Source organism: Drosophila navojoa, chromosome X (genome assembly GCF_054131105.1).
Source record: "Drosophila navojoa isolate 15081-1374.11 chromosome X, UAZ_NAV_1.0, whole genome shotgun sequence".
Lineage (NCBI taxonomy): Eukaryota > Metazoa > Arthropoda > Insecta > Diptera > Drosophilidae > Drosophila > Drosophila navojoa.
In genome coordinates, this window is record NC_142895.1 from 15,170,529 (window position 1) to 15,308,482 (window position 137,954).

At 39.5% G+C, this 137,954-nt stretch overlaps 18 protein-coding genes and 2 long non-coding RNA genes across 27 annotated transcripts; 8 read left to right on the forward strand and 12 right to left on the reverse strand.

The window, feature by feature from the left end:
- Nucleotides 1-685: 685 nt before the first annotated feature.
- Cp7Fc (Chorion protein c at 7F) lies at nt 686-2,534 on the reverse strand. The gene is made up of 2 exons (XM_018110092.3): nt 1,870-2,534; nt 686-1,804 (listed from the first exon to the last, which is right to left on the reverse strand). The coding sequence occupies exons 1-2, from the start codon at nt 1,951-1,953 to the stop codon at nt 767-769; spliced, it is 1,122 nt and encodes a 373-aa protein (XP_017965581.1). The 5' UTR covers nt 1,954-2,534; the 3' UTR covers nt 686-766.
- Nucleotides 2,535-3,598: 1,064 nt separating this feature from the next.
- On the reverse strand, nt 3,599-5,975 carry Cp7Fb (Chorion protein b at 7F). The gene is made up of 2 exons (XM_018110091.3): nt 5,144-5,975; nt 3,599-5,058 (listed from the first exon to the last, which is right to left on the reverse strand). Exons 1-2 carry the CDS (start codon nt 5,478-5,480, stop codon nt 3,794-3,796), a joined length of 1,602 nt encoding a protein of 533 aa, XP_017965580.1. The 5' UTR covers nt 5,481-5,975; the 3' UTR covers nt 3,599-3,793.
- Nucleotides 5,976-6,471: 496 nt separating this feature from the next.
- Nucleotides 6,472-9,107, reverse strand: Cp7Fa (Chorion protein a at 7F). Its single transcript, XM_018110094.3, has 4 exons — nt 8,241-9,107; nt 7,985-8,173; nt 7,190-7,296; nt 6,472-7,130 (listed from the first exon to the last, which is right to left on the reverse strand). The coding sequence occupies exons 1-4, from the start codon at nt 8,493-8,495 to the stop codon at nt 6,599-6,601; spliced, it is 1,083 nt and encodes a 360-aa protein (XP_017965583.3). The 5' UTR covers nt 8,496-9,107; the 3' UTR covers nt 6,472-6,598.
- A 1,286-nt stretch (nt 9,108-10,393) lies between these two features.
- Nucleotides 10,394-11,705, forward strand: LOC108656696 (sepiapterin reductase). The gene has a single exon (XM_018108928.3). It carries the CDS (start codon nt 10,681-10,683, stop codon nt 11,473-11,475), a length of 795 nt encoding a protein of 264 aa, XP_017964417.1. The 5' UTR covers nt 10,394-10,680; the 3' UTR covers nt 11,476-11,705.
- A 2,077-nt stretch (nt 11,706-13,782) lies between these two features.
- On the forward strand, nt 13,783-14,949 carry Sptr (Sepiapterin reductase). Its single transcript, XM_018108929.3, has one exon. The coding sequence runs from the start codon at nt 14,093-14,095 to the stop codon at nt 14,876-14,878; it is 786 nt and encodes a 261-aa protein (XP_017964418.1). The 5' UTR covers nt 13,783-14,092; the 3' UTR covers nt 14,879-14,949.
- Nucleotides 14,919-16,691, reverse strand: Es2 (ess-2 splicing factor homolog). Its single transcript, XM_018108926.3, has 2 exons — nt 16,256-16,691; nt 14,919-16,195 (listed from the first exon to the last, which is right to left on the reverse strand). Exons 1-2 carry the CDS (start codon nt 16,593-16,595, stop codon nt 15,039-15,041), a joined length of 1,497 nt encoding a protein of 498 aa, XP_017964415.1. The 5' UTR covers nt 16,596-16,691; the 3' UTR covers nt 14,919-15,038.
- Nucleotides 16,692-25,219: 8,528 nt separating this feature from the next.
- On the reverse strand, nt 25,220-36,197 carry org-1 (T-box transcription factor 1). Of its 3 annotated transcripts, none has more exons than XM_089263577.1 (8): nt 35,976-36,195; nt 34,880-35,144; nt 31,001-31,443; nt 29,939-30,171; nt 29,693-29,849; nt 29,261-29,422; nt 27,727-27,794; nt 25,220-26,779 (listed from the first exon to the last, which is right to left on the reverse strand). In XM_089263577.1, exons 2-8 carry the CDS (start codon nt 35,049-35,051, stop codon nt 25,807-25,809), a joined length of 2,208 nt encoding a protein of 735 aa, XP_089119703.1. In that variant the 5' UTR covers nt 35,052-35,144; nt 35,976-36,195; the 3' UTR covers nt 25,220-25,806. The 3 variants fall into 3 exon arrangements, with proteins under 3 accessions (XP_089119703.1, XP_089119702.1, XP_089119704.1); XM_089263576.1 differs by having other exon boundaries at nt 35,823-36,195; XM_089263578.1 differs by having other exon boundaries at nt 29,939-30,168; nt 34,880-36,197.
- A 4,845-nt stretch (nt 36,198-41,042) lies between these two features.
- LOC108655878 (uncharacterized) lies at nt 41,043-42,557 on the reverse strand. The gene has a single exon (XM_089264490.1). It carries the CDS (start codon nt 42,451-42,453, stop codon nt 41,371-41,373), a length of 1,083 nt encoding a protein of 360 aa, XP_089120616.1. The 5' UTR covers nt 42,454-42,557; the 3' UTR covers nt 41,043-41,370.
- A 1,485-nt stretch (nt 42,558-44,042) lies between these two features.
- On the reverse strand, nt 44,043-46,527 carry LOC108656700 (uncharacterized). The gene is made up of 3 exons (XM_018108932.3): nt 46,331-46,527; nt 44,669-44,785; nt 44,043-44,598 (listed from the first exon to the last, which is right to left on the reverse strand). The coding sequence occupies exons 1-3, from the start codon at nt 46,386-46,388 to the stop codon at nt 44,126-44,128; spliced, it is 648 nt and encodes a 215-aa protein (XP_017964421.1). The 5' UTR covers nt 46,389-46,527; the 3' UTR covers nt 44,043-44,125.
- Nucleotides 46,528-47,052: 525 nt separating this feature from the next.
- LOC108656699 (uncharacterized protein F58A4.6) lies at nt 47,053-48,074 on the forward strand. Its single transcript, XM_018108931.3, has 2 exons — nt 47,053-47,593; nt 47,684-48,074. The coding sequence occupies exons 1-2, from the start codon at nt 47,204-47,206 to the stop codon at nt 47,966-47,968; spliced, it is 675 nt and encodes a 224-aa protein (XP_017964420.1). The 5' UTR covers nt 47,053-47,203; the 3' UTR covers nt 47,969-48,074.
- A 49-nt stretch (nt 48,075-48,123) lies between these two features.
- On the reverse strand, nt 48,124-52,972 carry LOC108656693 (bleomycin hydrolase). Of its 3 annotated transcripts, none has more exons than XM_089262997.1 (5): nt 52,734-52,972; nt 49,795-50,426; nt 49,228-49,703; nt 49,005-49,125; nt 48,124-48,936 (listed from the first exon to the last, which is right to left on the reverse strand). In XM_089262997.1, exons 2-5 carry the CDS (start codon nt 50,365-50,367, stop codon nt 48,721-48,723), a joined length of 1,386 nt encoding a protein of 461 aa, XP_089119123.1. In that variant the 5' UTR covers nt 50,368-50,426; nt 52,734-52,972; the 3' UTR covers nt 48,124-48,720. The 3 variants fall into 3 exon arrangements, with proteins under 3 accessions (XP_089119123.1, XP_017964412.1, XP_089119122.1); XM_018108923.2 differs by lacking the exon at nt 52,734-52,972 and adding an exon at nt 50,659-50,769 and having other exon boundaries at nt 49,795-50,594; XM_089262996.1 differs by lacking the exon at nt 52,734-52,972 and adding an exon at nt 50,659-50,683.
- A 146-nt stretch (nt 52,973-53,118) lies between these two features.
- Lint-1 (l(3)mbt interacting protein 1) lies at nt 53,119-56,996 on the forward strand. 2 transcript variants are annotated; one of them, XM_030388278.2, is made up of 4 exons: nt 53,119-53,488; nt 53,680-53,715; nt 54,901-56,629; nt 56,701-56,966. In XM_030388278.2, the coding sequence occupies exons 1-4, from the start codon at nt 53,342-53,344 to the stop codon at nt 56,847-56,849; spliced, it is 2,061 nt and encodes a 686-aa protein (XP_030244138.1). In that variant the 5' UTR covers nt 53,119-53,341; the 3' UTR covers nt 56,850-56,966. The 2 variants fall into 2 exon arrangements, with proteins under 2 accessions (XP_030244138.1, XP_089119120.1); XM_089262994.1 differs by having other exon boundaries at nt 53,167-53,488; nt 54,901-56,590; nt 56,701-56,996.
- Nucleotides 56,997-57,934: 938 nt separating this feature from the next.
- LOC149090640 (uncharacterized) lies at nt 57,935-58,605 on the forward strand. Its single transcript, XM_089263565.1, has 2 exons — nt 57,935-58,174; nt 58,234-58,605. The coding sequence occupies exons 1-2, from the start codon at nt 57,935-57,937 to the stop codon at nt 58,543-58,545; spliced, it is 552 nt and encodes a 183-aa protein (XP_089119691.1). The 3' UTR covers nt 58,546-58,605.
- Nucleotides 58,606-58,654: 49 nt separating this feature from the next.
- Nucleotides 58,655-59,626, reverse strand: rtv (QVR superfamily protein rtv). The gene is made up of 3 exons (XM_018108934.3): nt 59,410-59,626; nt 59,001-59,174; nt 58,655-58,924 (listed from the first exon to the last, which is right to left on the reverse strand). Exons 1-3 carry the CDS (start codon nt 59,477-59,479, stop codon nt 58,701-58,703), a joined length of 468 nt encoding a protein of 155 aa, XP_017964423.1. The 5' UTR covers nt 59,480-59,626; the 3' UTR covers nt 58,655-58,700.
- A 117-nt stretch (nt 59,627-59,743) lies between these two features.
- On the forward strand, nt 59,744-72,144 carry Dlic (dynein light intermediate chain). Of its 3 annotated transcripts, none has more exons than XM_089263472.1 (9): nt 59,744-59,947; nt 60,477-60,668; nt 67,483-67,673; nt 67,742-68,142; nt 68,207-68,436; nt 68,504-68,615; nt 68,690-68,881; nt 68,944-69,208; nt 71,882-72,144. In XM_089263472.1, exons 2-9 carry the CDS (start codon nt 60,562-60,564, stop codon nt 71,908-71,910), a joined length of 1,527 nt encoding a protein of 508 aa, XP_089119598.1. In that variant the 5' UTR covers nt 59,744-59,947; nt 60,477-60,561; the 3' UTR covers nt 71,911-72,144. The 3 variants fall into 3 exon arrangements, with proteins under 3 accessions (XP_089119598.1, XP_017964414.1, XP_089119599.1); XM_089263473.1 differs by lacking the exon at nt 59,744-59,947 and adding an exon at nt 59,979-59,997; XM_018108925.3 differs by lacking the exon at nt 71,882-72,144 and having other exon boundaries at nt 68,944-69,274.
- On the reverse strand, nt 62,441-66,267 carry LOC108656691 (armadillo repeat-containing protein 2). The gene is made up of 6 exons (XM_018108917.3): nt 65,486-66,267; nt 65,137-65,410; nt 64,931-65,068; nt 63,962-64,590; nt 63,717-63,897; nt 62,441-63,645 (listed from the first exon to the last, which is right to left on the reverse strand). Exons 1-6 carry the CDS (start codon nt 65,857-65,859, stop codon nt 62,491-62,493), a joined length of 2,751 nt encoding a protein of 916 aa, XP_017964406.3. The 5' UTR covers nt 65,860-66,267; the 3' UTR covers nt 62,441-62,490.
- Nucleotides 72,145-76,729: 4,585 nt separating the features above from the next.
- LOC115565191 (C-type lectin 37Da) lies at nt 76,730-77,364 on the forward strand. Its single transcript, XM_030390216.2, has 2 exons — nt 76,730-76,820; nt 76,876-77,364. The coding sequence occupies exons 1-2, from the start codon at nt 76,730-76,732 to the stop codon at nt 77,331-77,333; spliced, it is 549 nt and encodes a 182-aa protein (XP_030246076.2). The 3' UTR covers nt 77,334-77,364.
- A 230-nt stretch (nt 77,365-77,594) lies between these two features.
- Nucleotides 77,595-78,580, reverse strand: Antdh (Antennal dehydrogenase). Its single transcript, XM_030390217.2, has 2 exons — nt 77,945-78,580; nt 77,595-77,885 (listed from the first exon to the last, which is right to left on the reverse strand). Exons 1-2 carry the CDS (start codon nt 78,518-78,520, stop codon nt 77,709-77,711), a joined length of 753 nt encoding a protein of 250 aa, XP_030246077.1. The 5' UTR covers nt 78,521-78,580; the 3' UTR covers nt 77,595-77,708.
- Nucleotides 78,581-91,926: 13,346 nt separating this feature from the next.
- On the reverse strand, nt 91,927-101,459 carry LOC149090641 (uncharacterized). The gene is made up of 2 exons (XR_016197498.1): nt 101,300-101,459; nt 91,927-92,434 (listed from the first exon to the last, which is right to left on the reverse strand). It is a non-coding gene; the product is annotated as an uncharacterized LOC149090641 (long non-coding RNA).
- Nucleotides 101,460-118,303: 16,844 nt separating this feature from the next.
- Nucleotides 118,304-120,103, forward strand: LOC149090642 (uncharacterized). The gene is made up of 2 exons (XR_016197564.1): nt 118,304-119,132; nt 119,358-120,103. It is a non-coding gene; the product is annotated as an uncharacterized LOC149090642 (long non-coding RNA).
- Nucleotides 120,104-137,954: the final 17,851 nt, after the last annotated feature.

Below are 137,954 nucleotides of genomic sequence, written 5' to 3' on the forward strand. Positions count from 1 at the left end.
AAGACTCCTCATAATCATTTGTGAAACTTCCATTTACACTTTTTATATTATCTTAGTTCGGCAATTTTTTCACATTGTGTAGGTCTTTGGACTATCCTATCTTTTCTCTCTCTATTTAGTTCTTAATTTGCTGTCGTTGCTTTCTTGATTTGTTATTTAATTACTGAAATTATTAGCCTTTATTTATTCCTTATTCAATTTAATTTGATTCCATTTTAATTTTTATCTAAATCTTGATTTTCATCTTTTTTATATACATTAATTCATTGTTATAATTATTAATATTTTATATTAATCACACCTAGAAGTCTTCATAATTATATTTCGAATTTCCATCAAAACTATCTTATCATGGCTTAATAATATTAACTACCCAGTCTATCCAATAAAATACCCCCATATCATAGCCAATATTATTGAAATATTTTTCTATTCTTATTCAGGGCAGTTTATCTCTATGTTGAATCTCATCTGGTCAAATAATTGGAGCTCGATCGTTAAATATATATATTTATTTATATATATATATATATATATATATATATATATATATATATATATATATATATATATATATATATATATATACATACATATCTCTACTTATAATACAGCTAGAGTATTCTGTTTAATTCATATAGTATGCTATATATTATTACGATCCTAACGACAAAAAGTAAAACCGTTTTCTTTTAAATTTTTTCATTTTCTTTTTTTCTTGCGTTTATTGACTTATTAAATGCTAAACTTATTTAGTCTCCGGCGCTCAGAGTCCGCGCTTATAAAGCAAATAGGTTAGATCGCGAGTGGGTCGACTGCCGAAATCGTTGAACGCCGACTTGAAGGGCAGCTGGCCATCGAAGTCCTCGGAGCGTGCGACACTCGAGCTGGGCGCGGCCTGAGACTGTTCGGCGTGCAAGGTGTCCTCGCTGGAGCTGATGTAGCTGGCAGGAGGCGAGGTTTCCGATGCAGCTGGATTGGATTTGTAGCGATGGCGCAAGCCATTGGCCGACTTGCCAGCCTGTGTGTGTGAGTGTTGTTTGTGTTGTGTGTGTTGCGTGTGTTGTGACTGTTGTGTGTGTTGTGGGTGTTGTGGGTGCCTATAAACTGTGTGTGTGTTGTATTGTGTGTTGGGCAATGCATAGCCCCTTTCGTATAGCTGCCTCTGGTGCTCCGCCTGCTGCCTATGGTAGTTGGCTTTGAGCGACATTGCCTCGCCATCGAGACTCAACTGGGTGACCAAATTAGGGTGACCATAGCCAGCGGATCTACTGAAATGTTGCTGCTGCTGTTGCTGCTGCTGCTGCTGCTGCTGTCGCTGCTGCTGTTCCTGCTGTTGCACCTCTGGCGGCCGCTCGGCACCCGGCAAATACTCATGATGCACCTCCTCATGCACACCATTGTTGGTCTGATTGATGATGCGATTGTAGTCCTCATTGGTGCCGCCCACCTGCAGGTGAATGGCATGCTTGAAGTCGTCGCCCAAATGCTTCAGCCAGAAATCATCGTTCACTTCGCCGGTGGTATAGATGCGCGTCGTCTGGCCGCTCTTGGGCTTGCCGACTCCGGCGCTTGTGGCGGCCATAACATCGATCACATCGTACTGACCATCTTCAGCAACCTTCGGTGTCACCGCATTGCTATCCAGGTCTGTCTCCAGCGCCTTGTCCATCTCCTCAACACGAGCTGCCTTATTGAGATCACCGCCAATTACCAAATCAGCATCGGAGCTGGGACGGATTGTGGTGCTGCTGCTGAGGCTGCTCGGACTGCTGCTGCTGCTGCTGCTGATGGTGTCATTCTTCTGATTGTAATTGATTTCAGAGTTTATTTGCGCTCGTTATGCTTTAGGGTCTTCCGATAACTCACCTGCCCTATTGCCAGCTGTGCCAATGCCATTACCGTTAGCATTAGCAGCGGCGGCAGCCAAACAGAGTTGGCAGGGGCGCCCATTCTGATATGTTAAGTTAGCTTGATGTGTGATCTCTGCTCGGGCTCTCCAACTGAACTCAGCGCTCCAAAAGAACTGGACTTAAATACTCGATTTCAGCTGCGTGAGCTTTTGTGCACTAGCCAAAGCGGGCAGCGTGCGCGCAGACGTGATCTATGGCCAGATATCAGATGTATCATCGACTGCATCATCGCTGTGTCAACCTTGCTTCATCTTCGATGCGTCAGCTGGCCCAGGGTCAACAATAACGGTTAGCACTGGCCGCTCAATGGGCGCGTACGAGGCTTCCAGTAGCTATGGCCAGTACGCAATGCACTTGTCATTGATGGCGGCCAGCATGGCGGCCATTTCCGGTGGCAGGTGAGTGAGAGAGCGAGAGCAAATAAGACAGAGGATGGCATAAATTGTGAATATTTACTTGTGCATCGAGAGCAGCTTTCAACTTCCGCAAAAGTGGAACTGAGTAAGAGGCCGGAATGCCACTGCAGAGAGATTGAAAGCTGGTTACCGTTTTAAAGGTTAAAGTTCATATTGTTGTTAGTGCCAAGTCGTTTATGATTCAAAAATCAGCAAGATCTATCAACATACATACATACATACATGAGAAATTCCTACTCGAATTTTCTTTTGCATTTGCATTTATTTGGCACGCAAAAATCGTGAAATACGCTTGGAATGTTTATGGTATGTGGATAATAAATGCTCGAACAGATATGTAGTTAAAAAGCATCGAAACTGGTAAAAAGTGCAAAAGCGAAAAAGAGATGCAAAAGCTAATCTATCAGAGATAGCAGAAATCTAATTGCAGCTCACTATCGCATCTTCAGTCAGCCAATAATCGATAGCTAAGCAATCGGCAAGCTTGACGCATCGATAAGAAAACGACTTCCTGTTCAAATTTATTAGCATTTCAAGGCAACTGAATAGCCGAAAGAAAAACATGAACGTGAACGATGAAAGAAGAATGTGAGAGTAGCTGTTAACCTTGATAGGAGCACGAATATACATATGTACACATATGAGAGTATGTAGAGAACATGCATATACATATTAGTATGGCATAAATTATGTATAAAGTAATTGTTAATTAAGGTTAAACTAGATGTAACATTACATAATCATATTATGTCTGCAATACATATGTACATACATACATAGTTAGTATAGACAATCTGGAACATTGAAATGTAATAATTGTTATTCAGATAGTAATAAATAAGCATACATTTGTAGTTAGACAAGGCAAAAGACTTTTATTGAATAGTTTTTGGAGCATAACTCAGAAGTTGACGTTGAATTGTGAACGTAAGCAGAAAACGCTCCACACACGAACGGACGGGCGGACAGAACGATGAAAAGTGCAATATGAGAAATAAATTAAATACAATTTACAAACCATATATACAAAGATTTTTACATATATATATAGAGAAACTGTACAAGTGGAGCGGGCATTGTTCCACTGGCCTAAATAAATGCGCGCCCAGATTTGCGGGGCTCAGCAGAATTTTTTGGCTGGCCCATTGGGTCATCTTCTTTAGTAGCCGTAGCCGTTGCCGTTGCCGTTGCCGCCGTCTCCGTCTCCGTTGCCGTGGCCGTAGTAGCTGCAACGAGAATCGAATCAGAGTGTGAGAAAAAAAAGCCGCCAATAATTTTCCCATTTATTTTTGTTGTAATTTGTTTTGGTATTAAGTTTATTATAAACTAGGCAACTAGCATAGAAGTAGAACCACAGATATTCCCCTATATAAACAACCGCACTAAATATATGTATATATAAATATGTATAATACAATGATCTATCAGCCCACAGAGTTAGTTAAGTGCTTAGGCGACTCGTGCCTAGAACCAGGCGCGCAGATAGTCTGTGATGGGCGGCACATTGTACGTATCCAAGCTGTAGCCGCCGTGATCGTGGCTATTGTAGCCATAGGTTTTCGACGGCGTCGTCGAGTAATCAGCTCTGAGCGCCGATTCTGGTTCGGTGGACGTGTCGAAGCCCCAGCCGCCGAGACGGCCATCGAAGAGCTTCTTGAGAAATTCTGTCGTTTGCTTTCTTTGTTCGGGCTCGGGGTCGACCAAGACACCGCCATATTGTGAACCGGTATCAACATATTCCGGATGCTTGTAAACAATGCCCGATATGATGCTGTCCAGCTGATTGTTAGCCACGTGCTCCACCGGATAGCCATCGGCGATGCCCAGCACTGGCGGTGCATAGGTGCGCGGGCTGATCGACTGCAGATCGCCAGCGAATTGCAGCGGCGTGGAGCTCTGCTCGAGCGGATCTGGCACCGAGGTGGTCGACAGCAGCGTTTTCAGCTGCGAGTCATCCACAAATCTGTACTCATTGTAGCTGCCCGACAGCGGCGAGGGTATCTGTTGTGGGAAATAGCTGAGCGCCGAGCGCTTGGCCGGTATCGTGTTGACCAGCGATGGCGGTGGCGGCATTTCCGACTGTTCCGATACATCTGGCTGCTCGGTATTCCGTTCCGAGAGCTCGGGCTGTTCGGTGCTGCCTGTGCTGCCTGTGCTGCTGAACTGTGGTGCCTCCGCGGCGGCATCGCCCGGCCCGCTGGCTGTGATAGCGCCGCAGCCCATGTGGCACTGGCCGCGCTTAAAACTGGGATTCAGTGTCTCCGGCATGTACTGTATGATCTCTGGCGCCGTCAAATCAATATTGGCACGGTCCCGCTCCAGCAGATCATACTCACCCTTGATGTCGCGCTTGACCAAGTGGCGACCCAGGCCTAGCCAGCGCTTGCCATGCCCCACACTCTGGGCCGATGTCTTTTTTGTCTTACGCTTGATCTTGGCGGGCGTGTGCTCCTGTGCGGGCACCAGCCCAAATATACGCATCTTCTGCTGCTGCTGTGGCGTCAGATCCTTGTGATAGAGCTTAACATAACGCACCGGACGCTCCTGCAACTGCTGCTGGCGCATTATGCGTTTGCGCAGCAGCGACCCATGCGAACTTAGGTCACGACGACGACGTATGGCATTGCCATTGGCAATGGCCATGGACTGCTGCTGCTGGGCTACGTACCTTGGCTTGGCAGCGGAGCAGCTGCTGCAGCTGCAGCTCGACTTGTCCCGGGCACGGCAATCTGCCATGATGACGGGAGAGAGAGAGATGGAGAGAGATGATGTTAATGCACATTCATTATCATATTTAACAATGGGGTTACCCACCTGATTTGTTGACCGTAACACGGTCCACCTTGGCGTACAGTTTGGCCGGTTTGACTGTGGGCGGCGCAGCTGTGCGCGGCTCTTCGACAGTAAAGTCGAAGCTGTAGCTTATCTTGGCCTTGGCCTGCACGGGCTTGTCCACGCGATAGCCATACTGGCCGCCCTCGTACTTCTTGGGCTTGCTCGGATTGGGCACATTCAGCTGGTAGCCTAGCTGGGTTGGGCATGCACAGCCGTCCTCTCCCGTATAGACAACCTGAACGGGTGTGGGGGCTGCTACGACATGGCCAAGCAGCGCCAGTACAAGAATTGGCATTAGCGCCATCGCGATCGACATGGTTGTGGATAGCTGTATATATAATTATTATTATATATATATATGTATATGTATATCAAATGGTATCAAACGGCGTCTGTTTAGGTATCTGCCGCTCTGGCAACTAGCCCAAGCTTGGCTGGTCGCATTCTTTATATCGGCTTCGACTCCATCCAGTGCAATCTCTCACGCAGCACCAGCGACCACGTCTGGAGTGCTGTCTGTTCTGGCCAGCGGCGGCGGCGGCGACGACTGCGGCTGAACTTGAACTTGAACAATGTTTTTTTCACTCCAATTGTTGTTGCTTTCCACTGCTGTTGCAACTTGTTCGCGTTGCTGTTGCTATTGTTGCTGTTGTTGTTGCTTGCGCTGACCTTTTCAAATAATTTGCGCTTGCGATATTTTCTGTCAAAAGTCATGTTTCCAGCGTTCGTTGATTTCAGTGCCGAATCAAGTGTTGCACTTGGGTTTGGGGGCAGAAAAATTATATAAACATTTGTGTTTGATTTGCAACTGCTTCGCACTGCTTACGGCGATTGTAGTGGAGCTGATGTATCGATTAATCGATATACGGCCAAAAGTCAGCCATCGAAAATCCAAAGATTTCTAAACTTTCGGCCGTTAAAGGGCATTTTCTGTGATGTATCTCAAAAACTGAATTTGTTCTTTTCTTAGCAACCCACAGCCAACAATATGTGTGGTATACTTTTAGGGCAGCAAAAAAAAATGGAAAAAACTGCTGATACAAATGTTTATTTAATCGTGTGTTCTTTGCTTATCGAACATTTTTACTTGGAATTCACTTTTTATGTATTGTTTATCTGATTGTCTTGACATTCGAAATGAAAGAAAAATAAGCATGATGAGCGTGCTCTTCATATTAATGCATTACAGGCCCGTTTCATGTGATATTCTCACTTCAATGCTATCAAGAGTTTTTATATGCAGCATGGCCATCTCCTTCAGCTCGATAAAGAAACATGTACATACATATATATTTCAAAATGCAGCCAACTGTTAAAAAGGATCGTGTATTTTAAATAAATTGTAAACGCTAACTAAAACATACATACATCATACATCATCATTGCATCCATCCCTACACATATACATATATTTACAGACTCTGCTCTTACTACCTAATAGTAGCTGCCACTATCCAGCTCCTGGCGACGGGAACTGCGATAGGGGGCGACGCGACCGGGCTTGAAGCCGCAGTCGACCGAAACTTTGCCACCCACCTTGCCGTAGCTTTCACTGCCCGAGCTGGAGCTGTAGCTGGATTTGGCAGAGATGATTTTCTTGAATTTGGGATTCTTGAATTGTTCGGTTATGTAGCCAAGCTGCTTGTATGTCAATTGCGGCGCCGCTTCGTCACTCTCGGCGGCTTGCTCCTCCTCGTCCTCTACGTACTCCTCCTCTTCCTCCTCCTTGGCCACATAGTTGCGCTTCTTCAGTGTGATGACATCGCTCTTCAGCTTAAACAGATTCTCCTCGGGCACATTGGAGAAGAAGATTTTCTGTTGTCCATCCACGGGCTTCTGGGCGAATCCATAGGAAAGCTTGGCCTCGGGCACATTGATAGCCTTGCCCGCCTGGACGGCCAGGCTGACGCTGATGGGATCAGCAGGTGGGCTATCATCCCTCGACTTCTCGGCCGCATAGCCAATGCTAAAATGGATGTCATTGATAGCAACTGTGGATCGTAGGCCGAGCATTCATATACTCACTTATCGTATGTGGAGCTGCTGCTGCTGCTGCTGCTGCTGCTGCTGGAGCTGGCGTAGCTGCTATCTTGGCACTTCTGACAGCCGCAGGTGGGTTTGCATGGTGGCTTCTGTGGAAATGACGAGAGTTTTGGGTATCGGTATCGTATTGACTAAGTTCTATCATTGCAAGCAGGTTGTTGTTGTCGATGTTGATGTTGTTAATGCTTGGCGCACGTACGGGATGATAATGACGACAGAGCGACCGATGATGCCCAAGTCCATTACGATGATGATGATGATCATGTTATTGTGCTGCTGCCGCTGCTGCTAATGATGATGATGACGATGATAATTATGTTGATGCAAGCACAACGTTGTTATGGTTGGCCTATTGCGGCGCGCATTCGTCCGCTGATAGCGCTTGCATGCGGAAACGTTGATCGTGGCATTGACAGCTTCTACAGAGGATGTGGTCATGTGTGTGTGTATGTATGTATGTATGTGCGTGTTAGCTTATTGTGCTGGGGCGTAAACTGGGCATGCGTGTATACTACTGTATAGTCTGGTTTTGGGGTTGATCTACAATTCTTAAGATTAGGTTTGTTAGCCACTTTAGTGGGTTAGTCACAGGCCATAGCCATAGCTCGCTGGCACCATGTGCACGGCACGCCTCTTGTGGCAGTCGGCTTGCTCCAAGCGCTGCAGTCGCTCGGCCAGACGCTGTGCCGCCAATGTCTTGGCCTCGATGGCGCCCTCAAGCATGCGACGGCTCAACAGATTGTTAAATGCGTGCACATATTGAAAGAGCTCACGTACTTTGCCGCAGGTCTTCGGTAGCTGGGCGGGCTCGATCAGCTGCTTGCTGCACCAGCAATTGTCGCCAATGGGCGACAAGTTCACCTCGCTGGGCTCATAGTACCGCGGCCGCGGTCGCACTATCGTCGGTCCCTGGCAGCTCTGACAGAAATCGGTGCCCTTCTCCGAGCAGACACAAGCTGCCAATAGCTGAAAATGACGGATTTCGTCAATTAGACAATTGGGCCAATCGCAATAGAAAGTTCCAGTTACTTACGCCCTGACAGCACAGCAGCGTCAACACCAGAGACAACATTAATTTGCTGGCGTGCATTGTTAAATGCTTGATTACAATATATTTATATACAATGTATGATGTTACTGAGGGGCTCGTCTTATCGGTCGCGTGCTGCTCTGAGCTCGTTAAGCGTTTGAATTGACATCGCAGCGACCCACACGTTTTATACCCAAGATCTAAAGCGCAGCTCCGGTTGTTGTTGTTGTTGTTAGTGCTGCTGCTGTTGTTGTGCATTATGTTATTCTTATTTGCATTATTACTGATATTCTTATTGCAAATGCACGATGTCTGCGATTCGCTTTAAATGAAACCAAACGTCGCTAGCTCCATTTGGCAGGGACACTTTCTCATTTCTACGCGACAGGGTCACAGTTCAGGCTCTTGGGGCGACTTCAGCTGCGCATCGCTGCTTTCGCTCGGCGGCAGCACGTGCCCAGTGTGCAGCGACAAGTGGATGTTGTGGGATGTGGTGATAAACGCTAAACCGCGCGAAACTTTGCAAATTCCATGAAATTCATATCGCTAATGCTATACTCTCGTTGTCTCGCTCTCTCTGTCTCTACTTCGCCTCTGTCTCAGTCGCTGCCGACGGCAACATCGACGCCGCGGCGCCGACGCCGATGCTGCCAAAAAATTAACAATGAAAGTTGTGCAAAATCAAGAACATTTGCGAACGATTTGCCCGATTAGCGCTGCGTCCCCATTCCCCGGTCAACGTCAGGGTTCGCCATTTCCATTGGTCCATTGCTGGCGAAACTAGGCCACTGACCTAATTTCTGTTTTAGTAAATAACATAGCAGACGTGTTTGCAAATTTGCGATGTTGATTTGTCTATGGATGTGACGCACATATGTACATACATGTACATTTGCACACACTGAATGCACAGTTACGTGCATTTGCTTGCAGCTTCACACTTATCGATATTGAATATTAATCGATATTATTGAATATGCGCAGCGTTAATTCCATTTCAAATTGAAACTGTCAGGGAAATAATATTTTTATTGCATTTTTGTCGACTTTTTGTAAAAAGTTTAGCAAATTTTTTTCAATTGCAATCTGTGTACATAACAGGCAGTCTATAAATCAAAAATACCCATTACATATATTTGTAATTAATATATGCAATTAAATGAATAATCGTTTGGTAACGGTTCAGAGGGCATTTTGAGTAATTAACACACGACAGAGTTTAGATTCTATAACAAGCTGTAAAACAAATAGCTAATCTAAATGTCAATGTTCAAAAAATCAATTTTGCTTTACATACATATGTACAGGGATAATAACGTGACTACAGTGAAGTCTACATATGGAAATCTATTTGTGAAGTATACATTGATCCAAAAGCGATGAGGATTTAGAAGATGGTGAAACTCAGCTATGTAAATCATGCTTTTAAAAACGTTACAACTGACTGCATGATACTCGTTCAGTTTAGAGTTAGAATTGACTCATGTCTGAGTGATTTAAGCTCTAAAGCCGGCAATACGATCAACAGAAGGCTGAAAAGGTTGCACCCCCTGGATCTCAGAAGGACTTAAACTAAAGCAACAAAAGACTTGTAGCAATAAAGGCATTTAGCCATTTCATTAGTTAAGATTCACTTACATATAAATTCGCTATAGAGTTTAAGACAAAGGCTGCAATAAAAACTACAAAAATTCAACATTCAAGTTTTTAGAACAGTGAATCTAGAGAAAAACCAATATACTCTATCCCCATCGTGAACGAGTATACAAAGTGATTCATAGTACGTAGCTGAAGGGGTATATAGCTTATCGGCCTTGCTCTATGACAATTACGGGTTGTTCAACTATGGGAATATTCGCTCTTTATAGTAGTCCCAATATATATATATATATATATATACTTTCTTTTTTGATTCCACAAGATATACTACGGAAGCAGCAGCTTTAGCCGCGTCGCTGTTCATGCGATAGACGCGTGCTTCATTGTGACTTTCAGCCATTTGGTTAATTACAAATGGTCATGGTGACACCCGCCGTGGATGCGCACGGCAACAGAATGAATAGAATGCGCAACAGAAGGCAGGCGAGGCAGAGTTCGATCACCTTATCGCCAAGCGGACGAAGTATAAAAGCGCCAAGCGCGCGGAACAGTGAGCTCAGAGAAGCAAACCCGGAGACAGATAGATAGACACAGAGACAGCCAGCGAGCGAGTCGCCAGTCAGTGAGATTAGGACAGTTGACTTGACGCAATATCAGCTTAAGTCTCATCAATTCAATTCAGATTCCCCCACATATAAGACACACGTGGTACACAGACCGCTTATCAGCCGCAACCGAGTCTAGCAGTTCGCTTGGAGCGCACCGATTGGATCAGTACAGTTGTACAGTCAAAAGTGTTCGGAACAGCAGTCAGTTGACAGTGGGCATCCTGTGGCAGGTCGTCATGGCAGCTAAGAGAATGGATCTAAGTGTGCGCACGTTTTTGGTGCTGAGCGGCTGCTCGAATCCGCTTGGCCAGACGCTTGCCCAGGAGCTGTGCGGCCGCCTGGCACCCGGCTCGATGGCGCTCATCCTGGACGAAAATCCCGAGAAATTGGAGGATTTGAGACGGCAACTGACAACGGATGCGGTCCTCATAGTCCCTGGCGTCTGGGATGCCCAGCATAGCAATGGCGTGCAGCTGCTGGAGCAGAGCCTGCTGCTGGCCGGAGATGTGCCCTTCCAGCGCACCATCATGGTGCACAACGAGGGCGAGACTGCAACGCATATGCTACTGGAGCCGCAGACGGAGCAGACCTGGCTCGAGTATGTGCAGCATCAACTGTACGCGCCGGTGGCATTGAATCAACGCTGGCTCAACGCCATCCAATTGAAGGGCATCGAGAAGCTGGCCATCAATGTCACCTCATCGCTGCAGGTGCGCCCGTTGGTCTACAACACGCTGCTCTGCTCGTGCAAGCGGGCGCGTGACATGTACTTCCGTTCCATGGCCTCGGAGGAGGCGCGCGCCAATGTCCATGTGCTCAGCTATGCGCCCGGCGTGCTCGAGACGCATCGCACCCATTGCGATGAGAACGGCAACATTCTGACGCCCGAGGAGCTGATCGAGATGCCGCCAGAGCGAAAATTGCCGCGAGTCGAGCCGCTGCACTCGACGCTCAAGCTGATCAACATCCTGGAGAAGACCGCCTTTGTGTCCGGCCATGATGTGGACTATTACGACACCTTCTTCTTATGAGTAGCAATGCAGTCGTGGTCTGTGCATCCAATTGCAATCACTTACCGCAATTGGCTTGCACGGGCACGAACTGCCACAGACATGCTTTTCAACATGGCGAACGGTGACGACCTAGACTTTGTCCAACTGAATACGGATTTGAATAAAATATGGCTGCTGATCCTTGTGCTACTAACGGTACAATTTGCGTGCTACGCAAACGAGACACACGAAAACGAAACACAAAACAATGCGATTTTTATTTTTAAATGGGTTTCTGATAAGGGTATTGTCGTGTGTACCATGTGGTGTTGGGCTTGATCTTTGACCGATCTTACAGAGATAATGAATTCAACAGCCAGAATAGGAGCTGTGAGCTTAAAGAGATTTGGCCTGATAATGCGATTAACTGGTATGCACGTGCGAATGTATGCCTTATCATGAATGTACATGCATACATACATACATAGGTACATCAGTGAAAGGGACTGTCAACTATAATCCAGGGTTACCATATGGCCCTGAACCCGTTCCGGGACGGACGACTCCCAAAAAAAGAAAACGAAAAAACTTATCTGCGCTGCTTTTACCATCAAAATTCTTCACCTATCTCGACAAAAACTTCTTTAAGCTTGCATTTTGTAAAAATAGCGAGCTTTTTTTATCGAAACAAAAGAAAACCGAGATAAATCGGGTCACCGGGACATTACTTCCAAACGTTAAACTTTTCCCGTATTTTGAGGGCTGATAAGAGCCCTACTATAATCTCTACAATTGTCAAAGGTTTCAACCTTTTCGCTTGTAGTAGGCGTGGCAATTTTGTAAAAGTTTTTTTAAATCAAAATAAGACATTTTTTAAAACCAGATAATTTGTAGTACATTCACGTCGTGTATAAATTCAATTTATGTACTATATATAAAACTGTGGCGCAGCCCGTTTCCGATTTGTCTGAAATGACCAAATGCCATGGAGCCTTACTGGTCACCCTGTTGCTAGGTATGGCATTTATTAATTTTCTTATCGATACGTTTTGCGTGAAATTCAAGCGAAATCAAGTTTACACATACATCTACAAAACGTGAATATAAATTCTGTTCAACAGCAGTCTGATTATTGGAATGTCCCTCTCTATCTATCCCAGCTCAGCTACGACGGGGGCATGACTCAAATGTTATCTCTGCGCTCCATTAACCATTCACTAAAAATCGCAAGTCTTCCGAGAGCAACACAAGATTATCGCTGATAAGACCCAATCACAATCGCCGTCTCAGCAACAATGTTGCTGTAATGAGCGAGGCAACTGAGCCATGCCGAAATAATTACACTGTGTACACACACACACAAACATACATACATACATACTATGTACGTACAAACGTTTGTACATTTATTCGTGTAAGTAAAGCTTGGTGTACTCAACAAGCAAATTTTTGTGTTTGGCTAATTGGGTGATATTTATGTGTATCAATAGTTTATTAGCTTTACTAACCTTTAAGCAAAAGAAACTATACTTATTTAGGGTAAAACCAAAAAATATAAATAATAAATATACTGAATAAATCTTATGTATGGTTAGTGATAAAACTAAGAATCAATAAAAATATTGTAAACCTATTATTTTTACCTGTGTATTATTGTTTTCTAAGTCCGTACGATACGCTCTAAAACTAGCTCATTTTTTCTAGTTCTTTTCATTAATTTTTTTTTTCAGTGTACTTTCATTTTCTAATACATTTGTATATATGTATATTAAGGCCTAATATGTACATACATATGTATGTATATTTTTGAAGCTTTAAAAAAGCATCGGCCTACAGACTCTTTATATTCAATTCAAAAAAGAGACAAGCTTTTTATAATCTTTTATTTAGTTTTGCTCAAGTTTTCGCAAGATCATTAAGTATTTTAGTTATTTCGACCTTGAAAATAACTGCACTAGCATTCCGCACTGTACGAGCAGAGAGCTATTGATAAGCGGCTGCTGTTTAAATTCATTTGCAGGTTTATTATGCGATCTTAAGTGCGACAATTAATAAGCAATTATCATTTGAATGCGAACAGCATGTAGAACCGATAACCTTTATGCCGATGGCAGGCTAAGCGAATCTTAAAGCGGTTAAGCAACTATGTTTATATGTACATACATACATGTGTACATACATATATGTATATATGTCTAAATTAGACAGCGTAAAACCCGTAAACGTAAATATGTACATATGTATGTATGTACATGCCGGCATACATATGCCTATACGCAAACATGTGTGTGTAAGCAAAAGCTCAACAAAATTCCCAAATTTCCCAAAGTTGGGAACAAAGCACGTCAAAAAGAGGCTCTATTTATATCGATATAGTTATGACACTTGATACACTAGTGTGGCTTAGGCACGAGCATTAAACTTACAAGTGCCATAACCTGTGAAAGAATCAACAGCTGCAGCGCACACACACACACAGGCACACGCACACATATGGTATATTTTGTTGCTGGTATAAACTGATACAGATACATACACTTTTCAAAGCTTTCGAGGAAGCTGCTTGAAAGCTGCCTTTGGTCGGCAGTCATAATAAACCTGCAACCAACTGTTGACGCAGCAGTTCGTGGGTACGGAATAAAACTTGCCTTTCGCCATGGATTTGGAGCAGCGCACATATTTGCTGGTGACTGGCGCCTCGCGTGGCATTGGTCGCGAGATGGCCCAACAGTTGGCGCGCCAATTGAAGGCAGCGGGATCGTTGGTCGTATTGATGGGCCGCAGCGAGCCTCTGCTGCAGGAGACCAAGTCAACCATACTAGCAGATCGTCCCGAGCTGGCAGTGCACACGTATTCGCTGGAGCTGGCCACAGCCGATAGCTCGGATTTTGAGCGCATTCTTGGCGAGACGCTGGAGGGCAAAGATTGCAAGGAGTTTGAGCGTGCGATTGTGGTGCACAATGCGGGCACATTGGGGGACACATCGAAGCATGCCCGCGAGATAGGTGACACAAAGGTGCTGGAGCAGTATTATCACATCAACCTATTTTCGGCAATGGCATTGAATGCTGAATTCATGCGCACCTTCGCCAGTATTCCCAAACTAGTGGTAAATCTTAGCACATTGGCCGCTCTGGAGCCATTCCCCTCGATGGCATATTATTGCACGGTCAAGGCGGCACGTGAGATGTACTTCCGTGTGCTGGCCCTGGAGGAGTCGGCGGGCAAGACTTTGGTGCTTAACTATGCGCCCGGTGTCATCGACACACAAATGACGCTTCAGGTGCAAACAGAGTCACACGATCCGGGCTTGGCGGCCGCATTCAAGGAACAGCGTGAATCGAAGACGATGCTCACGCCACAGCAAACGGTGCTCAAATTCGTGCAGGTGCTACAGGCAAAGAAATTCAAGTCGGGGGATCATGTGGACTACCGCGACTAGAAATACAAATATCCGATGTAAATATATATATGTATCTATATTATATACAGTATATATAAATGAAAGTTTAATCTGGTTCTATGAAATTATATTACACTATGTTAACTAAATACAAATTAAAAGCGCGTTAAAAAAAAAAATTAAACAAACTTGAAGTAATTCAAAAGAAATCGGCTGCAGCGCTGCGTCTGGAATTCGCTGGAATTTTGAGTAGATCGTCTGTGAGAGTGGAGCCCGTGTCGATGGGCGTTGCAGCACCGGTGGGCGTGCTTTTGGCCGGAGTCTGTTTGCTATTGACCATCGACTGCATCGTACGAACCACACTCGGAGCCTTGCGCTTGCCCGTCGCGGGCGAAGGCGTCAACAGTGGAGTGTGAGTGCTGCGTAGTCCCAGTTTGCCTGTGGCCAAGCGTCGAGCGGCTGGTGACATGCTAGCCAAGCGCTCCATGCTGGACCGCACAAAGGGCGAGCCAATGTTACGACGTGCTGTGTTGAGAGCCTGTTGCTTCTGGTTGCGCATCTTTTCGCTAACCTTCTCGGCCAGCGCAATGGCAATGTTCTCCCGCCGTGAGTTCTCATTAATGTGAAACGAGGGTCCGGGCATGTGGCGTAGCGGTGTATCTCCGCCGTCCAGACGAAAAGGCGTGCCATCGATCTCGCCCCAGGTCATGATCGGAGAGAAGGCTTTGCCGGGTTGCGGCGACGGTGAGCGTAACAGATCAAAGCCTCGAATTCTTGGCGTGTTTGTGCTTGGCTCCTCACTAGTTGGATTTTTATTGGCATTGGCATCCGGAGGGTTCGTTTCTGCCTCCAGCTGGCACGTTGCCGGCAGTCTTGTGGCATCGTGTTGTATAGTTAGTTTACGTTCCTGATGCTTCAAATTTTCTTGTTCGGACATTTCGACGCCATCCGGTACATACATGACAGAGTTCTTGTTGGTGTACTTCCAGGTCTCGATTTTGCGCAATGGATCGGGTGTATCGAACTGCTCCTCAATGCCAGGTAGCATCAGGGCTCGCTTTAGCTGATCCGTGGACAGCTGCTCGTGATTGTAGAGAACTGCGTACTTTTGTCGCAGTTTCATCTCTGCTGTCTCGATGATTTCCTGAAAGCTTTGATTGTCCTCACTTGTGTAGTTGTGCAGAAAGCTGTCCAGCGACATTTTACGCGAAATTGTGTCCTGGCAACCACCTTCGGCAGTGCTCTGACTGACACTGCTCTTCTGGCTGCTGGTGGTGGAGTTCGGAGTGTTTGGAAGCGGAGTTGCACCTGCGTTGGCTGTGCTTAACGGCGTCTCAAATGTTGCTGGCGACATTGCTGTAATGCAATAGAGTAATTTGATAAGGATCATTGTCACTCAAGGCCGTAGGAGCTTACCATTGTTGCGACTGTTGCGTCTGCTGCCTGTTGTGGAGCCACGACCCAAGCTGTAACGCGCTCGTATTTCAGCCATTTGCAGGAAGTCACGACGCGACTCTGCATCGAGGTAGTCGTTTTGTGCACGTAGCCGTTCCAGATCGGGGAAAAAGTCACGTTGTATGATCTTGGACATCTCTTCGATGTAGCGCTCCTCCGTTAGGATCTTTGGCTTATGCTTACGTCCGTCCGTACTGCTTGGCAAAGGCATTTTAAATTGCGCTAGTTCACGGTCCTGCACCTTGGCAACTTCGATGGCCCGGCTGCCAGGAGTGCTTGGCGTCTTCGGTATGTCAGTCATTGTGTGGGACGCCGCCTAAAATATTATTATTAAACGGCGGTAACTAAAAATATAAACACGACTGGCTGTAAAAACAAGGGATGGTATTGTGAAATATATCGATTTTTTTCAATTTTGCCAACAAGCAATACATCGATTGGAGATTCTTTCAGGTTAATAATAAATTAAATACATTTCTAAATTCAGAGCTTTACTTTGTATTTATCAACTGAGTCATTTTATAGTTTTAGGTGGAATTTTTCATACTACCGATTTTCGCTTATCGATGTTTGGCAGAAAACATATGTTTGATGAGCGAAAGTTGCCATACTTCTGCAAAACTATCGCAGCAGCAATTTATATATCGATTGCAATTTAAAATAATATTATGGGCACTCCCTTTCATTAACATTCGAAAAAGTGCGTTATAGATAACGGTTTCTTTGCATTCAAAATATTTGAATTAACTGAAAATATATAACGATCATAGCAACATAGAAATTATTGCTCAGAATATTTCATTTACTTTCAGGTACTGTACGTAGCTCGTCATAGCTTCAAAAAATTTTACTATTTCGATGAAATAAGTTCACTTTCTAAAAATTTATATTTTAATTTTCTGCTCGCGAGCATTTTTTTTTTACATACTCAAGAATTGAAGAGATTATTAGCACAATGATCTTCTATGAAGATATTATTATAATGTGTCTTTTTTGTATAATTTTCGTTCCGGCTATTTTGATTGTCATCTTGTCACTGTACCACTTAAAAAAATATTTGGGAGCCAAGTGGCTTAAGTACCACTATGAACGTCTGCCAAACAATGCTGAATGCTCAATTTGTTTGGAGCTCACCAAGAGTGATGGATTGAGCGAAGCCTATCGTCTACCATGCAGCCACTGGTTCCACAAGTTTTGCCTGCGCCGATGGCTACAGCACAACAATAACTGCCCAAATTGTCGTCATCCCGTTAACTACTGGAATGGAGAGAGGCTTTTTCGTGCCTCTCGCGAATATGTCGATTTCGATGATATAGATGACGACGATCAATTGATACAGCCACCTACAGCCCCCCAAAATTACAATCCACGCTCGTGGACACGTTTGGCCACTTCAGGTTTTGATCCCGAGTGAATTTGATGCATATACACTACTGCAGCAAGCTTGAACATGTAGTTTTACCAAAAATGTCCTAAACTGTCCAAAAATGTTTAGTTTTGTTAAATTGCAATTATAAATAAACAATTGTTATATTTTTCGCAATGCAGGCAAAAAAAAAAAATAAAATAGTTTTATAAGCAGTATTAACAGTAACTCATGCCGACAATAATCCAGTCTAGAAGTTACTATATTATATATTAATGCGGAGGATTTCAATTTCTTTACTCAACAGTCTAAACGGCTCAATATACGCAAAAGGAAAAGGAATATATTGGTTTCGTGTAATGCAACGCATTTTGCTGCCATTCAAAGCTAAGGATGGGAAATCTTAATATATACTGCGGTTCTGGTAAATCGTAAATTATTACAACATTTACAATATAAACGTTTTTAGTTATATAATTAGATATGCTTGCTTTTGCCAGAATTTGCAATGGAGTAAGCCGTGAAGCTGAATTATGAGGTAAATATAAGATGAAAGTCATTACCTACCAAGAATTTAATACAGCAACGAACTAAATTGCTGGCAAGGCAAATTTTTCTTAAAGTTTTTCGCTAATTTTTTTGTTTGTGTTTGTTTTTATTATTATTATTTTTTTTGCTTAAACCAAAAATTAACAAAAAAAAAAAAAATAATGCATTCACCAAAAGTTTCCTACAATAACTAAAATAATAATAATACCATCTCAGAAGCCAATTCAAACTGATTTGCTCTATTTGTTTTGCTTCTAGCTTAATGTACTTAATAGAAAAGTCGATCTATCACTAAATAGATATTAAATAAATTTTACAAATTCGAATATTAATCTCGGCTTCTTTAAGCGAATTTGATGTAAACTGATGAGAGCGTAAATTTTGGGACACTTGATATGATTAAACATCAGGAATATGGTATGAACGTCTAGTATAGAAGAGGTAAAGTCTTATAAGTTTAGCAAGTATTGATTATTTAGGTGAATAAGCTAATAAAATAATCTGTAAAATATTCCCCATTTGAAGTTCATCTGCATAGTTTATAACACTCTCTCTCTGATCTCTAGCGGTTCTCTGTTACCATCTCTCGCTATCTTCGTATCTTCCCGCAGCTGTAGCCTTTGCTCATCCGATCTGCAGCAACTCCATTTACTGCTCGCCATCTCATCTACAGCTCGTTTGCCTTTTGCTTGGTATCTGCATTATAATTTCTATAATGCTTAACTTGTGTTTTCGCTTTTCTCGATCTTTTCACAATAAGAATGGCAATAATTCCACTGAAAATGACTCAATTTTCCAATGGAAAGTGCCATCGACATCAACATGCCATTATCATTATCAAACAAATGCTGCAGCAGACATAGAAGAAGATGCTGTTGCTGCTGCTGCTGCTGCTGCTGTTGCTCCCCTTGCTCCCCCTTTTGCAGTTTGCCGGCTTGGCCAACAAATCTGTTAACAGTTGGCAATAATTGTGCAGCAGAAGAAAACATCGTGTCATAATTTCAGTGGCTGCTTTGTCCCTTTTCGGCAGGCAGCATAATGTTATAGACGCTATAGTGTGTAGATGCATGTACGTATGTATGCCAGCTATTTTTGGGCCCTTGCCTTTTATTGTTGCAGAGGCAGCAGCAGCAGCAGCGGCGGCGTTGTCATCGATCGCATTAATTTCGGTAAGTGCGTGCGCCGGAGCTGCCCAGGATGGCGGAGCCGGTCCGGGTCGGGGCATCGGGCCCCCGATGCCGAGGAGACAACTTTCAACACGCTGTGGCAAACCGATTTTTATGGCACGACATTTCCGAGCAACAGTTTCTTGAATTACTCGCTCAATTTCCGTTGAATCAACGAGCGACGCTCAAAGCAACTGATAGTTGCAACTGCAACTGCAACTGGCAACTTGCAACTGCTACATGCCACGTTAATTGATGGCCTGTTGCAATATTGTGTAATATTAATTAGCCCCCAGCGACAGCCATCAAAATATAATTTGTTCATACATACATATTCGCGCACAAGCATTTTGCACTCAATGCTTTCCTTTTATTTCATCATTTTCACGGCTCATAAACCCAACGACTACTTTGTTGCCAGCCAGTCAGCTTTGTTCCACTCCCATCTCCCATCTCCCTAGCCATCCTATCCTTTTTCATTTTTTTTATTACCGTCGAATTGTCGTCGTCGTCGTCGTCGTCTGTTGGCGGGCACGTGCGTCTGGCATGACTGTCTGACTGCCTGCTGTAGGGGCCACTCTCGTGTGGGCATGCTGCTGCACAGATTTGTTTGTGGGCGTGCCAGCAATATGTCAATATCCACTCGAGAGTCGCGCATGCGTGCGCCCCAAACGCCCGGAAAAGGTGGCCACAAAAAAAGAAGCAAAGGATTGCAGCACTTCACAACTGCTTCAGACTTGAACTAAGCAAAGGCATATGTAAATTTATATATAGTATATACATACACATACGTATATATGAGGAGACTAAAGCATACCCTGCACAATAGAGCAGTTAATCTAATTGGATGTTCGTTGACTGCAATCTGAACTCTGCCTAAAGATTTTGATTCAAGAAAAATTGATATTAAATTATGATTAAAGATTCATAATTGAATAGAGAATATCCTTATATTTTACAGTTACATTAATAACCTTTAAGGCCAATTCAGGTTTACATACAATTGTGGCTCAAACCTAACTATCTAGAAGTTTAGTATACAATTTAATAATCATAAAAAGCGAGAAGTTTTGGGCAGTTCTGACTGATTAATATATGAATGATATGCTCCAGTAAAATTGATGTTTTCTATAATTTCCATCCTCAGCTAGACCATTATAATATGTGTATAAGTATATGTATATCAAATCTTAAATATTCTCAGATGAAAATAAAGTTTCATGCAAAGTCTGAAAAAATCACCTTTCATTATAGGGCAAACTCTATCAAAAATTTATACATCTAAAATTTCCATCTAATAATTTTCCATTTCCAAAAAGTGTGTTTCAAGTTTTTTACAGAATAAACGTCAAGCTAACAACGTAAAAAAAAAAAAAACTAATATCATATACAACTTATTTTTAACCAGCATAACTAAAGCAAATGCTTTATATCAATAATTTAGTTAGTTTTAGTAAAATTATATTTTTGGTCAATGGGATAAAACTTTTCTAAGCCTTGAAAATCGTTGAGCCGATGTCTAGTATCGATCTTGGAATGTCAGCACTAGTATAGATTTTTTTTAATTTGAAAAATCCAGCACCTATACAACACAAGTAATTTCTAGATTTGTCATGCTCCCAGTGGGGCTACCATGAAAGATAGGCAATTCATAGACGAGCATATATGAACATGTGTCAAACAGCCGGACGAACAGCCAGACGGACAGCTAGACGGACAGCTAGACGGACAGCCAGACGGACGGACAGTACGATGAACATTGTATTCACTTCGTGTAGGAGTATATTAAGACTAGGAGTAAATATCAGAGATATAAGAACCAATATATGCATATATATTTATAAGATTATCGACAATCTAAGGAGGCTGGAGAGTTCAGTCAGACATTCAAGGGGAGAACCCAATGAGTAGAACTGATTTGGGATCGGTTTGTATTCGGACTAGAGAGGGTTTACATCTATTGCTACTAAATTATATAAAATATATTATTTCATTGAACACAAAGTTCTTTATATTCACAAGAACCCAACACAGCATACCCAATCACTAAAGCTCTAGTGTGGGAGAGCTTAACTTATATATAAGTTCCAGCCAAAATCAAGTCAACTCCAACTCTCGTAAACCGAACCATAAACAACTTGCAGTAAGATTAGCTATATGTCAGAGTCAAGTCGGTACGAAGTCGAGTCTCTGCACATCTGCTACAGGGTATTTGGGATCGCAGAGAGAGGAAGAGACGTGCACTGGATGTAGAATACCAAACAGACGCGAGGCACGCATAAACAAAGGTTCAAGTGTCAATGGCAAAGCGGGAAAATGAATTAAAGCAAAATATAAACACGGTTTCACTTTCAAAGCGATTAGCTATGGACGCGCCTTGAGTTTAGTGCGGAAAACGTAGCAACAGCAACAACAACTAAAGCAGCAAACAACAACAGCAACGGCAGAGTGAAATTGATAAGAATAACAGACGCTGGCAACAGGCAAAGGCAACAACAATGACACAGTCGCAGTTGCAGTTGTAATTGTTGTTGTTGTTACTGTTGTTGTTGTTGTTACTGTTGTTGTTGTTGTTGTTGTTTTGCCACTTGAAATCCTTGAAGCCATTTGACACCAGCAGACGACGGGGACGAACGCAAATCTCGCTCGACCAGGCGACACACCGCACACCTACAACAGTGACACACACACACACACACACGCACATAGCTGTGCGACCTACCGCAGTGCATGTCAGCCATAAATATTCAAATATTGAATGCCGATAGTCATTTTACAGTGGCATCCCGAAATCAACTTTCAAAGGGTCGCACGATCTAATGGCCAGAGACTAGCTCAAGTGCCTGGCGTCTGTCCACTCCATTATCACCATTATCACCATTATCACCATCATCATCATCATCATCATCTTCTTGCAGTTGGCCTTGCAATCCTAGGCCAATATATGTTTATAGATACGAGCTAAACGCTTACTTCACGTCATTCATCGATAAGGCTTATCAGGCCTTGCCAGCTATAGCCAGCTACAGCATAAAGCTAAGACACCCATATACACTATATACCATACCATGTATTCTAGGTCTTATCTTTGCTGATATCTATATACTCTCTTATTCAGTTCACACTTCTCTGTTGCGTCACATTTGCTAATGCACGCAATGAATCACATTCCATGGACTTAACTACTCATCGGGTGATGCGTATATGGGCAGGTGCTAGTTACAGAGAACTCCACTCATACATACTATTTGATTTACAAGAGGAAGTCAATAAAACGAATCGAAATTCTAGAAAGACAGACAGAAATTCCAAGTGCAGAGCTGCCAATTTCATGACTTATCTTAGATTTGAATCAGTCCATAGCATTGACTAAATGTTTACCGTCTAAGAGAATGATTAGTTAATAAATAATTCTTCATTTTAAATTAATTCTAATTTTTCATAAATAAATAACTATTGATAAAACTATCCGTAATTTTGTATTGCTCTATTTATGTATATGTATGTATGTCTATCTATTCAACTTACACTTACATACATCTTTTATCTTTTATATTATAATCTTTTTAATCTTTTATATTATAATCTTTTATATTATAATCTATTATATCATATTCTATCTATTATATACGTGTTTATCTATTCAGTTTTTTTGGTTCAAATATTTCGAATAATAATTTTCAACTTTATTTTTGCTATGGGTAAACTATATATCACTTGGTCACATATTCTACCCATAATTGATAAAGAAACAATTTTTACTTTCCAATATGGATATCATCATATTACCGTATTTTTGATAATCCCAAGTGCATTTACGGTGAATCATTGACATTTAAATGACATTTAAAGCAAAAGACTAGGGATAGAGAGTATTACATAGGACAACACATGCAAAGGCGCTCTTCCATTGTAGTTGCAGTTGTGGTCTACGTAATACCCTCAGCTTCTCCACTGCCTGGCTGCCTCCCGCCTTCAGTGACACATCTGCTTTAATCAGTTGCTTCTTCTTGGTGTTCTTGTTGTTGTTGTTGTTGTTGCTGTTGCCTTTTGGTGTTATTGTTTTTGTTTTTTTGAATTTTTATGCAAGTGTTGAGAAATTAATGTGCTCCCAGCTCGAGATCGTGTCTCAACTGAATGCCCAAATGCATGCCAATTTGATTTTATTTATGGAGCCAACAACAACAACAACAGCAACAACATCGAATGGCGGTATTAAATTTTAGACGCTGCGAAAAACTTGGATAAACGGACCCCGTGCGAGCATGACGTATGTGTGACAGCTCTTTGATGATCATCATCCATTAGAAATTGCCCGGAACATTGGGCCGGGGCGACACGGCCAAAGTTCAATAGTGCTATATAATCAATCTCTTGATACCAGGCTGCTGCCCCATAGCAATACGTCACTTTTTAGCTATTTATAAGTATAGTATAGTATAGTATGTATATATTTTGTATTGAATATTTGGTGCTGTTTTTTTTTTATGGATTTCTATTGTGACTAATGAATGTCGCGTTTTGACGTCTTGTCACTTGGTTGTTTTTTTTTTTTTCTTTTTTTTTTGTGTTTGCTTCCTGACAACGTGTGAAATCGCATAGATGAACGAGACGTAGCTCCAATACTAGGTGTATAGGTAGTATAGATCTACATATCTACATGTAAGTGCATGTGTATTTGTAGTCTGACATGGAAACGTCATAAAGTGTACCGTTACTAATGATAACGGCAACACATGGCACATGGTTTAACGCACCGAGCGGTCCCACGCCTTAATATATGTATATGTATAATATGGTATATGTATAATATATGTATAATGGTATATATTTTGTAAAATCATATAGCTCGAGCACTCATATATAGCTTACTACCTATAGATATACGTTCCTGCGTTCGATAATCGAGCACTGATTAGATTAGTTCGTATGACTGTACCATATACTTAAGTATGTATGTATATGTATGTACATATATACACATATTTTATTTACAGGCGTGGCTGCGATTGGCATGTTCAATATTTTTTAGTAATATTCTTGGCAAAGCTATTAATCATTCTCAGATAATATTACGAGTAGGGAATCTACATATGTACATATATTGCGGATGAGCTTATTTTCTTGCTTTACTACACGTGATGTGTGTTATCTCAAAAAATGAAAAATCTGTATATAATCGAGATTATACTAGGTATATGTATGTATGTATGTCTGTTACATGAACAGACAACAAAAAAAATAAATCAATTATGAAACAAAAATGAAACAATTTGTAAGTCTGGAACTATTTCCTGCATTTGCTATATTATACATCTATATACTTAACGCTCATCTATCATAATTGATATATATATATACATATATATTTGTTACTAACATTTAGTTTAATATAGGAGATGAGTAAAGCGAAGAAGCTTAAGTCAAATTCGCAATTTAAACTTTCCAGTCAAACTCTAACGAAACGCTTTGTGCCTACGAAAATTCTCTGAAAATAAATATTTAAAGCATTGATTACCTTGATAAAGAAAAATATGCAGGTGCTCAGCTTAGACAAATTCCATGACAGAATATTGACTTTTATTTGTCAACGTTTGCAGCTTATCAAATTGGTTTCCATGCAGGCCAAACCAAACAACCGCAAGTCCAAGGCAAGGCCTGATGAGTAAGGTGTGTCTGTGTGGAAGTGTGTACACGCTCTTTCGTTGGTTAACTGTAATTAAGGCAATGGCACTGTTTGTTTACACACAGCGAGCGAAAGAGCCGGCGGACCATGAGTGTGGGAGTGAGAGAGCGCGAGAGCGCGAGAGATGCCCAGAGAGCGAACAACGTAAACAATGGCGGCCATTTTGTTGGCTCGCTCATTTCAGCGTTAGCTAAGAAAATATCCATTTTTGCTTTCTTGTTAATTTAGATTTGGCTTTTTTATTGTTGTTGAAACTGTTTGCAGCATTTAAATGTTTATATATGTACAAAGAACAATAAGGAAATGAGAGTGAAAGGGGCAGAGATACAGTGAGAGAGTGAGAGTGAGAGAGATAGAGATACGAATTAAATAGAACACTTAGCAAACTTACACAATATTACAGTTTAATAACAATTCAAAGGCAATGCGAGCGCATTTGGTATGAAAGACTTGTAAAAAAAAAAAAAAAAAAAAAAAAAAAACTGTTGTTACATACTAGAATTTGTTTACAATTACGATACATTTTTGGCATACTTTTGAACTAGACACAAAACTGTCGCTTAATACTAGAAAAAAAAAAATATATATATATATATAATGTGAGACAATTATATTTAATAATAATTATTAGAGTTGAGCTTGAGTTTTGGATTAGTTGAAAATACTTGTAATACTTGAGTGCAGGCCCCAGACTGACTATATATAGAATAATACTTGGCATAGCTTGACCCTCTCCCGGCGCTTGTCAGCGCGGCCCCAAGTCGATGTAGCTGTTGGGCCGCATCATTTGATGGGCGGCCGCGGCGCTGCCATAGAAGCTCTGATAGCTGCTCATACCGTACGCTGCGGCTGCCGCCTGTCGCATGTGACCCGGCGAGACCTTGAGCTTGTCGTAGGGACTGCCGTATCCATGGCTGTGATAGTGCGCCGCATTGTGATGATAAATGGCACCAAAGTTGCTCTGCTCTCCCGCATACGGCTGCCCGATGCTGGAGTAGATGTTGGCCGCTGCCATCACCTGAGTGGCTGCAGCAGCGGCAGCCGCCGCGCCCGGCGCTGGCGGGGATGCGGAGCTGGCCGACAGCGGCGTCAATGGCGTTGCCGCATGCTGATGCTGATGATGCTGATAGGGATGATGATAGTTGCCGCCATAGCTGCTGGACATTTGATGAAGGCTTTGCTGTTGTTGCTGGTGCTGGTGCTGCTGCTGCTGCTGCTGTTGCTGCTGCTGCTGTAGCTGTTGATGTTGCTGCTGATGCTGTGGGTGTTGCTGCGCTGGCTGCAATTGTTGCTGAAGCAAATGCTGCTGTTGCTGCTGCTGTTGTTGTTGTTGCTGCTGCAGCGGTGTTGCCTCCAACTGAAAGGCCAACAGATCGGGCGAATTGCCTGAGGTTGAGCTGCTCGAGGGCGTGGCTGGCAGCTGCATGCCCAACTGAGTTGTTGTTGCTGCTGCGGCTGCGGCGGCTGCTGCTGCCGATGCTGCTGCCGCCGCTGCTGCTGCTGCTGCCGTTTGCTGCTCCACAAGCTCCGTGCAGGACAAGCTGAAGCTGTTTGGCGGCGTTCGGTCCTTGGCCTTTAAATGCTGATGCTGCTGCTGCTGCTGCTGCAGCTGATGCTGTTGCTGTTGCTGATGTTGCTGCTGCTGCTGCTGCTGCTGCTGCTTCATGCGGGCTTGACTCTCATGGCTCATGCTGGACATGCCCAGGCTGCCGCTGGTGCTGCAATTAAAATTTCAAATTCAAAATTTCACATTTTTGATAAACATTCAGAAACGCTTCAACTTTTTTTTTTTTTTTTGTTTACAATCGACCCTCGGCCGAAATATGAAAAAAGGCGAGAGACAAAAAAAAAAATTGTTTATGGCTGGCTGGCTGGCATGTCTGTCAGCTGGCCCATCATAGCTAGCCGGAGATGCTTATGCTCCACATTCTAAGTTGAAGTTCTCGCACCCATTTTGAGTTATTGTTTCATATGTGTGTTTTATTTTTGTAGATGCGACGCGTCGGCAATTCCCGGAATGACTTGAACCAGCGGCAAAGGCAACGGCAACGGCAACGGCAGCCAGTCGACGGACTGTCTGGCGGACCGCTTGGATTTGAATTGTGTTCGACAATAAATTTGGGCATTGTCTCTAAGTGGGTCGATTTCATAACAAATTATATTACAAACATCTATTAAGGTTTCCATTTGATAAATAAAACAACTAAGAGTGTTACGGTTGAGGCTGCTCGACTGGAAGATCCCCTGAACCCTGCAAAAGAGCTGATGTATCACAATATGTTTCCTTCATGCATATGTAAATAGTCTCTAGCTCATGTGGACGGACGGACAAACGATTAAGATCAGCTCTACATCCTAATCAAGCGTATATTTACTTTAGTATACATATATGTATGTTTGTATCTCTTACATAACCTCAATACCTTTAGAGGGTATGCATGCGTCGTCTCGCTTCAATCTGCCGTTTCTTTGATATTTTTGTAATTTGTATAAATAGTTTTTAAGGCTTTAGTTCTTGTCATATTTTGCTGAGGCTTAAACAAGATTTGTTGGTTTGCCTGAATCATTTATACTTTACATACTATATTATATATTTTCTAGTTAAGCTCTAGCGGACTTATAGACTAGGTAGTTGCTTAGAGAAATACCATATTGGCCTACTTACACATCGTTGGTGCCATCATCTCGAAATCCTTTGGCGAACGGGTTGCTCGATATTTTCAGTTGTGTCACCTGCATGCATAAGAATATACATATATATATATTTTTTAATTTATAAATACAAAATAATATATATATAGAAATTGTTATAAATTCTGGGGAAATTGTTTTGGCCCCAATTGTGTTAATAATATTCATTGTGCTGTTGCTTTTATTACAATATAAATGCAACAAATTAGAAAATGTTTACAAAGCATTCAAGCCAACAAACAGCAAACTACATAAGCAACAACAACAACAACAACACACACACAAAATTTATTTGCAATAAATTGTGGAACGAAAAGTGTTAACACCCACGTCGAGCGCATAAATAATTTAAATACTTTCGTTCAAATGGCGCTAAAAATAAAATACCACAAATATTTTTTAATACATATATACACACACACATACATATACACATATTTACATATATGTATTTTTTCCTTATTTTAATTCTTGGAGAATTATGAATATAAATATGATTTTCTTGTCTCTGTATAAATGGAGTTCTTTAACTATAGTAGGTAATGTAATAAAAAAGTCAATTTTTTTTTCTAAATTATTAACCAGAGCTAAAAATTTGTATTGAATGTTTTTTTTTTTTTTTTAAGTAAAAATTAAATGCAAAATTAGGCAAGCAAATGTTTAGATATTTTCACGTAATGTTAGAAATATATAATTAAAAAAATAAAATATCTTTCAAAAATTGTTTTAAATTTTTTTGAATAAATAAAAAATATTTTTTCTTAATTTTTAAATTTTGTTTTTTTTTTTTTTAAATACAAATATTTTTCTTTTAAATAAAAATATTTTTTTTAAATTCAAAATAAACCAAATGTCATACAATTTGGGTATGAATTCTATAAAAAAAAATATGTGCTCATATATGTATATATTTCATTAACAGTTTCTCATTATATAAAATGCTGATAATTATTACATTTCTCCAAATGTATATACCATAAAATTTTTCTTGAATATTAATATATAATTTATACAATTTAAATGGAATTTTTTTTATTGTTATACGATATACAAAAACCTTATTTATTATAAGCACGCGCTATAAATAATATCGTTTAGATATTAAGCAAAAAGCAATTTGTTAAGGTGCTCATTTATAGATAAATATATTTTGTTTATGTAGCTCTCCAAAATGTATTTATAGTGTATCTGGCGGTCGTTAATCATGCGAAATGCTAAATATTTGCGTTCAGTTAGAAACTAATTTTCAACTTTAATAAACATGACGAAGACAAGAAATTAAAAACATTCAACAATCGCTGGGCGTGGCTGGGGGAGACCCAAAAATCTTGTCGACCACAAAATGTTACAGAAATGTTAATTTGAGTAAAAACTGAAAAGCATTGGCGCTTGTCATTTACAAGTGGGTCCGACGACAAGTGGGTCAAGTGGGGCCCGCATCCCGCCTAAATGCCCGGTTCCCATGGCCCTACTCATGCCCCTACCGATGCCCATGGGTTTATACTCACGCGCTGGTTCTGATAGGCTGTTACGGCCGTAAAACTGGTCTCCGGGAATATGAATGTGCGAAAGTGACTCGAATGCTCATTCTCATCCAGCGAGGCATTCTTTGGCGGCAAATAGACCAAGTGGAAGCGCGGCTGGTAGCGATGCATCGAGTTCAATATGATCTGCGGAATGGAATGGTAATTGTGGACAGCGTGAGCGAGGGCTGAGAGAGCGCATGACATGTGTTCTACGAATGCCGAGTGCTATCGGATGGCGGCTGCCGGTTTTTTGTTTAGAGCTTTCCAAACACAACCACAACAACAAGCACGAATAATAATCATTTGTTGTTGTTGTTGTTGTCGTTTGGTGCGGTGGCAGCTACCAAATGTTTTATGCCTCGCATAAACAAAGCCAAGCATAAATTTATGACCCAATTAAATGCCCATACTCACATGCCCATTCTCATCCAGCTGATTGTTGGTCAGCTTCAGCTTGTCGAAGGACACAATTTGCTTCATCCAATTGGCGCCGGCCGCCGGTGAATCGGGATGGACATGTATTCGCGGCGGCGATATGGCATCCGCTTTGCCAGCGACCACCCAGCACGAGCTGCAGAAGACACAGATGGGGTTGTAGATGTGATTAGATGACCCGAGATTTACTGAGACCCGCTGCACTCGGTTTCGTATTATAATTACTTGTGGAACGCGTAGCGATAGCGCTTATCATCCATGGGCACAAAGTCCATCATGCAGATGTAGGTGGCGTGCGGATCGAGCCCACCGATTCGCACCTGAAATGTGGGAAACATGCGACGGCCCGTCTTTGTGATAATCATCTCGGTGCCCTGGGCATGAAACTGATCCCACAATGCCTTCGTTTCCAGCACTACAATCGCCTGCGCCAGCGATGGATGCACGGGCTCGGGCTCCTAAACAAAGTGAGGGAGGTTCGAAATCATGGATATTAGGTTCAAAATGAGAAACAGTAGGAATTATTATAAAGAAGATAGAAGACTATATAGAGAGAGATATTATATAGAGAGATATATATGTATAGAGAGATATATTATTTATCATATTCCCAGCAAGCTCTATTAGAAAACATAACAAATATATTTATATCCAGGAAGCAGAGTACTTATCATAAGAACTTATAAAAATGTTCTAGTCGGGAATGCCTGAATAAGAGATATTTGAAACCTATAATAAACTTTCGTCCAAGAGTCGAATCTACACAGTCAAACTCTTACCGACTTTATATTATGCTTGATAAGCCGACTATTATCATTGATATAATGGAAATGGAATAAGTTATCGAGAAAAACAAATGATAAGCTCGTACTTTATATTGAATAAAAGGTCATACATACACATATATCAAATAATAGGCATCTAAGTATGACTTAGAGGGATATACAAACATGTGGACAGAGCCACAGCAAGACCTACTCAGCTATCAAATTTTGCAGCTATTTTGTCATGCTGCAAGGCAACTGCATGTTAAATTTGACAAGACAGTTGCTGAATATTTTTTAGCTGTAGCTAAAACTAGTTGACGCCTATTAGTAAATATTATAATTTAATGGTGCCTTATTTGAAATGACAAACAGACAAGATTTCAACACATTGTTGAGCAAAAATATTCATGGCAATTGCAGCTGTCAACTAACATGGACTTTGACATGAGCATGTTACATTGGCAACTGTTTGAATGGCATTTAGTATCGATTGGGAATGGTGTAAGAGTGAAGTACTTACACCTTTATTGTTATTGTTTTTGCTGCTGTTGCTGTTGCTGCCGCTGCTGCTGCTGTTGTTTGACGTGTTGCTGCTGCTTGCTGTGTTGTTGTCTTTTTTGTGGCTGTTTTTATACTTTTTGTTGGCCGTCGATGTTGCTGCTGATGCTGCTGATGCCGTTGCTGCTGCTGCTGCACCAGTTGCCGTTTCATTGCTGCTGCTGTTGCTGCTGCAGTTGTTGTTGCTGTTGCCGTTGCTGCTGCTGCTGCCAGCAGCATAATCAGTTTGCTCCTGGCAATTGGCGGCGCCATTCGAGTGGCTGCTGCTGCTGCTGTTGCTGATGTTGCTGCTGCTGTTGGTGCTATTGCTGCCCGTGCTCTGCGCATCGATGTCCGCCAGCTTCGCATCGATCTGTTCCAGCGGCTTGTACGAGCTGCGATCCTTCCCAGCCGTCTGTATGCAGGCTGTCAATGAGGAAAAGCAAGTGAGTTTATAGAAATTGAATTGATGTTTAAATATAGAGATAATCCTAGCTGATATTTTTTTAGATATATGTATACGAACTTCATGTATTAAGTACTTGCTGTACTTATATAAACATATTTGGTTATACTGTTTTAATATGCAACATGAAGTAACTATACGAGCTCTATTCAAAAACTATCGCATAAAAACTATCGGACTACTTTGGCACACATATTCTCAGCTATGCCGAAAAGTTCAGCTATTACGAATGCTGAGTCCTCTTTGATTTTTTCCTATACCAAAAGCTGTCGAAATGAATCTGTATAATACATTTGACCAAAAACAAGTCAGTCTTAGTGAACCAGCTACCGTATAACCTAATCGGAGACATTTTCTTTTTTACCGAAAGACTAGGATAGTGCGTCTTTATTGTATAATCTAGAGTACCGAAAGACTAGAATAGTGCATCTTTAATATATAATCTAGAGTAGATAAAGACGATATGAACGGAGCAGCTGAAGATCACATAAAAGTCTTTGTTTTTAGATAAACATGCTTTAAAACTTAAACAAAATTTGTTAATAAGAAATTTACTTTATTTATATGAACATAAATGGCTTTAAATTTTGAACGGCTTTTTAAAGCTTATATCTATTTATTAACATAACATTTTTATATGATATATTATTGAATATTTGTGACTTAAATTAAACAAAAAATTTTGTTGTTAAATCTTTTTTTAGTTATTTAAAAATTACAATTTTAAATATATAAAAATGGAATATAATAATAAATATAATATACAACAAATATTATCTTTTAAGATTTTGAATATATTATGAATACTAAATAAAAGTACAAAAAACATTTTTTTTTGATGTTTTTTATTATTTTTTAAATCAAAATTCATAAATATTATTCCAAATTTAGAAATATTACAAATAAATAAAATATTATTATATATGTATATACGAATATATTTTGAGCAGCAAGATAAACAAACAAACAAATAAAAAAACTAAAACAAAATTAATAAATTAAAACAAAAATATATAGAATTTATATATAAATCATATCAAAGGCAATTTATGATATTCAAAGGTATTTTTGATCAGATTGCTGCAGGTGCGATGCGATGCAAAAACAAATGAGCGAAAACGTTGCGCACATAAATCAAATGAGATTTATATATATTTATTTGAGTGGAGACTGGAAATATAAGTCAACAGCTCTGGTATGGCCTAGCAAATATCATAATCAAATGCACATACATACATATAAAATATGATTTATATGATTTTAAAGTGCGACATCAAACAGCTCTGGCGCTGGCGCTGGAGAAGGTCGCGCAGGCGCAAGCTAAAGGAAGACTAGGGAGCACTGAGGATATATATCTATATATATGCATATATATTTATATATATCTACGTATATATGCACGACAAATTGGATCGGGCGAGTATAATGAACGGCAAGAATAGCGGCAATCCAATTATAAAAGTCGTCAGAGCCAGCGACTGTTGATTGAGTTGCCAGCTAAATTTAACGCAATGCGTCGGCCCTTAGCACAGAGAGAGAGAGAGAGAGAGCGAGTTGGCGAAGGGGGGGTGGTGGGTGTTGGCTTGTAGGACAAGGCAACAGGCGCCTCACAGTAAATTTTGCAATTAATTGCCGCATGTTGCAAGTGCAGCAAGTGCAATCAGCCAGAGCAGCCCAGCTCGTTGCAATGGAATTCCGTTGCCGTTGCTGCTGCTGTTGGAGTCGCCGCCAATGACCCATGACAGGTCGCCAACGGCGTCGCATGCTCCACAACATCAATTGTCGCTTAATGAGAGATTTTTTTGGTTTTTCTGCTGTTCCTTTCTCTCTCTTTCTCTCTCTCTCTCTCTGTTGGCTTCACGAATGAATTCTAAAATCAATTAGCGTTTGGCACAAATAATCGTTTTTCTGTCACGCCAACCCAAACATCAAAAAAGCAACAACAACAACAACAACAACAACGACAACAAACACTATATAAATAAAAACCAAAACAAAAGCAAATAGTGTCAATCGCAATTTTATTTTATTGCTTGCGACTCGAGGCATTTAAAGAAGTTTCACGCTAATTGCCCGCCTTTGTTTATACATATATGCGTGCAGTTATTCGGGCTCAAAGTACTTTCAGTAATTCTTTGGATAGAGAGCTGCTTGGGGTACAACTAGAGCTAGAGCTAGAACTTGATCGGTGACTTGGTGTTTGCTTAAAGAAAACTTTTGTTACTCTCTCTAAGTTAGTAAAGCCATAAAATAAAATTGCAGACATTTACCTAAGTTTTTTCAATGCAAAGCCTCAGCCACTATATGATTAAATATATTTTAATATCTTATAATCTTTTTTCTCTTTTCTTCATTATTTGCATATATTTTAATTAATAATAGACTTTAATAGACTCTACTTAAAAATGAATGGATAACAAGAGCTTGACTGTGCCTTTATACCTTTATATGAACTTTCTGATGACTTGAATAGGCTAAAGCCTCTGCCTTAATCAAATACAAATTGTTGAACAATTTTTTTACTATATATAAAATACTATATATAAATATAAAAAAAATATATAAATATATATGTATATAACTATATATAAATATAAAATACTATATATAAAATATATTATATATAATTACTGTTAATTATTTAGTTCCAGCTATATTTATACTAGTGTTGGCAGCTCAGAAATTAACTTGGATCTTAATTTGCTATAAAATATTAAAGTATAGTGAAAATTGACTAAGTTGCATATTTTTCTATTATTAAAAAATAAATTTAAAAAATTGTGATAAATAAAACAAAAAATAAAAACAAAAATTTTTGCCCTTATATTTTGTTTTACATTAAAAAATATAGTAAAAATAAAAATAAGAAAATAACACTCAAATTCGCAGTATTTAAAAATGGGGTTGCTTTACACTTTTTATTATTTTAATAAAACCAGAAAATAAATAAAACAAGTAATAAAAATATATATATATTTTTTAAAATTAAAAAACTAAAAATAAAATAAAAATGGAAATGTTTAAGGATAGACAATTCCCTTCAACTTTTTATTTGAAACTTTATATTTTCTTTTTATTTTTATTTTTATTTTTATTTTATTTTATTTTTATTTTTATTTTTTATCAAACATATATTGTCTTATAAATATATTAATTTATATCTCAAAAATGAAATAACGACTCCGTTCTTAACATACTCTTCAATTTAAATATGTCCAAGAAATGCCGAAATGAAACGTGCCTATAAGTTGAAATATTATATGATTCCAAGATTCTTTAAATGATATCCTATTTCCCTATGATGAATTGTTTACTATGTAGTTCTAGATATCTAGGTTATCCAAAATCTGCTTTATATTCGCAAATCAGTTTTCTATTTACTCAGTTTGGACTCACCTTCAATCTGTTTCATGGGACTCAGCCCGCCCGTTGTGTATGGCGAGGTCCAGTAGTCGTTCGCATAGAAGCCATAGTCCGCCAGATTGCTATTGAGGCCATTGTCCAGGAATCCAGGCATGCTGGCCACCATGGTGCTGGCACATTCCGTGGGGCCCATCATGTGTGTCATGTTGCCAATTTGCGTACGAATACTTTTGAAATGATATCTGCTCTCTCTCTCTTTCTCTGCTCTTTCTTGCTTTGTGAGTCTATTGTGTATATGCTATGTGTCCGCGTCCAATTAACCCATATAAATGATATTCGAAAAAATAAAATTCAAAATCCGAAATCCAAAATCGAATTGAGTAGAAAAAAAAGAATAGAATAATAAACACGAAAATTTTGAAAAACTAGTGAATAATTGATATTGTTTTGGCTTCAGGTCATTCAGTTCTTTGGTTTTGTTTTGATTTCAAAAGTTTTTCGCGCAGTTGTCAAATTTGATTATTACACCCGCACGCACACACACACACACACACACGTACACACGGACAGGCACACTCTCAGTGTGTTCGTGTATGTGTTGATAAAATGTAGGTAGCCGCCGTTCAAGTTGTCAGCGTGTCAATCAGAACAACAACAACTACAACAATAAGCACCACACGAACTCACAGAAAAAAAAAAAATAGAAACTGAAGAAAATATATAAAGAAACGAATTTGTGGGGAAAAATTGCAATCGCTTCAACACCTCGACGCAATTTTCAAATATTTTCACCGATTTTCCCAAGAATTTGTACGATTTCCCGTTCGAATCGGTTTTCTTTTTTTTTTTTTTTTTTTTGTTCTTTTTTTTTTAGAGTTTGACGTTTTATGGTCCGAACGCGTTGACTGCCAATTTCTCTAGCCGTCGATTATAGCGAACGATTGATTAATTGAATGAATGATATATGTGTGTATACCCCGCCGATCGTTTGATTCCTTTTCTTAGTCAGACTCCCTCGTCTCTTGCTGTTCTTTTGTGATTGTTGTTGTATTGTATTGCGAATTTAAAGCGCTGAAAGGTGTCTCAATTGCCACCTTCCGGCCAAGTGCGAACTGATTTGCTGTCGAACCGTTAACCGTTAACCGTGCGCCGTGAACCGTTGAACCGTTGAGCCGCAATGCCGCGCTGCCCGCTGTCTGCGCACACTTGACACACTCGAACTCAATGAAATGAATATTTCCCGTTGCTGCTGCACACGCGCTCGCATCCGTATTGTGAAGAGTTTGGCCGCGGAATGAGCCAGACGCATCGATTGCCCGTCCAATGGATGCTGGGATCGTTCAGGCTGACGGCGGCACCGCTCACCAATCGCTGTGCCACTCGAGATGCTCAATAGTCGGCATCAGCATCCAAATTTAGCATTGCCCATTTGTGTGTGTGTGTGTGTGTTAGTGGCTCTCAGCCCGTGTGTGTGTGAGTGCGCCCAAGTGTAGCTACGCAGCGATTGGCCAATGGCAGCAGAGCTTCGAGCTGATCGCAGACGAACGAGTTGGATAAACATTGACGAACGGTAGAGGCGCTACACATAGATAACTAATATCAATTGGACGACTATGAGAGACTCTTTGTGGAATACTTTATATGATAAACGGTAGGGGCGCTACACATAGAGAACTTTTGTTAAATGGACGACTATGAGAGACTCTTTTGGAATGCTCTATATGATAAACGGTAGAGGCGCTATAATAAAGAACTAATATCTAATCGACGACTATGAGGTACTCTTTGTGGAATACTTTATATGATAAACGGTAGAGGCGCTACACATAGAGAACTTTTGTTAAATGGACGACTATGAGGTACTCTTTTGGAATACTCTATATGATAAACGGTAGAGGCGCTATAATAAAGAACTAATATCTAATCGACGACTATGAGGTACTCTTTGTGGAATACTCTTATGATAAACGGTAGAGGCGCTACACATAGAGAACTATTGTTAAATTAACGACTATGAGAGATTCTTTGTGAAATACTCTTATGATAAACGGTAGAGGCGCTACACATAGAGAACTATTGTTAAATTAACGACTATGAGAGATTCTTTGTGAAATACTCTATATGATAAACGGTAGAGGCGCTACACATAGAGAACTCATGTTAAATGGACGACTATGAGAGACTCTTTGTGGAATACTCTTATGATAAACGGTAGAGGCGCTACACATAGAGAACTATTGTTAAATTAACGACTATGAGAGATTCTTAGTGGAATACTCTATATGATAAACGGTAGAGGCGCTACACATAGAGAACTCATGTTAAATGGACGACTATGAGAGACTCTTTTGGAATACTCTATATGATAAACGGTAGAGGCACTATAACAGAGAACTAATGTCTAATCGACGACTATGAGAGACTCTTTGTGGAATGCTTTATACGAAAAGTCCTATCACATAGGTAAAGCATATAAAATACCTTATACGAAGTACCCCATATGTAATACGCTTGGTTACATATGTAATATACCCTATATGAAATGCGTTTTACACTTATATGGTATACCCTATATGATATGTCCTTTGTGTATGTAGATAAGGCACATGAGGTATTCAATTGAATTGAAATATAGAATATCCTATTGGAAATACCCTTTGCTTATATGGTAGATCTTAAATGAAATATCTATATATGCCATAGGAATACCCATAGTGGTATACTCTAAGAGAAATACCGCATATGCTATATCCCATATAAATTACCATACACTCTATATGGAACAGCTTTCAAGTACATAGCTTACACCCTATCTTTTGTTATATGTTATATGGAATACATTCATATGTAACACCCAATATCATCAATATAAAATATATAAAATCATGCTAGGTAAAATGCCCTATATGCTAATGTACATATGGCATGCCTATACGTAACACCCTATATATGGTATACCCTATATGAAAGCCCCAATAAATGGTATATAATATATATATGAAATAGCTCAAGTTGCATATATGGTAAAGGCTAAGAAACTATCCCCCGTTAGAGATGTAGTTAGGGTATTCCATTACAATGAGAGATTGTAAAACCTTAATTTAATCTAATTTTGGGTAAAGCCTACTGAATGCATATGCTCCACATTTGTGTTGTAGCGCAGAGCGCATATCTAAAGCAACAGCTACAGTGAATACTAACTAGAAACAACTTTTTAGCGGCTGAGACCAAGCAAAGAAATGAAAAAATAATTGAATATTGGATTGAAAAATATAAAAAATTAAATAAAAATTAAAATCAAAATTATTAAATATGTATTTATTAAAATATTTAAATTGTAAAAAAAAAATATGCATATAGCTCAAATTACAGATATAGCCAGATAGATCTTTACTGCTGACCAATGCTGTCTAATTTCTGGTTTACTTCTCGGTTCGTGCCTCACAGCCGGTGCACACTGTACACTCTCCACATCCGATATATGTATGCTGCCTCTCTTTAGTTTCACGCTAGCCCAATGCGCACGTTCCGTGATCTTTGGCGGCGCGAGAGACCACGCCTCCGGCGTCTCTTAACTGGTCGAGCACGATGCTCCCAGCGTCTCTCGCGCTGCGAGTGGGCGTGTTGTGAGTCATTGCATGGGAACTGGCTTCCCAGGGCCCTCATTTGGCAAATGCTTTTAATTGGACTGCTACCACATGGTGGTGGTGGTGGTGGTGCTGATGGTGTTGGTAGTGCTGCTGCTGCTGCTGCTGCTGCTGTGGCTATAAGACGAAGCCATAAATACAAATTGCGCCATAACCTCGACACTAAATAAACCGTAAAGAGCGGCCCTAGATGAACCGTACTCGGCGGCTGCAGCGGGGCATTAACATTTTGGTTTATAAAAGAGAAAGAGAAAGAGAAAGGAGGAGAACAAGAGGCAACCGAACAAAATGGCGTCTGTTAGCCATTAGCATTAGCGAGTTGGCCAGCTACGGGCGCTGCGCCGATCAAAGCAAAGCGATTGCCGGAGGCAGAGGAAAATGCTTGTTTTTTTTTGTGTATTTTATTTTTTATTTTGTTGTTGGTTTCTGGCTTTCATCACCCACACTCATTCAATTAACGGTAAATGCAGGCCGCCATCGCTGCTGCAAAACGCTTAAATTTCCATTAGAATTGGCCCCAGCCTCAGCATCTGGCTGTATTACCTGTACCTGTAAAACACCCTGCCCCAACCCCAATGCTCCGACTACGTTTGTTTACCTTTGCATTTTTGTTGCACACACACACACACACACATATATGGAGATAGAGAGAGAGAGAGAGAGAAGGCTTACCTTTGTCTATATTTATATGGCATTGTTATTTTCAAACGATCCCATTATAAATCTTAACATCCAGTTATTCACAGGATTCACATTGCCCGCCCGGGCTACACCCAGGTGCTCTGTTGTTTCTCTGTGGGCTGTTTACAATTATTTTCGATTAAGTGGTTCGCATTTTGTTTGCCTCAGTCGCAGCCAAACAAGCAGCGTACCAGACTCCCAATCCGCATCGATCTAAACATTGCTCTAGCATAAATACCAGAACCGACGACGATTATATACTAAGGCATTCATTTGTTTTGAGTTATGGCATGTTGGTATTACCTTTTAATTGCCATAATTTATTCATCAATTCTGCCAGGCTCTCAGAGTGTGAACATTTAAAGGCAATTTGCGAAGATTGTGCGCTGTGAGAAGCGCAGAGGAAGGCACGCGCACAGCAATGGAATATGGAAAGTTTATATTGAGTTAATCTTAATCTGTGCGCAGCTATTATTATGTATACATTTATTTATATACTAAACATTTCATATATTATATAGCTAATATACATATTTATTCTAGATTTACTTAGTTTATTTTATATGCCTTCTCTTACACCCTTAATCAATTGATATTTTGACTTGGAGTCTATAAAGCCTTTGGGTGATTGTATGTATGAAGGCGAAATTCACTCTCTCAAGTATATATACTTTTGATCCACATGACTAACTGCCTCGATCTGACTATATTCAATTGTCTATTTATACATGTATATTAAAAAATCACCAAGTTTACTGAAATCTACCACGATGTGTATTCCGTAGATATATATATATGTATATATATATAAAAAATAGGAATATTATATTATATTTTAAAATACTCAGTTTTCCTTGCTCTTGTATAGCATAATTATTGATTTTTAATTGTTTAATCACAAATTCCAAGACGTTAATAGAATCCAGAGAAACCAAATGAAGTATTCTGCTTAATGAATACAAGTGTCGTCAATTTTACAGAACATGAGAAACTAGATCTAGCTAGAAATGTATAAAAGGGGTAAGCTGAAATCAGTGTTGAGTACAAGGATTTTAGGAAACTCTGTCTTTCAGGGTTTTTCTTATTCTTGCTGAAAGTTATAGCCTAACTTATTTCAAATATTATCAACTTGTTTTGTCATAAACAAATATCAAGAATCGACATGGCAAAACTATACAATAATTCCCTAACAGGTAGACGCTACTAGGAGGAAATTAGTGTGTGTGTATGACGACTAGACTGATAAAAAACAGCAACTACAGTGAATCGAAAATCGCGATAAGTCGAAAAAACATCTATGTCCTTGAAGGAAATTCATTGCCGAAAATTCTCGATAATTTGAATTTTGAATAAATAAAACTGATCCCCTTTCGATTTTGAATTATCGGGATTCTATTGTATATACAGCAAATTCAAGGCACATACTGCAGGCTCTAGCAATATGAGCTGGATTACTTATAATCCAATTGGATTATAACATGTTCGAGCATGCGCCTATCTAGGCTATAATTACATACATACATATGTATTTAACCAAACTAAAGCTAAATAATATTGTCCACTTATATATAAACCGATTTATATATCAAATCTGATTTCTTAATTCTCTTGCTCCAAGGAATATATAAACAAGCAAACTGTTTGTCTTAATCGATTCGGGCAACTCGTATTTGAATGATAGCAGCTAGTTTTAATTGTGGTAATAGATATTTCGCTTTCTCCTTTCAACACGCACGCCCATTAGCTAACTAAGGTAAATTTTGACTGGATCGAAGCTCAAGTCTAAATTAGTTTAATCACAATATTGCCCATATTTATTGCAACTGCATATATGTATGCATTATATATATAATTTCACATGTGTGTGCATATTGCTATATGCATGTGTGTGTATGTGTGTGTGTGTATGTGAGGAGTGCAAGTATATTCACTCGTTAGTGCTATGAGATGACATAAATTTGGAATTGGCTGATTTATGGAAATGTGGATTTTTCAATCGACTGCTGCTGCTGGCAGGCCAAAAAGGAAATATGTATATGTAGTTGTATATATATATATATATGCATTCATACATATATATACATATATTGATATAGATATGAAATTAGTTATGCAGCTAGTGTAGTAAACCTAAACAAGACGCTCCAATTCTTGATCCAAATCGTGTGCGAGTTTCTGTTAGCCGCTTAGCTTGCCTTATTTCTTCGAGTTCTTCGGATTCTTCCTGGTATTGGTTAGCATGCTGCGAGACATGCGGCCAGCGGCCAGACGTAGTCCACTGCGGAATGGCTGAGGGTTGTTGTTGTTCAGGGAGCGCTGAGCCATCAGATCGTCAAAGTCATCGTCATCTGTATTTGTATTTGATGATGGAAAGTCAGTTTCAGTTTCAGTTCCAGTGCCAGTTTCAGTTCCAGTGCCAGTTTCGTTTCCAGTGCCAGTGCCAGTTCCAGTTCCAGTGCCAGAACCGGAGCCAGTGCCAATGCCACTGCCAATGCCAATGCCAGTGGCTATGCCAGATGCTTTCATCTTCAACTCTTTGCCAGCATCCAGCTTGAGAGCCCCGGCATTATTATTAGCATTAGCATTAGCATTAGCATTACCTTTAGCATCGGCAACGGCATCAGCATCGACGGGAATATCGACATAATTATGCCCATTGGCGTCCACTGACTTACGGGTCTTCTTTGTGGTGCTCTTCGTGCAGCACCAATAGGCGGCAAGAAAGTCTAGCTCCTCGGTTGACGATGAGCTCTTCAGCTCCTCCTCCGGCACGGATTCCTCAATTTTGGGCTCCGCCAGGCGTGCGAAACTGTTTGAAGACAACTTCATGTCGTCGACGCTCAACGAACGCTTCACCCGCAAACGGTCACGTGTGCGGCGCAGTCCGCTCGGAGTACGCTCGTGTCCGCCCTTCTTAACGGTCTGCTCATAGTTCTCGGCGATGCGCGACACATGGCGCTGCTTCTGGTCGAGCTTGTCCAGTTCCAGTTCCTTCTCGCGATACTGCTTGGGTGTCAGCACCAATGGCTGCCAAAATAGCTCCAGCGTAGACATGCGCTTCACGCCCTCATCCTCCAGAATGCAATCGTTGGCCAGCAGGCGTCCCTTATACGTCAGCCGGCTGAATGCCATCGGCACGTTCATGGTGCGTCCGATGCGCTTCTTCAATTCGGCCACGTTCCGGGAACGATCGGTCTCATAGATACTCTTGCGGCCATCGCGGGTCAGTATCTGGACCTGCAGCTTGCGCATCTTACCAGTGGCGAGTGGAATGTGCATCTAAAACGGAAAGAGTTTGTCGGACAGTCCACGTAGAGATAATTTGTGCAGCTGCGTGTGCTTTTTAATGTAATTTGGAATTTTTTTTTTGTTTTTTTCTAATAAATGTGTTTGACTTGAGCCTGGCTAAAACTGAAGGCCTATGCTGTTAAATTGTTTTTTTTTTTTTTTGTAAAAGGAAATAATCGACTGAAGCTTAATTTTCGAATTTGGTAATAGTCCCTCCTTCAATTGCCGACCATATCGTCATATTCCCGCGACAGGATTGCATGTCGAAAAATGTAATTTAATATTATTATACATACGTCTAAATTGAAATGGATTTCTTTCCGAAACTAGAGCGAATTCAGTTGGTATTTTTTGCAAGTATGTGAAATAGTTCTGCATTAAAGTCTCGATTTCGCAAAAAATCAGCATACGATCATTTCGCGGGACTACGACGATATGACGATCTAATATGTGTATGTACCTTATCTACATTATCTGATCTATTAAAAATTACATTTTACGTAAAAATTTCTTTGGATGCCCTCTATCTATCTTTCTTCTTCACATTATGACGATCCAATATATTCTATCTAATTGATTTTATTAATCTATTTATTTTTTATTAAAAATTAAATTGGAAGGAAACATGTCTTTAGATACTGTCTATCTTCCTCTCTATCTCATACTCGAGCTCTATTTCACTATCGCTCTACCACTCTCTCTCTCTTTCTATATCTCTGTTTCTCTATCGCGCGTTCTCTTACACTCTCACTTTCTCTCTATAACACTATGATTCTCGTTTACTCTCTCTTCAGCTCTGTCCCAGTATTGCGCCTTCTCTCTCTCTCTATCTCTCTCTCTCTCTCTCTCTCTCTCTCTCTCTCTCTCCCTCTCTTTCACTCCCTCTTTAGCTCTCACTATCGCTCCATTTCTGTCTCTCTCTCTCTCTCTATTGCTCTGTCTTTCTTTCTCCCGCTCACTGCTTCTCTCGCACCCTCTCTCTCTCTCTCTTTATCTCTCTCTCTCCGCCTCTTCTTCTCAATCTTCTTCTTTTACGAGCTGCATCCTTGTTTATAAGAAATCTACAATTTGAATAAAAATTAACTATAAAGAAAATGGGGATTTTACAAGATTTACATATACATTTCTCTCGGAGGAAGTGAGCACGCTTTCTCTCTCTCTCTCTCTCTCACACACTTTCTCTCCCTCCCGTTCCTCTCTTACCTCCTACTCGTACTCATAGAACCCGCTTCCGCGGTTCGTTGTGAAGGCGTTGATAAATTTATGCATTGGCATTGCTTCCGGTTCTAATGTGCTTGTGCGTGTGCGTGTGGGTATGTGTGCGAGTGGTGCGCGTGTGCGTGTGCGCGTACGTGTGTCAACCATCGAAGCACTGCAAATGAATGTGGCAGCCAGTCCTTAGACAAGCCACCAAATCAATGGCACCCCATAAAAATAACAATAAATACACACTTTTATCTGATTTTGGAGCCGTCAGGGGAAATATTCGTTGATGCAGTTCAAAGAGCTCACGGGATTTCCAAGATTCCGTTTTGATCGTTTGTATAAAATTTATACTTTATTGAAGAATACGAAAAAAACACACACGTATAATAATTACTTCGCAAAAATGTCAAATGTGAAATGGAAATTCAATTGTAAAATGTCAATTGTTAAATGTCATTTAGAGCAGCATATGGAAGAGAGAGCAGGCCAGCATCAGAGCCAGCGACAGCATGACAGTGATGGCACCATCGCGTGCTATCGGTATGAGGGTATCGTTCGCCAGCAGGGCATTGCAGCCGTGTCCCTCGCAGGTGTAGCAATTGCCATCGATGACGCACTGCTTATTGGCCTGGGCCGAGCTGAGGCAGCCGCGCTTGAACGCTCCCTCGCCGGTGCGTCCGTTGTAGCGAATGTAGCACTTGTCGCCGAGCTTATAGGTCGGACAGACCTTGCTGTATGCATGATTCTCGATGGCGCAGCTCGAATTGATCGAATCGCCGGAGCATATCAGGCACTTGGGACGATATTGTGGGAAAATCAGACGGTTGCAGCCCTCATTCGCTGAGCAGACGAGACACTCCAGCTCATTGTTGCACGATTTCAATGTGCTGTTGTCCAGATCGCTGGCGCAGCCACGAATGGTGTATCCATCTAAGAAAAGACATTCAAGCCTATTGTTATCAACTTGCACTTGCACCATTTGGCTAACCAATTTATATACTTAAGACGCGTGTATAGCAAAGGCTATTATTATTGGTGGGGCAATCCTTGGCCATAAAGCTCAATGGTTGGGTGGCGCAGCGCTCTTCAGTCTTCGAATGGCATTGCACGCAGGCATCTGTACGGAAAGCAAAGTTGAAATACATCAACAAATAAATTAATTCGAATTGCATCAAACATTTCATACTCTAATAGAATTCTATTGAATATATGGCGGGCTAGACGAAAATATAACTGTAATTCAATTGTAAGTCTCGGTTGCCAAATCCGTTTAGTTTTTATCGCCGCGCGCCAAATAAACTGTAATCTAATTAACGGGCACAATTGATAATAGTTACGACACAGTACGTTTGGCTTATTTTCTCTTATCATGTAAGAAATTTCAGCGTCTATTTATGTCTGCGTATATGTGTGTGTGTGTAATCGTAATATATAAGCGATTACATATATATGTATATAATGTATACAGGTATATTTATAAAATGAATTCTGCGATAAATAAAGATTAAAATAAGAGATAAAAAAAAATCAATGTTGCATGTCTACGCTTACTACATAAGAAACAAGTAAGAACGTTGCAGTCAGGTATTACCGAATGCAGGATACTCACTGATATTCCATCAGCAATTTACTAGCTAAATTTAGCTCCAATACTCTACACCCCTACTGGGCGTGGGCGTCTTAGAACGAGCTAGCGGTAGCCTAACAGTAAAATTTTCGCTCCAAAAATGTTTGTATGTATTACAGAGTATTTTTCGATATGCCACGGCGCTAAAGAGGCGTAACAATGGGTCATCGATCGAGGATCTTGCTAGTAACTCAAATATCTAAATTGGAATGCATTTTTCGATTTGCCAAAAAAAAAAACGATTTGCCAAAAAACACTATAAATCGGAGATGTACACGAGTATGTGTTTAAAATTTCAAGTCTCTAGTCTCAATAGCGTCGCAATAAACTGCGTTCATACGGACAGGCAGACAGACGGACAGACAGCAAGAGGGACATTGCACAAAGGCCAAACCCCAACTCATTTCACATATGTACATATATACAAATATGTATGTATAATAACCTTTACTCTGTTGCCAAGGAGGCTAGAAAAAGAGCGATTGATAAGGTTCGCAAATTGTTTGTGTGTATGTGTGTGCGCGTGCATATGTGTGCGTGGAGATCATACTGATGACGGAGGCAGAGGAGAATAGCCCCAGTGATTCATATGCAACAACAAACGGTAGATAAGATAGATACAAGTATACAAATAATGTATACATGTACATATGTATACAAATAATGCGATGCATGTATACTTATATACATCTATCTTGAATCGGCTTAATTTACATATATATTTATTAATTTATATATTATATATATCTCCTGAAGACACATTTTTAATATCAACTGAGCTTACACTTGCATGCATATATATGTATGTATATGCGTAATATTCGAACTTGTGATACGATAAGCATAGAGCTTACGTACGTACTATATATAAATGGATAAGATAGACTATAAGAAAAAAAAAACTTCGACCAATATTGCATAAGACACATATTCCACAAATTAATATATAAATTTAAATCTATTGCGGCACAACGAAAAAAAAAAAGAAAAAAAAAGAAGAGATTTATAACAAGAAATAATTTGAACATTTTTTACCACTGTGGACGTAAGCCAAAAAGGCGCATGCAGCCATTATCAGCAAATAGAACTTCATTTTGAGTTTAATTAATACTTGAACACAATTATTTGCTATAAATACTAATAAAATAAATGATATTGGCGACACTGCACTTAACACGTACGCTTTGAAGTCTAAAAACAAACTAAAAGCTCGAGTAACGGGCGTGAAAATACGTAGTTCCACTTACCGTGAACGGTAGATATCGAAAATGTCAATATCAGTAGCAGAATTACTGAGCGGCATCGTAGCTCTCATCGATCACCTGATAGTCGTCGTCCATTGGCGATAAAATATTAATTTTGAGAAATACAGTACTTCTATATATTCTTGTGCTAATACAACGACTGTTAGATATTAAATGCATTTGCACAAATCTCGACTTTTACTTGTTCATCAAATTTGTTTCAGGTTTAATTGGCAGACAAAAACTGCTTGAATTTGGCGCTCTTTAATTGTATCGATAAGCTGTGTAAAACAAATTCATTGTGTATTGTATTAAAAATGTAATTAATTTCTGGTCACAATTCCTTTAAAAATGAGCAAGCTAATCCACAAAACCTGATTTAGTTCTGTGCTAGTTATTAAATGAATAAATATCTACTTATGAAATATGAATGGTATTCCTCAAACATTTTCATGTACAATTTCGAACTATCGATAGGTCGCACTGGAAGTGCTAGAGTGCTGCCACATCTAACGAAATCTAAAGAAACATATGTAATCAGATGGCAATTGGACCCATGCATATTGGAATATAAGAATTGCATTTGCGCAAACGCTTAACTGGGTTTAATGATTTCAACAGAAGCTGTATTAGTTGAAAGTGCATCGAGGACATCGGTCAGAGCATGACATTAATAGTGTGCATCTGCGACTATTGGCAACACCGCCATTACTACAATCGACAGTCCATACAGAGAGCAGGCGGCACTGACGCCGACAAGAACCAGAAAAAAGCTGTTCGCCGGCTGCAATTACAGGTAGATGCCATCACTGGAAACTACTGGCTGCGCGAACTGCTTCAGCAAAAGGTGCTGCGCGAGCGACTGCAGACAGAGCACAATGTGCAGCTACTATGGCTGTCCTTCCATCCGCCAGAGCGCGACACCATCGACTATAAATGGGCAGACATGCTGGCGCATACAATATGGGAGCATATCGAGATGGAGCATCTAATGTCCTGGCTCTCAACTTTAGGCGGCGGCTTCTCAGCCCTGGGCGAACAATTCGAGCGCTGTGTAAGTGCAAAAATGTACGAAGAGCAACAGAATGCAGAAGATTAACCGTATATATAAAAAAAAAACAAAACAAAACTATGCAAATTACAGGCCCAGACAGCAGGAAAGATATCACTGCAGCAGCTAACGATTGGTTTGCGAGTCGGCGATCCATTTTTGCAGGCGCGCTGCAAGCTCTACTACAGCATTTCCCTAATCCAGCGCGGCCAGCTGCGCAAGGCCAAGCAAATGATTCGCGCCCAATATCAGTTCGCGAAGCAGCACGAGGAGCACGATCACCGATTGGTGCGCATGTGCTTAGGCATTTGGCTGCGATTGCGTTACGAGTACGAGGAGCGGAGGAAGCGGAGGCTAACTATAAAGGACCAGTCATAACTCTCTCAAAGAGATTCATTAGAAGACTAAGCATAAAATGAAAGCATGGTTTACTGTTAGTTGTTAAGATACAAAATATACTATTTACATATTCTATAATAATATACATATATATATTGGTTTGTATTTTGTATAGGTATATATATTTATATACATATGTATATAATTCTTTATTTGTATGTATGTATATGTGGATGTACGTATAAAATGCGATTTAACATTCCAACAGCGCGTGGCCGGCACCAATTCACGCTAAACTCTTCTCTCCTATTCTTTTCTTCGTCCCCATTAGAAAAAAAAATATTTCCATTTTTTACTTACAACTACACAGTTTTCTTTTCTACGCGTGTTAGGATTATATATGTAGAATAAAATATGCTACCGAAAACAATTGACGTCACATGTGTGAGTGTGTAAGCGTGGCTGTGTGTGAAAGTCTGTATGTGTCTGTGTATGTGTCTCACTATATAAGTTTTATCTAATATGAGCCACTAAATGAATATCAGCTGAGAGAAGCTTATACGCATGCGCTATATACATGCATATATAATATAGATAATAATAAAAAAAAATATATATATATATATAAGAATATATATATATAGAAATCTGGCTAAAGTTTTAAGTTAGATTATCGCCGTAACTGAACATAGAATTTAAAGGTTTGTGTGGATATTGCTTGCAGTGCCAAATTTATGGTTATTATTATTTCCATGCTTGTCCCCCTCTAAAGCTTCATCATTCCATGCGACTTATTGCGCCAATGTGCCCATGGGATCCCAGGCGGGCAGCACAATGGGGTCCATATCGAATACGCGCATCACATCTTCGGGCACATATTTCTTATCGACGACCACCTCGAAGCCGAACTCCCTAAACCAATCGGCGCACATGACCAGATAGCCCTTCTCTCCACGATCCTCGCCCCAGGAGTTCTCCACGCGCAACTTCTGAGCAACGCCATTTTTCTGCAACATAAACACAATGATGATTACAATCATATCATATCGTAGGCATGCAAATTAATGGCGCTTACATCCACAGAGACGGCTGTGAATACCATGGCGTGGGTCATGGCCGATTCACCATAGATAAGACGATCCGCCTTCGAAAATGTTGTTTGTATGTCAATGTCGAAGACCAGCTTGAAATCGTGGCTGCATCCATCGAAACAAAAGGGACGGCAAGTGCAGCGGAGCACATGAGTGAGAAAGAGAAGGATATAGTTACTGGTATTGTATATCTGCACAAACACTTACACATCAACAGCCTCGATGCCCTGCTTGGAGGCGAAACGCTTGCTAACCTCGCAACCAAACCAGACGGCTTCACCTGCCTTCAGCGATTTGGTTACCATGGCCAATAGGAGATCGACATTTTGATTGTTGTAGAGCACTGGACGACCGCCGACAACATTGCCCAGACAATCGACCGTATAGACCTGGTCGTAGCTGCTCGTTGGACGCGGATCGGTGACCAGACACACCTTGTCCTCGACATTGAAATGCGGCTTCACATAGTTCTCGTAGAACTCCAACGAACTGATGGGTCCAATCGACTGATAGTTCTTTGACTTATCATAGTACTCCCAGGTGAACGTCTCGGAGGGAATGCCCAGGCAAATGCCTACTACCTTGTAGATCTCCGACATTTGCTCTTGAATCTTGCAGGTGATCTCCTCGTCACTGGGCTGCTTCTCCAGCAGAACGCGCAAGTGCCTCGCATATTCGCGCAGCTGCAAGAGATCAAGAGATCAAGGAAACCATTTCAGTTTTGTTTTTTTTTATTGCGATTCACGAATGAGCCAGCAGTTGATGCCAACTTACCTTGCTCTTCAGTATGGCATTCATTCGTATGCTGGACTCGCAGCTAAAGCTCTCCGGAAAGCATTTCTTTGGCATCAGACCATGTTTGGTTATCAGATTGACCAGCATGTGCCACTGGCCTCCATCAGAGGTTGGGTCGAGCAACAGGAACGACACCAGACGGCCGTCGACTTTCTCGCCTCGCTTCGCCGTCTTCACGATGTTGTTGAGGAAATAGTTGCAACGCTCGATTTTGTCCCAGTAGAAGAGGAACGCCTGCGAGAACTCAAACTCATCCAGATTGTAGTTCTTCATGAAGGGCAGGCGTATACAATTTAGAGCGGCAAACAGCCAGCAGCGACCGGAGCTGCGCTGATTGGTGACCGGTTTGCCCTCCGTTTCCACCTTATAGTTGAACACATGGTTGGTCGTCTCCAGCGTCTTGCGGGACAAGCACACATCGAACGGATCTACGCGGGAGCACACGTTCTGGGCGAGCAGATTCTTGGGTTCGCTGTAGAAATTCTCGCGCCACTTGCTCAACAGGTCCGGCGTAATGGCACTCTGATTCCCATCATCCTTTGACCCGAACATCTTGCCGTCAGTGGTGTTGTTGTTGCTGCCATTGCCGCCACCTTGGATAACTTCGTTAGCTGCAAGTATATCGGGACTAGTGGTAGTGCTTGTGGAAAACAATCCAGCTGTTTCTATAGTCTGCGTTGCACCTGCAGACGTAGCTACAGTTGCAGCCGCAGGCACATTTGCCACCTGTGAGAGCTTCATTGCGCGTGCAAGCCGATAGACCACAAATTTGTTATACTCTGATACAATTAAAAAACTTCTGTCACATATTTAACAATTACTATGAGGCTGTCGAATACATACGCTTGTACATAATTCTAGGATCTGTGGGCGTAATCTATCACAGCTAGCTATTATTGAAAACAAAAAATAGAACAGCCACACAGGTATACAAAATATTTGTATATTTAAAAGACTATCGGTGTAAGCATAATAGTTCGATAACCTTTTTTTTTTTTTCTTGGTGGCCTACGTTCATCGATGCTATTCCCGCAATTTTGATGATAAAAGGAAATTTTGAAAATCATTATTTAATTGAACAAACAAAATATTTAAATGACAGTGTTTTGTTTCAATTTAAGCAGCGTATTTATTTGATTTATTTATATTAAATACAAAATGCAAATAAATTACAAGCAGTTAATTCTTTTTTGTTTGTCTTGAATGAAAAATAAAGCAAACCATGCGCTCATCTTTTCTGAAGACCCCCAAGGTAAGTATTTTTTCTCCTGATATTTTCTGCTGATATTAAACATTAAGCTTGACCATTCCATGCAGTTGCTTTTTATATTTGAAATATTATATATATAATTTCTACAAGAGAAAGTTTATATTTGCTTTCATATAAAACAGAAAATTCATGCTGAAATTAATTTTTAAAAATATATCGCATTTAAATATTCGCATACGAAAATATCGTGTTGTTAATTAAAGCACCCATATTCGATTAATCGATATGTTAACAAGATTGCATATATTATTCGTTTTTTTGTTTGTTTTCTATTTCTTTTTTTTTAGATCGTTTCACGTACGTACTTATGCAACGCATCTACACACATACGCACACACATGCATATGTAAAGTATTTGTGTATATCCAAATATACTAATGTGTGTAAATTAGAAAATCTGATCGACAACTGTGATGCATTTTTGTGCACAATGGGAGCGGTTCTGGTGGGCGTGGTCGTCTAAACAAAGCAGTTGTGTGCTGCGCATAACTCAAAATTTAATTACGCGCAATGCCAGCTGCTGGAGCTTATTAACTGTGACTTTATTACTGTGTGGACATGTATGTGTGCGTGTGTGCTTAAGTGCATATGTATGTATTTGTGTGTTGCACTTCAAAACAATGAATGTACACTTTGTTGTAAGAAAACCTGCGCAAAATATTTCTCCCCCAACCCATAGCTAATTTCATACACTTTCATCTAAGTACCGTTGCGGGTGCATTGTGTATGTGTGTGCTATTAAAAAATAGACTTTGGAAACACTGTAAAGCAAATAAAGTAAATAGTGTGGAACGTAAATCTGTTCTGACTTTTGATAAGAGAAACAGACATACATATGTACGTGAACATACGTATGTACATACAATATGTATACACATCTATTATATATGGGTGTCTGAGCAATAATCGTATAAGACTTAATAGCAGAAATCTTCGAAAAACTGTTTTTATCTCGACTGAGATGACTTGAGCAACAGCCCTAACCGCAGTTACGGATGAAGCGATGATGCAGAGTGCAATTAAACCAGTTTAACGGCACATACACAAACACAAGCACACATAGATGCACACACACACGTACAGCTGTTAGGGAACTGAAGGCAGCCGAAGGAGGGCAAAATGCCGTTTTAAACTTTCGCGCAAGCCGGCATGCTGTTCGCTGCTGCCTGGCATAAATCTAAACAAACCAACAGAAAAGGGTAAAAAAACTAAAATAAAAAATAATGTATATGTATATAAGCAACAGCAGCAGCAAACGGAAAACTTGTTTTTGCTCAGCTTTTGTAAGAGTGCGTCAAGTGGTGTGCCACTGTTTGTATGTGTGGGGGTACAAAGGCAAAGAGCAAACCAGCAAAAACAAACAAATTTGGGTGAAATTTTACTTTCGTTGTCGCTGCCGTATTGGGGCGTCAGCAAGCTGTTTCGTGCTCGCTTCCGCGCAAATCGGAACGGGGGGAACGGTATTGATGAGCGATGCCGTTGCCTGCACCAGAACCAAAAGCAACTACAACGACAGCAACATTTTTCTTGGTCTCTCGCTATCTCTTGCACTGCTGCTGCTGCTACTGCTGTTGCTGTAGGCAATTATTTTATTTTTTTTTTTTTACAAATTATTGTAGTGCTCATAGGTCATTCATTTCACTTACACATTGTGGGAGTTTTTTTTTTTTTTTTCTTAACGTTGATAATTAGTTGGCGCTTGACTCGGCTGCAATCTTAACTGCACTTTACACTTAATATTTAAATTTATTTCACTTTTTGGTAATGTGTACAGTGCAAGCAACTATTATGAACTGTTAATTTCGCTCTATTTAGTTGCTATTTTTATTTACTGATGAGGAAAATGAAAATGATAATGTTTGGCTTTGGCCCGAATCACGAAACAGAATCCAAGAGACAAACGCGAAAGTATCGATGCCACGATAACGACGACAATGCTGCCAGATCACAGTTTCCAAGTGTGAAATGTATCGATATATCGATATATGGAATACAATTAATTGGTATATTTTGCAGCTTCCTGCTGCCTGTTGTTGCTTTGTCGCGTTGTTGTTGCTGCCTGCGCCGACTGAATTGTGAGCAGGTCGCGAATTTTGAAATCGCTCCATTCACGCTGCTCGCAAACTGGGGGGAAAAAACAGAGAAATAAAAAAAAAACCATAACACATACATATCTACATATATGTATATTCCTAACGTGCATGCCAAATAACGAATCTCGATCAAGTGTTCGTTTGGATACGAGGCTCTACCAAGATGAGCGCCAATAGCAACAACAACTTATGCGAGGACATCTCATTGTTCAAGTCCTATATAGATTATTTTGATGTGCTGCCGTTGGAGCTTAAGAACGACATCATCTACTGCCAGCGAGCAATGCGCGACTTTCTCAAAGTGCACGGGGTGAGTAACAGCAAAAATCTAAAAATCAAGCAAGCAAAAAAAAAAAAAACGAGAGCTGAACAAAAAAAGAAATGTAGACCATAAAGACCATGAATATGTTAAGCAACCTGTGTGACGACCGTTGGCTAACTTCCACTTCTGTTCTGTTCCGATATCTTCTCAATTCCCACTCCATGTTGGATGGATTGCAGCTGGTGTCCGATGTGTTCAAGGAGCAGGCCGATGCGGTGAGTAGCCCAATTCCATAACTGTCCTGCATTACGCATACCATCTATTATTTATATACCTATATGTATATGTATGTATTGTTTGTATGTATGCGATTATGTATATAAGTGGATGTATATTTTCTTTGTTTGGAGTAACATAATAAATAATGTGTAATGAAAGCCAATAAATGATATCGCATATATAGAGAGACAGTGTTGCCACCTTTAATTAGTCCACACATCACACTTGTCCAAGTAGCTCCCGTAACCCAAATGCTTCTGTGGCTGTTGCTGGCGCTGCTGGCCAATGCTGCTTTCTTAATTTATTGGCAATTTGGCAATGCACCGTTTCACTCGATTAGAGATGGGCGCGTGTCAAGAGCACTGGAATAATTATTACTTAGATATGTTTTTTGCGTGCACACATACATATGCACAAAGATATGTACAATGTATGCCATGTATGTACATATGTGTGTATGTATTTAGAGGGAGTTTTGTTTAAATGTATTCCCTATATTATGTATGTATACATATCATATGTATGTATCTGTTGCATGCAAAAATATAGAATATGTACATTCTCGATATTTGCACAGAATTACTGATCGTTAAATAAACAAAGACGTTCTATGAAAAAATTATGCACAAAGCGGAGCAGGAATGAGCAGCAGCAGCTTCTGCTGCTGCTTAAAATGCGCAACGGAATGTAGGTACATATGTACATACATACATATGTATGGCTATGTATACATATGTACATACATACATACATATGTATGGCTATGTATACATATGTACATACCATATGTACATATGTATGTGCGTCTTTGCGTGTGCTTATATGTACATACCTATGTATGCATATTTAATGAAGTAAAATTATAAATAAATGAATAAATAAATATACATACATATGCATGTAAATTTGCCAAGGCTGATACCCTGTAAAAAACTAAATTAAAGCTCCTTTTTATTTGCATTTTTTCATACGACATTTGCGTAATTCGCATCATTTTTCTATTAATTTGTTTGTCGTGAAACAAGAATTTGAGGCACGTGCGACGGCACGACACACGACATTCAACTCTGTTTTTTTCCCTTCGTTGTTGTTGTTTTTGTTGCTGTTTTATGTCACTTAGTCATAGCCGATCGATGATGATTGTCCAATAATTTGTTGTATTAAATAACCGCATTTTGCAGGATCCGGTGCAGATGCGGCGCATCCTCGACGAGCTCGAGGCGGAAGTATACGAGATAAATGCTGAGCAACAATGGCTGATGCGGCGCCTGGACAAGCAGCTAGATTCACTATACAAGAAGCTGGAGGAAAGCAATATACGAATTTTACCTGAGATAGGCAGCGAGTACATCTCCAGCCTGATCGTGCCTTTCATTGGCGATGCCAACTACAAAATCTATCCAAAATCTGTGCTGTGTCGCGACACCGAAGAGATGCTTATACGCAAGCATTTCCTCATCTCGCACGACGACGACGGCGGCATTGAGCCGCTCAAGCTCAGCGAACTGGATGACAATGTGCCGCTGTTGCTGGTGAATGCACTGACTGCCACGCCCACTGCCAACATCGCTGCCCCGGACATTGTCCAAGCCTCGACCAGCAGCGGAGCGCAGATGCTGGTTGATAAGAAGGATTTGGGCGCCAACATAATGAGGGCTTCGTCATCGTTAACGCCAGCGCCAGCGGAGCTCCAGCCTGAGTTGTTCAAAAAGGACGATCCGCGTTCGCTGCTGATACCGCGTAACGGCCAAACATCCGTTGAACAGCCGGAGAAGTTCACTGAGTCAACGTCTTCATTGACGACACCACCGCCACCGCCACCTCCGCCCCCGCCGCCACCGCTCGTGGCCGTCAAGCAGCGGGCGTCCCGAGCAGATGCCAAGCAGGCAAACAAAACGAGATCACCGCCGCCGCTGGCGCCCATCACCAAGCCGCCAATCAGCACTGACTTCGAGGTTGTTGCCCAGAGTAGAATGAATTTGCGCCAGGCGCTGCGTCGCGCTCGCAAGACCAAACAACAACCGCGCCAGATCGACGAGGAGGATGTCGTTGTGCTGCCTGTCGACAAGGTGCAGACGGAGAGCACCCCGCCACCCAGCGTCACGCCGCCCAAAGCGAAGGCGGCCAAAGCGATCGAAGTTATTGCTATCCCAGCTGTCCCGGCCACAGCACACACAACGAACAAGAAGTCAGCGCCATCGGTGTCCAGCAAACAGTATAAGACGCGCAATGCGCACGGGGTTGGACGTAAACCGACGTCGAATCCACCAGCATCGCAAGTGGCTGCGCAGCAGGCGGCAGCAGCAGCAGCAACAGCAGCAGCAGCAGCAACGGCAGCAACAGCTGCAGCTACAGCAACAGCAGCAACTGCAGCTGCCACAACTGTGGGCTCGTCCGGCTCCTCTGATGATTCGAATCACGAGCTGGAGCTGGAGCAACAGCGTCTGTGCGCTTCGGCGGCACAATGGCGCGATGAGCCGCGCGAGACACGTGTTCTGCCCTCGGAATACGGGCGGGAGAATTTCCTTGGCCTATTCGGGCTCTACACCCACGAGACAATCAAGAAACTGTGCCAGCGCCACTCGAAGCGTAAACGTCGAACCGTTCAGAATGCCAGCGGCGTTGTCTTTCACTATGGTCAGCAGCTGGCCGCCTTCGATACAGTGCGCCAGAAGAAACTCAAGGATAAGCCGGAGTTTCTGCTGTCGCCCAAGGATAAGCGACTTCAGGCCAAAAAGGCCCACAAGGCCAACGCGACAGCCGCGGCGGCTCGGAAGAGTAAGAGTAATACGCCTGAAAAGCTGGAAGACGCGGGCAACAGTCAGCCGGACGGCGGCAAACAGAAATGTAAGGAATGCAAGAAACGCGGTGGTAAGTCCAGATCTCCAAATAAGGACGTCCTATATGCTCGTAAGCTGTTAATGATGCACTACCGTATACAGGTTGCATGGGATTAATCTATTCTACTTATATATTTTTAGAAAATCTGCAGAGCTGTCAGAGTTGTCATGGGGTTTATCATATGGACTGTCATGGGGATGCCAAAGGAAAGCCGCAGACAAGCAATCGCTGTCCGCAGTGCTTGCGTGACTGGAACTTGGGCAGGGTAAAGGGAGCGGCTTCGTCCTAGTGCTAAGATTTGTTGTTTTTGCTCCACTGTGAGAATTCTGGCCTTTTGTTGTACAATGTAACCTGACCGTTGAATCCTTAAATATGTTTGTACATATATTATATATATACATATATATATATATATATATATATATATATATATATATATCTTTTTTTTTTTGCTTTTACCTTGTTTATTTTCATTTTTTCCTTTTTTTTTTGTATTCATCAAATTACACATTAACTTATATATATAAGTGTATTCAATTTTGGAATGAATCGAGAATGGGATTTATGTACATACATACATGCATACATGTATCTACAAACTATGTTGTCTTATTTAATAAACAAACAAAAAAATATACATTTATGTGTTTACTTTTAATTGGGTAACTATTAACCGTTAAATAATTGGAGTACATTGCATCGGACAAGGATGGCAAGGCCGGTTCCCTTTTTTGCCACTTAACGAAACTAGTTTTTAATCGATATTAATCAAATTTAAATATCGAGAATTAGATGATTTCGTTAAATTAGAAGAACACATACACAACACAACATGTTGAATTCTAATTATTTAAACTGTAATTTAACTTTTTTAATTATCACACCATATTCTACATTCGAGTATTTATTGCTCTTTCGCTTGGAATTATATGGCATAGAATGAACTGACAATATTTACAGCTGAAGAAATTGACATTAATAAGCGGCTTAATTCAAAAACATATACTCCAAATTTTAATTTATTTAACAAATAGCCTTAATCGCCACTACTGTTTTGTTGGTGATTTTAATGGTATTTTAAGTGCTACCGGCAGCATGAATATATGTATATCGGCATGATTATCAACGGCCACCCCTAATACCAATGGCCATGCTTTTGCGTTTTTGTTGGCCTGGCAACTCTGGTAAATGATACCGCTAAAATTTCAATGTTCCGTTGAGGCAAACGAATAAGTTTTATTTTATCAATTTTAATCGAAACAGGTGTGTTTTTCTCACGACGAAGTTCGCCAATCTGTGATAGGCGACAAACTCTATTCATTGTCAAAGGAACTCTTGAGAATCATAAGCCAATTTTCGAACAGGAGCTTCGTAATGGAGTCAGAGGAAGAACAGCCCCTACAGGCATCGCACAATATTGAGAACTTGGAAACTATAATACAGGACATAACGATGCCAATGATTAAGGAGCTTTTCATGGCTCACATTGGCCTAAGTAAGCTTACTAGCCCATCCGATACGCAAAGCAGCAGCAGCTACGACCTGGTAAGCTCCCAAGAGTCCCAACGCATTTCACACGAAGGAAGGCGCAATCCATATGGCATCCAGCGCAACGTAAGTGAATTGTTTGAGTTGGATAATTTGATTTTTGAATTGTCGGCCTGTTTCTGTAGAATATTGCGAGAGTGCAGCGTCGTTTACAAAGAGCAGCCAGAGAGCGTGAAGTACTACGGCAGACGCCGCACGAGGAGCCGCTGCACAAGATGATTCGCTGGCTACTGGATTTGCCACAGCGCTGTGATCTCACACGCTTTTCCTTATCCGCGCTGCGTTGCAACGAATGCTATCTATGCGAGGGCGTCGAGTATCCGTGCACCCGTTGCGGCCAGCAGTTCCATCAGGAGTGCCATGGCGATCAAGGCAGAGGCGTGCCGCATCGCCTATGCCCAACCTGTACACGTAATAATAATGGTTTGGTGGACTGATAAATAGAATATCCCTGCAACCGTTGCGGCCAGCAGTGTCCAGCGGGAGTGTCTATCCGACCAAGACAGGCTGTGCGCGTTCTGTACACGCAACAATATCGTGGTGGACTGATTTCAATATTTAATCTTTATTAACATTGAATATAAAAATACAATTACATAAACATTGTGTTAATAATCATGCTGAGCACTATGGAGGCCGGGGTCAGAAGCAGCAGCAGATGATGCTGACGCCAAGGGCCAACGGCGCCATTGCACAAGTCGCCCTGGCAGAAGCACATGTAAACCTTCTTATAGTTGTAGATGGTATCTGCACAGCGATCCATATTGTCATCCGGTCCGCGCTGCACGCACATGCGCTGTATGGCCAGATCGTAGTCTGGAGATTACAAATTCAAATTATTATTCTATTAAGATATTAGGATATAGTTCATAGCTATATCGTGAGGTCCTACCATCTAAAGCATAGGGTCCACCGCCCTCAATCACCTTGCCGCACCAGCCGCTGGCACAGGGTATAGCCGAGAGACCAGGCTCGTTGTCCACGTCTGTCGCATTGAATGTGAACGGATCCTTGCAGCTGCCCAGCTCACCACGGGAGCGACACTGATAGCATCGACGCAGAAGAGCTTTTATCCAGTAGAAGAAAAAGAGATACATATAGCGAGCGAATATAAGCACACAATAAGACAGTTACGAGGTTTTTCCATTTCTTGTAGTGCATTACGCACCCGCACATACACATGCGCAGTAAGAGTTACTATTACAGTTACGTTGCGCGCATATACATATATATGTATGCAAGTGCGTGCGTATGTTTAACAAAAGACTTTAATACAAAACTTTCTTGTTGATTAGACTTACCGTCGATTTGTGGAGCATTGCTGGTGATTATAGCAAATATCACAGTTAGTATGAACACAGACGATTGCATTTTGGAAAAATAACTTAAGCTTAATGAGTATTCGAATTGCCTTCAAGTCGTTCAAAATAGTGAGAGTAAGTTACTGTTGTATATTTGTTGTTGTTGTTGTTGTTGTTTCTGAACGAAAATCACAGGCCTGCCACTGCGCAGACAAAATAAGTCGGTTGAGAAAATGCAACAGTGTTTTTAGAGTTGCCAGACCTCAATTTTGCTTTCGTTTGACAGCACTAAACACAATTTTTCCTATTATAGCACTGTGTGTACACACTGTTGTCTAGTTTCGTTGTATTATTTCAGCGAAAAATTCATCATCTTAATATCGGGCGTATATTTTTTGTTGTTATTTTTTATTCAATAAAAACTCAAAACAAAGTAACGAACGTCAGATGCAGCAATTCAGACGCTAAACAACAAATTTAGTGCCACGGATCACATTTACTAGCGGAGTGCACAAAAATAACTCGAGTAAAAGCTGCAGTACGTACGAAAAAAGAGTACAAAAAATATAAAAGAAACAACAGAGCAACGTAAAGAAATTTTGCAAATTGTTCATAGAGACAGAACGACGGCCAGTCAGTCAAGCAGGGAGGCGGCACCAGAATCAGCAGCAACAACAACAGCAGCAGCAGAACAGCGTAATAAAACAATCTGCAACAATAAAATATTTAAATAGACATAATCTGCGCGTTTGTCATTCAGTCAAATCGCGAAGTCGGCGTCAACGTCGCAGCAGCTGGCGCTGCTGTTGCTGCTGCTCTGCTCTGCTGCTGCTCTGTTGTAACGCAACCATAAACGCAAACAAAACGGAGTAGCGGAAGCGTCGCTGCTGGCGTAGGCAGACACCTTGCAACTGCACTCGCTGTCCGCTGTCCGCTGTCTGCACTCCGTTGTCTTTCAAGTTCAATGCGATTTGGTTGCAGCTTTTTTTTTTTTATTGTTTGTGTTGTCATTACTGTTGTGTGCGTGTGTGTGTGTGCTGGTCTAACGCTTTCCGTGCATCCTGCAGCGGCTGCCCCCACTGACTGATTGAGCCAAGGAACAGGCAACAACAACAACAGCAATCGAGAGGCCAAGAGGTCGCCAGGAGCGCTATGGCATTGGACAGCGTCACGCAAACGATGACGGGCAGCAATGCGCTGACATCATCCTTTACGACGAAGAAAAAGGATGCCGCCGCCGCCGACAAGGAGAACCTCTGGTGAGTTGAGCTTAGTAGGAATCTATAAATCTATGTGTGCGTGCGTGTGTGTGCGTGTGTGTGTGTAGGGACTCAGACATATGACAAGCAAATTGCTCTTGGCCTAAACAGCTGCTATTGGCTATTTTATTTTATTTATTTTTTTATATAATTTTTTTTTATTCATTTATTTATTTTCGTCTGTTTATTTTTTAATTTTTAATTTATCAATTCATTTTTTTTTGTAAATATTAATTTATTTGTTACTTTCTTTAGCTGACGTTTGCAATATATATTTTTTTGGTAACTGCTATCTTGCTTTTACTCCCTATCTGTAAAGTGTATGTGTGTTTGTGTGTGTGAGCAGCCGGCTGCAATTGCCACCTGCCACACCCACAACACTTGGTGTGGGGGCTGGCGAGGCATAAAAAGCAGCTGATTTTATGCCGCTCTTAAATTTAGTGTATGTTGTCATTTTGTGCCATGATTTGCCTAACCTCAAACCTCGTTTGGCTCACACACACACAGACTCACACACCTGCACGCACATGCGCATTATATATGTATATGTGTTTGAATTTTGGCAAATTTTCTCTTGTGCCAAATGTGTAATAGATTTGTGGCAAAAACACAGACTAAATGCTAAAAACAACAATACAAATATACAATGTATGCATGTGTGTGAGAGTGTGTGGAAGTGTACGGGAGCGAGAGAGGGTGAGCGTGAACTAGCGTATGATTCATAAAACAGCAAAATCGAGGGCAGCGTCGCCGGCTGCGCAGTCGACAGCGCGCACCTTTTGCTTTATCAATTTTTGTTATGCCTAATAGGCAAGGTACACACACACTGAAAACACAAACACAAACACAAACATACACGCACACATGGAAAGCCATAAGCCGAGCTATCGATAGTTCGACTCCATTTATACTGTTGACAATCCAATTGGAATTTGCATTGCCCAATGAACGAAGACTAGCTTTAAGTCGGCTCAATGCGTGTGTGTGTGAGTGAGTGTGTGCGTGCGCGTGTCCGTCTGCATGTGTGTGTGTGTGTATGTGTACGATTTGGTGATGTTGTCATCGTTTAAATATGTACATGTTGCTCACCGTCAGCCGTTAGGTGGCGCGCATGTGCAAAACACCTTCTGACGCAGATCGATTTGGAATGCGTCGGAAAACATATGTAAGACTCCAATTAGATTAGCGCGAATCGAGTAAACCATATGTGATTTATTTCTAGAAATAAGAATCAATTGCTGGCTAATGTGTGGTTCGAACAAAATATATTGCACTCATCCAAATAGGTTTATTTTCATAAGAAGCCCGTATTTTGTTTCCTACTCCAGCCTTAGATCTAGAATTTCAAATGCCTAATTGAAAGAAATTTAATACTCTATTGATATTTTATTGCGAATTTGCAACATCGATATTAACCAATTAATGTTAATTAATTAAGGATTAACTAATTTTCGCATATCAAAAAACTTGGGTTACATTTCAATTTGCTTAAGCATATTGTTTATAATTGTAATTAGTTTACCATAAATCGTTGAGTATTCATAGACAATTGGTCTTTGCTATATTCCCGCAGTCATCAATCGATTTACGAGTCTTGTTTATAGGTATTATTATTTCAAATGACCTAGTTTTCTTTTCGATATGTACTTATTGATATTCGTATATATATTTTATTTTTATTTGCTAATTTATAATTTAGTAGCGTTATTTATCGATATTTTCATATTGATTTTATAGTTTTCCTTTCAGTTATTAACAATCCCACATCGATATTTATCGATATCCGTATATATTTGTATATTGGTTAATGTGAGCTAATGTTTTACATTTTATCGATGAAGACATCGTCGTTATCGTTGTCGTTGTCATCGTTATCGATGTGCGTCGTCTGCCGTTGCTGCTTATCGAAATTGTTCTGAATTCGCTCCAGCAAATCAGTAGCAACAAGTGCAAAATCCTCCCACAAAGCATCTGGAGCCGCATCTGTCTCCAATTCCGTCTCCGGCTCCGGCTCCGTCTGACGCTCTTTTCTCGATTGCTGTTCTTCTTCCGGCTCATCGTCGTTGGCCTCGTCGCCTGCTGTCAAACGCTCCTCATCCAAATAGTCGGCCAACAGATCGCTGACCTCGTCGAGAATGCTGCCGCTACGGCAGAGGGCTGTCGCGCATTGGGCATCGATCAGCAGATTCCACATGGCTTGACACACGATGTTCGCGAGAAACCAATCCTCCTGCTCCAGAGCGCCGCGCAGCAGCAGCGCCAGCAACTCGGCCCCACGCAGCTGTAGGAACGGAGCACGCTGCTCGCCGTCGCCCAGCAGATTGACGAGCACTCCAATGGCGCAGGTGCGCAGCTCGTAGTCCCGGCCGTTCGCCTGCCGCGTCAGCTGCTGCACGATCAGGGGCAAGCCGCCGGCGGCACAGAAACAGCGGCGCGCCAGCTCGTTGCGCGTCAGATTGCCCAGGACACGGGCCAGCTCCACCTTGGTGGACACGTACTGCGACTGGCAGCGCTTGAGCGTTTGAGCCAATGCAGTGGACAGCTCGGCAATGAGACTCTGCAGCGAACCCGGCGCCGGCGCCGGAGCGACAGTTGGAGTTGGAGTTGGAGCAGTCGAAGGCATCGTTGTCGTGCTCGCGGCTGCTGGCGATGTCGTCTGGTTATCCTGATAGAAGCACAGATTGTGCAACGCGCCCAGCGTGGCATGCAACAGCTCCAGCAGCTCGGCCGGCTGAGCGGATTCCGTCGCTGTGCTGCCCAGTGCGACGGTGGCATTCTGCAGCAGTCGGAATAGGACAGCGCCCAGTGCATGAACATTGCCCAGGCCGGCGCCCACATCCGCATTGACGCTCATGTTGGCCACCACGCGGATCAGCTTGATCTGGGCATCCAGCAGCGGCTCGCTGGCCAGCGGACGTTCGCTGAGCTGCTGCAGCACATTCAGCAGATACTCCATGGCCACGTCGTTGTGATAGTACTGCAGGGGCAAAGAGAATTATTGAAATGTACTATATATATTATATATTATGTAGATATCTGGACACAGACCTGGACGCGCGCCGTTTCGTGCTTGGCCAGAATGTTGCCCAGCATATAGCCCAGGCGACTGAGCACGGCCAGCATGCGCTCGCTGCACTGGCCGCCCTTGGAGTACGGGCCGAGCAGCAGGCCAATGCGAGCGGCATAGCTGTGCAGTGTGTCGCAGCACTCCACATCCTCGGACAAGACGCTGCCCGGGAAAGAGCGAGAAGTTAGAAATCCAATTGGAACAGCGACTAGAAGTCTTTGCTTACCTCAGCGTGCGCACCACATTCGCTTGCACCTCCAGCTCGCCCATGGAGACCTCGGCGGCGCGTATCAGATGCGGACAGGCCAGCTGCAGCTGCAGCTGGAGCCGCTGCTGCTGCTGGGCCACGTCGGCGAGGGCGCGCATCGCCGCCGACAGCTGATAGAGCGTGTGCAGCGGCGGGCCGCTGAGACGGCGTGTGGCGCCCGCCTCGTTCAGCATCTGGAGATGCAAAATCATCAGCTCGACGGCGCCGTGGCGTGCCAGGCGCGACACCAGCGTCTGTTGGCCATTCAGCTTGCGTGTGTCGGATGCACTGGGACTACTGGTCAGGGCTGTGGCAGCTGCGATCGCTGCGTGCGTCGGCGGCGGCGACGAGAGCTCCTCCAGGCCAGCGGCCCAATTGCGATTGAGCGCATCGTCGCGCTCCTGCGCATTGCTGGCCGTGAGGAATCGTATGCAGCCGTAGGCATAAATGCAGGCCTCCGGATCGTCCAGCGGCGAAGCGTGACCCAGGCCATCGATCAGCAGCTCCAGCACATCGTTCTCGTGGAACAAGCCGTCGTGCTGCTCGTGGCGAGCCACCTTGAAGATGAGCTTGCAGGCGCCGGTCAAGTTGCTGCCCGTCACGCGTAGCTATACGAAAAGAGGGAGACTTTAGATTGAATTTGAAGAGACTCACGAATCTCAATTAAATAATATGGATATCGATAAATAGCAATGACCTTATCGTCTATCGATATTGAAACACTATGCAAGAAGAGAAGAGGTTCTACATAAAGGATATTGATTATTTTGGATAAGTTATTGGATATACAATATCATACCAAGAAGAGAAAGAGATTATATGGAGTTTGAGGTGACTCTAAGGAATTCCCATCCATCAATAGCATACGGATTAAGATTAACGATTACTCGTGATAAGTTATCGCGCCTTATCGCTTATCGATATACGCTCCTATTGTGAAACACTTACCGCCAGCACAACACGCGCCACAGCCAGCAGGATTCGTGGCGACGTGCACTCGACCAGGCCATAGAGTCCGCCCAGGATGAAGGCGCGCTTGAAGTTCCTCTCCTGCTTGTGCACGCGCGTATACAGCTCCAGCAAAATCTGCAGTCAGCCGAGCAGAGGGAAGGAGGGTGAGAGAGAGGGCGATGAAGTTGATAATCCCCACTTACCGCATTGATGTGCTGCACTGTCTCGGCACTGCAATCCTTGAGGCCGGCATGCTGCTTCAGCATCTCGATGAGCATCTCGGAGCTGCACTGGCCCAGCAGTGCGCCATTGCGCGTGGCCGGCCGTGCGCTGTCTGCCGCCGTGCCCGGCAAGGCGGGCAATTGCCGTGGCTTCGCATCAACGACGATGCGACGATTCAACAGAGACAGATCCGTGCCGCCGGCTGGCGTGGGCGGCGTCAATGGCTTATGGTGCTCGTTCTGCAGATATCGCATGCTGTGCGCGTGTGTGTGTGTGTGTGTGAAAAGAGTAGAGACTTGTCTGAGAAGTGAGAGAGTGGGCGATACTCACGAGAAAGCGCTGGGCGGGCGGCCGGCCAGCGCCACCTTGCCGTAGAGCACACGTCCGGGCTCCCGTGGCGTTATGGGACGCCGTGTGCTGACCAAGCGGGCGCCGCCAGCTGCGGTCATTGCGGCCGCCGCCGTTGCCGTCGTCGTGGACAGGTCGCCCAGGTAGAGCTTGGCCTCGCTGATGAGCTCAGCGGAGGTCTTGCGTCTGCCCATGCCGGTGCCCAGGCCCAGGTGTTGTATGCTATGTTCGTTGTCCTTTTGCTGTTGTTGTTGTTGTTGCTGCTTTTTTGTTGTCTCTTGTTTTGGTGGCGCTGCCGCTGCTGTTGGCTGAGCACGGGTCTCGCTGCGCGACCGTCGCTTTAGCAGCAAACTCATTCTGAGCGTGAGGAACGACTTCAATTGCTGCACTGAAATTGAGATCTGGAATCTTGAGATTGACGGACTCTGGTCCGGCTCAGTGTATATTTGTGGTCCAGTTTTGACGCGTGGCGCGGCCAAAGTGCGCAAAGGTAATGCCAGACGTCTTGCCTCCTGCCTGGCCTATTGGGCCATTCGGGCGAACTTTGAAAGCTTGGAAAATATTTTTCGTTTGGGCCTTTCGTGCACCATGCCAACCGGCCTGGAACTAGCCCGGGTGCGGACATGGGGGGGGTAGAAGGGGTGGGCACTGCTGCCGGGTTGTTTTTGCATGTCGAGCGAGCTAGCGAGTGAGCTAGCCAACCCCCTTTCAACTAACCGTCGCCCCCTTTAGTCAAATGCCAGCCAAGGTACAGTGGGTTGAAAGCTTCTCAGAACTGAAATAGAAGTAGCAATAGCAAAAAAAAGTATTTTTATATGCATATATTATTCAATATGCAAAATATATATTTTATTATTTATATATTATTTTATATTATATAATCTTTTGCTATATATTTGTAAAAGATTTGATTTTATAATTAAATAAAACGTATTAAAATTTGAGTTTAGTTTAGCTTAACATATTCTTAAATATAAATATAAAAAAACATGTTTTATTTATTTTTAGTCTGTCAACATTTGATAATTTAGTCTACCATACCTTCAATTATAAATATAATAGTGATTCTAGTATTTTTATTTCCAAAATTTTTCAATTACTTAATTCTATAAAATAAAAAACTTAAGTTAATTAAGAATCATAATTTATTAAAAAAAAAGAAACAGTAATTCTATAAAATAAAAAAAATTTAGTTAATTATGAATCATAATTTATTAAAAAAAAAAAAAAAAACAGTAAAAGTTACGAATAGTCGAGGCCAATATATTTATCATTTATTATTTATTTAATCATATACATATTTAGTTGATTTTCAACCACTGTGCACGGCGCAACACCTTTGAAAACTCAATAGAAGAGAATTGTTATGAAGCTAAAAGTGAGAAATCGGGCAATCGATATTCGCAGTACGCAATTTTTGGCACGAACGAGTTGGGTGCTCCAACGTCCAGCTTAGCATGTCTAACCTAACGGTTAGTCAATCAGTTAGTTAGTTGGCCGGCAAAAACGCCCACCGTTTGGTGAGTCAGTTGGCCAGAGGACAATTTTCAATTGAAATATTTAATTCAATTGAATTGAATTGCAGAAATGGTTCGTTGAAAACTGGAGCTCTTCATATATACACATATATACATATGTATGTGTGTATGTATGTATGTGTGTGTGTGCATATATAAAGTAACAATGCCGACCTCATAAATAGCAAAGGTATGCAATTAGCTTGATTGCGTGGCATGCCACAGTATTGAGAATTGTGTTTTATAGCTGGTCTCGGGATACGAACGGCTACGGGTTACGGGTTACGAGTTACGGACTAAGAGTGTGGGGCTTATGGGCATGGACAATGGGTCTTTGGGATTGACCCTAGCCGTTTGGCTGTCGTTCGACACGGTGACACGAAATTGGGACGGCTTTAATGTAGATTGCAAAAATTTGATAGCCAACGGAATAGTGACCTAAATTCAAATTTCTCATTACAGGTCAGCGATATTGAATGAAGTACAAACACAAGGCAGCACAAAACTACCATCAAATAAATCTGTACTAGTATTAGGCGATAATGCCACTGGTAAGACGACGCTCATTGCGAAGCTGCAGGGCGTCGAGGATCCGAAGAAGGGTTCCGGCCTGGAGTATGCCTATATTGATGTCAAGGATGAGTACAGAGACGGTTGGTGTTCTGAGTTCCTGAGTTCCATATGCATACATATTAATTGAACATTGTTGCCTTGCTTGCAGATATGACGCGCCTCAGCGTTTGGGTACTGGATGGCGATCCAGGACACACAAATCTGCTGCATTATGCGCTCAACGAAACGAACTATGCACACACCCTCGTCATATTAACAGTCTCGATGACACAGCCGTGGGGCTGGCTCGAGCAGCTCAATCAGTGGATCAAGGTGCTCGCCCAGCACATTGAGAGCCTGCAATTAGATCCCAAAGAGAAGGAGGCGGCACGCCAGCGATTAGCAACGACGTGGCAGAGCTACTGTGAGGTGGGCGATGATCTCGATCCCGGCTCACCAGTTAAACGCACCATGCACAACAATTCGATCGATGAGGATGATCTGTTGCCGCTGACAGAGGACGCACTAATTACAAATCTGGGCCTGGACATTGTTGTTGTGGTCACAAAGGTGTGCGACACTGAGACTTGGCTGATTTCATTTACTATATTCTCAAAACCTTTCCCGCCCACAGACGGACTACATGTCAACACTGGAGAAGGAGTACGAGTACCGTGACGAGCATTTCGATTTCATACAGCAGTGGATACGAAACTTTTGTCTGCGGCACGGCGCTTCGCTCTTTTACACGAGCGTGAAAGAGGACAAAAACTGTGATCTCCTTTATAAATATCTAACGCATCGAATTTATGGTCTACCATTCCGTACGCCAGCGCTAGTCGTTGAAAAGGATGCGGTGCTCATGTAAGAGGATTTCAATCACATCCATCATATCCGTAATGGCTGATTTGATTTGATTTTGCCTTTGCAGTCCGGCGGGTTGGGATAGCCTGAAGAAAATAAGTATTCTGTATGAGAACATGCATGCGGTCAAGGCCGAGAATCATTACACAGACATCATCAAGGCGCCGCCCACACGAAAGGTGATTCCTATACGAGCATCGCTTGTCCAAGTGTTAATTTCTATTCACAATTTTGTCTATATTTGTTGCTGCAGGCCGTTTCCAATCGCGAAACAGAGGTGCAGACCGAGGACGAGCAGGCCTTCCTGGCACGCCAGCAGGAGATACTCAAGCAAGGCGGACAGGTGCGTGGCGAGTCGCCGTTGCGATCACAGGGCGCCAATGCCAGCGCCAACAAAAGTGGACCACGCACACCCGGCAGCGCCGGTCAAAGTTCACCCAAAAAGGTGAGTGGCTTTTAGCCGTCTATCGCACTCTCCACTTTATGATTTCAATATCGGTATTTCAGATTGATCCCAAGCTAACGCCTGCCACGCCCGGCGGCGAAGGTGTGCTGGCCAACTTCTTTAATTCGCTGCTGCATAAAAAGTCGGGCGGACCAGCCGGTGGGCCGGCGGGCGCAGCCAGTCCTGGCGGCGGCGTGGGCACGCCACGTACCTCCAATGGCACCGATTCTCTCTTGACGGGCGAAAAGATATCCGTGCGATCCGATGCGGCTGCTGAGCTCGATCGATTGGCGCGCAGCGTCAAAAAGGATATTGATCTATCCCAAAGTGAGTGTTGAAGGCGTAGTTACCGTGCAGGCAGCATCAGTAGAAGCTACAACAGCAGCAACTCTATATATGTATAAAACAAAAAAAAAACAACAACACCATCAACAACTATAAAAACATCAACAGCAGCAGCAACAACAACAACAGCAGCGCAGCAACAGCAGTAGTATCAGCAACACATACACAACAGACTCGTAAACTCAACTAGAGGACTTTCATCATGCTCTGCAGATCAGAACTCTTCCATGGCAGCGAAGATAGCTAAACAGCTGGAGAAAACTCGACAGCGCATACAATGAGCTCAACGATGTTAGCCAGCTGTTTGGGCCATGCGACACTAGAAAATGAAAAACAATATTTCGCTTGAATTCCACAGACATCAAATGTTAAAAAAGATTTGTTATTAAGTTGCGTTTGGCATTGTGAATGTGTATCGTTCGCTGAGTGTTGGTATTTTTAACGAGAGCTGGGTAATATGTAGAATACGCATTACATACGAAACATTATAAAAACAAAACAAAACAAAACAAAACATAAAAAAAAAGAAATAAAACTAAGACAAAAGAGAAAGAAAAACAAAAAACACATTGAAATAATGAGAGTTTAGCTAAGCGAGCAAACATTTAGAGAGGGGACAGCGCTTCCTCCACATGCTTCTCCACTTCGGCATGTATGTGCTTATTCTAAAAATTGATGTACACATACACAGATATATATATGTATATGTATATGTATATACAAATATATATGTATTGATATATATATATTTTTTTTTTTCATCTGTGTTTAAGCATAGTCTGGGGCCACACGTGTGTATATTTAAATTATTTAAATTATGTAATTTTCAAAATGTATTTAAGAATGCGACAATTGTGAAATTCTGTTGCGCGTTGAGAGATTCAAAAAGTCCAAAGCCCAAAGCGCCCAAAATGGCTTGGCAACTGCATCTACACACTTAAAACCCACACACTCACACTCACACAACTAACTGTAATTGATAGCTTGTATGTACTTTTTAATTATATTAATTAATTACACACACACACACACTGGCTTTATGTAGTATTTGTTACAGAGATATTTGTTGTGCAGCAGCAGCAAAAAAAAAAAAAAAAAGGCGAAGAACAAGAAAAACCGCAACATAAAAAAAAAAACAAGCATAAGCAAATTTAAATAAGTATTTAAATGAACATGAAATAATCCCCAATTGTTGCGCATTGCGTTTTTCTTTGTAATTATTAAAAGAAAAAAAAAACTTGATTTTAATAGTCTGATTTTTTTTTTTCGCTCAAAGCCACACGCGTTTAATTAATATTGAGTAATGAGAGTAAATAACGGTAAATAAAAAACGAAACTAAAATAAACACAAAAGCAAAAACTAAATGAGATGATTTATAATATTGTGAATGAGTTTTACTAAGAAGTTTTTAACAAAAAAGTCAAGTACTCAAGAGCCTACGCTGCAATATGATCGACCCAAAAAGTTTGTAAAAACTGTATAAAAATATGCAAATATATATATATAGATATATTATTATATGTATTGCATATTATAAAGACAGGCGATATACATTCATTCATTGATCAATCAATACTTAATTAGCGAAATTGGTTTTCGATTGTATTTTAATGTTTAACCGCAAGTATCGAAATGTATAAAAGAGAAAATACAGAGATAAGAACAAAGTATAAACAATATCAAATTGTAACAGTTAACAGAGAGCGAGTTGGGGATGACGTTTGTACTTTTGTAAATTAGGCCAGAATAAAAGCTTGAAAGCCTCGCTAACAACAACAATCTGAATCAAATTGTTTCCAATTTCAATCAATCGACTCTTTGCCATATGCCTTGACTCGGCCACTGCCGCCCCGCCCCCCTCCATTTGATGTCACTATTCACTTTCACACACAGCTCGCTGTTTGCCTCTCGCTCTATGCTGTGCGCGTCTCAATTGAAACAACAAAAATCATAATTGTTAAGCATAAGCACTCACTATATATAATATATGTATATACATACATATATAGAAGGCACATCAATTGATGCTACTGAATCTATTTTTTGTGTATAAACAAATTGATTGCATATGAAACTATTGTATTACGGATTATTGTGAAGCACACACTCACACACACACACATACATTTCAATTGAGAACCAAGTGAATATAGTATATATATATATAGTATATACATCTATTGTATTTATTCCGCAATAATTTCAGAAGTACACTGACTACACTAACAACAACAACAACAAGAACAACAAAAGCATCTAGAGCGTTGACTAATTTCTGTGAATCCCGAACGAAACTTAATGTTAATTTATACATTTAAATATATAAAAAAAAAAAAAATTGATATCAAATGCAATACAACAGCCGCATTGAAAATATTTCAAATTTAAAAATTTACAAAACAAAAAATTAAAAACAAATACAAAAATAAAATATAAAAAATATATAAAAAATATTTGCAGAATTCTTTGCTTATGCTTAAATTTACATCGGGTTCGAATAAATTTGCTTTGTTCGGTGTCAGCATGCCTACACACGCATACAAGAATACACACACATTTATACATACATACATACACCTACATACATACATGTATTTTTAATTTATTCATTTATGTATTTTCTAAGCATTCACTAAACATTATTTTATTTGCAGCTCGCAAGCCATCGCTAGTGGTTCCATAATTATCCACCCATATGTATATCAAGTTCATTTGATCCTTGCCAAGGATATAGTTCGGGAAGCAAGCAAGTTATCTAGCATTCAAGAAACAGTCTGTGTCCAGAAGCTGTAATTAAATTGTTCGCAAACAGAATTTTGTTTGCTCGGTATTTGAGCTAAATTTTTGGAAATTTTCATGCTTGATCATTTTGGAATGGAATTAAATGATCAAAAGAAAACAAAATCTCGATAAATATATGTTGATTTTTTTTTCCTTTTTCTACTGATTAAAATGCTATGGAGTGGCGTAAAGGAATGACTCATTATTTATTTATTAAATGTTGAAGAGACCTCGTATTTCTAGAGTGATTAAATTTATTTAATTATATTTGTTTTTTTTTTATTTTTTTTTTATTTGTACTCACAAGGTAAACGTGAATTGATAAGCGTGCATTTGACTACGGCCTTGAATCGAATGAGGTTGCCCGGAAAGAATTAACCGGAAATGGAAATACAAGAATCGAGTGGGGAGTGGGGCTGCTAACTGTTAGCTCTTAGCTGCTGGCTTTGATGTGGAGGCTTTTATTAATGATGTTCCAGTTGCTGTCAGCGCGACTGACGCTGCCGATGATTATCAAGTTTCAAAGGCAGAGGCAGGCCATAACATTTTCACATCATTGATATTTTCATTTCGATAATGATTTTCACAAAACGTCAAGCGGCATATATGTATGTATGTATGTATGTACATGTGTCTGTGTGCGCCCCCAAGGCCTGCCTGGCTTGGCAGGCTGACTGGAAATATGAAAGGAAAGAAAACGCCCCGGCGTCAAAGGAACAGCTGCCAGATGTTTAGCTGGGCCATGTTTGCCTTGATAGCTACAAGGATAACACTTTACTTGACCTTTGTGTGTGCGCGCACTTGATAAATGATGACGGCGTTGTTACCACTGCCACCGCCATTTCCTGCCGCCTTCTGCCAGCCTCCTGCCAGCCTCTGTTACTGCTTCTTCCGCAGCTCTCCCACTCGTCTGTCTGGGTTTGCTACTTAGTTGTGATACTCTTATTGTTTCAGCTCACAGCCTTGCGCTTTTCGAATGCTGTGTGTGTGTGAGTGTGTGTGTGTCTCTCTGCTGCTTCGCTCGCTTCCTGCTGCAGTGTCCTGTGCTTAATCCTGAAAGATGGCAGCCGCTTGCTACGTGCTCATCTCGCTTATTGCCAGCTATGCCCAACTTTCGACTTGGCTCAATATTGACATTGATTTTGATTTGATGGTCCGCTGCAGCGAGAGAGCTTTGGTATGTTTCAATGCAATTGGCTGGCCCACTGAATATCATTATATTATCTTAACAGATATACATATGCTTTATCTTGAAATGTTGCTTTAAAATATATTCAATTTGTTTATCAAGGCATTATTAATCAGTTGACTTTAGTGCTCATGAGAACTGCATAGAAAGGCAGTAATGAATGCTAGTCTGGGGTCAGTTTAAAGTCTGAAGCCAAAGAGAATCATTTCCACTTGACACTTCTATATGCCAAGAGCTTGTTAAACACACCTGGCTGATTTCTATGACCAGGTTATACTCGATACTTACATGCATCCCATTTGTGATGTCATTCATAAATATCTATCTGTCAATGATTTTGTTTGTGGACAGTTAATTATTATTTAAAGTTTCATACAGACACACGCTCAACATTTAGATCATTTAATTGGGCAATTAATAATGAATAATAATTTCCCTATTTTTGGACAATAAAGTAATTTACTGCAATTAATTCGATTTATAAAAACTATCTATATTTCATATGCTCCACGGACGGTATCCAAACAGACAGACAAATTGTGCTGCCATTTATTTGATATTTATTTACAGCTGTGCACACTTCTTGATAATACAGACCACACACACACCCACACACCCACACACACACGACCACATATACCGCAATACAATGCTGTTAATGCGAAAATAATTAATGCATATAAAAATTCAAATAAATATATTGTGGTTAATTTCGACCACAAATATATTTGGCCGATATATAAATATTTATATATATACAACATTAATCGGTTACACCAGCAACAATATGTTCCATGGATATTAATGGGTCTAATTAAATTTGCATAAAGTTTGCGTCACACAAAATTCGTTCAAAGTGCTACAGACAGCCGGAGGAGAGGGCATATCACGCAATACCCTAGACATGCTAGGTTTATCAATTAACAGAACTCACATGTTAAGTATTGCAAAACGAATAGATATAGAGTCCAATTAGCTGCGACTCATATAATAAATTCTAGACCTTGTCTATAGAGCACTGTGCATACAATGTCAAAACATGAATAATATACATATGTATATCTTCTTTGAGAAGTTTGAAGCAATGGGTCGAGTCAAGCTATTTGATTCCTCTGAATTTATTTTTAAGACATTCTGCAATTATTTGAAAATTAAATTTTCGTTTGAATAGTAACAACTAAAATTAGAAATTGTTATGGCAAATACATGACGCCTTATGGACTCCGACCACGATGAGGCATCAGCATGATGCTCTGTGCCAACAAATTGAGCTTCCGGTCAGTTCATACATATATTCACTTACTTAATACGTACATAAAATGTGGCACTTGTGATATGTGAGATGCACTCGGCTTTGGTCAGAAACAGACATTCGCATTGGCCATAGAAAGTAATTGCCAACCGTTTTCTTTAACGTCTTAGTGTCTCGTGTCCCATGGCCTAAGGACACTTTTCGACCATTGCAATTTTATTTTCAGCTGCCTTTTCTGTGTTGGTTTTCAATTGTTTTGCTCTTGGTTTTATTGTTGTCGGATCCGGTCATTTGCAGTTGTGCCTTTGACATTTCCGTTGGCAACACAGAAAAAAATGGTCAATTAAAGCCATTAGAGACAGAATTATTTAAGTCATTTGTGGAATGCAATGCGGTCACGATGGTCGCTCTAAAATGCCAGTATTATTGGATTGCCCAACTATCAACAACAATCAGAAGGAATGATATGAGGAAATGAGACATTGTCATTGTCATTGTCATTGTCATTGTCATTGTCATTGTCATTGTCATTGTCATTGTCATTGTCATTGTCATTGTCATTGTCATTGTCATTGTCATTGTCATTGTCATTGTCATTGTCATTGTCATTGTCATTGTCATTGTCATTGTCATTGTCATTGTCATTGTCATTGTCATTGTCATTGTCATTGTCATTGTCATTGTCATTGTCATTGTCATTGTCATTGTCATTGTCATTGCATTGTCATTGTCATTGTCATTGTCATTGTCATTGTCATTGTCATTGTCATTGTCATTGTCATTGTCATTGTCATTGTCATTGTCATTGTCATTGTCATTGTCATTGTCATTGTCATTGTCATTGTCATTGTCATTGTCATTGTCATTGTCATTGTCATTGTCATTGTCATTTGTCATTGTCATTGTCATTGTCATTGTCATTGTCATTGTCATTGTCATTGTCATTGTCATTGTCATTGTCATTGTCATTGTCATTGTCATTGTCATTGTCATTGTCATTGTCATTGTCATTGTCATTGTCATTGTCATTGTCATTGTCATTGTCATTGTCATTGTCATTGTCATTGTCATTGTCAATTGTCATTGTCATTGTCATTGTCATTGTCATTGTCATTGTCATTGTCATTGTCATTGTCATTGTCATTGTCATTGTCATTGTCATTGTCATTGTCATTGTCATTGTCATTGTCATTGTCATTGTCATTGTCATTGTCATTGTCATTGTCATTGTCATTGTCATTGTCATTGTCATTGTCATTGTCATTGTCATTGTCATTGTCATTGTCATTGTCATTGTCATTGTCATTGTCATTGTCATTGTCATTGTCATTGTCATTGTCATTGTCATTGTCTATTGTCATTGTCATTGTCATTGTCATTGTCATTGTCATTGTCATTGTCATTGTCATTGTCATTGTCATTGTCATTGTCATTGTCATTGTCATTGTCATTGTCATTGTCATTGTCATTGTCATTGTCATTGTCATTGTCATTGTCATTGTCATTGTCATTGTCATTGTCATTGTCATTGTCATTGTCATTGTCATTGTCATTGTCATTGTCATTGTCATTGTCATTGTCATTGTCATTGTCAACACTTTTGCGTGCTTTACAGAAAAATCGTTTATACAAACACGCCCCTTTGTCCTTTAGTAGCTTTTTAATCGTATTTGTTCGGCATTGATACAAAAATGGGTTCGCTTTGGGGCATCTCGCACTGAATGGAGCTTTCTTTTCCGGGTTTTTGTCCACTTGTTTCGGCCGTCTATCAATGTTTATCTATGCTATATCTGTCTGTCTATCTCATGTTTGCCTCACTCCATCCGTGCTCTGAGTGCCATCTAAGTTGTTTTGACGGCCCAGCTTTTGCCGAGGGCAAACTTTTTCTACACTCCGCACTCGTCCTCAATCACAATCCATTATCTTGGCTGTCGCAAACAGCAATTAGGCTGTCATTATATCTAGAAATTAATTCTTTTGCATAGCATAATTGCGTATTTGGGGAATAGTTTTGACACGAGTTTTGCAATAAGTTCAAATGAATAACATATTTAGACCACAAGAGTTCGCTTCTAATTATGTTAAGCTTCTGCCGACAGAATGTTTTGAGTACTTGGTAAACAGTTGTTGGTGTAATATAATTTTATCTCCGCTTTTATAAGGAATTAAATAATCCAATATTTGCGCTGTGAATGGAACTCTTATCTCCCTCATATGCGAAATTCTGCTTCTCGGGCCTATAAAAACCCCGTAGAACTGGAAGCCGCAATGCAGTTCAAAATGCAAAGATATTCGGTAGGTCTATTCCTCTTTTCGGGATTTTTATTTGTATGCTCCTGGGCATATACTATAACCCCAATCGTTCACAAGGGTAAGCAGTTGCCATTGTAATGAAATGGAGTTGATTATCGACTTGTGTTTGTTAGGCTTTCCCACTAATACCGATGTAACGACTGCTCCGTTCGTGAAAATCGGCAACGGATATTACTATTTTGAGAATACGACGACAAGGAATTGGTTCGATGCCTTTACCATTTGCCGCCAGATGAACGCGCATCTTATTAGTATCGAGACCAATGAAGAATGGTCTCTGATCATGAATTACCGAAGGTCTGTAAGGGATACCAATAGATATTGGACCTCGGGCACTGATCTGGGCGCGGAAGGATCACATGTGTGGTTCGCAACTGGCAAGCCAATAAATTTAAATCTATGGACCGTCAATAATCCGGACAATTACAAGAACAATGAACACTGCGATGAGCTGGGCTGGCGTCCATCGAAGTCCGCAGCGGAGGGATTGAACGATTGTAGTTGTTCGGCCCGGTTGCGATATATATGCGAGGCACCTGAACCACAAACAGCTTCGTTCATAATTTGGTAGAAAAGGACAATGATAACATATACTAAATACATATATTCTAGCTAAAATACAAAATTCTTTTCATATATTGTGTGAAGGAAAAAATGTCTTTGGATTTCCTATACCTCAGAATTCAACTCTTTTGCATAGATAACAAAAATAATTTACTAAATAAATATACCCCATATGACAGCATATTTAAAGGGTAGATCCATGCGTAGTCCTATCAAAACTTGTTGCCAAGCCAAAAGCAAAAATATGAATTAAATACAAGTCGCTTGATTGACGTGCTACAAGATCCAATTTATTGCAAAGTTCTCAAACAAAAATACGAAAAGAAAAGATTTATCCATAGATAAGCATAAATGGAGATGAATTTGGCTATAAAGCGAATATTTATAGAATCTCCCCCATTGGCTTGATAATCATCTCATGGACCTGCATATGCGGAGGCGTGGCAAGTGTGAACATCACAGCCGACGAAATATCCTTAGCGTTTAGCATTGTTTTGTTGCTCACCTTACGAATGCAATCCGGCAAAATTTCCGTATCCGTTACGCCCGGACTAATGCTCTGTGAATGAATGAAATGAGGAAATGAAATGATGTAGGGTATATAGTAGTCGAGCATACCGTTATCTTAATACGTGTGCCCATGCCCAGCAGCTCCTGGCGATACATTTCGGCCAGAGCGGTGACCGCATGCTTGGTGGGCGGATAGACATTGATTTCCGGCGCACCAGCTGCGGGCGGAGCGAACAGCTTGTGGCCCAAAATGCTATTGATCAGGATGATGTGGCCATCGAAGTTGCGCTGCTGCATCGAGCGGAAGGCGCGCTGCGTGCAATTGATGATGCCCATGATGTTCGTCTGCACCGTCTGCTGGGCGAGGGCAATGGGCATGTCCACTAGCCGGCCATTTTGTAGCGTGCCCGCATTGTTCACCAATATGTCGATGGTGCCCAGCTGGCTTTCGATCGCATCGAATGCCTCCTTCACCGAACTCTCGCTGCCCACGTCACAGTGCATGGGTATCAGCCTGTCGCGTCGGGCGGCCGGCAGTGATCTCTGCAAGTCCTTTACCCGCTCTACGCGACGCGCCAGCCCCACGACAATGACGCCAGCTTCGATCAGATCCAAGGCAATGGCCGAGCCAATGCCCGAGCTGGTGCCCGTCACGACAGCGACCCGATTCTGCCAACGTTCCATGCTGCTGCTGCCTGTGCCCGGGGGAAAAGCTCAGCTGGCTCTGTGCTCATCGAGCCCTCTGTCAAGGCCTTAAATAGTTGTACGCTCACAGATCGCCGTCAGTCAATTGCTCGAGCTGTTACCCCTTTGCGTGTGGCTACTGGGCGTGGGGTTGCGTGTGTGCGTCCGCTTATCAAATTCAATCAGAAATTGAGTCGAGCTTATTGATAGCCAGCGAGCATACGTCGGCTTACCTTAGTCGCGTCGTTGTCGTGTCTTGGCTCATTCGCTTGTCACTCATCGTTGACCGCCAGGTCAGCCCAACTCTCGACTGACTTGACGAGCCGGCTCAGCAATAGTCAAAGGTATTGTAGGGGCTACAAGTGTGCCTATTGTCGTCTGTCATTCGCATATAGGAAATTAATGAAATCATCTGATTGAGGCTTATTATATTATAAGTAAAGAATCTCTCTCTCTCTCTCTCCCTCTCTTGCTCTTTATTTCTTCGAATAAGTTAATGAATGCTCGTTTTCTCATTATAGACAATATATAATGAGATATATTTGTAGTATATATATGTATTTGTATATTTATATTTCATTTAGCAAATCTAATGCGTTTCTAGTCAAAGAAGAAATACTCTAATATATTTTTTTGATGACGTTTTAATTGAACTTAGAGTTGATGTAAGCATATAGAAATTAGTTTTATCGTTCACTATGCTAGAGATAAATATAGATAATCGAATTGATCAATAATATTTACATTATTATTTTTACTTTTATATTATACTATATTTTATTATATTTCATTGTATTATATTGAATATTTTTTCTATATTTTCCATCGGGCTTACAAATATGTTCTCATCTGTATAATTTGCTACAAGATTGTATATGCATATAAGCTAAGTCTATATACAATGTGAATTAAATGTGCATACGACGTGACTTGATTAATTTCTACTATTTCTGAACTCATTTCACATCTCTAAAGCTCAGCTTTGCAGGTTCTATATGCAATATATATAATTATCATTTATACTACATAGAATTGTAGTAGAAAATTGTTAAGATCTGCTAAGCGTTAGATGAAGTGCAACAACTTGTCTCACAGCTCGACTTACAAGTCGGAAGCGATTGTAAAAATACTCGAATGAAGTCGTCTTATAAACGTCATGAAGATAACTGCTCAGATACACTTAACTATATGTTGTTTTATCTTGAACAAAACTAATAATGGTGCTCGAAAGTTTTAGCTCTTAGCTATGATTATAGTTATGAAGTCATCAAAAAAGGCTGTCATAAAGTTACTGACTTAATCATTTCTACTTTGCAAGCAGTTTGCTTCATAGTAAATAATATTTGGTACTCATAGCTACCAGCTTTGTATAGCCTCTCTCTCAATAGACAAGATGGCGAGTCATCTATACATCCATCTATACATCTTTATTTCTATAGCCTCTCTCTGCAATTCTCACTTGCCATTGATGGCTCATCATCTGTCTTCATAATCTCTCTTCCAGAAATATCAAATAGTCTTTCATTTGAATAACTTCTTTATGCACTTGTCCTAGCTTCCGGCAATGGCAAATAATCTTTGCTTTGTATAACCTCTCTATGCAATTCTCATTGCTTCCAGCTTTGCTTTGACTACCTATCCATGCAATTCTCATAGCTGTCTCTGATGGCTAGCCATTTGTCTCCTTCTTTGTTACTTTCACTTTGCATCATTTCTTTATGCATTTCGCATTGCTTCCAGCTTTTCTTTGAATGTCCCCTCCATGCGATTCTCATGGCTGATGTCCCTGATGGCTTACCATCTGTCTTTATCTTTCTCTCCATGCAATTCGCATAGCGGTGCTTAATTATTTATCATACTTTTCTCTAACAAGATATTCAAAGCAGAACTACGTCAAGTGAGATTTCAAGGCTGCATTGAAGCACTTTTGCGGCTGAGCATGTTAACAATAGCATATGCTTTAGTTGACTGGGCAATATTTGCAATTGTCATTGTCAAGGGGCTGATGTATTTGCTGCAGCCTGACCCAGCCAAAGGGATTACCTAGAAAGCTCCTTCAGCCAATGCAGGCGTCTCTCTTTCTCTCTCGCTCTGTGTGTGCTCATTGAGTGTATTGTCGGGGCGTAAGTTCAAATATTTGTCAAGCGAGAAGCGGATGCCGTACGTAAGTTCATATTGACTGAGGCTTCTGACTCTTGTGCCAGAGCAGGCTCAGCAGCAGCTGCAGCCGGTTCCAATTGTGGACATTGGACTCTGCAGTCCGGGCAACGAGCAGCTCATGTAAGATATGTTCAATTTGGATGTGTGCCTTACAATTGCCGAATAGCCAAAGTGTAGGGGTGATGGTGTCAGATATGGTCACACTGAGATACAATTCCATCGTCGTGGATATAAAAACGTAATGAGCATAAAGTTCTCGGGGCTGCCGTGAAAAGTTTTTACTTACTCTTAATTCGGGTCATTCCGCGTTAAGTATTTAGCACACAACTTTTATATGGCTATAAATGCCAGGCTGTGATACCCTGCAGTTGTACAAATGTGAAGACGGGTATATTGAAATAATGCATATGTTTGTAAAAGACAAACAGAATTTGTTGGATAAATAATATAAATTATATGTTATATACCCTGTAATTGGGAATATTATTAATTATGATTTCGTATAATATATTGTAGTAATTAAAATCAAAAGTAAAGTATAATAAAGTTATATATACCCTGTAATCAGGTAATTTGTGAGCTATGATGTAAAATGATATTTTAGAGTGTCAGAGTGCAATTAAAGGATTTACCTGAGTTATATGATATTTTGTAGAGTCAAAGTTCAATTAAAGTTAAAAAATAAATTGGACTTTTTTAAGTTAGATGATAATACGGAATATCTAATAGAAGTACTATATATCCTCTAATCTGGTCAATTGTTCGCCATGATGGTATATATAATATTTTGTGGGATCAAAGTTTAATTAGAGCTAAAAAGTTTTATTAAATCATAGGATATCTATAGCACAGCCCTTTGCTTTCCTTTTGCCACTCAATGTTGGCTTCTCTTGTTGCCGTTTGAATTGTTGTTGTTGGCGGGCTGGCTACTGTGTTAATTTTTTAAAAGGACGCCAACTGTCATGATGCAGCGCAGATGATAATGACGAAGACGAAGGCAACACTGACAACAACAACAACAACAACAGCAGGAGGAGAAGGAGGAGAAGGAAAGAGGCAAGAGAAGGGAAAAGTTGTCTTTTATCTTGTGAAAAGCATGAAATGCAAAACACTTGAACTGAGTGGAAATGAAGGCGAAAGCAAAATAAGTAACAAAACAAGACAAGAAGCGAATGTACACACACACACACACATACACTAGGCAGCAGCAGCAGAAGAAGACGAAGAAGAAGAAGAAGAAGAGGAAGAAACAGAGGAAAACGTTGGCAGTGTTGATAAAGACAGCAAAGACAAAAGCTATGCACACGCCTAATGGGGCGCCTGGGTCTGAGTCTAGAGAGACGGATGACTGTCAGACGCAGCTTCCCTGTCCATATCCATGTCCGCGTCCATGTTCATGTCCATGTCCCTGTTCATGTTCATGTTCATGTTGTTGATGCTGTTGATGTCCTTGGCGCTGTGGCTGCAGCCAGGCTGTTCTAGTTAAATTGCCTGTCCTCGACGCTGTCGCTCTTAGTAAATCAGACCCCCAACAAACCATAAAAAATTATTATCATCAAAATACAAAATAAAATACCAAAAAAAAAAGAATGAAAGAAAAAAAAAATACATAAAAAGTGGGACAAGAATTCGCTGAATTGCAAAGATTAAATGATATCGCGTTAACTAGCGATGCTTATAAATAAACAGCACGAGCTGAGAGTTAATTTCTCATTGCGTATTGCCCTACTTTATACCCTGTAAGTATATACTAATCACGTGTGGACTGTGTGCCTGCCGGTGCAGTAGAATATTCGTCGAATTCAATTTGCAATCTTATATGGACTGTCTTATATTGTAGGCTTATATCAATAGTTTTATATTTAAAGTCTTAACATTCGTTCTTATATTTTAGCAGATTTACATTTACAGAGTTATATTTCATATTTAAAGTCAATTTTTTGCAAGCTTGCGTTTTCACTATATATACTTATATTTGAAATCTAAGAGCATTGAAATCTTATACTTGTAGGCTTCAATAGAATGCAATTCTATATGCACAGTATACTTGCAGTCTTTTTTATATGAAGTCTTATACATTTATAGTCTCTTTTCAAGTCTTATTTTTGCTGTCTTATATTTTTGCAATTTGATACACCTGAAGTCTTATACTCTTCTAGTCTATTTCGTGTCTTATATTTGCGCAATTTTATATTTGAAGTCTTATAAAATTACAGTCTTATATTTCCTGTATAATACTTTTCATATTTTTATATTTAAAGTCGTATACACAAAAAGTCTTATACTTGCAAGCTTACGTTTTCACACTTATATTTGCAAACTTATATTATTAGACATTATATAGAAATCACCCATTTGTATACTTTAATATGTAATCTTATATGAATAGTCTTATATTTGTAGTCATTTATAGGTAGCTTTAGATACTTTTGAAGTTTTATACCTTTGCAGTCTTCATTGACAGTCTTATACATATTGTCTTAAATTTCCACTCTTCGATTTACAGGCTTATATATGTACATATTGTCTTATATTGTCATTCTTCAATTTACAGTTGTATATATAATTATATTTTTATATTTGCCATCATATTTACAGTCTTATATATTCAATCTTATATTTGCTTGCATTTCGAGTTGAAATATTATAGATTTTTTCAATTTTAATCCCTATAATCCCTATAATAAGTAGACCGCATGGCATACCCATGTTGGCTGCCCCAGAATGCTGCTTTGATTAATGTTTCTCACTTTTTCTCGCCTATTATTCTCACTTTCAAATGAGTGTGGCACATAAAAACACAAAAGATTGAATACTTGTACACTTGTCGAGAGTTTTATAGCACTTTCATTTTTTTTTTGTGATATCAAGATGTGAAGACTCCACAGGGTATATATGTATAATGTATATGCATGCTTGTTCGGTATGAGCTGTTAAGTTGATACAGCCTAGATAGGCAGTCAGTATATAATATGGTATATGAACTGTATATCATATCGATAAATCACACATCAAATATGGGACTGTATTACATATCTGTAAGAGTATTCAATCTTCGACTAGCTGCAGCAGAGGCATTGTTCTGTCTCTTGTTTATTAATATATCGTATTATATTAGATTTTTTTCTATAGAATATGCACATATTTCATAATATGAGTAGGGTGTACTATTTGCGTGGACCGTGGTCCTTATATAGTCAGCTAGTTACATGGGTCGTAACGACCCAATCAGAGCACAATGCTTTTACATTATTCTGATTTGAGACGCTCAGGGGCCAAGGTGGATGCAAGTTGAAGAGGCTCTCCCGCTCCCCCTCTCTCTCTTCCTCTCTTTGTGTGTGTGTGTGTGTGTGTGAACAAATGCTTTAATTTTTTATGATCTGACCCAGGGCCACTTCAGCAGTGCAGTACGTGGATATATTTCCTTATATATATACATATATATACATATGTATGTATGTGTGTATGTATACGTATTTTTATAGAAAATGTTTGTGCTCATTGCTGAGTGCTGGTAGCTGAACTATGCCAAAGCCAGCCGAGCGTCAGCTAAGAAGAGGAAAATCAGCATGGAGCATCCAGCACATAGTTCATCAAGTTGGCAAACAAACGCATGCCATAGCCAAAAGAACGGGATTTTCAGCTGCAGGGCTGGCGGGGACTTTGAAATATGTTAGCCGTTGCATTTGCTGATGACGGAACGGGCCGGATGGGGCGGGATGGGACGATGCGAGTCCAAAACGTGGCAATCGCATTATGTTGCCCCAGGGCGTTGCAGTTCCCTGGCTTCATGGACCACCAACCCCAAGCCCAACCCCAACCCCTTCCACAGTCTCGTCCTGGCCTGGCCGCCAAATAAATTTGGCCAGAGTCCGTGGAGAGTCGACGCTGCCGATAGTTGGCCGAAAGTGTTGAGAACACTTGAACTGGTGGCAAAATAATTACCGAAAGCTCCAGCGCCAGCAGCACGTGTCTCAGTGTCATAGTTGACAATTGCGAATTGCTATACCCTGTAAAGCAGGCTGCGTGCCGGCTCGGCCCGACCGGAGCATAGTTGGTGTTTTTAATGAAGAAGATGATGATATAAATGCTGATAATAATGATGTAATGTACACTTAGATAAATCTTCACCTTGCCATCGCATGCTGGGTATCTGCTGGTCCATCATTCGCGTGCTGTCATTGGGCGCAGCAACTTACATAAATTCAATTGTGTTGGTGCTAGATTGGATTCAAGTCGCTTTAGCATCAGATTTTTTGTTTTGTTTCGTGTTTCTAGTGTCTCTCGCTTTGTTGGGCTGTTATATCAGCTGGCCTAAACCGATTTGGCCACAATGCTCTCTCCACTATTTGTGACTGCTCATCTCTGTATGTGTGTGTGTGTATGTGTGTGTGGGTGTGTGTGTGTGTGTTCCGGCATTGTCGTCTGAGCGGGCAGTTGACTTTGGGCGCTTTGTGTCAATTGGTAGCACTTAGGCCAAAACGTCAAACGGCTAAAAGCCATGCCAAGCTCCAGCTGACATTGTCAATATGCATGGCTAGTACGCACATATATCTATTACACATACGTATGTACTTGGCCATATGCAAGTACAATACTTTTTCTAGATCTTGGCTAAGAGCAGGGCCCTTGAGAGTGCTTGGGCTCTATTATCTACTATCGGCTGGGGTCATTGAACTGCTTGCAATTTCGGATTTGCTTTTTGTGTACATATATTCGATTTCGTAGATGGTTTGAGATGAACTTTTAATTCTATGGCAATTACCGACTGGAGTCTGCGTTTGTCTCATTGAGCACAATGCCTTTCGTAGTTATTGAAGCTACTAGAGTTGGAGAGTTTGAAATTCACGAAGTTCACTCAACAAGTTTCGCGAACGCTTTTATAGCCTGGACCCATTGAAAATGGGAAATCAGGGTGAAATGGCTTTGCGAAAATTAAGTTTTTTTTTTTTTTTTTTATTCTCTGTAAGGACGAAGCTGCTATCGTAATTATAAGATCTTTTTCAAACTAATAATCAGTTATTCATTTACAAAATAATTGAGACACTAGAGAACCCCCATTAAGAGGGGGGAAAACATGCATAAGTTATTTTTTTACGGCAACCTAAAACAAAAAAAATTTTTTTTGAAATTTTTTGTTAGAAAATTATATTCAATTATTAAAATTAATTTTTATGATATATATAAAAAATAATTTTTACAAATCAATTTTTATATAAAAAGCGAAGCAAAACACGTATTTAACAAAAAATTATTGTTTATGTTTTTATTTTATTTTATTTTTTTTTCAATAAATTCATTTTTTAACGAAAAAGTATTAATAATAATAAAATATATTATTAATTCTTTTTCGTTAATAAATGAATTTATTGAAAAAAAAAATAATAATAATAAAATAAAAAAATAAACCATAATTTTTGTTTGTTAAAAAAAAGTAAATAATAAAGCTTGACTCGCATATAGCTGTAAATGGTTTACACAAGATCATTTTTATTCAGCGGACCGAGAGTAAATAGACCAAATTTATGTGAATTATTTATGGATCTGCTCAGTAGTTTAATTCCTAAATTATATAATCAACCCGTTGCAGATTCAATATGTCATTAAGAATTCTTGTAATCAACTCTAAATTATTAATAAAAATTCCAGCTCATACATTACTTTTATCTCTCATTTCAATTTATGTTGCCTTTTGAATATCCAATGTGGAAACTAATACTACTTTTCTTTCCGAGTCAATTAAGCCTTTTTAAAGCACGCGTTAAGGAGCTCCGTTAGTTCGTTCCGTTTCTGCCTTACCGCAACGCTTTGGCAATGCCAATTTATTTGATATGACCTACGTGAGCTTCCGTCCATCGTTCTCTCTCTCACTCTCACTCTCTCTCTCACTCTGTTTCCCTCGCACTGTTTCTGGCGCTGGTGCTGGTCCAGCTGTCGCAAGGATGAAGCTCTGCCCTTCCACATGGCTTATAGGCTTACTGATGACATGCATGGCAACATATGTAGATAGCAAGGTGCATGTTGCATATATTTCAGCCAAGGCAAGAATATTATATTAAATTATAAATTATGGAAGAATAAATTATTGTATAATTTTAAATAAAATAATATCATAATTTTTACATTTTACATTTTCAATAATGGAAATTATTTTTGATTCAAATACATTTTAAGCTAAAAAAAAAAATAGAAATTATTTTACTTGACTTATTAAATGAAAAAGAAATAAATAAATAAATAAAAATAAAATTAAATTAAAAAATACTAAATTAATTTGTTCATATGTGATTATAAATATTTTTATAAAAAAATTCAAATGATTTTACTTGGCTTATTAAATGAAAAAAAAAAAAAAAACAAATAAATAAATAAATAAAAATAAAAATAAAATTAAATTAAAAAATACTAAATTAATTTTTTCAAGTGTGATTATAAATATTTTTATTTTAAATACTTCAAGTTATTTTAATGATATTACATAAATTTCATACGAACAATTTTAATTTATTTTTTATTTGATTTATTTTTATTTATTTATTTTAAAACATTTTTATTTTGTTGTGTTTAACGTCTTAAATATTTTTTATTTTTTATTACTAATAATATAAATATATTTTTTTATTGATTTTAGTATACATGCATGTAATATTTGTATGCTATCCAAATATCCAGAAGCCTTAATGAAAGGGTATTTAATTTTCGTTTGAAACTATATATTGTATAATACATATATATTATTCTTCCGCATTTGGTTTTATTTCACTGACCGTTCAGAAATTCTTCACTTGAGTGAGTTTGGGCAGCGGGTTTAACTTCTTTAACGAGGATTGAGTAAATGCGTGCATCAGGCGAAGAGGGTATATTGGTTTTGTACATATGAATAAATGCATTAAATATTTATGCTTATATATCAAAAGTGTTTTTTTTTTTTTATACGACTTCAGCTGTAGCTCAGTCAGCTTTAACGTGTATTTTTTAATAATTTCCAGTACCTTAAATATTCATGGGGTAAGTGTATTGCAGTTAAAAGCTGTGAGCGTGCATTAAATAGTCGACAGCACTCGACCCGACTCGGCAAGTATAAGCTTGCGCTACTTTTAGATTGCCGCCCAAGCCATTTGTAATAAGCATAGCCAAGCGGGTCGCATGTGAAGCTGACCCGTGCTCATATTTGGACACGGACTTGGATTGGGCAATGGGGGTTGGGCGTGGGGGGTCGAAAATCAAGTTGCGAAAAAAAAAATGAAAAAGTGGAAGAAAACTCGACTATATATACATATATATATATATATGTGTGTGTGTGTATATATGTAGTATTGTGCTTCTTAAATATTCGCTTTTTGACTGCAGTAACTCGGCGAGGTGTGAGCTATGTGCACACACATGTGTGTGCGTGTGTGCCTGTCTCTGTGTGTGTGTGTGTGTGTGTGTGTGTTCAGCACGAGTTGTATAAACAGCTGCTCTAGGACTAACTGGCCGACTAGCCGTCCATCTGTCTACTCAGCCAGCTTAGCATTAAAGAGGATTCCGTCAAGGATAACCCAGGCGAATTATGTTCAAGTTTACGAGCCTCTGTGCATGTCCTAACTGGGTCTGGGTCTCTCATATGCGAATCTTTGTGTTTGCGCATTCAAGTGGCAGCTGCCACTGCCTCTGTCGCTGCCACTGCCTCTGTCGCTGCCTCTGTCGCTGCAGCTGCAGTTGCAACTGTGGCAACGCGTCACAGCGCAGCATGCTCTCTCGCTGCCCGCACTCACACTCGTCCAGCTGCTGCTGTTAACTGGGCTTACTTACTACGCCACGGACTGTTTTTTTTTTTTTTTTTTTACCCTATACCCTTTGAATAGGCATTTTAAGTCTGTTTATGAGATAGATAAAAGTAAGTTTTATATGAATAATTGAGATGTATATACCTGGAACATAAATATAAATATGTATATAGTATAGCAATGTATCTTATATACATAGATAGAGATATTTTCTGAAGCAAATTAATTTAATTTTTGCTTGCAAAATTTCTTACTTATTTAATTTAATTTTTGTATACAAAATTTCCCAAAATAAAAATGTTTTTTTTTGGCATTTTTAATTGGCCATGGCCATAGGTAAATCCTAACGTTATCTAAGCGGGATGTTCCCCGCGACAAGATTCGCGCGTCTACTGATCTTGCAGTTGATCTTACAGAGAATAGCAAATTTTCATCCATTTAACTCTTCGTCTCTCAGCTGCTGAAAGCCTTGATCTCTAACAGAGAGTATGATCTAACTACCTATCTATCGGTTACTCTACTTCTCTTAGCTAACCCGTGAGTCTTAAAGATCTGACTAATCAGCTACTCTGCCTCTCTTTGCAATCTTAACATATAGTGACTTGATCTGACAAAAAGAAAATGCTCTCTAGAGTGCAAGCTCTATCAAGCTATCCTAACATTCTCTTAGCGTGGCTTATTCTGCCCTATTGTCATCATGTTAGAGCATTCCAACTTCGTTATTTCACATTTTACATGTCTTTTCTTTATTTATTTTTTTTTTGTTTCTCCTCTAGCTGCAACGAGAGTTTTCTCATATTTATGGCTGCTGCAAAAGCTTTTAACTGTCCTACTTGGTGCCAGAGTTCGCCGTAAGCTAAACTAATTTTCAAATTAATTGAAACGAAGAAGTTTTCTTCTTTTTTTTTTTTAATTTTTAATTTGTAACAGCCAAACTTGCGCGTCATTGGAGCAATTCGCACTTTTATGCTCTACGCTGCTTGGATAGAATCTGAAGCAGGTAGAGTTCATATTACACATTCTAATTAGCTTATATGATTTCTTAATTAATAAAAAAAAAGATCAGTATTACAATTTATCGATTCTTTTAAATTTTAGTATAATAAGCTCAAGCAACACGTTGAATTTAGTCACTATTTTATTATTATTATTATTATTATTATTATTATTATTATTATTATTATTATTATTATTATTATTATTATTATATACTAGAAATCCATTATAGTTTTTGGGCATATAATTAATGGAAATCAAATTAAATCAATGAAAAGGCCTGAACGACTGCACTATATGATTTAAGCGAACTAATATACCCTGAACGGATTATTAAGTTGTTGATTAATTCAAGATATTCACATTGCTTATTTATAAAAAAAAAATTCCATTAAAATCTTGCAGCTAAGTACGCCTCAAGCTGGCAGGCAAAGTTTGGAAGCTGAGTGAAGTCGAATAAATTTTTTGCCGAAACACAAAAGCCACACACATGTATACCCTATATAACGAGGCAGGCATGCGTATAGGTTGCGTTTTACTTTCTTTTTTATGTGTGTAGCTGGGCTGAGGTTTATGAGTTTTGCGAGCTGTTTTCATTTGTGCACTGACCTTCACAAGTTGACTGCATTTTTTTTTAAATTCGTTGATTTTTGTTCAGTTGGTTTTTTTTTTTTTTTTTTTTTTGATAAGGTTTTTATAAGGTTCAAAGGTTCAATAACGCAGTATGGCGAAATTTATTGTCACTACGTGTTCAAAGCGCACATAACTGGACTTCGAAGCATACACCACACACACACACACACACACACACACAGCACAGTGGAATATTGATGACAGAACTTCATGAAGCATAAAAATTTTTGCAATGCGTAAATGTCAGATAAACCACACACACAGTTAGAGAAAAAGAGCGAGAAAGAGAGAGAGAGAGACACATAAATGGATTTAATTTTTTTTTAATGTTTGTTGGTTTTTTTTTGTCATTTTTTATTTTTTGTTTAGTTCTGGCTGATTTGGCCTCAGTTGCGCTGCTCTTATTGATGCGTGCAATTTAGTTTGTTTGTTGTTGTTGTTGTTGCTGTTGTGTTTCTCGTGTGTCTTGTGCTCCGTGCTGGAAAGAGACTAACGAATGCCAAACTAAACGCAGCGAACAATTTCGTGGGACAAAAGTCGGAAAGTCGAGAAATTTTGAGCCACTGATGGCAGCGAACGAACCGCTTGACTATGCATGAGCCCGGCTAGAGCTGAGCGGGAGAGTTTACGCAACGATTGGTCCATCGGTCGGTCGGCCTGCCGCATAAACGGAGCCATCGACGAGGTCCAAGTGAATTGTGCCAGCCAGCGAAGGCTGAAATTGGCTTTTGCCTTTTTTGGCGAACGTATTTTGAATTTTAATGGGGAGTACGGCAGAGACAGCAGCAGCGCAACAGTCGTAAGTAACCCTTTTATCCTTTCTTACCGTCCCAACTCTCTCTCTCTCTCTCTCGCGCACTCTTTTTGTTTGTCATTTCACATACACACACAGAGTCCCACACACACACACACACACACTCGTATTATATTTTTTTGGGCAACTATTTCATTAGCAACGCAGCCGCAAATATATACGAATTTGCGCAAAGGTTTTCCGGATGGGGGCGTGACTGGTTTTGGTTTTTATGCCGTCTAACCTTAGCATCAGCTCATTTTCCGACATTTTCGGGAAGAAGCCAGAGCTAAAAACAAATACAAAAACGAAAAATCAACACATGTGCCCAACTAGCGGCATTGAAACAGTCGACGCACTACAAAAAGACCGCAATGCGATTGGATTAACATTTTCCTGAATATCTATAGCATACTTTTTTGATGTATGCACGCACATGTGTGTAGCCGTGTGTGTGCCTGCGTGTGTGTGTGTGTGTGCTTCTGTCCCTAGGCTGTCATTCAGTCAGCCTGTCAGGACTTGAGCGCGAGTGCGTCTTAGTTTGCGGTTGAAAACATGGCTGAATGATTGGCAAGAAGCATATTTGAATATTTGATTGTGTTTCTCATTCTCACACATACACATGTGCGTATGCCTGTGTGCGTGTGTGTGTGTGTGCCCTTCACTGTCTTTACTGTACTCCATAGTCATTATCAAGATGAGTGATTAGACTCGAGCTATTCAAATTTACAAAATGTAGTCAAAATAATTATTTGGCATAATTAGACTTTAATTTGCAACTTGGGTTGAATCTCAAAGAGTTACAATGCTTATTTAAAGCCTACGCTGACTTGAATTCATTATACTTTCTTTAAATTGTTACAATTATGCATTTATTCGGCATTACATATATATATTTTGTATTTTTGTATCATTTTTTTCCATTTAAAACTTAAGATCTTGTGGCTTAGATAAAATTCTTCAACAAATGCAAGTTCCTTACAGCAAACATTTAATATATTCTATATAAATATTATCCCACTAAATATACATAAATTATTTTCAGAAATCTAGAATTAGACTCGAATTTGATCAAGCATATGATATACATATATTGCGTATATATATAAAAATACATATATGTATATATATAAATATATATACATATAAATACATTTCCGTATTTAGCCTAAGTGCGTCATTTGGAGAACTTGTTTGGGGATAGCCTCCATCTGCGTGGTTTTAGTGCTGGTCATGTGTGTGCGTAAGGTCGTGACACACATTTGACAAAAAAGAGCTGTCCCATGGACGGTGGGTAGGCAGCAGTGTGTCCTATGAGGTCCTTGCCGTGGCCTTCACTGCCCTTTGTGGCTTTGCTTTACGACAAGCGTCAGCTCCAACGCCCGTCCGTCCCGCTGTTACATTAGCGAGCTTTAGGCTTGATTAGGCACTCGCTAAAGCGACTGTAGCTGTAGGTGTGCCCAGCGCTGGCATTTTTCTCTGTTATTTTGACCTTTCCTTTTGACCAGCCAAATGCGAGCCAGTGCTGGGCAATAAAAGTGATTCGGAATTCCCAAAATAACCCTTAAATGTAAAACAGGAAATGCGATTTATAATTGGGCCAATTAAAAGCTCTGATATTTAAGCAATTAAAAATAAATAAATAAATCGTAAGAACAATTGTGATTACGATGAAGCTAATGTGATGTTGACAATGACAATGACAATGACAATGACAATGACAATGACAATGACAATGACAATGACAATGACAATGACAATGACAATGACAATGACAATGACAATGACAATGACAATGACAATGACAATGACAATGACAATGACAATGACAATGACAATGACAATGACAATGACAATGACAATGACAATGACAATGACAATGACAATGACAATGACAATGACAATGACAATGACAATGACAATGACAATGACAATGACAATGACAATGACAATGACAATGAGGGAATTCTTTAGAATAATGATGTTAAGTCGAAGCTAGTTTTATGTGTTTCTCGCTCTCCATCTCACTCTTTCTCTCTCTCTATTTTTCTAATTCTCTCTGTGTGCGTACAACTTTTGGGTGTTGGTAGCTTCTCAGTTTCTGGGAAACTTGGTGGCGTCGCAAAGCCGAAATGCTTTTGCGTGTGGCAAATACGGAAATGGATACGCGATTGGTGCGGCCGAAAGGGCTGGCAGCTGGCGACAGGACTGTGGGCAAGCAGACGGCAAAGGGATCCACGTGCGGCTCGTTGACCAAGAGAAAGAGATTTACAGCAACATCAACAGCAATAGCAACAGCAACAAGAGCAATTAAAACAGCGGCAGTAACAAATAAGAATGTGATAAAAATAAAACAAAAGTGAGAAGCCGTCATCGCCAACGCGGTGGCACTCGCTTCCACATGCCAAAAACCACCCAACCACCCAACCACGCAGCCGGGGCGCCGAGACAGTGGCAGCAGCGGCAGCCACCCGCTGCTCAGTGCCATGCAGCACTCGTTCCATACGAGAAATGAAAATAAATGGCGACGGGCGCTTTTAATGACGCAGCTGTAAACACTTTGAAGGCGTTGGCCCACTTGGCAACGGGGCTGGCTGGCTGGCTGCGGCAAGGCCTGGGAGGTGGGGAATAGGGCTAACAGCATCTGAGCCATGTTTGCTTAAGCCCCGTGCGTTTCACTTGAAATGTATTAATAATTGCCTAATGCCTAATTAGCCATGCAATCTACACACACACACACACACACAAGCACGCACTCACACACAAATAGACATATGTATATGCGAGCATAAATGAATCGTGCGTGTGTGTGCGTGAGTGAGTGACAGTTCTATAGTTTAGCCAAAAAGCCAAATCCAAAGCCAAGTAGACTGACTGACTGCCCCCACAGTCCAGCAATATTTGATAACGAACTTTTTACCGGCGCCAAAATAAGAAAAAAAGAACAAAAAATGAAACAGAAACGAAAACAAAAATGCGTATAAGGAGCTGAATACCCGGGAAGTCTGCATCCTCCTCCATTGGACCTATTAGCGGTTCTCTCACTCTCTCCATCTGTGTGCTTTCCTTGCCCCCCGCTCCGCCGCCCACACTGTGTGCGTATTTTTCTCGCCTCCTCTACGGCCATATGCTCAAGCAGGCAAACATTTCGTGCCCGGTACTTTTTTTGCTGCTGCGAACAGCAGAGAAAATTTCCCAAAGGGTAATTTAATTATCGCATGCTAGAATTCATTCTTGTGCTTGATATATTTTTTGTAGGTATGCTGTTTCACGAGCCGATCTCAGCTAGTGTGATCCTTAAATAAGTGAGTTTATAGATGCAATATATTTTTGTTTTATTTTTATTTTTATAATGAGTTTTTATTTATTTTTTAAAGAAGTTTTTGTATATGAAAATATAAGCAGGAATAAAGTCTTTTTATAGTTTATAGCATATTTGTTAGTATTTAATTATGTGATGATATATGAACAATTATCGAGGAACTTCAGTAAACATGGTTCATAAATTATTTAATTAAAAACATAATTAAACTGCGTATATGAATATTATTTCTAGATGAAAAAAATCTAAATCAATTGGAATTAATAGTAAGTAATGGTTAAGCTGCAAGAATTTCTGATTCTATAAGTTCTAGATCTTAATATGATATATGTATATGTATATGTATTATATATAAAGAAAATCTAGACTATATTGGATCTGGATATTTGTTATATTAAATATAGATATTTCATATAATCCATGTATTCTATATATTCTGTATCTTTACCTGTATAATATAATATATTTATATGTACATTTTAAGTATTTTATATATACGATATATATTCCATATAGTAATATATTCATTGTATATATTATAACCCATACTTCAATAAAATGCAAACAGGAAAACTTTAACAATTCTGCTTAATCTCTTACCCTATTTTTCCAAGACTTCATTCAGCGCAATATCTACAATCTACAGGTCATCTAACAGACGGTACTGCTGCACACACACACCCTCACTTACTGTCATTTAATTAAACAACTATCTTTGCCATTTAGTTAGTCAAATGGCTCATGCTGGAGTTAATAAAGCAATTGAAGCGTTTTCGTAATTAGAAAAGGGGAAAATATGCTTAAATAGTATATTTAAATGACTATATGAGTGTGTGTGTGTGCGTGTGCGTCTGGCTGTTGGCTTTGTGCTACATTTCATGGCATTTAAACAGCATTCAAATCAAATTAAATATTCATATAGTGTTTAACTGCAAAAAGCAACAAAAGCGAATGACAACAAAAACTGACAAACTGACGCATTGCTGTTAAATGACAGATAAAAAAATGGCTGGCAAAACAAAATGGCGGGCGGAAGCAACAATGGCCCTTACGTTGCGAGGCCGTGGGGGCGTGGCAGGTGTTGGTTGGCGTGGGCTGCATGGCAGCGAGTGATGAATAATCCAATTAAAATACAAATATGAAAACGTTAAGATGCCAAAATCGCATTAACTTTAAATAGCATTGACTCAGTCCTCAAACGTTCATTCGATTCACTTGCACTATCCAACAGAGTTGAGTAAACAAGACTGAAATCATCATATACACATGTGATCTTAAAATGTTTCTCTAAGAAGAAGGAGAGAGATAAAGAGAGAGAGAGAGAGAGAAAGAGAGAGACAGAGAGAGAGAGAGAGAGAGAGAGAGAGAGAGAGAGGGTGAGTGAAGTGAGAGAGTAGTATGAAGTGAGAGCGAAAGAGAGATGGAGAAAAAAGGGAGAAGAGAGTGAAGGAGTAAAACAATATATATAGAGAAAAATATATATAAATTGATGTATATTTATGGAGACCAACCTCAATATGGAAATTAATAGTCCGGATGATCTTGAAGATGCAATCTCAATCTTCATGAGAAACGTGTCCTTAGCTGCATCTTCTGCTACTCCAGTAACCCAGTGCTCGCAAATACAACATCGAAGAGATATTCTCCCCCCACATGTTGACGCGCTTATAAGGCTCAAAAGAAGGGTGAGAAGAGAATACTCAAGAACTGGGGATACTCGAGTCCACCAGATCTACACAAGGCTATCCAATCGGCTGCAAAAGGTCCTTGCAAAAGTCAAGCAGAAGAAAATTGATGGAATACTAGAAAGTGCGGGCCCCGATGCACCTTTCAATTACACACTCGGGAAACTTACAAGTCGGTTTAAAAGGGTCGCTATACCGAAAATGCCAATTAAAAATCCATTGGGTGGTTGGTGTTACTCCAGTCAACAGAAAGCCGAAGTCTTTGCAGACAGCTTAGAGGAAAGATTTAAGCCATTTAATCTCACTTCCGATAGGACCAGAAGAGACGTTGAGCTAAGTTTGGAGACGCCCTTTCAGATGTCACTGCCTGCAACTCCAGTCACTCTCCAAGAGATTGTGCAGCAAATCAAAAAACTGAAAACCAAAAAATCTCCTGGAGAGGACTTGCTGGATAATAGAACTTTAAAACTACTGCCCAAAAAAGCGTTATTGTTTATTGTCCTAATACTCAACAGCATGCTTAGACTGAGATACTTCCCAACCTGCTGGAAAATGGCGTTGATCACGATGGTACCCAAACCTGGAAAAAACCACACGGAAGTTGAGGGATTCCGTCCAATCAGCTTACTTTCGGCGCTAGGGAAGATGGCAGAGAGAGTGATCCTGGATCGTATTATAAAGCTCGAGCCTGTAAAGCAAAAAATACCGAATTGGCAGTTCGGATTTAGACAAGGGCACGGCACGCCGGAACAACTTCATCGCGTAGTCAACTTCTCCCTCGACGCTATGGAACAAAAAATGTATGCGGCTGCTGTTTTTATGGACATCCGACAAGCTTTTGACAGAGTGTGGCACGATGGTCTCCGATTTAAACTGAAGAACATATTACCACCGCAGCTATTCCAGCTTGTCTCAAGCTTCCTCACGGACAGGTACTTTAGAGTCGTTGTGAGTGGAGAAAAGTCCTCGAAACGCTCAGTTTGCGCAGGTGTCCCACAGGGTAGCGTGCTTGGACCCACGCTATACAACCTATACACAGCTGACATGCCAACCACAAATGTAGTTACTGGACTAGATGAGGAACACGTCCTGATAGCAACCTACGCAGATGACACTGCAGTTTTGACCAGAAGTCCTAGCATCAACAAAGCCACGGAATCCTTGCAGCAGTATGTAAATAGCTTTGAAGGATGGACCAGAAAATGGAACATAGGCATCAACACCAGCAAGTGCGTAAATGTCACGTTTACCACACGAACTTTGTCTTGCAGCGGCATCACCATGCTTGGCTCCAGAATCCCACAAAAGAGCTCATACAAGTACCTTGGAGTTTTACTGGACAGGAAGCTAAACTTTAAGGCCCATACAACCATGGTACGGCAGTCAATAATGGCAAAATCCAGAAAAATGGCATGGCTTCTTGCTCCAAAAAACAAGCTGTCGCTATATAGTAAAACTACGATATACAAAAGCATCCTAAGCCCGATCTGGAAATACGCCCTAGAAATATACGGCATTGCATCCAAATCAAACTTGGAAAAAATTAGAGTCGCCCAAGCAAAGATCCTGAGGCGAATCTGCGATGCCCCATGGTACATGAGGACTCGAGACATCGAAAAGGATCTAAAGGTTCCAAAGGTGGGAGATGTCCTACAATCACGTTCCGCAAGGTATATAGAACGCCTTGACAGCCACAGCAACGTACTAGCCAGACGGCTAACTGCCAAGCCGAGGAAGAGACGACTCAAGAAGTGCCACCCAACGGACTTGCCCAAAAGAGTGATAACATAATTAAATATAAAAGAAAAATATTTCACTAAACAAAACTATATTAATATAATATAAATAGTAATGTTAAAGTAATATTAAAAATTAACACATAAATATATAATCTAAGTCTAGATCTTTTTGTTATTATTTTTAATGTAGAACTAGATTAAGTTGCCATTATGGTAGCAGTAAGCTTGTTAATAAAATATAAAAATTTTTACCAAAAAAAAAAAAAAAAAAAAAAAAAAAAAAAAAAAAAAAAAAAAAAAAAATATTTATGGAGAGAAAGAAAGAAAGGCAAAATTGAGCAAAGTGAGATGGAAATATAATAAAGAGAGCGAGATGTATAGAGATGGAGAAGAAAGAAAAAAAAAGTATATAGAGAGAGAAATAAAGGCAGAGAGTTCGAAAGAGATCAGATGGAGTGTGAGAAAAAGAGGGATGGTAAATATATGTATGTATATAATAGAAGGATAAAAATCGAGAGAGAGAGAGAGAGAGAGAGAGAGAGAGAGAGAGAAAGAGAGAAAGAGACATGGTAAAGAAAGGGAAATAAAAAACAGGAAAAACCTATAAGGTAAAGTGTTTAATAGGGAAGTTAAATAAACATTATTGATAAATATCATGTCTGGATATTTTCAGTCACACTGGAGGCAGTAAATTTGAACTCAAATATACATATGCATGCATTCAAATCCTTTACTGCAACCTGTTGGGCTGTGTTATTGTTGTTGGCCCTGATTTTAGTTGACGCCACGCCCAACGGAGTGCTCTGGGCCGTTGATAGTCGAGTGGATGGATGGCCCAGGCTCCATTGACCCGCCCGACCGCCCGCCCGCCCGCCTTTTGGGCCATGTTTCAATACGTTGGCCGTGGGCAGCGTAATCTGATTTTAATGCTGAGCATCGGAGCGCGTCAGGCTGTAAAGTGCATAATAAAATTGTAGAAATTTAATTATGCGCAATTAATGCGCATTAAATGCAGCAGCAACAGGATATCCAGCGAGCGAGTCGCCGGCCAAATGCCAGCGACACAGATGGACGCCATTGATGCCAGCTAATTGGCAACAGAAAAACACAATGGGAAAATAACAAAAACAAAAACAAAACAAAAAATTACATAGATAATTAATGTTGCTATCGAGCGACTTTTGGCCATTGGACAATATCAAGTTTGAAGCAACACTTGAGCGATATCGCGCGAGGCAATTAATTTTGAATCGACACTAAAGTTAAGTGAGCATTTTAATTGTGTTTGTGGACAGCGCCAGAGACACAAATCATTTGCAACAATCGGCGATGTTTCAAACTATTCATTGAGTGGGAATACAAAGGCATATATGCGAATATATTCTATATAGTCCATACTCCTTATCGACATTCTCAAGGATTTATTATGCTCAGTCGCGAAAGTGAAGCGAGTATATTGGTTTTGTGCAATGTCTGTAGAGTACTAAAGCTCTGAACGTATTCTCCCTCGAAATATGAACTCAATATATTCCCAATCCACTCACAGGGGGCGTATCTAATTGGAATATACATATTCCGGTTTCTTGGACCTCTATATTGGATATATGTATATTCACGTTTACATCACACGCTGCCAAAGCTATGGCAGATAATTCAAGGCCCATTGGGGCGTGGCAAATCCATGAATGAGTATTCTGCAGTCGGCAATGCTCGAGTGTAACCTGCTTATTTAGACAAATTTAATATAATTCTTATGATAATAGCATAAATTTCCCAGGGATTTCAATCGACTCGGGTTTACCGTGCATAAAGTAAAAATAGTTTAGATATTAAAGAGATATTTAATAAATCTGAGAGCTACCTGAATATGGATGCATAAAAGTCAACGGGAGTGGAAAATGGCAAATGGCAAATTGAAAATGGAAAATGCATAAAGTGCAGCTTATGAGGCAGGGCCAGAGTGCAGCACTATAAACATTTGCATTTGATTGCGTTTGCCATGACCAAAAGAGACCAAGCGCAGAGAAAAAAACAGAGAAGAAAAAGTGCAGGAAAGTAATATAATAAAATGAAAAGTCCCAATCATAAATTCTATGTGTGCAATATAATAGGTGAAATCAAATAGAAAAATACAAGCAAGAAGCTCTAGTCGAGACTGCTCGACTACGAAATCCCCTGAAGCCTTCGAGGAACTGATATTTTAATATATCTATCGATAAGGTTTTTCATCGATAACAAATTAAAGAGATAAGCTATTGATTTTTGGCGATAAACTCGATATGCGCGCTATATGTACGGAGGGACGGATAAACAGGGCTAAATCGACTCAGCTCGTCGCCCTGATCAAGAATATATATATTCTGTGGGGTCTGCCACGCCTCCTTCTGCCTATTATATTCATTTCAACAAAACCATTACACCCTGATTTCTCATTGAGAATGGATTCAGGGTATAAAAATATATATACACACACACACACACACACACACACAAAACAGGGTATAAAAACAGGAAAGTTTTTTTATGACTCCAGTCACATATCATTGGCGTCAGCTGCGCGTAATTGCAGTCAGGTGCGACTTATTTCTAACTAGACTGTGGCCCAGTACGATGGGTGCTCTACTGTGTGGGGATACGTGGACAAAGTGCTCGGAGATGAGTTATGCAATATACTTAAAGTTATGGCACAGTGGGCAAATGAATAATGTTGCTAGTATATATAATCGACTACGCTCGTCGCCCTGATCAAGAATAGAAATACTTTGTGGGTCTGCCACGCCTACTTCTGTCTGTTATATACTTTTAACAAATCCATTATTGCCTGATTTCCCATTGAAAATGGGTTCAGGGTATACAAATGTATTGAAATAGTATTTTAAAATTCCATATTGTATAGGTATGTATAAATATACATACATGTATTTCTATATATATAAGAAAAACAGATTTTTGTGCCATATAAATCTAATTCCCATAGATTTATCAAGTCAGGCATGTTCTTCACTACGCCCTTCTATGCGATTCTCTTGCTGTCATTCAAAAAGCTTAAATACTTAATACGTAGGTATATCAAATTTACTATACATATATATTTCATTACAAATATATATACATATATCTCTATCTGTATCATTCAGTACATATCTATATCTAGCATATAGTCTCATGGAAAGCAATTTTTAATTTGAATCCCAGCTTAAGGTCGTTAGTCGATGGGCGAAGGCTGTGCTCGAGCCACCCCTACCACCCCTACCGTGCCGCCACATGAGCCCCAATTTATGGGCAGTGTGCGGCGGGTTGTCCTGTTGGCCATGTAAACTGCTGCCTTGCTGGCGGAGCAAGTGAATGGCGCACCATAACAATAGCATAAGTCAATTTTAATTGACTTTTATCGAGCGCACGGAATTTTCGTGGTAATTGGGAAAATTTGTTATAAAAGGAGACGGCGACGGCGGCAGCGGCTTAGACTTATTAGTGTCATTTGTTGCATTATGGAGCAAACGAAAATAAAAACGGGAAAAATAAAAAGAATGAGAGCAGATGGCAGTAAAAGTGACAAGCGCGATCGACAGACAGCAAGACGAACGGACCGGACCCTTCGCTCATTAGCGTGCGCCCATAACAAGTAGCCGACCGGTGGGCCGGTGGGTAACGGTAACGGTAACTTATGCAAGTTACTTACCTGCGTGTCACAGATTTATGTGCAGCCATTAATCAAAGCTCGGGGCAACGAACAGCCACCACGAATTTGATTGCGCCGTGGCGACTCCGGTTAGCCCCGAAAATGCGAAGAAACGAAGAATTTATGTTAACTGCCTGCCCGAGCTGGCATTCAATTTGAAATTGGCTGCGAAAAGTTGAGATTGCCTTGGCTGAAATATGATCCGGTCGATAGATGCTTACATTGATGGCTCCTCGGTTGGCTAGTGGCCTGTTACCGGGATGCCCTCTCATCTCATCTGATGTGCCGTGTCGCATTTGATTTGCCATTTCTCACAGATGCTCGTCCAAAACTGGGTCCCTCACACCGTCGTCCGTGCCCTTGACAATCTGCTTGCCTGTGCCGCTGGCCTGCCATTAACGATAATGCTGACAATTATGCAGAGGCTGTCCGTAAGCTCTGAGAGCCTCTGTCGCAGCTGCCTCAGTTCTGCATTGTCAAAGTTTCAACTGGCAAATGACTTGCGAAAAGTTGCCAAAAACTGAAAGAGAACTTCCTGCTCTACACCTGTGCAAATAGTTGCAATCCTGGCCTGGCTCAGGCTTGGGCAAACATTTTAAGCTTAGCATAATCGAAAGCCTACGCGGCACTACGACAATGACAGAGACATGTATTATTTTTATGGGTGAAGAGTCTCGTGTGAGCCGTGCTGCATCTCATTGAAAATGTTAATGCCGATGGAATGGAATGGGACGTGCCGAGGCGATGAGGCTCATTGTGCCCCAGTTGTGTCATTGCCAAGCTAATGTGCTCATTAAAGGCGCAATGAAGATGTCGCTGCAGAGCAGGCCACGTCTATATGCACTCTTTTTTTTTTTTTCTTTTTTTCAATTTGATGCGGCTTGACAAATTGACGAGCGAGCATGTTTGGCTAGCACATTTGCATATGCTGCACTTGTGCAAACAAAAAAGCAAAAGAGAACGATAGAGAGAGAGAGAGAGGGGTTGGGGGAAGAGGGGCAGAGTGCGAGGTGACTGCAGATTGAGGCGAAAAGTGCAGCGTGCTTGTCGTATGGGGCAGCATATGTTGTCTCTGTGTGGCAGGCAACTTCGGCCAAGACATATGTGACACATCAATCACTCAGACACTCACGCACACACACACACAGACACACAGACAGCAAGTAAAATATCTTGCAGACATATTAAAAGTGAATTTCTAGTCACGATTTGAAGCCATCATTTGGGCCACAGGCAAAAACAGCATTTAAAAATTGCCCGGACAAGGACAATGGGCCAATGCGAGTGCAGAGAAAACAATTAGTTTGTGTAATTACGAGCTGCTCAGGGAGAGAGAGAGAGAGAGAGAGAGGAAGAGAGAGAGGGAGAGCAGCAAACCAAAAATTGTTCGAAAAATACAAAACAAGAAAACAGCACTAATATTGTATGAAAAACGAAAATGCAGTGTGTTGCCAAAACATGTGCATTGCATTTGCATTCAAATGAGCGCCAATGGAGAGAGGGACAGAGAAAGAGAGAGAGAGAGAGAGCGAGAGAGAGCGTGAAACATGAAATGTATTTTGGCATATATGTATGTATATGCCACACAGTGTGCCCCTTCAGTTGTGTGCGTGTGTGTGTGTGTGTGTGTGTGTCTACGTGATTGCAGACAACAGGCCCCAATTGGTAGCTCAAGCGCCAGGTTCTGGCCATTGCGCCACGCTGCACAAAATGCCCAAAATTGGTCAGCGTCAGTTGGGGCGTGCTATAGAAGGAGTGCAGAAGGCAACCTCCAGTCGACCCACTCGACTGGACCCACTCGACCCACCATCTGTCCAAGTGTCGCCCACAATGCACGCATTTGCAATTTCAACTGAATGCGCATAAATTAGTGGTATTGCCGAACTTAGCAGCAACGACAGCCAGAGCGACAACGACTCGTACGACAACAACAACATCAAGCGAACACAATGACAGTTCTGATGACAGTGGTCACAGCACAGCGAGACAGACAGAGAGGTAGAGAGAGAGAGAGAGAGACAGAGAGAGAGTGTGGGGGAAACAAGGTCTCGAAGTGTTCAAAACCAGACAACAAAAGCACTTCCAGCTAATAGACCCAAACTCATTTTAGAGCTCACTTCATGACCAAAAGCTGACAAACAAAAATGTCCACAAAAAACTAGAGGGAAAAGAAAGAAAATAAATTTTTACAATGCTGGAATGGAAATTTGTGATAGATAAAGTCAAAGTCTATTGCTGTTGCTGGGCTCAGCTATGAGAGATATGTAGCTAATTTTGATATCATCTCATTATACCCATTTGTTATTGGCTGCTATTATTCACATTGTCATTGTTATTAGCATTATTATTCACAAAATTTCTATCCTTAATATCATAATTGTCAAAGAACCGAAACTCTGTATATCTGTATTGCTTAACAGCGATCTTCACTGAGTAGAACTTCTTCGCTTTAGGAGTAATTAGGCATAGTATCCAGGAGATAGAATGGGGGTATTGGAATACTCTTCTTCTTGGAATGTGGAATGGAAGTCAGAGAGAAGTTTTACGAAGAGAAAAGCGATACAGCGATTTGTTCATACCTGAACAAGCAAAGGCAAGCGGAATACAGAGAGAGCACCAACTGGAAAGCCATTAAATGCTAGACTCCTCACTGCAGTAGAGTTGGAATTTCAGACAGCAATCTTTTGACAAGGAGCTGCAAACAGTCAGAGCGAAGCAAAGAGGAAAGCAATCCACTGATTTCTCTAGAGCCGCATCAGATTATCTTAATCAGCATCAACATCATTAGCATAATCATTGGCACTATCATCAGCGCCGTCATCATCTTCATCTCCATTTAGCATATTTACTTCCATCACTATCATCATTCTCATCATCATAATCAGCATAATTTGTAATAGATGAATTCATAATCATCATTAATATAAATGACAATCATTATCATCACTAATGCATTATCTTTATTAGTACAAATTCATGAATAAGAATTCATTATCGTCATCTATATATGCTATCATCATTATCACGTTTGCATTCATTCATCATTATCACTCTCATATTCAATACTATATTAGTTCTTATTATTCATAATTATTATTATAATTATCTTAGAGTTAGCGTTAATTAAAATTAAAACTACCTTAATTTTTAAAGCTTCGGCTTCGGCTTATTCATAATTATTAAAATTTGTATATTATTAGAGCTTATGTATTTTATTGCCACCATCATTATCATCATCATCATTTGCAACAGATCCACATCATAATTAACAAAACAATTAGTTATTGTCTTATATCCAGTATATACAATCATTATCATCACAAATCCATCATCGTCATTACGATAATAATTCATTATCATCATTAATATACACAATCAATTTGATTTATAATTATTAATAATTATTAGAATTAGCGTATCATCACAGCTATTATATTTTATTATTACCATCAATATTATCATTATCATCACATTAGCTAATTATTACTGACTATTGTCATTCATACTCATTCATTAGCATTAACATCAGAATTATCATCAGCTTGCAGACGTCACATTTAAATCCGAAACTTGAGTGCGGTTCGATACATACACAACAGACTGTTCGCATAGATAAGTGAATAGGCTTGTGCGTGTGTGTGTGTGTGCGTGTGTGTGTGTGTCTAGAAAGTGTGAAGGCTCAATATAAATCACATGAGAGCAATTAATATAATGGAATAACAAGCATATTTAACCCACTGCACGCCGAAGATAGCCTCACATTATTATTTTAATTGATTCCATTTATTATTACTACCATCTTCGGCAGTTGCCTTGTTGTCCTCCACAAATTGGGCTCTTACTTTAATTTGCAAATATTTTGTTATAATTTAAATATGATGAAACTGTTACCAGAGAGACAAAGAGAGAAAGACGGAGTTTGATGAATCATATATCATATATCATATCACACTTCCTCTCGAATCAGACTCAATCATCTCTAGTATTTTAGCGTCATATCAACTGGAAATATTTCGCCATTATTATCCTTTCCTTATTCCGAAGGGCATTCACTATTCGCTTGGTCTGGTAATTGCCTTCTTTATTGTTTTTAATTTGTTTTAAAATTGCATTGAGAAGCTCGAATCGATGCGGAAATTAATTGGTTTGGCCCGTGGCACGGGCCAGTGCGAAGGGATGGCGGCAGGAATATTTCCATGCTTTACACCTGAGTGAACAGATGCGCCTTATTGTTGGCTGGACAGTTATGAGGCCATAATGCAATTCATGCAAGCAAATTGCTTGCGGCAGCTGCAAATTGGGCTTGGAGTGGGCCAGAATGTTGATTAATGTGAGCTATTCAATTTAAGCGCTTCGCTCATTTTTATTTTATTTTTTTTTGCACTTTTTATCGGCTTGGCAATTAAGGAGGGGATGGGGATGGCACTGGAGATGGCGATGAGGATGGCTCAGCTCAGTATGTGGTGGCAACGACTTGTGGCATTTGCACGTCAATGCGAAACTGTGGCCTAGGCAAAAACGCGCTCAGGCTGAAATATATACTCAAGTCCGGTTGTGGCCCCGGGGCAATGCTGAGCTGGTCGAAAAATTCTTGCTGCCAAGTGTTTGGCATAACAGAACCGAACCAAACTGAACTGAACTGAACTGAACTGACAGCCCGGGCAGACACTAAACGCGGCTGCCAGCGACATGCAGACAACAGCATTTCTGGCTCACGAAATATGGCAACGGGATTTGCGCTTCATAAATCCATGGGCTGAGTGCCATGCCCCAAAACCCTACAGCCACGCCCCCGCCCGCTTCGGTCCAACCGCTCGCCAATCAGTAAAATGTTTGTAGCTACAGATTTATGACTGAAACAAAACGCGTTATTTTATTTCGCCTAAACGCTACAAATACAGCTGTACTCGCCTATATATATATATATATATATTTGTGAATATACATATATATATAGACTTTTCGCTTTCCATTATCATTTCCATTTGAATTGTGCTTTCGCTTTATATACTCAGCGTCAGCATTTTGATTTGCCCAGCAAAACTTTTTGTTATTGCCAAATTGTTGAATTCTTGCAATTCATTTCGAAAGCCCGCCGAAATTGTTTTATTACCCTGTAAACCGGAAAGTGTAGATAATGGGGCTATGATAGACTAGGGGGAAATTGAATAGAGTTTTATCAATGTGCTTTTGTACATACACATATATGAAAGGGGTTTAAGAGAACAAATAAGATATGTAATTTTTTTTTAGTCCCTAAAAAAGTTTTTATATTATTGAGTCATTGTCTGTATTTTTTAATTTAATTTTAAATTAAGTATATGAGTATTTATGAGTAACACATTATTAATTAAATATATTTATATCAATATATTGTACATATATATTTTAGATTGAACTTAAACTAAAAAAATAAGCAAACAAACCAAACAGACATATCTAGCTGACAATAATTCTTTCAATTGAAAATATTTTTCAAAATTTTATTTGTTAAACAAATTATATTCCATCAATCCAAAAAAAAAAAAAAAATAAAAAAAAAGAAAAAAACACGAAAACTATATAATAATAAATTTTAATAGAACATAAATAGCTTAATAAAATATTCTCCCATTTTTAATGAATTCAGTGTATAAAAAGTTTAGGCTTTGAATAAAAAATAAAAACCAGATTTTTTTTTTTTTTTTTTTTTTTTAATATTTTTTTCGAATTCAAAATGCTATTATTTTTTTTTTTTACACAATTTATATTCCATCAATCCAAAATGAAATAAAGTACGAAAACTATATAATAATAAATTTTAATTGAAAAAAAAATGTACAAAATAAAAAAATTTCTTAAAAAAAAAAACAATAAAAATCATAGGAAAAATATTTAAAAAATTAATGATGGTTTAATTTTCAAAATATTTTTCTTATGATTTTTTTTTTTATTTTGCCTTCAATTTAATAAGTTTATTAAACTCATTTGATAATTTTATGCATAGGATATGTATTAGTCGTTCACTTTCAACTACAGCTCTGCTCGTTTATTGTGAGAAATTTATATTATTTCCTCTGTAATTAGCTTGAAAGCGAAAAGTGTTCATAAAATGGCCCATTAAAGTCGGACAACATTTGTCTTTTATGTTGCAAAATTCAATAAAAAATGTATAATCTATATTTGGTCAAAATTAAAGAATTTCAAATATACATACAAGAAACAACAGAAATTTATAAATACATTCTGTTGTTTAATATATCTCAAATACAATTTAGTATGTTATAGTCAGGCATTACCAGCTGCAGAGTACTCATTCACTCATTCACATTCTGATTGAAATATGTATATTAAATATTATTATACAAATCAATGTAGAATATCTGCAGTAATTTATCGTGCAAGGCATCAAGCCAATATACCCGTTTCACTTTCCTGAATGAGAATAATAACTAATATTCATTTTTAGCCTTTGTGGCTCAAGTGCGAGGTATCTCAAAGTCCGACATCAATACAGCTTCGCTTATAGCTGGCTCCACATTGCTGTTGTTGGCATCAGAGAACGGCTCAACTCGTACGCATTTAACGTTTAAATTGGTGATTTGGTCATATGGAAAATGGTTTAATTAATTTTCGGCAGTTGGCGCCGCCTAATTTCGATTGGCTTTAACGCCTTTTAAAGGCGGCCATTGGGCCTGCCGTCCGTCCGGCTGTTCGGCTGTCTGGCTGTCGTCGCTGTCGCCTTCAGCTCTTTTGCAATTTCGCTGATTAATTGCCGGGGTGTTGTTGTTTAATGTGCTTTTTTGGCTGTATTTTTATTTTATTTATTTATTTCCATTCTGTTTTTTTTTTTTTTTTGTTTTTTTTTGTGGGGTTTTCGGTTGCGGCTGTTGGGCCTGAGCTTGGCGTCTGGCCTTGCGGTCGCTCCAAGCTGCCAACTTCCAGCGGCTCTGTGCTCGGCTCATCTGTTTTTATTTATGTATTTCATTTATTTAATTCAAATGTCTGCCTCGGCCTGAGCGTTTAGTTCGTGTCGCATTTGCATTTTTGCGTGTCTCCAGTCTCCCGTCTCCAGTCTCCCGTCTCCCGTTTCCTGTCTACCGTCTTCTGTCACTTGTTTGTCCCTTGGTTTGTTTGCTCTCGATTCGCTGGCGTTTTTCTTCATTAAATGCGTTTGAATTAATTTATAATTTGCTGACGCTTATGTATTTATGCCGCCCAGTCGAGAGCATGACGTCGTCTTGTTGTTGACTCAGTTTTCTCTGCTGGCTGTTGCTGTTTTCCTAGCCATTTTCACGCCTCGCGCCTAACTGTGATTAATTGTCATCGAATTTTCATCGAGTCAGCCAGTTTGGTTTGTCCGCCCACGCACTTGACTCTGCGTAATTGTAATGGCCTCTTCATCTGTTTCTCCTTCTTCTTCTTCATCTTCCTCTTCTTCATTTTCTTTTTTGCTTGCAATTGTTGTTTAACGCTTCTTAGGCTTGATATATGAGCTGGACGGAGAGAACGGCTCGCTGGCTTTATGTCGACTCTGCTCAATTTCACAAATATTTCATGCAAAATCTAATTAAATCCGTTTCATTTTCAAATGATTTAAATGCTCTCTGTATATTATATTCGCTTTCGCATTGAATAAATATGCTAAACAATTATTGATAAATAATTATTTAATTGCCTCAGTGCCTCAGTATTTCTCGTTTGGAATGCAAATTAAAATCATTTTGCCAGCACAACTTGTTAAAGTCGAAGACTCAGTTGTAGTGAAACTAGTTTCAGATATATACATACATATATTATGTATATTTATATATGATATATGTATGTGTGTATAGTTATTTAAGTGCAGGCGAATATCTGTTCCCGTAAACTTTAAATGAAAGCGCAAATTAGTTGAGCTTTGCCAATAAATATATTAAATTACATTTGGTTAAAGACAATTTGCATGTATTATGCATATGTGTATATAAGGACATGTATACATATATACATACATATATACTTACTTGAAATGCTGCTGCTTTCAATATATACCAACTATTACACAAGCCTGCAAGGGTTGGGTAAGTCTTAAATAATAAATAAATAATATATGGATATAAGTACTTAAAAAAAAAGAATAAATAAATTATTATAGAAAAGTCTTCGATAAATATTGTAAAAAAATTGTGAATAGATATAAAAAAAATTTAAAAAAAAATTGCATTTGTGGCATTTTTTGCTAATGGGGCAAAAACTATTCAAATATCAGATCTGAATTTTAAACATTTTACAGTATAACCTTTATTGAATATATACATACATATATCGTTTATGCAAATATATACATATATACATATATCGTCATATATATTTATACATATATCGTTGCAAATCGAAGCTGTAAAACCAAATAAAATTTATACTAAAATTTAAATAAATTTCCATAAAAATATTGTTTTTTTTTTGCTTGCCACGCCCTGCTTCTGCTCTCTCTCTCTACCTTACGCCTGGGCCACTCAACCCCGTTGGCTAGTGCCCATCTTGAATGGTATCATGTTAAATGCAACTTATATAAGCCTTAACAGTGCCATAACCATTCGATTACCAGATATATTTGATAAGCCAAAATGATAATATCTAGAGGCAAACTATTGGCATTGAGCGGTTGTCCGGCCAGCGTTAAGTAATTAAAGGCGGTTAAATCGAACGTATTTCGAATTATTAGCAGTTATTTATTATTTTTGGTTATTCGTAATCGAAGGTAATTGATTTTCAGTTATTATGTAGCTGAGTTGTTGTACGTCAATATTTGATGAAGATAAGTGGAGGGGACGAGCGAGTGGGTGATTCATTGGCTGGCTGGCTGGCTGGCTGGTGGTGCGGTGGATTTAGTGGTGTGTGTGTGTGTGTACTTTGAAGGGATATATTATTTGAGAGAACTGTGCGAGTGTGGCGCTTAATGCACTAAACACAATTTCACGTATGATTGAAGGCAAATAAATGACTTTGCGTTTGCGCTCAAATCATGCGAGCCAAACGCAGCCCACTTGAGGCTCCTGTTCTTCTTGTTCATCAAATTAGTGGGCAGCCGACCGTAAAGTACGCAACGGCACCGAGGGCCGGCCGTAAGGCAGCAAAGCCAGGCTTAAATCTGGCATTGAGCCCTTTGGTAACTGCACTCAGAACTTGGCCAACTGTGAATTGAAGAACGTATCAAATATGCATTTGGCCCGAAACAAAAGCAAAAAAATAAATAAATAAATAAATAAAAAAATAAGCAAGTAAGAAAACGTATACCCTGAACCAAAGTAATAAAAATGCACATTTAGTACGGTTAAAATTTCAAATTTGATGCATTTAAAAATATACAAGAAATAGAAAACTCATTTAATTAAATAGATGAATATTTAAAAAAATATTACAAAAATGCAAACACCAATTTGCGCGCCCTGGATTTGAACCCGAGACCTCTCGATCGCGGGTCGCCACGCTAGCCGCAAGACCACCTCGCGTGTAGCAAGTAAGCTGGCAATAATAAATACATTCATTGCTGCAACGCCATTTTGAAAATCTAAGCCAAGCCTGCTGATGTGATTCAAAGAATGTGCTAGAATAACCAAACTAATAAAAATGCACATTTGGTATGATTAAAATTTCAATTTCGATGTACTTAATAATATAAGAAAAATAAAAAAAATTCATTTAAATTTATATATGTAAATATTTAAAAATAAAAAATATAAACAACGATTGTGCGCACCCTGGTTTCGAACCCAAGACCTTTCGATCGAACGCCACGACTCTAAGCGCAACGCCACTTTGCCTTCCCTAGCGCCGCGGCAAAATTGATAAAGATTTACTGATGCAGCGCCATCTAGCAAAACTGAACTGAGCTAATTGCTGACGGGATTCTAGGAATGTGCTAGAAGTAGCGTGCATGTATGTGTGCACACGTATAGGAAAACTTGTAGCTGTTGCACGCGCACGTTTAGTGAATTGGCCAAATATTTTATGACTTTTTAACGTCGATGAAACTTTCATATATACATATTCTATTTGAAATATTTTAAAACATGTCAAATCATTACATATTAAATATTATATAAGGCCATCTGACCTGCACTGGGGGAATTGCTGAATTTGGAGCCGGTAAAAATAATGACTCTAGCTTCAAAGATGTCGGAGATATAAGACTGACAGACGGACGCACAGGGCTAAATCAACTCAGCTCTGATCACGCCCTAATCAAAAATATATATACTTTGTGGAATCTGCCACGCCTCCTTCTGCCTGCCATATCACAGTATAAAAATACTGCTGAGTAACTAAATCTACATTTTCTACATTCGTCGCACAAAAGTAGGCAACACGCAGCTCACTGTGGATTTTCAAGTGCCGGCACTAAAAATTCCCAAAAGGTTTTAGTTCACGGCGCATGGTAACGCGGAAAAAATCTTGCTTATTTGGGCGGCTTAACATATAATTACAGTCATTATATAATTACTATTAAAGTCGACTTTCGAGTCGAGGTCCGCCACATACAGTCTTGCGACTGTGTTGGCGGTTTGCTTGTTTATTTATTATAAACAAGTATGTATAATTGCCGACCATAGCGTTGAGGCCGTCCCATATTTTTGTTTTTTTTTTTTTTTTGGCGGGCGATTTGCTTATTTGTTTTGAAATAAGCGTGTTTTGGTAAAAGTATCTCCGACCAAAGAGTCGTCGAGATCTCGCCCCTTGATTGGCTTCAAGCCATGAGATGGTTAACATTCAAATCTGTGCTCCGTTTTGCTAGCCAGGTTTACCATCCTATTGGGTTGTTGTGACAGCTTCTCTACTCTTTGTTATTCATTATTATAACAATAATGATAACTTTTTTTGGCGTTGCACCACCCTGAAGGTATTCATAAATTTCCAATAGACTGCAGTTTTTGAAACTTGTATAAATTTATCCATTGGAAAATAGAATACGCTTTTGTGTACGTGTGTGCAACTGTAGTGGAAGCTGTCCAACGACGCTACTCTCTTGATTAGCGCTATTTTGGAGCGTTAATTGGTGTGACTATTCTCCTCCTAATGATTGGTTCAGGGAGAGAGATAGCGCGCTTCCACGACATTTTAGAGTCAATGTCTGACGGAACGTCGGAAGCGGAAAGGAAGGAAATAGTTCTCTTGTGGGAGGCTAAGGTTTTCAACCAAATAAACAATTTAGTTGGGGGTTCGAAGTATTTACCTATGTGGCAGTTTCGTTTAATATTCATGGTCGAATTTCTTGCAGTGTGCTGAGCTGTCATTGTTACTGCGTTCGATTTTACTCGCTGAAGACATAGCACCAGCAGTACTTTTTAAGAAAAGTCTATTCAAATTTCTTTGTAGTAAAGAGCGGTCCTCTTGTAGAAGGTCAAGGTGTTTAAGCATTCTATGTATTAGCTGTTTCTCAATATTAGTTGGGGGCTGCGAAGACTTTATTAAATTTAAATTTTTTATTATTTTACAATTTACATCAATTCTTTTACCAAATCAATACTATCTATTGGCTCGAATCGAATATTTGAAAGTGAAGTATAAGATTTGCTTCTCCTGCTTCGATGGCTCTCCATGAGATGACATTGTAGAGTCAATGGTTGACGGAACGTCGGAAGCAGCCAGCAGCAATTGATGTTGGCGGGTTGAAGGAAATAGTTCTCTTGTGGGAGGCTAAGGTTTCAACCAAATATACAATTTAGTTGGGGGTTCGAAGTATTTACCTATGTGGCAGTTTCGTTTAATATTCATGGTCGAATCTCTTGCAGTGTGCTGAGCTGTCATTGTTACTGCGTTCGATTAAAGTCGAGAAAAGTCTATTCAAATTTCTTTGTAGTAAAGAGCGGTCCTCTTGTAGAAGGTCAAGGTGTTTAAGCATTCTATGTATTAGCTGTTTGTTTCTCAATATTAGTTTGGGGCTGCGAAGACGTTTTTAAATATAAATTTTCTACATTAAAATTTACTTCTATTCTTTTACCAATTTTTTTTTTTTTCACTAAAGACTGCATTTACATTAGCATTGTCGTTACGACGGTCTTTTTAAAGTGTCCATTGCCCAGCTTCTTCATGAGGTTTGGGATCATTGTGTCGACTTGAGTGGAAGAAGTATTTAATATATTATCTTTTTAAATTGTCGCAAGAACTATCATTGAATTATTCTTGAAAGTTTTGTATATTCATTGTATGCGGTGGGGGATCGGACTCAATTACAAAGTCTGCCCAGCTGTTCCCGGTTATACTTAAATTGTAAACAGCTCTTCATAAAGACGAGGTTTTGAGCGCTTGTCACTGATATAACAAAAGAATGGACATGGACATGGATATCGATATGGAGACACACGCTGACTACACAATTCACCGAAATACATTTGACTGAAAATTGATTCGGAAAATAAAAAACTGTTATATATTAAAAACTTACTGCATCATTTTATTTATTACTAAAAAAAAAAAAATCAAATTCTAATGCAAATTATAAAAGCCACTTGAAAAGTAGTGAACGGCGAGCTGTTTGAAGAGTACATATGTACATGGGACTCTTCAATCAAAAATTCAATGGAATATTGGCATTGAACTAGGATTTATAGTATTTGGATGTTTAATTGCTCCAATTCTTGAATGACATTTTTTATTTCAGTTTTATTATCAAATTGCTCTCAGTTGGGTTAGGCCCATTGAGAAAAGATGCCTCAAAGACTCAAATGAATCCAATATCAAGTGTGATCTGTTGGCAAATCGTAAAATCAATCAGATTTATGCTCCTTGAGGTATAGGACAAACTTCGACATCCATAATCTTAAATTTCCTCTTGTCAATGAGAAAATCTGCATTTATACAAAAAGGCTAGATGACCAGTGCGATGACTCATAGAGAAGACAAATTATAACCGACGGCGCTTAAAATGATTTCACGTTCAGGACTTGTCAATCGGAGAGTAGATTTAGTTATTAATGTAAAAATGTAATTGTATAGACTGACTTTTTGGTTATTTTTAATAAATTTTGCTTATTGTTTAGTGTATGAATTATTTATTTTTATGATTGCAAATAAAATAAAATTAAAACAAGTAAGAAAGCTCCAGCAACTGATATTTCAATAATAGTTCACACACGGATACAGGAGATATGATTTTATAGCTGACCCCTAATTAAGAATATATGTATATACTTTGTGGGGTGGTCTGCCTCGCCTCCTTCTGCCTGTTACATACATTTCAACAAAACCATTGTACCCTGATTTTCCATTCTCAATGGGTTCAGGGTATGAAAACGAAAAGCTCGAGCTATTCTTAAATGCAAACGAGCTTATATATGTTTATGTATCTGTATATATAGAGCTTGTATAGTATAGTATACTGTTTGACCTCATCTTAAGCGGCTCATCTTAAGACGATACTTATTCAAACTAACGAGTAATGCTCTGTAATCTGCACTGAACGACTAGCATATACCCTGACCAGTAAGAGATGATGATACTAGGGCTTCGTTTGTTTTTCGTACATCCCCCCATCTATGGGTCTCTACTTTGGTAATTACGATAACCAAATATGTCGATTTATATAAAAGTCACGTAAAGCCATTGCCAATAATTACAGGATATAAGATTTTAGCATTTAAGTACATATCCATTGTGTTTTCTTTAGAAATACATCCATAGAACTTTATAATATGCAGAGAAATTAAATATGTGTATTTCAAGAATCATCTCCTGAAATTATATATTTTTGATTCCAGCTCCAAGCCAATTTCACAATAAATAATTCAGTGATCTATCTAATCTGTCCTGTATTTTGCAAATCCACTTTAATTCCTGGTTACTTGACACAATGTTGACTTGGCCTTCTTTTAGAAAATGCCTCTCAGTTCTGTGCTTTGCACTTTGTCTTCGGCTCGGAGAGGCGGTCGAGTTGGGTCGGGTCGGGCTCGGGGTCGGGGTCGGTTCAAGTTGGCGCGCGTGGCAAGTGGCAATCAGCAATTGACATTCGGTCCTAATTGCAACAATTGAGCGCCTTTGTCAGCCAATATGGACTTGGCTTGTGATTGAGTGCCTCTGGCTTGACTGGCTGCAGCAGCTATAGAAGAAGAACGAGGGCTTTTTCCTCTCTCTCTCTCTCTCTCTCTCTCTCTCTCTCTCTCTCTCTGTCGCTGTCTCTGTCTCTCGTTAGCTCGTGCCTTTTTCGAAACGTAGCACTACTTAAAATTCCATGACAGCGCAAAGTGCAGCAAATCGGATGGCTCGCTCAAAATATCTGAAAGGTGAGCTTCTCCAGCAGCTGTTGACCAATTCTGACGTTGTCAATTGTGTGGGTGTTGGATTGGGTTGAGGAATTGCATCAAGATGCTCGTATCTGGTGTTCATGCAACATTGAGCCGCTAGGCACTAAGGCTAAAAATGGGATATATTAAGATGTCCTTAAAGGGTTTGTCAAGGTAATCTATACTCAGACCAATTAACAAAAGTAAGCTGATTTATACAATTCCTTGCGATGTTTTCCATATGTATGTACCATTCCTATATATGTATATTATATACTTGTGATATGATAACAGTGATATTTTATATTATCTTTCACAGTCATTTCCATGGCTTACATACTTAAAGCAATATGAGATCTACATTGATCTAGGTCAGATAGATTAGCATAATGAAAAATATAATTGATTCTTTGATAGGTAAGCCAGTAAAAATATATAGTTATTTTACATTTTATACTACTTTTATTACGAAGTTTTTTCTTGCTTTATATTTAAAGAAAAAAAAAAAAATTTTTAATAAATATATCTATTTATTTCTCTGTTCAAAATTATATGATATATTCCTGAATAAATGTACGAAGGACGTAAATAAAAAAGTTTCATCAATTTTCTCTTAATTTTTTGTTTGTTATTTTTTTCTGTTATTATTTACAGCTTGTGATTATTATTATTATTATTATTTTTTTTTTTTTTTACAGAGTTATATAAATACAATAAATAATATGATACATATCTAAATCTAGTCCCACAATAATATTTGTATTATTAACTTATATAATTTACTTAGAGTAGATTAATTTTAGGTCTGTTATTTAACTACTGTGTCTGGGGGCTGTTTGATTGTCATTGACAAATGTTTCAGCTGTCGTCAGTGTCCGCCAATGCAACGCCAAAGCCTCAAAGCCCACAAGCCCTGATTCCGTTACTCACACAAGCCTATTAGTATTTACCATACGATTGTGTCTACTCTAACTCCGTCTCTATTTCTCTCTCGCTTTCGCTTCTCTGTCCCTCTGGATGGGTACAGTCTGTGGCAAAATGTAGCAGTTGAGGAATTTGAAAATGTGCCATGTTATTTCTTTATAGCTGCTTCAGCTTCTGTTGCCAGTTTTTCAATTTCGGTCTAAAATACTTTAAGGTACATGGCTTTGCGAGAGTGGCCCAGTAGAGGAGCCATCGTCCAGTTGCCTGTGCTGCTGCACATTGCGCTCTGGCCTGCTGCACATTGGGTAAAAATCAACATTATTCCATACGTGACATTGCGCCAGCTGCTGCTGTAGGCGTTGTTGGTCGGTGGGTAGACGGGGTCGGTGGGGGTTCGGTTGACTGTATGCCATAGTATACAATGCCGAGCACTTGTCATCTGACCTGGAAAGACGTTTAAAGAATGTTCGTGGCTGTGTAGTGGGGATATTTGCAGCACTTGGCCGTTGCCTCTGTTACTTTATGCTGTCAATTGGCAAGAATTGCATTTTGAAATCTACTCGAAGCGTTTAATTGCTAAAAAATGACACGTACTCGATGTACAGTAGAGCCTCTGAAATGATTGCAATTTTATGCTTGAAAAATACGTATGTGAAATTTGAATAACTACTTTAAACATACATACATACATACATAGGTTTTTATATATGTGTATAAGATGTATGTATTATCTGAAACAAGTAAGAACTACATATTCCCTTACTTTTATACCCATATTCGCCTACCCAATGTCAGTTCTTGAGATTTTACTGTTAAAATATGTAATAATATCTGTACACATTTAATTTTCGTAAAAGATATATATACATACTTATGTATATATGTACATATAAAGACTCGCTTGCTCGTGAAATATAGAGTGGAATTCATTACGCTGCAGGCAGACGCACACACACACACACACACACGCACACACACAACTAGATACCATCTTTAACATACGCACACATACGCGAGCGTCGAGAGAGCAGGCAAACGCCTGAATAAATACACCACAATTTTAATTGTATGCACGGCATGGCGCATAATTTCGCGCATACAAGCAGATAGCCGCACAGACACTCACTCACACTCACACACACACATGCATATAGAGATTCACTCACACACAATTATATATAAATTTAGTCACTTGTATTCACATGGCAGAGGTGGGACAATACTTTGCGAAATTGCGCAAATATAATTTACATAGGCAAATTGCATAAAATAAACTAGAGAAATGCCAAATCATGAAAACAAACAACTCTCACACACAGACACAGAGGCCCGCCATCCACTTTTCAAGTTAATTCATCAATATTTAATTAGCGCCGTTAATTGCGTGCATTTATGAACATAAACTATGCCTTGGTTATTTTAAAGTAAATTTTTAGCACTTTCAAATTGCAGAATTTTGCTATACACATACATACATACATGTAAATATATACGCAATTGGATAAGCATGCATGGCTCAAAAGGCCAGAGAGCAAACTGACTTTTGCTAAAGCATTCGCATACATGCATACATTTGAGAGAGCAATGAGAGTAAGCATAAGAAGCAGCTGTTTTGTGTGAGCTGATCAGAGCATCGAACCTCTCGCTCGATCACATGGGGCCTCCAGGCTATTAGATTCCGTTGCTTCGCTGAGAGAGAGAGAGAGAGAGAGAGAGAGAGAGAGAGAGAGAGAGAGAGAGCAAAGCAATACAAAGTCGAGTGGAAGACTGCAGCAGTAATTATGTACGTTATGAAGACAGTTTGTTCTTGACTTCGCTTTTGTATGGATGCTTAGGAATAAATGACTTAAATGTGCATCAAACACATTTTAAATTTAACCGCCATTCACAAATTGAGTTGAATTGAAAGAAAAGGACAAATCAACAAAGACGAAGGCGTTAATAAATAAAGACGGACGAAGCGAACAAGTGAAATAAAATTTATTAAGCGTAACGAAAAACAAATCAGTGGGGACTAGAGGATGGGGAATGGCATCAAATGCAAATGGCAAGGCAATGGGAGAAAATGACAAGTGCCCTAAATGAGTTGTTGCCCCAAAAAAGATAGAAGTACAACAAAATAACAAAAAACACACAGAATTTGAATAATGAACAAATGAATATATATGTATGTATATATAACCGAAGGGGAGTGACTGATGGATACCGTAGATTGGCCATTTGCCAAGGGGACGGCACGGTTCGGTGGGACGGGTAACTAAATTGCTGGCAACGGCCCCGCAAGAATTGTTTTTCGACTTCAACCAGAATTGACCAGCTGGCGCTTTTAAACGCTCTCAACTCTAGTTGGGGGAATTGCCCTGTACCCCCATAGGCAAGGCTAAAAGTTCGCCGCGCTCAACACCCACACACACACACAGGCACACCAACACACCTACACAAGTACTTATATATACAGACGTGCAGACGGACATACGTAAGTACATACTACAATTCCCTGTTGACGAATGGAGGAAGCATAGAAATGAACAAACCGTTTGTCCGCGAGTGGTTGACTCGCACATATCCCGTGTGCGCACGAAAAAGTTTTTTTTTTTGTGCTTGCTAATCTGTTATTAACAGTTATTGCTTTCATGCATTGCGTGTTTGCAGTTTTTTTGTTGTTGCAGGTACGAATGAAGAGTATTTAGATTTTTTGTTTGCTTTCATGCTTCATTTTGTCTGGTGTTTGATAGAAATCTATAAATAGACACACACTTGCCTTTGCCCTAGGATTTTTTCTGAAAACTTTATTTTTTAAGGTGGCTAAAATCTATTAAAATGTAAATTTAAGTTTGTTTGCCTACTATTAATAATAATATTGATATTAATTTAGGGTATCTCTTTTTCTCAAGAAGACTAACTAACTAATACGCTAGTTGAATGCTAACTACTGGGTATGTAATAGTCGAATATTCGCATCTATAGCACTCTAGCCATGCTGCAATTCGTTTGGTCAGCAAACTATGATAAAGAGTATAACTTTAATGTTTGTAAATGCTTTTGATTAAGATGTCAGGTCAAAGGTCTTAAAGTGTAATTGTCGAGGAAGTCCGTTACAACCGGAACGGTTACACACAGGCGCCCAGAAACATACAAACGGCCAAAATGGTTGAGACAATTTTCGTACATTTTTTATTTGTTTCCATTTGTGGCTAGAAATACATATTTGTAGCTCGAGCTCGAGCACGATTACACAAATACACAAGTGTCCAAATATACGCATGTGTATGGACATGCATGCATGTACGTACGTGTGTATATGGCAAATTATACTATTAAAACTTTATCCACACGGCAGCGCAGACAAATGCAGACAACTTTGCCAAACATTTAGATCAGCGGTAAGCGCATTGAGGCAACAGCACGCGCCAAAGGCAAAGAACACGGACATACCAAGACAAGTGCACAGTTGCTGTGTGTATTTCACAGGATAAATATAAATGTGTGTGTGTGTTTGTGTGTGCCCAGTGGAAATTGCGTTAAGCGACAAAACTTTTGAAAATTTTTGGAACAGCAGCACAAACAACACGAACTTGAAAGCTACTCAAGCGTCAGTCCCAAGTTCAAACCGTACGGAAAAACACAGATACAACACAGACACAGACACACACACACACATACACATACACATATACACAACTAGATATAGTGATAAATCGTTACATTTGCATTTGGGGTCAGGGACATTCCAGATGGCGTCAAGTGGACACAGCTGATAGCAACGCTAGAAATCAACTCCATCCATTAGCCAAACTCGTCGAACAAACTCATATATTCGATGTCAAAGAAGCACTGGGCAAATCCTTTAAAGTAACCTTCAGTAGTGCCAGAACAGCACTGGATCTACTTTATTGTCACAAATATGTAGCAAAAATTTAGCAAAAATTCCTGGCGACGAATACTTTACAAATATTTGCTCATCTAATTTAAGGCGGAATACTTTGAGCAGCTGATAAACTAGCTACATAAATCATTTGCTTAATGCAGTCCCCCTTCATTTAGCCTTTAACTAGGATTGCCCTGAATTCGACATTGATGATTATCTTCTTCTATATTTCAGCTCTAGATGTAGGCTTCCAATGATATTTCTCGAGCGTAATTATGGACTTAAAACGTGATTATATATCAGTGGCAACCGTCCTATTTAATCTAAATCTGGGGACTGTTAAAGAACTAAATAAATCTCGCATTATTCAAAATCAAATTATGTTAATGGCACCTTTCTTATGTGAAGTTACGGAGGAAGGAGTGAAGATTTAATAAATCTATACAACCATCACAGAAAGTCAGCTAAAGTGATAGGATCAGGCTTTAATAATCATGCTGTTTATAAGAAAAATGTATATAATGAAGGAAGGTATACGGAAAGACATCAATCCTTAAGCTTTTATAGAGGAACAGAAGAGCACAACTACATCGACTTATTTTACGCATGTTCTTCAGAAACCAATATCCTTTATAACTGCACTTCTGTCGGCATCTTCTGTCGTCACACACCTTAGCACATATTCATTATACCCTGCGCACTCATTTCTAATGGGTATACTAAAATCGTTATATATATATATTTAAATAGTTCGTAAAATTACAGACTCGACTAAACGAGCAGTCTACTCTATAATATTGAATTGTTACTGACTAGAACCTACACACACACAAACACACACACACACACATTAGTGAATGCATATCCGTTTTGGCCAATTCGGCGTGGGCCTCTAACAATTCGCTTTTATTGTAACTGTAAATGGCAAAGCGCCGCACTTCAGTCAAGTGCCACCAGGGAGATCAGTCGTCATCGCCTGCGGTTCTAGCTGTGGTGCTGACTGTGACTGTGGTTGTGGTTGCGGCTCTGAATTTTGGTCACATATGCGTCGAGGTGAGGGCTGCCAGCTCTCTGGCACAGTCACCTGTCTACTCGAGCTGCCCCCACACTCTGCCCCACTGCTCTCGGTGTTGTCCCTCTATATATATTTGTCCAACAGCTCAAGTCCTTGTCACATCCCTTTTTTTTTTTTTTTGGCCATTCAGCTCAGCTCAACTCTGAATTATCAATATTTTGCAATCAGCATAAATTGCGTAAGACATTAATTAACATTTTTGATTGACTTTGACCCAATCATTCGATATACATACATTCGCTATATATACATATATACATACAATACATACATACATACATAGCTTGCCAGCCAGCTCTTTGGAGATTTGGGTCCACGATTATTTATCAATGGATTGAAGGCGCCCAAATGAGCTCGGACATGCGGGTCGTTCGGTCGTTCGGCACGGTTCGCACGTGCTTTGTTTTCGTGGCACTTGACCAGAAAATTATAGCGGCTCGCTTTGGCCATTTGCTGATTGCGACCGCACTATTTTGTTTGGGTCTGGCATATAAATTGCCAATGGAGCCTAGAGGCCCAGAAACCATAGCCGTAGCCGTAGCCGTAACTGAAACCGGGACAGAGTAGACGGAGACAGAGACAGAGACAGAGACAGGAACCGTAACCTAACCAGCTTAACCTATAGTTGCGACTCTTAAGTTACCTCCATGCGACCAGATTTCGATTTCAATTCAATTGCATTGAGTGGCTGAGTGGCGTGTGCTTATAATCCTGTCCAGCCTAAGCTACAGCTTAGTCCCAAGCTGTGCGTGTGCGTGTGTGTGCGTGTGCGTGTGCGTGTGGATGTGCTTGGGTGCGGTGTGCCAATATTGTCCCATTGACCATTTGCCAGTCGATGACTTTTTACTGTCTACATGTGCGCACCGCACTTAATTGATGCAATGCATTTGAGTTGAGCCTGACATAACTTTGCTTTTAAGCCTCACACAGGCGTCAACCAACTTGGCCCAGCCCCTGCGGCCTGCTAGCCCAGTAAAAAAACGGAATAAAATACAAAAAAAAAAAGGAAAGAAAATATAAAAGAAAAAAACGGCATAAAAACAAGAAAAAGAAAAGTCTATAGAAGTCAATTTTTATGCATACCTAAGTTCTAATACTCTCTTGATGTATATTTTATAAGAGAGTTACACATATATTTATACAAAAATTATTAATATAGATGTTATATATATTACGATATTATATATCTGTTTAAGAGTTATTTTAATGTATTTTAGTGAGGTCATCTAATTCTAATATCAAATACATTATATATACAGGAGTTATACATTCGAATCCGATTTATCAATGAAATATTGAAGCTTAAATCTTGGGGAAAATTGTAATAACTGTATTTTAGGGAAAAAGAGGAATAGGAATTTATCTACACGAATATCTCCAATCTAAACGACTATCGGCACATTATTGTCGACTATCGGCACTTTATCAAATTAGTATTATGAAATATTACATATGATAGTGCTCACATTCTCTCATATATACACTCCCTCCATGATTTACACATTTTATATAAATATTATATATTTCAACGATATTTTGTCACATTTACCAATAAAACTAATATGCCCTTTCTGAGAGTATACAACAAAATAACCAAAAGAAAAAGAGAAAGAGAAAGGAAATTGTAGAAAGCATGACAGCAAAAATTGTCGGAGCGTTAAAAATGTGTGTCAAGCATTAGCTTTCAAAAGAAAATAGCATCAGCTGCTGCTGTTGGGGCCGGATATGCCTGACCAGCTGGAGCTGAAGCTGACCGGCGTTGCGCATACGCCTCGTGGACTATGGCTGACATGTGCATAAATCCTACTTGTTTGCCGCACAATACATATATATACCACATGCATGCTATATATATATCCGTATGTGTATAGAGATAGAGTAGACATACATACTTAATGCTCTCTTGCTAATTATCCTAATTATACGAGTCAGGCATATAATTAGGTAATCAATAGATCTTATTAGGCGGGTAGTTAGATAGTTAGCCGAATGCTTTAAGAGATAAGTAAAGCTAACGCTATTGTTCTATTGTTAATCCAATCCAATGTAATCTGCTTTATGCAGCTGTAAATTATAAATAGAAAGCCGAAATTGAATAGAAATACATAGATAGGAGATAGTTGAATGGTTTCATCTCGAAATGTCTAAGAAAGAGCTATGAAACTGTACTTTGAGTTTACTAAACGAATGCAAATTAAATTTATAAAATATATACACTCGACTCACGATACTTCGAAATGGCAAGCGGATCAGTTCTTTTTTATCGTATATCGATACACAGTAATAAAAACTAGCGATAATTATCGAAATTAACTTGGAATTTTTTTTCGAAACCGAGACTCGTCCATATTTGGATTCACACGACTTGTGTACCGAATTATCTATCCATCTATCAACATATAGATCTAAGATACCCCATGAATGTTATATAGCTGGGTATTGTTATTAGGCGATAATTTAATTGGATTCACAAAAAATGAATTATAATCAAATGTGAAACCAGTAAGGGGCAATTCAGAGCGTTCGTTGAGGGCTCATAATAACAACAGCAACGTCATCTGGCAATCAGGTATTCCACTTGTGGCCGACAACCGACACCCGACGCCCGCCCCCTCCCCCTTGCCCCTCCCGGGCAGCGGAGCCTAACCTAAGCTAACGGGTCGGTGTCAGAGCCCGTTGGCTGCACATCCTGTTGGCTGCGCCGACGGGCGACGGCATGTTCGTATTGTTCTGAGATGGTTGCCCGGAGACTTTGGCTCAACTTGCGCCCCATGGCCACAGTGTGGACATATTACTCTCTCTCTCTCTCTCTCTCTCTCTCTCTCTGTGGCTCTCTCTGTTATTCTTTTTTTTTATGGCGCTACAAGGTGGTAACATAAAACCGGAAACGTTGCGGCAACTGTGGCACGGGCGACGTCCGAGGCGAGGCCTCTGCCGTCCAGACGTTAAACTGAAATGTAAATGAAACTGTTTCAATGTGTTTCACGTTGGCTCCTAAGACCGTAAGAGTTAAATGGGTGCGGATGTTACGCTCTGCGCCTGTCTCCGACTCTGTCAGCGTTAACAAAGAAAATGTCACGGAAATAACTGAGGATTAGATTGATGAGTTTGCCAGCTAAGCTAGCCAGCCAACCCTAGCCCCGGCTTGGGCCATGTCATAAACTAGTCGCAGTCACATAGCAAACAGCACGTGCACCAACACTAGTTGGAGTTCAGCTACAAGACCAGTCCTCTGCCACCGGCCCCCCTTCTCGCCCACGTCCATGCGCACAGCCTTCGGCCGGCTTCAGTTTTTGATTATATGCCAACATCAGTTTATGGCGCGCTCGCTTGGCCCGCTCTTACATGTGTTATCTTCCACTACGGCAAATGTAATTAATTAAATTAGAGTCAAGTCGAGTTGAATCGAGTTGAGTCGAGTTCAGTTAAGTTGAGTTGAGTTGAGTCGAGTAGAGCCAAAAAATCTTCGAATAAAATAAACTTAAGTCATAGGGCGCTCTATTTGCAAGCTTATTTGCGACATACATGCATAATAAAATATATAGGTATATATATTAGAGAGAGCTATGTATTTCTGCTTAGAACTCAGATAAGTTAGGAAAGAAATTTATATTTATATATAATTATATTTTTATATATTTATTTATATAATATAAATACAGTCGAGTCTCGATAATTCGAAATGGCAGGGGTTTTTTTTCGATTTACACGGAAATTCAAATTATCGGGAACTATCGATAAAGAGTTTCTCTTAGAAAATGAAGTTCACTTTGCTTAGAAACCTTTTCTTTCTCTTAATTATTATTTTTAGTGTATATTAATATATGCATATTACAATATTTCCACACACACACACACACCAGTAAGTCTATGCTTTTATGCATGCACACACACACACACACATACATACATACATATATAATGTCCAACATTATCGTTGACATTTATTAGCCCTAGCTAAGTGAATTTTTTGCTTAGCTGCCCAACAATAATATTGTTATTTTCTCAGTGTTGTTGTTGTTGTTATTATTCACATATTCCCTATATGTACATATGTACCCTTCAGTGTGCGTATCTGTGCGTGTGTGTGTGTGTGTGTGCTCGAGGTCCTTTTGTAGGTGTGCCGTATTTTGTCACGTTTAGCCAGTCGAGTTTTTGTTTTCTTGAGCTGCCGCATTTGGCTGGCCCATGGGCTTTGGGTTTCTGTGACATTCCGAACCCTACGTGTTGTGTTATTGAAACATATTATTAATATTCACACATTCACACACGCACACGCATGCACACACGCACATGTATGCAATGCAAAACTAAGAATTGTTTGCTTTGTCAGCTGCACATCAATTTGAATACAATTCGTTTATATAAAACTAAAATGGAGTTTTACATCGAAGTGATGGTATATGAAGTTATACAGTTGTGTTCGTAAAAATAGTAGTACTTAAAATGTAAACTAAATTAATAGAGAATTTATTGATTGAATAAAAAAAAAAAAAATTATAAGCTAAAATAAGATTAATTTGTTTTAGATTAATATAAATTTCAGAGTGGTACCAAAAAAAAAAAATAAAAAAATAAATAAATAAAAATAAATAAATAAATAAAAAAAAAATAAAAAATAAATAAAATAAAATAAAAAAAAAAAATAAATAAAAATAATAATAAATAAATCCTCATTCAATTTTAATTTATTTGATCTATCTACTTCATCCATCATTTATGGAAATAAATAGTACTTTTAATCAGAATTTGCATTCATATTGATAATTAAATGAAGTTTTCACTACATCTAATTTGACTACCCTAAAAAGTAAAGATGTCACATTTCGAATAACTAATATAGCAGCTTGGTATTATCGTATAGTCGGGCACTCCCCGTCTCGTCTGGGCTGTGCTAATGTGTTATTCACATTTGTGGACGGCATTTGTTTGTTGACTAATAAATGAAAAACTTAAATGGGGAACATGGCGATGGTTCGGCTCGGGCTCCCCAAAGAGATAATTTTCGTAAGGCAATGCGGAAATTGCGTTAGTATTCAAAGTACAGTTATCCTTTGGGCCAGCCAGCAGGCCCATGAATCAACCTGGCCCGCACTCTGCACTGGGTCCGAGCCCATGTGGCACGTCTATTAAGCTGCTTTAATGTATTTTGATTGCATATTTTTGTAAGTTATGAGTTGTGAGTTATGCTTAACATATGCGCATAAATTTCAACCATATACAATCATAGAGAGAGCACGAGAGTGAGAGAGAGTGGGGGGGAGAGTGGGTGTGGCTGTGGCAGAGATATTGTGTCCAGCGTGTTTTTGTCACACAAATTATTTAGCTCTCATGTGTCCACTGGTCGCTTGGATAATGTGGCATAATTATACATTTGGCTGCCAAATGAATGGCTCTTGACGTCTATTAACCACACGCTGATAACACTAAGCAACAAATCTAAGGATTAGTTTTCCCTTTTTTTTATAATTTATGGTTTCAAAGCCGCTCAAAGTTTCATTTCGAGCGGCCTTAACGTTTGCGTAAGGCCAAGCTAAATAATCTCTAATTAAAATTTGGAATTTTTAAATAATTCTGTTTATGTGTTGAAAAATTAATATATATTGCGTATTATTTTTTACAATAATTGATGATGTCTAAAATGACTTTAATTCGATTTATAAATGGTTTTCCAAGGTATTTTTAGTGTGCTTGAGAGTCTTCAGAAAGACTTTTATTTAACTGTGAAATTTTAGTTTGTAATACTCATTAACGAAGTGAACAGAGTATATTGGTGCTGCGCAATATCCGCCCGCCTGTTCGTCTCTTCGCCAGTCCTTATATATATGTATAAATATATACTTTTGTGCATACTCTCATCTCGCTGCTCTCTGACTCCCATACCAAAAAAGTTAAGCTCTTGCTAGGCAAGCAGAGAGCATTGTCTAGTCAGTAGCACCCGATTGTGATATCAGTTTGCATATATGTATGTATATTGGAGTTTGTTCATCGTAAGCAAAATCACTTCCCATATTTAGAGAACCACAGACCCCAGCTCTATAAAGACTTCCCAGTGTTTTTCTGCACTTTTATAATTCCTTGGCTCTCTCATTATATCGACTCGACATGCTGAGCTACTTGAGCAAGGTTGGGCCTATATATACTACCCAAGCAATAAGACGCTCTCTTGTTATATTATACTTATTATCCATCTATACATATGTATATTATATATATACGTCATTCGATTTGATTTGAATGCAACCAATATACCTCATCTCACCTTATGCTCATCTCATGCTGCACGAGAGCATCATTATTACGCGCCCCGTTCCCTTGTTTTGTTGTGCAGTGTACCATGTGACACAAAAGCGTGGCTAACGAGATCAATCTGCATTGAATGTGGCACGGCGCATTTAATACCAAATTGTTCAGTTAAATCAGTTGCAACAGTTTCGTGTCCTTCGCCCATTGTGAAGGCGAATGGGAACGGTGCTGATAATACCCGTCGGTGGGGCTTTGGCACAGCTAGTCGATAGGCGATAGGCGTGGCTCGTGATTATGACAACGGCTGCGAATCCGTTGACTGCTCGCCGAGCCTAACTTCCGTCCCATTGTGCGCGGTTGCCGTAGTTGTAGCTATTATGGCGCTGTGTTTCCTGTGCGACGGGCCGTCCAGGTGAAGAGTCGAAGGGTCGTTAGTCATTACCTGCCTGCCTGCCTGCCAAAGCCAAAGCCAAAGCCAACAGCGTTAACGACACTCTGCCATGGACGACACAACCGGACAGACTATGCAATTGGAATGGTAGCTGCAATCCTCAGCCAGCCAGCCAGGCAACCATCGAGCCATCCAGCTAGTCGGCCTATGGGTGGGCCACATTCTTTGTTGTAGCCCAAGGCTGTGATTCGTTGCTGTGCTCCCTTTTGGCCTCGTGTTAGCCCAACGGCTGGTCACGTACCGCTCATTATCATCATCTGCTCTGGTTATTAAACATAATTATTGGCTGCAATTTGACATTTTGCTATTTCAATTTGCAGCTGCAGCTGCCGTTGTGCTGCCTCCCACTTGACTCGTTCGTCCTTTTTGGCGAGAAATGCTTAAATCATAAGCAATATAAAGTGGACGAAGTGCTTACAAAAGAGTTACATTCTATTCCATTCATTCTATTTTATTCGCTGCTCAACTAACATTTCATTCAACATTGTTGAGCTGCTCAATTGTGATGAGTCCCAAGTCTAGGACTGAATACTCTTTTGGGTGAGCTCAAGAAAGGGATTAAGACATTTAAGGCACAATAGATCATGACATTACAATTAATAAAAAAAAATAATACATCATAATTTATAAAACATAATAGTATATTTAAAAAATAAAGAGCTTTATGTGAGCTCGAATGTGAGCTTTAAAAATCTATAGAATTAATAACATTTAGAACATTTCAGAGAATAGAAAAATATTATTATGCATTAAAAAATATAAAAATAATAAAATCAATTGTATGTTCATATATTATAAAGCTCACTAGCCGCTGTTATACCTTTTATTTTTAATTTTATTTATTTACTTTTTATATTTTTTATGCAACAACTTTTTGTTTGTTTATGAAATTTATTTTCCTGATCCTTTAAAATTTCCTTTTTGATTTTCTAAGGTCGTGCAAATTATACAAGTGCCAGAGTTCATCCATCTAATGGCATTTGTCAACACTACCCTGAGAACTTCATTCGCATTCTTTATAAATGTTCTATCTAAGAGTTTTAGGAGCTTTAGGCTAAAAAAAAATCCATAAAAATAAGTCTGGTATGGGTAAGTGGGCTGATCCAGCCGCCCAGAAATGAGAGATTAGGCGACCGGCAAATGCTGCCCTCATTAATGCTTTCTAGTTCTTCAGACGTAAAGCGATTTGTGACTTGTCGATTTAGTTTCAGCTTTCAGTTACCCTATAAATATGTAAGTCGAATTGACATTTGTTTGAAACTGTAAAGTATAAAAAATTATAAAATATCATATAATATCATAAAATATTTATATATTTTCTTCTTTTTTTTTGAAATAAAATATTAGCAGTTGCCATTAAATTATTATTATTTTTTTTTTTAAATTTAATTAAGGCATTATTAAATTGTTTAATTTTTTATTTATGTCTCTTTTATAAAATATCAACATTATTTCTTTAATTATTTATATATTATTTTTTGGGCTCTGTTTAATCTTTTGTTGTTTGATATTTCCCTTTTTTTTTTTTTTAAATAAATTTTCATTTATTTATTTTTTAATAAATATTTATTTCAGTCAAATTTTTCAATTGGTATAGTTCTTCATTATAATCATTATTATTATTATTATTATTATTATTATTTTTTTTTTCTATAATATTGAAATAACAATACGAGCAGCATCTATATCTTCTGTTGATGTGATTAAGATTATAGATTAAGATTGAGCTGATTGGCTTCGCTAGCATCAGCTGCAAAGAAAGACAACTAAGAGTAGAAAGCCAACGCCAGAGTATAATAAGAAATGTATGCGTGTTGCACACACACACACACACACACACATCAGAACTGACAAATTTAATAATCATAAAAAGCAGCAGCAGACAAAACCCGAAACAAAGGCAAAAGCGCAGCGTAGCCACGCAGCCAAGTGTAAGGCACAAAGACGTGGGGCAACTGCAGGCGAACGTAAGGATAATGCATAAACAGGACATGGCCCAAAGGCAGCGCAAGGGAAGCGGGTAGGGGAGAGGGGGAGAGAGGGGGCTGCTGAGGTTGGCTGAGGGCATGGGCGTTGCCAAATTACGCTAGACAAAGTTTAAATGCAATTGAAAAGTTTCGCCAGAGCAGCAACTATATATATATGTATGTGTATGTATGTGTGAGAGTGTGTGTGTGCATGTGTATGTGTATATTGGTGGGTGTGTGAATTCATAAGAAATGTCATAAATGTTGACTCAGTGCTCTGGGCGCATGTTGGGCAAAATTCACTAAATTCATATGGACAACTTTATTGAGGGCAACCATTTGCTGGCGGCGGGGGGAGGTGGAGTGTCGTGGCTGCTGTGTGGCAAATGAAATGCAACTGCAGCGCGAATCCACAAATTACCTCCCAGAACTCTAATAGTGCTGCTCCCCACTACGATTCCAGTGTCAGCTGCGCTCTGCATGATAAAGCCATTTTGTGACGGGAAGATGGAGAGAGTGAGAGTGAGAATGTGTGTGGGTGGCTGGTAGAGTGAGAGAGAGAGAGAGAGAGAGCGGGGTATATAACTTTTGCAACCGGACAAGTTGAACAAAAGTCTTAACATATTTTCGTAATCCAAAAGTTTTGCACAAATGCGACTTAATTGTTGCTACGCGTTGCTTGAGCTCACAGTGCAATTGTTGTTGTTGTTGTTGTAGTTGTTGCTGTTGCTGTTGTTGATGTTGTCGCTGGCATAAACAAAAGCCTCAGCTAGCTGAAAACCCCAAATGAATTTGCTGTTGATGATGTTGCCGCGTTTTATTAAGTGATTAAAAAGAATAGCAAAAGTTGCTCAGCTGCAACAGCAGCAGCAGCAGAAGCAGGAGCAGGAGCAGGAATAGCAGGAGCAGGAGCAGGAGCAGGAGGAGTGGCAATGGCAGCAACAACAGCAGCAGCAGCAATCCTCGTCAGTAAGTCGCGCTTCAAGGGTGGCCACACCGCTAAATGGCAGGATGTGGGCGTATACCGCCCATGGCGCTAGAATGCTCAGCCAGAGCCAACATTATGCAGATTTGAGCAAACACAGCACAGATCACAGAGCAACTTGGCTTATTTGCTGTCTTTAATGCGCTTACTGGTAAAAGCGCTGCTGGCATTATGGCAGCATGGCCATGGCCATGGCCAAGACTCTGTGATTAGGGCCCAAAGTTGCTCAACTCTAAAAATGGATGTGCAGGGTGTGCGGTGTGTGTGTGTGTGTGTGTGTGGCTTATGCATCAACGGCTAAATAATCTCTCATTATTATTTTGATTGCTCGCTCAAGAGTGCTGAGCAAAATAATTAGAGCAAAAAAAAAAAAAAAAAAAAAACCGAACAAAAAATTAAAATTGATTTAAATATGCGAGAGTTTATCTAATTTAGTCCACCCTCCCCCCTTCCCCCCCCTGCCTCTGGCAGCAAAGTTTTCAATTCAAAAGCCTGAATATCTAATGTTAAGTGTTTCGCTTAAGCCAAACAGCTTTCCAACTTGTGCGCGGCATAGTTTTTCAACCCAGCTGAATGGAAGCGAAACGAAACTATTTCGGAATGCTTGGCTGGAATTTCATTTCACTTAAGGTATATATATAGTACATATATATATATATATAAAGTATATGTGTATATTGTATAAGAAATATTCAAGTTCTTGCATAGTTTTGCCCACTTACAGCTGCTGCGTTGTCAACCTCTTTGGCATTTCTTTGGCTTTGCTCATTCCGCTTCTTTTGCTGCTCACATTTCAGTGTCTGGCTTCAACATTGAGTTGACCGTTCAGCGGACGATGACTGCCATTTGTGTGTGTGTGTGTGTGTGTGTGTGTGTGTGTGTATTCAATAGACATCCAACAACAAACTGAGCCAAACTGATGATGGTCGCTTGTTGCTGATTTCATAAGTTTTTATGTCTTTATTTCTGGCAATGTCTGTATCTATTTAACACAAATGCCCTTTTGGACATAAGCAATGTTACGTATACGTAATAAATACACACATTATGGCAACAACAACAACAACAACAGCAGCTAGCCGAGTTGAAGCCTCGACATGAGCCATAAACTGAACGCATTAACGCCACAAATTTCGACACAAATGTGACACAAGTGTCACACCGACTTATTGATTTCGCCGAATCGAATTTGGATGATGGCAAATGAAAGCAACTAATACACACACACACACACACGTATCTATGCGTGTGTCAGCTGTAAGCCCAGCCGAGCGTATCTCGATTGCACTGGATGGTCGCACGCACTGTGGAGTCCGTTTAAGTCGCAGCAGCAGCCAAAATTGAATTCTTTTTGCTGGAATCGAACAATTTTTTGTTTATCTCTCTTTTTCACTTCGGTCACGCCACACCCACACATACAGAGAACGAGAGCGGGAGTGAGACAGGCACAGAGAATGCCAGTTTTGAATCTGAATATTGATGCGAACATGGAAATGCAATTATGTTGGCACTGAGTCCGCTCTGGTCAAAGCTGCATTGCATCTCATTTTGGCCAAGAATTTTAATTCCATCTGCGGTGCTCAGGTCTTATCGAGCGCTTTGAGGACCAATATTAGTGCAAAGACATTGAGATAGAGCTATCCAATACGATGATTTATAACGTACACAAGTTCTTTCCGAGGACATTTTATTTAGCCAGCTTTGCATTCAGCCTTTCGTCCTTCTGTTGGCATTGTAAAATAATATATTTAAAATGTGATAACTCTATGTCTTAATAGATTGTACGTAAAACAAGTTTATCGGTATTAGATGAAAACCAGATGTAGATGAATATCATGAGATGTTTGAGTCTTGTTATAAATACACTCAGCAGATATTATTTTTTTTTTTGTTTTTTTTTTTTGTTTTATATTTATTTACTTTTTAGAAAGAAGTCAAACTTCAATTTGCTCCTCCATCTCCTTTGAGTCGTATTTTCAACTCTGGCTTATCATGGATTATCTTCTAATTTAAACGTACATCTGGAGCAGGATTATTCAAAGCTCAAAATATTTCATTTACAACTTGCGGCATCACCAAAAACCAAGTACAACAGCTCGCTTTTGGCTCTGATTTATAAATGGATTTATTTTTCCTTTGCTCAACTGCTGTAAGCGCACAGAGAGCGAGTATGGGGAATACGAGTAGAGGGTCGTACAGGAAGAGCGACGGTAGACAAGAGCCAACTTAACGAAAAGAATCAAATGGGAAGGTGGGCATTATTTTAACAACTAAACTGTTTCGGGTGGGTATTGATAATTACTTAATACTCATGAAATTTGCAGGCAAGACCTTATAGTTAATATTAAAAAAAAAAAAACAAAAAATATACACGTATAGTTAATAATTTAAAGATTAATATATGCCGCAGTAGCCAGTGATTAATTTTAAATTTGTTTATATTTTATATTCATTATTGTAAATAAATAAAATAAATGAACCTGTTTTAAAACACGTCACATAAAACCTATTATAAATTTAAATTAATTTAAATAAAAATCGTGTATGAAAAAAACACAATATACGAGAATTATCATATACAAATATTTTATGAAAAATAAAAACAGAATTAAAATTAAAATCAAAATCATATAAAAATGTTTTGGAATTTATGATAGACAAAAAAAAAAAAAAAAAAAAAAAAACTATGTACAAAATTTATAATTAAACAGAAATTAATAAAAATGTATAACAATCAAAATCATGAAAAATATAGAAATAATATTAAATAATACTAATATGATTTAAAAAGCGAAGAAACAATGCTAATATTTATTATTAGAAAAAACAAAAAAATTCGCCTCATCAAATCTTATGAAAAATAAATACAAATTATAATTACTTAAGAATGAATACAGATATTGTTATCTAATAGTTGCGCTGAAGACCTCGTTAGCCAATTACTTTACTTCAAAATAAATAAATTAATATTATATTGTAGACCTGAGGTTGACTCTAATTCAGACTCAATTTTATTTATATAATTCGTATTTTGATTTATTCCGTATTGTCTATTTTCTATACGACTGAGACACGAAGGTGTCTCTCGCACCGTCTCTCCACGTTCGGTTCCCTTGACTACGATTAAATCACCAGACTCTAAGGTCGAAGCGACTCTCTCATTATCATAGTACTAAAGACTATTGGATTATTGAGAAATAAGTCGTTGTGCTCTATTTAATTTCTCTTTCATCACATAGCCACTCTAGAGTTCCTTAAACTCAATATTATTATTATTATATTATATATTATTTAAAGCCTTTTATTTCTAGAAATTCGTGTGAAATAAGTCAACTATTCCCACATATATTTAATGCAGCCGCAGCTGTGCGCCGTTTGTCGCCTTTAATGGCGTTTATAGCTTATGGGCTCTTGTGGATAACAAATTGATTCGGGTCCGCAAAGCAAAACAATCTACTTTAATCGCCTAAATATTTGCGCCAACAGTTAGTTAAGCCCAATAAATATTTATGCACATTTGACCAACAGCATTTGGGGGCCATTGGCCCGGGGTTGGGCTGCTGGCAAATGCAGCTGATGACAATCTGGATGCCAACCCAAAGGATGTTCGCCACTATTAAGGGCTGCAAACAGATTAAGTCCGCTCCATTGGCATGCAGATGAAATGAACTGTGCGCCGCAAAGTCCAAGCGGATCAACTTGCTCCTTTTTCCTTTCTTTTTTTTTTTTTTTTTACATTTTCACTGATTGCAATCGGAACGAAAGGAAAATATATATATGTACATGTATATGTAGGGTGTACGTGCGAGGATGTCTGTTCGATTCCTTGCAGCGTGCAGCTTGGCCAGTGAGTTTAATAACAACGAAAGCATGTTAAGTTGCATTAAGTCATTTTTGAAGAGATATTCATTTCGGTGAAAAGTTCTCTTTTGTGATATACGTGCGTACGTATGTCTTTAATGGAGTCCAACTTATAAGACGAAAAACCTATTAACTAAAGCGGTTTGAAATCCATTAAAATAAATATTATATTAAGCAAGGCCTTGATTTGTATGAACAATAATGAATGAAAACAGTTAAAGAGATGAGTGGTCAAGCATTTAAAGTTGATTTCATCTTGCTTAAGATCTACAGTCGAATAGGTGTGCATGCATGTCTGTATAGTAAGTGTATGTTTGAGTGAATGTTTGCCTATTTCTGTCTATATGTCTGTCTGAGGTATATCTCTGCATGCCTCAGTCAGTTGTATCCATATAACGATCTCCCAAATTGTAGGAGCTTTAACAGTAATATATGCATGTTATAATGTTATATATTACTGTTATAATGCAGTTGCTTCTTCTATAAAAATAAGCTTTGCATCATTTAGGCACATCTCCCAACTTTAAATGGCTAGTTTGGTAGCCTAAACGTTATATATAATTCCTCATATTACTTTTTCTTTGTTCATATTATATAAATATCAGTAGCGGGTATTATAAAAGTACAATTGCATCTAAGAATGGGTATGTTTAGCCTTCAATTATTGCGAAACTTAGTGTGAATAACAGCTCGACAAGAAGTTTCAGTAATTTTCCAGTTGGATACTCCCGATTGGAGCTCTCTCGCAGATTTTCTGCAGAAATCATTATAAATGTACAGAAAGTTTTATTGCAATAGAATACTTAAACTTCCTTATATGTATGGTATATACGGTACTCGTTTCAGAGCCTTCTGATATCTTCTGGTCGGCTATACCCGACTGGCACTCTCTGATTTTCTTTGTAGAAAGAAGAAAGAAGATACACAGTTCTTTGCATGTACTGTACTGTAGTCGGGCATACCCGTCTAGAACTTACTCAGTTGTTTTCATGCCAAAGTCATTCAAATTGTAAAGAAAAATTCGGTTTCAATTATAAGAGAACAGAGAGCAAACGCATATATGCACATCCACAAGACAAAGAAAAGGGGTATATTAGTTTCATTTGAATTTATTTTAATTCTCTGCATGATTCACTCCCGAATTTTTGTTTGCCTGCGAGCAATGGGCGAGTATTCAGCAGTCGTTGCCAGACGCTTGCCGCATTCTTGCTCAACTGTGACCGCATTGGCCACTGTCACGTTTCTGTTTCTGGTTAAATCCTTTGGCAACCTTTGCGGAGGCTGCACTGCGGTTTTTCGCATCGCTGGCGTTGTTGTCGCCATTCGCTTGCCCTCTGCTGTGCTTTTTCCTCATGTGGGGCACTCAGTCTGCCGCTGTGTTGTGTCCTAGATGGGCCAAGTAACTTACACACACACACACACAGAGAGTCTCACAATTAGCCACGTTTCACATTAAAAGTGTCGATGGGGTTGGTGAGCTGGTTGGGTTGGGGGACGGCGTCACTTATACTGTCAATAACTTAATTTTTACCACACAACGTGATTTAATTAACGATTATCGTAAGCAGAGTTAAGCAGGCCGTTCAGCTCGTCCAGTTTTCGGGCTTCTCACGAACCAATTAAGTGGGTTTCCCTGTCGTTGCTGGGCTAACAGGCAACTTGTTATCGAATTGCCAATTCTTACAAAACTTTTTCTTTATCCTGGCACTCCCTCTCTCTCTCTCACTCTCTCGGGCATTCTCTATCTCTGTGGTACGTGTTGGCACGTGTGTGTGTTTTGCGTGCCAGCCAGCCAGCCAGCTAAATAGAAACGGAAATAGAAATGGAAATCTCTAGCCTGGCATGTATTTAATCGCATTAAATTGGATGCATGCGAAACGTGTTCGGTCACTGGGCCACACTCTGCCGCACAGCAGATCAGCTGACACGCACCCACTGTGGCCAGTTGTGCCACAAATGTGAACATAATCAAAATACATCAGCATAAATTGCGGCAAGTGTGACACGTTTGCCGCCGAGGGACGCCAAGTGCTATATTGATATAGATATGTATGTATGAAATATGTATAGAAATACATATATCTATACATCTATGTATATGATATTAGATTATATATCTATGTATGTGTATATATGTTTATAATATCGGATTAATTTCTATGCATATCACAGAAAACTTAAAGACTTCGTTTAGCGCAGAGCTAAGACAAAGCGCATACAGTGGGTGCTTGAGTATGCAGACTTATTACCTTTGCTACAGCATATAATATAGATGTATCTGATATGGAGTATAGTTTTTGGATTTACTATATTTTATTTGCTAATTATATACGGGAATATCCATATTTTACAAAGCCAAGTTTTTTTTTAGTTCAAATTTTTTGATGTTAATGATTTTTATCTGTCTGAAAAGATTTTTTATCATAATATTTCTCAAATGGCCTTGAGCCATTACGGACTTTGCTAAAAGATATAGGGTTGCCGGATGGGTCCATTGAGTATATACATATATTAGCATATAAATAGCATATAAATATCGCACACTTTACGTTCGTTGTAGAAGTTGAATATTTCCTATATACCCCTCGAGCTAAATTACCACAATATTTGTGCATTACGCTCAGTTTTTCCATATTTAAAGTAAAACCAAATTGGACTGGATCCCCATTGAAACAATAATAAATAAAAAAAAAAATAATAAATAAAAAAAACAATAATAAATTAAAAAAAAAAATAATAAATAAGAAAAAAAAAAATAATTGAAATAAAAGCTTTGTATCCATCAAAGGAAAAGGTTGCTAGAAATATATGACTTGTGCCCAATGATCCATCTTAAAACCTTGTATGTCTCTTTTTTTTAAATTATTAAGAATTCTGATGGAAATGCTTTCATCTACTTCAATAAGTTTACCCAGTCAAACATCAATGTCCTTAGTTTACGTTGAGCAGCTCAAGAGCTGTAGAACAATATTCGATGCTATAAGAATTGCAAGTTTACTGGATATTTTCTTCAATTAGTATATCAGCAGCAAAAGCAG

Bases quoted from the DNA above. Each gene is read 5' to 3' on its own strand.
- Cp7Fc (XM_018110092.3), bottom strand. From the start codon at position 1,953: ATGGGCGCCCCTGCCAACTCTGTTTGGCTGCCGCCGCTGCTAATGCTA. The intron at 1,805-1,869 runs GTGAGTTATCGG...AATTACAATCAG, and splicing joins CACAGCTGGCAATAGGGCAG to AAGAATGACACCATCAGCAG.
- Cp7Fb (XM_018110091.3), bottom strand. From the start codon at position 5,480: ATGTCGATCGCGATGGCGCTAATGCCAATTCTTGTACTGGCGCTGCTT. The intron at 5,059-5,143 runs GTGGGTAACCCC...TCATCATGGCAG, and splicing joins TGTTACGGTCAACAAATCAG to ATTGCCGTGCCCGGGACAAG.
- Cp7Fa (XM_018110094.3), bottom strand. From the start codon at position 8,495: ATGCACAACAACAGCAGCAGCACTAACAACAACAACAACAACCGGAGC. The intron at 8,174-8,240 runs GTAAGTAACTGG...CGTCATTTTCAG, and splicing joins CGCTGCTGTGCTGTCAGGGC to CTATTGGCAGCTTGTGTCTG. The intron at 7,297-7,984 runs GTACGTGAGCTC...TCATTTCCACAG, and splicing joins TACCGAAGACCTGCGGCAAA to AAGCCACCATGCAAACCCAC.
- LOC108656696 (XM_018108928.3), top strand. From the start codon at position 10,681: ATGGCAGCTAAGAGAATGGATCTAAGTGTGCGCACGTTTTTGGTGCTG.
- Sptr (XM_018108929.3), top strand. From the start codon at position 14,093: ATGGATTTGGAGCAGCGCACATATTTGCTGGTGACTGGCGCCTCGCGT.
- Es2 (XM_018108926.3), bottom strand. From the start codon at position 16,595: ATGACTGACATACCGAAGACGCCAAGCACTCCTGGCAGCCGGGCCATC. The intron at 16,196-16,255 runs GTAAGCTCCTAC...ATTGCATTACAG, and splicing joins ACGCAACAGTCGCAACAATG to CAATGTCGCCAGCAACATTT.
- org-1 (XM_089263577.1), bottom strand. From the start codon at position 35,051: ATGACACACATGATGGGCCCCACGGAATGTGCCAGCACCATGGTGGCC. The intron at 31,444-34,879 runs GTGAGTCCAAAC...CCTCATTGACAG, and splicing joins TCCCATGAAACAGATTGAAG to CCTGCATACAGACGGCTGGG. The intron at 26,780-27,726 runs GTAAGTAGGCCA...TTTTAATTGCAG, and splicing joins GATGATGGCACCAACGATGT to CACCAGCGGCAGCCTGGGCA.
- LOC108655878 (XM_089264490.1), bottom strand. From the start codon at position 42,453: ATGCACATTCCACTCGCCACTGGTAAGATGCGCAAGCTGCAGGTCCAG.
- LOC108656700 (XM_018108932.3), bottom strand. From the start codon at position 46,388: ATGAAGTTCTATTTGCTGATAATGGCTGCATGCGCCTTTTTGGCTTAC. The intron at 44,786-46,330 runs GTAAAAAATGTT...CTTTCCGTACAG, and splicing joins TTTGGCTTACGTCCACAGTG to ATGCCTGCGTGCAATGCCAT. The intron at 44,599-44,668 runs GTATATAAATTG...GTCTTTTCTTAG, and splicing joins TTGCTATACACGCGTCTTAA to ATGGATACACCATTCGTGGC.
- LOC108656699 (XM_018108931.3), top strand. From the start codon at position 47,204: ATGACATTAATAGTGTGCATCTGCGACTATTGGCAACACCGCCATTAC. The intron at 47,594-47,683 runs GTAAGTGCAAAA...TGCAAATTACAG, and splicing joins GCGAACAATTCGAGCGCTGT to GCCCAGACAGCAGGAAAGAT.
- LOC108656693 (XM_018108923.2), bottom strand. The intron at 49,704-49,794 runs GTAAGTTGGCAT...GATCTCTTGCAG, and splicing joins ATGCCATACTGAAGAGCAAG to CTGCGCGAATATGCGAGGCA. The intron at 48,937-49,004 runs GTAAGCGCCATT...TTTATGTTGCAG, and splicing joins TCACAGCCGTCTCTGTGGAT to AAAAATGGCGTTGCTCAGAA.
- Lint-1 (XM_030388278.2), top strand. From the start codon at position 53,342: ATGAGCGCCAATAGCAACAACAACTTATGCGAGGACATCTCATTGTTC. The intron at 53,489-53,679 runs GTGAGTAACAGC...GATGGATTGCAG, and splicing joins ACTTTCTCAAAGTGCACGGG to CTGGTGTCCGATGTGTTCAA. The intron at 53,716-54,900 runs GTGAGTAGCCCA...CGCATTTTGCAG, and splicing joins TCAAGGAGCAGGCCGATGCG to GATCCGGTGCAGATGCGGCG.
- LOC149090640 (XM_089263565.1), top strand. From the start codon at position 57,935: ATGGAGTCAGAGGAAGAACAGCCCCTACAGGCATCGCACAATATTGAG. The intron at 58,175-58,233 runs GTAAGTGAATTG...CTGTTTCTGTAG, and splicing joins CATATGGCATCCAGCGCAAC to AATATTGCGAGAGTGCAGCG.
- rtv (XM_018108934.3), bottom strand. From the start codon at position 59,479: ATGCAATCGTCTGTGTTCATACTAACTGTGATATTTGCTATAATCACC. The intron at 59,175-59,409 runs GTAAGTCTAATC...ACTGGATAAAAG, and splicing joins CAATGCTCCACAAATCGACG to CTCTTCTGCGTCGATGCTAT. The intron at 58,925-59,000 runs GTAGGACCTCAC...TGTAATCTCCAG, and splicing joins TGGACCCTATGCTTTAGATG to ACTACGATCTGGCCATACAG.
- Dlic (XM_089263472.1), top strand. From the start codon at position 60,562: ATGGCATTGGACAGCGTCACGCAAACGATGACGGGCAGCAATGCGCTG. The intron at 68,437-68,503 runs GTAAGAGGATTT...TTGCCTTTGCAG, and splicing joins GAAAAGGATGCGGTGCTCAT to TCCGGCGGGTTGGGATAGCC. The intron at 68,882-68,943 runs GTGAGTGGCTTT...TCGGTATTTCAG, and splicing joins GTCAAAGTTCACCCAAAAAG to ATTGATCCCAAGCTAACGCC.
- LOC108656691 (XM_018108917.3), bottom strand. From the start codon at position 65,859: ATGAGTTTGCTGCTAAAGCGACGGTCGCGCAGCGAGACCCGTGCTCAG. The intron at 65,411-65,485 runs GTGAGTATCGCC...ACACGCGCACAG, and splicing joins CGCCCGCCCAGCGCTTTCTC to CATGCGATATCTGCAGAACG. The intron at 64,591-64,930 runs GTAAGTGTTTCA...CTTTTCGTATAG, and splicing joins TGGCGCGTGTTGTGCTGGCG to CTACGCGTGACGGGCAGCAA.
- LOC115565191 (XM_030390216.2), top strand. From the start codon at position 76,730: ATGCAAAGATATTCGGTAGGTCTATTCCTCTTTTCGGGATTTTTATTT. The intron at 76,821-76,875 runs GTAAGCAGTTGC...TGTGTTTGTTAG, and splicing joins AACCCCAATCGTTCACAAGG to GCTTTCCCACTAATACCGAT.
- Antdh (XM_030390217.2), bottom strand. From the start codon at position 78,520: ATGGAACGTTGGCAGAATCGGGTCGCTGTCGTGACGGGCACCAGCTCG. The intron at 77,886-77,944 runs GTATGCTCGACT...ATTCATTCACAG, and splicing joins GCACACGTATTAAGATAACG to AGCATTAGTCCGGGCGTAAC.